Raw genomic sequence first — 144,179 nt, 5'->3', positions numbered from 1 at the left:
GGATTCTGGACAGGATGTGTGGAATGGAGTTTGGATCGTGGGCAGGAAGTTTGGACTCGAGTTTGGATCGTGTACACGATGTGTGGACTGGAGTTTGGATTCTAGACAGGATGTGTGGAGTGGAGTTTGGATTCTGGACAGGATGTGTGGACTGGAGTTTGGATCATGGACAGGATGTGTGGAATGGAGTTTGGATTCTAGACAGGATGTGTGGACTGGAGTTTGGATTCTGGACAGGATGTGTGGAGTGGTGTTTGGATCGTGGACAGGATTTGTGGAGTGGAGTTTGTATTCTTGACAGGATGTGTGGACTGGAGTTTGGATCGTGGACAGGATGTGTGGAGTGGAGTTTGGATCGTGGACTGGATGTGTGGAGTGGAGTTTGGATTCTGGACAGGATGTGTGGAGTGGTGTTTGGATCGTGGACAGGATTTGTGGAGTGGAGTTTGTATTCTTGACAGGATGTGTGGACTGGAGTTTGGATCGTGGACAGGATGTGTGGATTGGAGTTTGGATCGTGGACAGGATGTGTGGAGTGGAGTTTGGATTCTGGACAGGATGTGTGGAGTGGAGTTTGGATCATGGACAGGATGTGTGGAGTGGAGTTTGGATCGTGGACAGGATTTGTGGAGTGGAGTTTGGATTCTGGACAGGATGTGTGGAGTGGAGTTTGGATCGTGGACAGGATGTGTGGACTGGAGTTTGGATTCTGGACAGGATGTGTGGAGTGGAGTTTGGATCGTGGACAGGATGTGTGGACTGGAGTTTGGATCGTGGACAGGATGTGTGGAGTGGAGTTTGGATCGTGGACAGGATGTGTGGACTGGAGTTTGGATCGTAGACAGGATGTGTGGACTGGAGCTTGGATTCCGGACAGGATGTCTGGACTGGAGTTTGGATTCTAGACAGGATGTGTGCAGTGGACTTTGAATCGTGGACAGGATAAGTGGAGTGGAGTTTGGATCGTGGACAGGATGTGTGGAGTGGCGTTTGGATCGTGGACAGGATGTGTGGACTGGAGTTTGGATCGTGGACAGGATTTGTGGAGTGGAGTTTGGATTCTGGACAGGATGTGTGGAATGGAGTTTGGATCGTGGGCAGGATGTTTGGACTCGAGTTTGGATCGTGTACACGATGTGTGGACTGGAGTTTGGATCGTGGACAGGATGTGTGGAGTGGAGTTTGGATCGTGGACAGGATGTGTGGAGTGGAGTTTGGATTCTGGACAGGATGTGTGGAGTGGAGTTTGGATTCTGGACAGGATGTGTGGACTGGAGTTTGGATAGTGGACAGGATGTGTGGAGTGGAGTTTGGATCGTGGACAGGATGTGTGGAGTGGAGTTTGGATCGTGGTCAGGATGTGTGGAGTGGAGTTTGGATCGTGGACAGGATGTGTGGAGTGGAGTTTGGATCGTGGACAGGATGTGTGGACTGGAGTTTGGATCGTGGACAGGATGTGTGGACTGGACTTTGGATTCTGGACAGGATGTGTGGAGTGGAGTTTGGATCGTGGACAGGATGTGTGGAGTGGACTTTGGATCGTGGACAGGATGTGTGGACTGGAGTTACGATCATGGACAGGATGTGTGGAGTGGAGTTTGGATCGTGGACAGCATGTGTGGAGTGGGGTTTGGATCCTGGACAGGATGTGTGGAATGGAGTTTGGATTCTAGACAGGATGTGTGGACTGGAGTTTGGATTCTGGACAGGATGTGTGGAGTGGTGTTTGAATCGTGGACAGGATGTGTGGAGTGGAGTTTGGATCGTGGAAAGGATGTGTGGAGTGGAGTTTGGATCGTGGACAGGATGTGTGGACTGGAGTTTGGATCGTGTACAGGATGTGTGGACGGGAGTTTGGATTCTAGACAGGATGTGTGGATTGGAGTTTGAATCGTGGACAGGATGTGTGGAGTGGAGTTTGGATTCTGGACAGGATGTGTGGAGTGGATTTTGGATCATGGACAGGATGTGTGGAGTGGAGTTTGGATCGTGGACAGGTTTTGTGGAGTGGAGTTTGGATTCTGGACAGGATGTGTGGAGTGGAGTTTGGATCGTGGACAGGATGTGTGGACTGGAGTTTGGATTCTGGACAGGACGTGTGGAGTGGAGTTTGGATCGTGGACAGGATGTGTGGACTGGAGTTTGGATCGTGGACAGGATGTGTGGAGTGGAGTTTGGATCGTGGACAGGATGTGTGGACTGGAGTTTGGATCGTAGACAGGATGTGTGGACTGGAGCTTGGATTCTAAACAGAATGTGTGGATTGGAGTTTGGAACGTGGACAGGATGTGTGGAGTGTAGTTTGGATTGTTGTCAGGATGTGTGGACTGGAGTTTGTATCTTGGACAGGATGTGTGGACTGGAGTTTGAATCGTGGACAGATTATGTGGAGTGGAGTTTGGATTGTGGACTGGATGTGTGGACTGGAGTTTGGATTCCGGACAGGATGTCTGGACTGGAGTTTGGATTCTAGACAGGATGTGTGCAGTGGACTTTGAATCGTGGACAGGATAAGTGGAGTGGAGTTTGGATCGTGGACAGGATGTGTGGAGTGGCGTTTGGATCGTGGACAGGATGTGTGGACTGGAGTTTGGATCGTGGACAGGATTTGTGGAGTGGAGTTTGGATTCTGGACAGGATGTGTGGAATGGAGTTTGGATCGTGGGCAGGATGTTTGGACTCGAGTTTGGATCGTGTACACGATGTGTGGACTGGAGTTTGGATTCTAGACAGGATGTGTGGAGTGGAGTTTGGATCGTGGACAGGATGTGTGGAGTGGAGTTTGGATCGTGGACAGGATGTGTGGAGTGGAGTTTGGATTCTGGACAGGATGTGTGGAGTGGAGTTTGGATCGTGGACAGGATGTGTGGAGTGGAGTTTGGATCGTGGACAGGATGTGTGGAGTGGAGTTTGGATTCTGGACAGGATGTGTGGAGTGGAGTTTGGATCATGGACAGGATGTGTGGACTGGAGTTTGGATCGTGGACAGGTTGTGTGGAGTGGAGTTTGGATCGTGGACAGGATGTGTGGAGTGGAGTTTGGATCGTGGTCAGGATGTGTGGAGTGGAGTTTGGATCGTGGACAGGATGTGTGGACTGGAGTTTGGATCGTGGACAGGATGTGTGGACTGGACTTTGGATTCTGGACAGGATGTGTGGAGTGGAGTTTGGATCGTGGACAGGATGTGTGGAGTGGAGTTTGGATCGTGGACAGGATGTGTGGAGTGGACTTTGGATCGTGGACAGGATGTGTGGAGTGGAGTTTGGATCGTGGACAGGATGAGTGGAGTGGAATTTGGATTCTGGACTGGATGTGTGGACTGGAGTTTCGATCGTGGACAGGATGTGTGGAGTGGAGTTTGGATCGTGGACAGGATGTGTGGAGTGGAGTTTGGATCCTGGACAGGATGTGTGGAATGGAGTTTGGATTCTAGACAGAATGTGTGGACTGGAGTTTGGATTCTGGACAGGATGTGTGGAGTGGTGTTTGGATCGTGGACAGGATGTGTGGACTGGAGTTTGGATCGTGTACAGGATGTGTGGACTGGAGTTTGGATTCTAGACAGGATGTGTGGATTGGAGTTTGGATCGTGGACAGGATGTGTGGAGTGGAGTTTGGATTCTGGACAGGATGTGTGGAGTGGAGTTTGGATCATGGACAGGATGTGTGGAGTGGAGTTTGGATCGTGGACAGGATTTGTGGAGTGGAGTTTGGATTCTGGACAGGATGTGTGGAGTGGAGTTTGGATCGTGGACAGGATGTGTGGACTGGAGTTTGGATTCTGGACAGGATGTGTGGAGTGGAGTTTGGATCGTGGACAGGATGTGTGGACTGGAGTTTGGATCGTTGACAGGATGTGAGGACTGGAGCTTGGATTCTAAACAGGATGTGTGGATTGGAGTTTGGATCGTGGACAGGATGTGTGGAGTGTAGTTTGGATCGTGGACAGGATGTGTGGACTGGAGTATGGATCTTGGACAGGATGTGTGGACTGGAGTTTGGATCGTGGACAGGATGTGTGGAGTGGAGTTTGGATTGTGGACTGGACGTGTGGACTGGAGTTTGCATTCCGGACAGGATGTCTGGACTGGAGTTTGGATTCTAGACAGGATGTGTGGAGTGTACTTTGAATCGTGGACAGGATGTGTGGAGTGGAGTTTGGATCGTGGACAGGATGTGTGCACTGGAGTTTGGATCGTGGACAGGATTTGTGGAGTGGAGTTTGGATTCTGGACAGGATGTGTGGAATGGAGTTTGGATCGTGGGCAGGAAGTTTGGACTCGAGTTTGGATCGTGTACACGATGTGTGGACTGGAGTTTGGATTCTAGACAGGATGTGTGGAGTGGAGTTTGGATTCTGGACAGGATGTGTGGACTGGAGTTTGGATCGTGGACAGGATGTGTGGAATGGAGTTTGGATTCTAGACAGGATGTGTGGACTGGAGTTTGGATTCTGGACAGGATGTGTGGAGTGGTGTTTGGATCGTGGACAGGATTTGTGGAGTGGAGTTTGTATTCTTGACAGGATGTGTGGACTGGAGTTTGGATCGTGGACAGGATGTGTGGAGTGGAGTTTGGATCGTGGACAGGATGTGTGGAGTGGAGTTTGGATTCTGGACAGGATGTGTGGACTGGAGTTTGGATTCCGGACAGGATCTCTGGACTGGAGCTTGGATTCTGGACTGGATGTGTGGACTGGAGTTTGGATTCTGGACAGGATGTGTGGAGTGGTGTTTGGATCGTGGACAGGATGTGTGGACTGGAGTTTGGATCGTGGACAGGATGTGTGGAGTGGAGTTTGGATCGTGGACAGGATGTGTGGAGTGGAGTTTGGATCGTGGACAGGATGTGTGGACTGGAGTTTGGATCGTAGACAGGATGTGTGGACTGGAGCTTGGATTCTAAACAGAATGTGTGGATTGGAGTTTGGAACGTGGACAGGATGTGTGGAGTGTAGTTTGGATTGTGGACAGGATGTGTGGACTGGAGTTTGGATCTTGGACAGGATGTGTGGACTGGAGTTTGGATCGTGGACAGGATGTGTGGAGTGGAGTTTGGATTGTGGACTGGATGTGTGGACTGGAGTTTGGATTCCGGACAGGATGTCTGGACTGGAGTTTGGATCGTGGGCAGGATGTTTGGACTCGAGTTTGGATCGTGTACACGATGTGTGGACTGGAGTTTGGATTCTAGACAGGATGTGTGGAGTGGAGTTTGGATCGTGGACAGGATGTGTGGAGTGGAGTTTGGATCGTGGACAGGATGTGTGGAGTGGAGTTTGGATTCTGGACAGGATGTGTGGAGTGGAGTTTGGATCATGGACAGGATGTGTGGACTGGAGTTTGGATCGTGGACAGGATGTGTGGAGTGGAGTTTGGATCGTGGACAGGATGTGTGGAGTGGAGTTTGGATCGTGGTCAGGATGTGTGGAGTGGAGTTTGGATCGTGGACAGGATGTGTGGACTGGAGTTTGGATCGTGGACAGGATGTGTGGACTGGACTTTGGATTCTGGACAGGATGTGTGGAGTGGAGTTTGGATCGTGGACAGGATGTGTGGAGTGGAGTTTGGATCGTGGACAGGATGTGTGGAGTGGACTTTGGATCGTGGACAGGATGTGTGGAGTGGAGTTTGGATCGTGGACAGGATGAGTGGAGTGGAATTTGGATTCTGGACTGGATGTGTGGACTGGAGTTTCGATCGTGGACAGGATGTGTGGAGTGGAGTTTGGATCGTGGACAGGATGTGTGGAGTGGAGTTTGGATCCTGGACAGGATGTGTGGAATGGAGTTTGGATTCTAGACAGGATGTGTGGACTGGAGTTTGGATTCTGGACAGGATGTTTGGAGTGGTGTTTGGATCGTGGACAGGATGTGTGGAGTGGAGTTTGGATCGTGGACAGGATGTGTGGAGTGGAGTTTGGATCGTGGACAGGATGTGTGGACTGGAGTTTGGATCGTGTACAGGATGTGTGGACTGGAGTTTGGATTCTAGACAGGATGTGTGGATTGGAGTTTGGATCGTGGACAGGATGTGTGGAGTGGAGTTTGGATTCTGGACAGGATGTGTGGAGTGGAGTTTGGATCATGGACAGGATGTGTGGAGTGGAGTTTGGATCGTGGACAGGATTTGTGGAGTGGAGTTTGGATTCTGGACAGGATGTGTGGAGTGGAGTTTGGATCGTGGACAGGATGTGTGGACTGGAGTTTGGATTCTGGACAGGATGTGTGGAGTGGAGTTTGGATCGTGGACAGGATGTGTGGACTGGAGTTTGGATCGTGGACAGGATGTGTGGACTGGAGCTTGGATTCTAAACAGGATGTGTGGATTGGAGTTTGGATCGTGGACAGGATGTGTGGAGTGTAGTTTGGATCGTGGACAGGATGTGTGGACTGGAGTTTGGATCTTGGACAGGATGTGTGGACTGGAGTTTGGATCGTGGACAGGATGTGTGGAGTGGAGTTTGGATTTGGACTGGATGTGTGGACTGGAGTTTGCATTCCGGACAGGATGTCTGGACTGGAGTTTGGATTCTAGACAGGATGTGTGGAGTGGACTTTGAATCGTGGACAGGATGTGTGGAGTGGAGTTTGGATCGTGGACAGGATGTGTGGACTGGAGTTTGGATCGTGGACAGGATTTGTGGAGTGGAGTTTGGATTCTGGACAGGATGTGTGGAATGGAGTTTGGATCGTGGGCAGGAAGTTTGGACTCGAGTTTGGATCGTGTACACGATGTGTGGACTGGAGTTTGGATTCTAGACAGGATGTGTGGAGTGGAGTTTGGATTCTGGACAGGATGTGTGGACTGGAGTTTGGATCATGGACAGGATGTGTGGAGTGGAGTTTGGATCGTGGACAGGATGTTTGGACTGGAGTTTGGATTCTGGACAGGATGTGTGGAGTGGTGTTTGGATCGTGGACAGGATTTGTGGACTGGAGTTTGGATTCTGGACAGGATGTGTGGAGTGGTGTTTGGATCGTGGACAGGATTTGTGGAGTGGAGTTTGTATTCTTGACAGGATGTGTGGACTGGAGTTTGGATCGTGGACAGGATGTGTGGAGTGGAGTTTGGATCGTGGACAGGATGTGTGGAGTGGAGTTTGGATTCTGGACAGGATGTGTGGACTGGAGTTTGGATTCCGGACAGGATCTCTGGACTGGAGCTTGGATTCTGGACTGGATGTGTGGACTGGAGTTTGGATCATGGACAGGATTTGTGGAGTGGTGTTTGGATTCTGGACAGGAAGTGTGGACTGGAGTTTGGATCCTGGACAGGATGTGTGGAATGGAGTTTGGATTCTAGACAGAATGTGTGGACTGGAGTTTGGATTCTGCACAGGATGTGTGGAGTGGTGTTTGGATCGTGGACAGGATGTGTGGAGTGGAGTTTGGATCGTGGACAGGATGTGTGGAGTGGAGTTTGGATCGTGGACAGGATGTGTGGACTGGAGTTTGGATCGTGTACAGGATGTGTGGACTGGAGTTTGGATTCTAGACAGGATGTGTGGAGTGGAGTTTGGATCGTGGACAGGATGTGTGGAGTGGAGTTTGGATTCTGGACAGGATCTGTGGAGTGGAGTTTGGATCATGGACAGGATTGGTGGAGTGGAGTTTGGATCGTGGACAGGATTTGTGGAGTGGAGTTTGGATTCTGGACAGGATGTGTGGAGTGGAGTTTGGATCGTGTACAGGATGTGTGGACTGGAGTTTGGATTCTGGACAGGATGTGTGGAGTGGAGTTTGGATCGTGGACAGGATGTGTGGACTGGAGCTTGGATTCTAAACAGGATGTGTGGATTGGAGTTTGGATCGTGGACAGGATGTGTGGAGTGTTGTTTGGATCGTGGACAGGATGTGTGGACTGGAGTTTGGATCTTGGACATGATGTGTGGACTGGAGTTTGGATCGTGGACAGGATGTGTGGAGTGGAGTTTGGATTGTGGACTGGATGTGTGGACTGGAGTTTGGATTCTAGACAGGATGTGTGGAGTGGAGTTTGGATTCTGGACAGGATGTGTGGACTTGAGTTTGGATCGTGGACAGGATGTGTGGAATGGAGTTTGGATTCTAGACAGGATGTGTGGACTGGAGTTTGGATTCTGGACAGGATGTGTGGAGTGGTGTTTGGATCGTGGACAGGATTTGTGGAGTGGAGTTTGTATTCTGGACAGGATGTGTGGACTGGAGTTTGGATCGTGGACAGGATGTGTGGAGTGGAGTTTGGATTCTGGACAGGATGTGTGGAGTGGAGTTTGGATCGTGGACAGGATGTGTGAAGTGGAGTTTGGATTCTGGACAGGATGTGTGGACTGGAGTTTGGATTCCGGACAGGATGTCTGGACTGGAGCTTGGATTCTAGACAGGATGTGTAGACTGGAGCTTCGATTTTGGACAGGATGTGTGGAGTGGAGTTTGGATCGTGGACAGGATGTGTGGAGTGGAGTTTGGATCGTGGACAGGATGTGTGGACTGGAGTTTGGATTCCGGACAGGATGTCTGGACTGGAGCTTGGATTCTGGACTGGATGTGTGGACTGGAGTTTGGATCATGGACAGGATTTGTGGAGTGGAGTTTGGATTCTGGACAGGAAGTGTGGACTGGAGTTTGGATCCTGGACAGGATGTGTGGAATGGAGTTTGGATTCTAGACAGGATGTGTGGACTGGAGTTTGGATTCTGTACAGGATGTGTGGAGTGGTGTTTGGATCGTGGACAGGATGTGTGGAGTGGAGATTGGATCGTGGACAGGATGTGTGGAGTGGAGTTTGGATCGTGGACAGGATGTGTGGAGTGGACATTGGATTGTGTACAGGATGTGTGGACTGGAGTTTGGATCGTGTACAGGATGTGTGGACTGGAGTTTGGATTCTGGACAGGATGTGTGGAGTGGAGTTTGGATCGTGGACAGGATGTGTGGACTGGAGCTTGGATTCTAAACAGGATGTGTGGATTGGAGTTTGGATCGTGGACAGGATGTGTGGAGTGTTGTTTGGATCGTGGACAGGATGTGTGGAGTGGAGTTTGGATCTTGGACAGGATGTGTGGACTGGAGTTTGGATCGTGGAGTGGAGTTTGGATTGTGGACTGGATGTGTGGACTGGAGTTTGGATTCCGGACAGGATGTCTGGACTGGAGTTTGGATTCTAGACAGGATATGTGGAGTGGACTTTGAATCGTGGACAGGATGAGTGGAGTGGAGTTTGGATCGCGGACAGGATGTGTGGAGTGGAGTTTGGATCGTGGACAGGATTTGTGGAGTGGAGTTTGGATTCTGGACAGGATGTGTGGAATGGAGTTTGGATCGTGGGCAGGATGTTTGGACTCGAGTTTGGATCGTGTACACGATGTGTGGACTGGAGTTTGGATTCTAGACAGGATGTGTGGAGTGGAGTTTGGATTCTGGACAGGATGTGTGGAGTGGAGTTTGGATCATGGACAGGATGTGTGGAGTGGAGTTTGGATCGTGGACAGGATGTGTGGAGTGGAGTTTGGATCCTGGACAGGATGTGTGGAATGGAGTTTGGATTCTAGACAGGATGTGTGGACTGGAGTTTGGATTCTGGACAGGATGTGTGGAGTGGTGTTTGGATCATGGACAGGATGTGTGGAGTGGAGTTTGGATCGTGGACAGGATGTGTGGAGTGGAGTTTCGATCGTGGACAGGATGTGTGGACTGGAGTTTGGATCGTGGACAGGATATGTGGAGAGAAGTTTGGATTCTGGACAGGATGTGTGGACTGGAGTTTGGATCGTGGACAGGATGTGTGGAGTGGAGTTTGGATTCTGGACAGGATGTGTGGAGTGGAGTTTGGATCATGGACAGGATGTGTGGAGTGGAGTTTGGATTCTGGACAGGATGTGTGGACTGGAGTTTGGATTCCGGACAGGATGTCTGGACTGGAGCTTGGATTCTAGACAGGATGTGTGGACTGGAGCTTGGATTCTGGACAGGATGTGTGGAGTGGAGTTTGGATCATGGACAGGATTTGTGGAGTGGAGTTTGGATTCTGGACAGGATGTGTGGAGTGGAGTTTGGATCGTGGACAGGATGTGTGGACTGGAGTTTGGATCGTGGTCAGGATTTGTGGAGTGGAGTTTGGATTCTGGACTGGATGTGTGGACTGGAGTTTGGATCATGGACAGGATGTCTGGACTGGAGTTTGGATTCTAGACAGGATGTGTGGAGTGGACTTTGAATCGTGGACAGGATGAGTGGAGTGGAGTTTGGATCGTGGACAGGATGTGTGGAGTGGAGTTTGGATCGTGGACAGGATTTGTGGAGTGGAGTTTGGATTCTGGACAGGATGTGTGGAATGGAGTTTGGATCGTGGGCAGGATGTTTGGACTCGAGTTTGGATCGTGTATACGATGTCTGGACTGGAGTTTGGATTCTAGACAGGATGTGTGGAGTGGAGTTTGGATTCTGGACAGGATGTGTGGAGTGGAGTTTGGATCATGGACAGGATGTGTGGAGTGGAGTTTGGATCGTGGACAGGATGTTTGGACTGCAGTTTGGATTCCGGACAGAATGTCTGGACTGGAGCTTGGATTCTAGACAGGATATGTGGACTGGAGTTTGGATCATGGACAGGATTTGTGGAGTGGAGTTTGTATTCTGGACAGGATATGTGGACTGGAGTTTGGATTCCGGACAGGATGTGTGGACTGGAGCTTGGATTCTGGACTGGATGTGTGGAGTGGAGTTTGGATCATGGACAGGATTTGTGGAGTGGAGTTTGGATTCTGGACAGGATGTGTGGAGTGGAGTTTGGATCGTGCACAGGATGTGTGGAGTGGAGTTTGGATTCTGGACAGGATGTGTGGAGTGGAGTTTGAATCGTGGACAGGATGTGTGGAGTGGAGTTTGGATCGTGGACAGGATGTGTGGACTGGAGTTTGGATCATGGACAGGATGTGTGGACTGGAGTTTGGATCGTGGACCGGATGTGTGGACTGGAGTTTGGATTCTAGACAGGATGTGTGGAGTGGAGTTTGGATTCTGGACAGGATGTGTGGAGTGGAGTTTGGATCGTGGACAGGATGTGTGGACTGGAGTTTGGATTCTGGACAGGATGTGTGGAGTGGAGTTTGGATCGTGGACAGGATGTGTGGACTGGAGTTTGGATCGTGGACAGGATGTGTGGACTGGAGCTTGGATTCTAAACAGGATGTGTGGATTGGAGTTTGGATCGTGGACAGGATGTGTGGAGTGTAGTTTGGATCGTGGACAGGATGTGTGGACTGGAGTTTGGATCTTGGACAGGATGTGTGGACTGGAGTTTGGATCGTGGACAGGATGTGTGGAGTGGAGTTTGGATTGTGGACTGGATGTGTGGACTGGAGTTTGCATTCCGGACAGGATGTCTGGACTGGAGTTTGGATTCTAGACAGGATGTGTGGAGTGGACTTTGAATCGTGGACAGGATGTGTGGAGTGGAGTTTGGATCGTGGACAGGATGTGTGGACTGGAGTTTGGATCGTGGACAGGATTTGTGGAGTGGAGTTTGGATTCTGGACAGGATGTGTGGAATGGAGTTTGGATCGTGGGCAGGAAGTTTGGACTCGAGTTTGGATCGTGTACACGATGTGTGGACTGGAGTTTGGATTCTAGACAGGATGTGTGGAGTGGAGTTTGGATTCTGGACAGGATGTGTGGACTGGAGTTTGGATCGTGGACAGGATGTGTGGAATGGAGTTTGGATTCTAGACAGGATGTGTGGACTGGAGTTTGGATTCTGGACAGGATGTGTGGAGTGGTGTTTGGATCATGGACAGGATTTGTGGAGTGGAGTTTGTATTCTTGACAGGATGTGTGGACTGGAGTTTGGATCGTGGACAGGATGTGTGGAGTGGAGTTTGGATCGTGGACAGGATGTGTGGAGTGGAGTTTGGATTCTGGACAGGATGTGTGGACTGGAGTTTGGATTCCGGACAGGATCTCTGGACTGGAGCTTGGATTCTGGACTGGATGTGTGGACTGGAGTTTGGATCATGGACAGGATTTGTGGAGTGGAGTTTGGATTCTGGACAGGAAGTGTGGACTGGAGTTTGGATCCTGGACAGGATGTGTGGAATGGAGTTTGGATTCTAGACAGGATGTGTGGACTGGAGTTTGGATTCTGCACAGGATGTGTGGAGTGGTGTTTGGATCGTGGACAGGATGTGTGGAGTGGAGTTTGGATCGTGGACAGGATGTGTGGAGTGGAGTTTGGATCGTGGACAGGATGTGTGGACTGGAGTTTGGATCGTGTACAGGATGTGTGGACTGGAGTTTGGATTCTAGACAGGATGTGTGGATTGGAGTTTGGATCGTGGACAGGATGTGTGGAGTGGAGTTTGGATTCTGGACAGGATGTGTGGAGTGGAGTTTGGATCATGGACAGGATTGGTGGAGTGGAGTTTGGATCGTGGACAGGATTTGTGGAGTGGAGTTTGGATTCTGGACAGGATGTGTGGAGTGGAGTTTGGATCGTGTACAGGATGTGTGGACTGGAGTTTGGATTCTGGACAGGATGTGTGGAGTGGAGTTTGGATCGTGGACAGGATGTGTGGACTGGAGCTTGGATTCTAAACAGGATGTGTGGATTGGAGTTTGGATCGTGGACAGGATGTGTGGAGTGTTGTTTGGATCGTGGACTGGATGTGTGGACTGGAGTTTGGATTCTAGACAGGATGTGTGGACTGGAGTTTGGATTCTGGACAGGATGTGTGGAGTGGTGTTTGGATCGTGGACAGGATTTGTGGAGTGGAGTTTGTATTCTGGACAGGATGTGTGGACTGGAGTTTGGATCGTGGACAGGATGTGTGGAGTGGAGTTTGGATTCTGGACAGGATGTGTGGAGTGGAGTTTGGATCGTGGACAGGATGTGTGAAGTGGAGTTTGGATTCTGGACAGGATGTGTGGACTGGAGTTTGGATTCCGGACAGGATGTCTGGACTGGAGCTTGGATTCTAGACAGGATGTGTGGACTGGAGCTTCGATTTTGGACAGGATGTGTGGAGTGGAGTTTGGATCGTGGACAGGATGTGTGGACTTGAGTTTGGATCGTGGACAGGATGTGTGGAATGGAGTTTGGATTCTAGACAGGATGTGTGGACTGGAGTTTGGATTCTGGACAGGATGTGTGGAGTGGTGTTTGGATCGTGGACAGGATTTGTGGAGTGGAGTTTGTATTCTGGACAGGATGTGTGGACTGGAGTTTGGATCGTGGACAGGATGTGTGGAGTGGAGTTTGGATTCTGGACAGGATGTGTGGAGTGGAGTTTGGATCGTGGACAGGATGTGTGAAGTGGAGTTTGGATTCTGGACAGGATGTGTGGACTGGAGTTTGGATTCCGGACAGGATGTCTGGACTGGAGCTTGGATTCTAGACAGGATGTGTAGACTGGAGCTTCGATTTTGGACAGGATGTGTGGAGTGGAGTTTGGATCGTGGACAGGATGTGTGGAGTGGAGTTTGGATCGTGGACAGGATGTGTGGACTGGAGTTTGGATTCCGGACAGGATGTCTGGACTGGAGCTTGGATTCTGGACTGGATGTGTGGACTGGAGTTTGGATCATGGACAGGATTTGTGGAGTGGAGTTTGGATTCTGGACAGGAAGTGTGGACTGGAGTTTGGATCCTGGACAGGATGTGTGGAATGGAGTTTGGATTCTAGACAGGATGTGTGGACTGGAGTTTGGATTCTGTACAGGATGTGTGGAGTGGTGTTTGGATCGTGGACAGGATGTGTGGAGTGGAGATTGGATCGTGGACAGGATGTGTGGAGTGGAGTTTGGATCGTGGACAGGATGTGTGGAGTGGACTTTGGATGGTGTACAGGATGTGTGGACTGGAGTTTGGATCGTGTACAGGATGTGTGGACTGGAGTTTGGATTCTGGACAGGATGTGTGGAGTGGAGTTTGGATCGTGGACAGGATGTGTGGACTGGAGCTTGGATTCTAAACAGGATGTGTGGATTGGAGTTTGGATCGTGGACAGGATGTGTGGAGTGTTGTTTGGATCGTGGACAGGATGTGTGGAGTGGAGTTTGGATCTTGGACAGGATGTGTGGACTGGAGTTTGGATCGTGGAGTGGAGTTTGGATTGTGGACTGGATGTGTGGACTGGAGTTTGGATTCCGGACAGGATGTCTGGACTGGAGTTTGGATTCAAGACAGGATATGTGGAGTGGACTTTGAATCGTGGACAGGATGAGTGGAGTGGAGTTTGGATCGTGGACAGGATGTGTGGAGTGGAGTTTGGATCGTGGACAGGATTTGTGGAGTGGAGTTTGGATTCTGGACAGGATGTGTGGAATGGAGTTTGGATCGTGGGCAGGATGTTTGGACTCGAGTTTGGATCGTGTACACGATGTGTGGACTGGAGTTTGGATTCTAGACAGGATGTGTGGAGTGGAGTTTGGATTCTGGACAGGATGTGTGGAGTGGAGTTTGGATCATGGACAGGATGTGTGGAGTGGAGTTTGGATCGTGGACAGGATGTGTGGAGTGGAGTTTGGATCCTGGACAGGATGTGTGGAATGGAGTTTGGATTCTAGACAGGATGTGTGGACTGGAGTTTGGATTCTGGACAGGATGTGTGGAGTGGTGTTTGGATCGTGGACAGGATGTGTGGAGTGGAGTTTGGATCGTGGACAGGATGTGTGGAGTGGAGTTTCGATCGTGGACAGGATGTGTGGACTGGAGTTTGGATCGTGGACAGGATATGTGGAGAGAAGTTTGGATTCTGGACAGGATGTGTGGACTGGAGTTTGGATCGTGGACAGGATGTGTGGAGTGGAGTTTGGATTCTGGACAGGATGTGTGGAGTGGAGTTTGGATCATGGACAGGATGTGTGGAGTGGAGTTTGGATTCTGGACAGGATGTGTGGACTGGAGTTTGGATTCCGGACAGGATGTCTGGACTGGAGCTTGGATTCTAGACAGGATGTGTGGACTGGAGCTTGGATTCTGGACAGGATGTGTGGAGTGGAGTTTGGATCATGGACAGGATTTGTGGAGTGGAGTTTGGATTCTGGACAGGATGTGTGGAGTGGAGTTTGGATCGTGGACAGGATGTGTGGACTGGAGTTTGGATCGTGGTCAGGATTTGTGGAGTGGAGTTTGGATTCTGGACTGGATGTGTGGACTGGAGTTTGGATCATGGACAGGATTTGTGGAGTGGAGTTTGGATTCTGGACAGGATGTGTGGACTGGAGTTTGGATCGTGGACAGGATGTGTGGAGTGGAGTTTGGATTCTGGACAGGATGTGTGGAGTGGAGTTTGGATCGTGGACAGGATGTGTGGACTGGAGTTTGGATCTTGGACAGGATGTGTGGACTGGAGTTTGGATCGTGGACAGGATGTGTGGAGTGGAGTTTGGATTGTGGACTGGATGTGTGGACTGGAGTTTGGATTCCGGACAGGATGTCTGGACTGGAGTTTGGATTCTAGACAGGATGTGTGGAGTGGACTTTGAATCGTGGACAGGATGAGTGGAGTGGAGTTTGGATCGTGGACAGGATGTGTGGAGTGGAGTTTGGATCGTGGACAGGATTTGTGGAGTGGAGTTTGGATTCTGGACAGGATGTGTGGAATGGAGTTTGGATCGTGGGCAGGATGTTTGGACTCGAGTTTGGATCGTGTATACGATGTCTGGACTGGAGTTTGGATTCTAGACAGGATGTGTGGAGTGGAGTTTGGATTCTGGACAGGATGTGTGGAGTGGAGTTTGGATCATGGACAGGATGTGTGGAGTGGAGTTTGGATCGTGGACAGGATGTTTGGACTGCAGTTTGGATTCCGGACAGGATGTCTGGACTGGAGCTTGGATTCTAGACAGGATATGTGGACTGGAGTTTGGATCATGGACAGGATTTGTGGAGTGGAGTTTGTATTCTGGACAGGATATGTGGACTGGAGTTTGGATTCCGGACAGGATGTGTGGACTGGAGCTTGGATTCTGGACTGGATGTGTGGAGTGGAGTTTGGATCATGGACAGGATTTGTGGAGTGGAGTTTGGATTCTGGACAGGATGTGTGGAGTGGAGTTTGGATCGTGCACAGGATGTGTGGAGTGGAGTTTGGATTCTGGACAGGATGTGTGGAGTGGAGTTTGAATCGTGGACAGGATGTGTGGAGTGGAGTTTGGATCGTGGACAGGATGTGTGGACTGGAGTTTGGATCATGGACAGGATGTGTGGACTGGAGTTTGGATCGTGGACCGGATGTGTGGACTGGAGTTTGGATTCTAGACAGGATGTGTGGAGTGGAGTTTGGATTCTGGACAGGATGTGTGGAGTGGAGTTTGGATCGTGGACAGGATGTGTGGACTGGAGTTTGGATTCTGGACAGGATGTGTGGAGTGGAGTTTGGATCGTGGACAGGATGTGTGGACTGGAGTTTGGATCGTGGACAGGATGTGTGGACTGGAGCTTGGATTCTAAACAGGATGTGTGGATTGGAGTTTGGATCGTGGACAGGATGTGTGGAGTGTAGTTTGGATCGTGGACAGGATGTGTGGACTGGAGTTTGGATCTTGGACAGGATGTGTGGACTGGAGTTTGGATCGTGGACAGGATGTGTGGAGTGGAGTTTGGATTGTGGACTGGATGTGTGGACTGGAGTTTGCATTCCGGACAGGATGTCTGGACTGGAGTTTGGATTCTAGACAGGATGTGTGGAGTGGACTTTGAATCGTGGACAGGATGTGTGGAGTGGAGTTTGGATCGTGGACAGGATGTGTGGACTGGAGTTTGGATCGTGGACAGGATTTGTGGAGTGGAGTTTGGATTCTGGACAGGATGTGTGGAATGGAGTTTGGATCGTGGGCAGGAAGTTTGGACTCGAGTTTGGATCGTGTACACGATGTGTGGACTGGAGTTTGGATTCTAGACAGGATGTGTGGAGTGGAGTTTGGATTCTGGACAGGATGTGTGGACTGGAGTTTGGATCGTGGACAGGATGTGTGGAATGGAGTTTGGATTCTAGACAGGATGTGTGGACTGGAGTTTGGATTCTGGACAGGATGTGTGGAGTGGTGTTTGGATCATGGACAGGATTTGTGGAGTGGAGTTTGTATTCTTGACAGGATGTGTGGACTGGAGTTTGGATCGTGGACAGGATGTGTGGAGTGGAGTTTGGATCGTGGACAGGATGTGTGGAGTGGAGTTTGGATTCTGGACAGGATGTGTGGACTGTAGTTTGGATTCCGGACAGGATCTCTGGACTGGAGCTTGGATTCTGGACTGGATGTGTGGACTGGAGTTTGGATCATGGACAGGATTTGTGGAGTGGAGTTTGGATTCTGGACAGGAAGTGTGGACTGGAGTTTGGATCCTGGACAGGATGTGTGGAATGGAGTTTGGATTCTAGACAGGATGTGTGGACTGGAGTTTGGATTCTGCACAGGATGTGTGGAGTGGTGTTTGGATCGTGGACAGGATGTGTGGAGTGGAGTTTGGATCGTGGACAGGATGTGTGGAGTGGAGTTTGGATCGTGGACAGGATGTGTGGACTGGAGTTTGGATCGTGTACAGGATGTGTGGACTGGAGTTTGGATTCTAGACAGGATGTGTGGATTGGAGTTTGGATCGTGGACAGGATGTGTGGAGTGGAGTTTGGATTCTGGACAGGATGTGTGGAGTGGAGTTTGGATCATGGACAGGATTGGTGGAGTGGAGTTTGGATCGTGGACAGGATTTGTGGAGTGGAGTTTGGATTCTGGACAGGATGTGTGGAGTGAAGTTTGGATCGTGTACAGGATGTGTGGACTGGAGTTTGGATTCTGGACAGGATGTGTGGAGTGGAGTTTGGATCGTGGACAGGATGTGTGGACTGGAGCTTGGATTCTAAACAGGATGTGTGGATTGGAGTTTGGATCGTGGACAGGATGTGTGGAGTGTTGTTTGGATCGTGGACAGGATGTGTGGACTGGAGTTTGGATCTTGGACATGATGTGTGGACTGGAGTTTGGATCGTGGACAGGATGTGTGGAGTGGAGTTTGGATTGTGGACTGGATGTGTGGACTGGAGTTTGGATTCTAGACAGGATGTGTGGACTGGAGTTTGGATTCTGGACAGGATGTGTGGAGTGGTGTTTGGATCGTGGACAGGATTTGTGGAGTGGAGTTTGTATTCTGGACAGGATGTGTGGACTGGAGTTTGGATCGTGGACAGGATGTGTGGAGTGGAGTTTGGATTCTGGACAGGATGTGTGGAGTGGAGTTTGGATCGTGGACAGGATGTGTGAAGTGGAGTTTGGATTCTGGACAGGATGTGTGGACTGGAGTTTGGATTCCGGACAGGATGTCTGGACTGGAGCTTGGATTCTAGACAGGATGTGTGGACTGGAGCTTCGATTTTGGACAGGATGTGTGGAGTGGAGTTTGGATCGTGGACAGGATGTGTGGAGTGGAGTTTGGATCGTGGACAGGATGTGTGGACTGGAGTTTGGATTCCGGACAGGATGTCTGGACTGGAGCTTGGATTCTGGACTGGATGTGTGGACTGGAGTTTGGATCATGGACAGGATTTGTGGAGTGGAGTTTGGATTCTGGACAGGAAGTGTGGACTGGAGTTTGGATCCTGGACAGGATGTGTGGAATGGAGTTTGGATTCTAGACAGGATGTGTGGACTGGAGTTTGGATTCTGGACAGGATGTGTGGAGTGGTGTTTGGATCGTGGACAGGATGTGTGGAGTGGAGATTGGATCGTGGACAGGATGTGTGGAGTGGAGTTTGGATCGTGGACAGGATGTGTGGAGTGGACTTTGGATCGTGTACAGTATGTGTGGACTGGAGTTTGGATCGTGTACAGGATGTGTGGACTGGAGTTTGGATTCTGGACAGGATGTGTGGAGTGGAGTTTGGATCGTGGACAGGATGTGTGGACTGGAGCTTGGATTCTAAACAGGATGTGTGGATTGGAGTTTGGATCGTGGACAGGATGTGTGGAATGTTGTTTGGATCGTGGACAGGATGTGTGGAGTGGAGTTTGGATCTTGGACAGGATGTGTGGACTGGAGTTTGGATCGTGGAGTGGAGTTTGGATTGTGGACTGGATGTGTGGACTGGAGTTTGGATTCCGGACAGGATGTCTGGACTGGAGTTTGGATTCTAGACAGGATATGTGGAGTGGACTTTGAATCGTGGACAGGATGAGTGGAGTGGAGTTTGGATCGTGGACAGGATGTGTGGAGTGGAGTTTGGATCGTGGACAGGATTTGTGGAGTGGAGTTTGGATTCTGGACAGGATGTGTGGAATGGAGTTTGGATCGTGGGCAGGATGTTTGGACTCGAGTTTGTATCGTGTACACGATGTGTGGACTGGAGTTTGGATTCTAGACAGGATGTGTGGAGTGGAGTTTGGATTCTGGACAGGATGTGTGGAGTGGAGTTTGGATCATGGACAGGATGTGTGGAGTGGAGTTTGGATCGTGGACAGGATGTGTGGAGTGGAGTTTGGATCCTGGACAGGATGTGTGGAATGGAGTTTGGATTCTAGACAGGATGTGTGGACTGGAGTTTGGATTCTGGACAGGATGTGTGGAGTGGTGTTTGGATCGTGGACAGGATGTGTGGAGTGGAGTTTGGATCGTGGACAGGATGTGTGGAGTGGAGTTTCGATCGTGGACAGGATGTGTGGAGTGGAGTTTGGATCGTGGACAGGATGTGTGGAGTGGAGTTTGGATCGTGGACAGGATATGTGGAGAGAAGTTTGGATTCTGGACAGGATGTGTGGACTGGAGTTTGGATCGTGGACAGGATGTGTGGAGTGGAGTTTGGATTCTGGACAGGATGTGTGGAGTGGAGTTTGGATCATGGACAGGATGTGTGGAGTGGAGTTTGGATTCTGGACAGGATGTGTGGACTGGAGTTTGGATTCCGGACAGGATGTCTGGACTGGAGCTTGGATTCTAGACAGGATGTGTGGACTGGAGCTTGGATTCTGGACAGGATGTGTGGAGTGGAGTTTGGATCATGGACAGGATTTGTGGAGTGGAGTTTGGATCGTGGTCAGGATTTGTGGAGTGGAGTTTGGATTCTGGACTGGATGTGTGGACTGGAGTTTGGATCATGGACAGGATTTGTGGAGTGGAGTTTGGATTCTGGACAGGATGTGTGGACTGGAGTTTGGATCCTGGACAGGATGTGTGGAGTGGAGTTTGGATTCTGGACAGGATGTGTGGAGTGGAGTTTGGATCGTGGACAGGATGTGTGGACTGGAGTTTGGATCTTGGACAGGATGTGTGGACTGGAGTTTGGATCGTGGACAGGATGTGTGGAGTGGAGTTTGGATTGTGGACTGGATGTGTGGACTGGAGTTTGGATTCCGGACAGGATGTCTGGACTGGAGTTTGGATTCTAGACAGGATGTGTGGAGTGGACTTTGAATCGTGGACAGGATGAGTGGAGTTGAGTTTGGATCGTGGACAGGATGTGTGGAGTGGAGTTTGGATCGTGGACAGGATTTGTGGAGTGGAGTTTGGATTCTGGACAGGATGTGTGGAATGGAGTTTGGATCGTTGGCAGGATGTTTGGACTCGAGTTTGGATCGTGTATACGATGTCTGGACTGGAGTTTGGATTCTAGACAGGATGTGTGGAGTGGAGTTTGGATTCTGGACAGGATGTGTGGAGTGGAGTTTGGATCATGGACAGGATGTGTGGAGTGGAGTTTGGATCGTGGACAGGATGTTTGGACTGGAGTTTGGATTCCGGACAGGATGTCTGGACTGGAGCTTGGATTCTAGACAGGATGTGTGGACTGGAGTTTGGATCATGGACAGGATTTGTGGAGTGGAGTTTGTATTCTGGACAGGATATGTGGACTGGAGTTTGGATTCCGGACAGGATGTGTGGACTGGAGCTTGGATTCTGGACTGGATGTGTGGAGTGGAGTTTGGATCATGGACAGGATTTGTGGAGTGGAGTTTGGATTCTGGACAGGATGTGTGGAGTGGAGTTTGGATCGTGCACAGGATGTGTGGAGTGGAGTTTGGATTCTGGACAGGATGTGTGGAGTGGAGTTTGAATCGTGGACAGGATGTGTGGAGTGGAGTTTGGATCGTGGACAGGATGTGTGGACTGGAGTTTGGATCATGGACAGGATGTGTGGACTGGAGTTTGGATCGTGGACCGGATGTGTGGACTGGAGTTTGGATTCTAGACAGGATGTGTAGAGTGGAGTTTGGATTCTGGACAGGATGTGTGGAATGGAGTTTGGATCGTGGGCTGGATGTTTGGACTGGAGTTTGGATCGTGGACAGGATGTGTTGTGTGGAGTTTGGATCGTGGACAGGATGTGTGGAGTGGAGTTTGGATCGTGGACAGGATGTGTGGAGTGGAGTTTGGATCGTGGACAGGATGTGTGGAGTGGAGTTTGTATTCTGGACAGGATTTGTGGAGTGGAGTTTTGATTCTGGACTGGATGTGTGGACTGGAGTTTGGATCGTGGACAGGATGTGTGGAGTGGAGTTTGGATCGTGGACAGGATTTGTGGAGTGGAGTTTGGATTCTGGACAGGAAGTGTGGACTGGAGTTTGGATCATGGACAGGATGTGTGGAGTGGAGTTTGGATCGTGGACAGGATGTGTGGAGTGGAGTTTGGATCGTGGACAGGATGTGTGGACTGGAGTTTGGTTTCTGGACAGGGTGTGTGGAGTGGAGTTTGAATCGTGGACAGGATGTGTGGATTGGAGTTTGGATCGTGGACAGGATGTGTGGACTGGAGTTTGGATCGTGGACAGGATGTGTGGACTGGAGTTTGGATCGTGGACAGGATGTGTGGACTGGAGTTTGGATTCTAGACAGGATGTGTGGAGTGGAGTTTGGATTCTGGACAGGATGTGTGGAATGGAGTTTGGATCTTGGGCAGGATGTTTGGACTGGAGTTTGGATCGTGGACAGGATGTGTTGAGTGGAGTTTGGATCGTGGACAGGATGTGTGGAGTGGAGTTTAGATCGTGGACAGGATGTGTGGAGTGGAGTTTGGATCGTGGACAGGATGTGTGGAGTGGAGTTTGTATTCTGGACAGGATTTGTGGAGTGGAGTTTGGATCGTGGACAGGATGTGTGGACTGGAGTTTGGATCGTGGTCAGGATTTGTGGAGTGGAGTTTGGATTCTGGACTGGATGTGTGGACTGGAGTTTGGATCATGGACAGGATTTGTGGAGTGGAGTTTGGATTCTGGACAGGATGTGTGGAGAGAAGTTTGGATTCTGGACAGGATGTGTGGACTGGAGTTTGGATCGTGGACAGGATGTGTGGAGTGGAGTTTGGATTCTGGACAGGATGTGTGGAGTGGAGTTTGGATCATGGACAGGATGTGTGGAGTGGAGTTTGGATTCTGGACAGGATGTGTGGACTGGAGTTTGGATTCCGGACAGGATGTCTGGACTGGAGCTTGGATTCTAGACAGGATGTGTGGACTGGAGCTTGGATTCTGGACAGGATGTGTGGAGTGGAGTTTGGATCATGGACAGGATTTGTGGAGTGGAGTTTGGATTCTGGACAGGATGTGTGGAGTGGAGTTTGGATCGTGGACAGGATGTGTGGACTGGAGTTTGGATCGTGGTCAGGATTTGTGGAGTGGAGTTTGGATTCTGGACAGGATGTGTGGAGTGGAGTTTGGATCGTGGACAGGATGTGTGGACTGGAGTTTGGATCATGGACAGGATGTGTGGACTGGAGTTTGGATCGTGGACCGGATGTGTGGACTGGAGTTTGGATTCTAGACAGGATGTGTGGAGTGGAGTTTGGATTCTGGACAGGATGTGTGGAATGGAGTTTGGATCGTGGGCAGGATGTTTGGACTGGAGTTTGGATCGTGGACAGGATGTGTTGAGTGGAGTTTGGATCGTGGACAGGATGTGTGGAGTGGAGTTTGGATCGTGGACAGGATGTGTGGAGTGGAGTTTGGATCGTGGACAGGATGTGTGGAGTGGAGTTTGTATTCTGGACAGGATTTGTGGAGTGGAGTTTTGATTCTGGACTGGATGTGTGGACTGGAGTTTGGATCGTGGACAGGATGTGTGGAGTGGAGTTTGGATCGTGGACAGGATTTGTGGAGTGGAGTTTGGATTCTGGACAGGAAGTGTGGACTGGAGTTTGGATCATGGACAGGATGTGTGGAGTGGAGTTTGGATCGTGGACAGGATGTGTGGAGTGGAGTTTGGATCGTGGACAGGATGTGTGGACTGGAGTTTGGTTTCTGGACAGGTTGTGTGGAGTGGAGTTTGAATCGTGGACAGGATGTGTGGATTGGAGTTTGGATCGTGGACAGGATGTGTGGACTGGAGTTTGGATCGTGGACAGGATGTGTGGACTGGAGTTTGGATCGTGGACAGGATGTGTGGACTGGAGTTTGGATTCTAGACAGGATGTGTGGAGTGGAGTTTGGATTCTGGACAGGATGTGTGGAATGGAGTTTGGATCTTGGGCAGGATGTTTGGACTGGAGTTTGGATCGTGGACAGGATGTGTTGAGTGGAGTTTGGATCGTGGACAGGATGTGTGGAGTGGAGTTTAGATCGTGGACAGGATGTGTGGAGTGGAGTTTGGATCGTGGACAGGATGTGTGGAGTGGAGTTTGTATTCTGGACAGGATTTGTGGAGTGGAGTTTGGATCGTGGACAGGATGTGTGGACTGGAGTTTGGATCGTGGTCAGGATTTGTGGAGTGGAGTTTGGATTCTGGACTGGATGTGTGGACTGGAGTTTGGATCATGGACAGGATTTGTGGAGTGGAGTTTGGATTCTGGACAGGATGTGTGGACTGGAGTTTGGATCGTGGACAGGATGTGTGGAGTGGAGTTTGGATTCTGGACAGGATGTGTGGAGTGGAGTTTGGATCTTGGACAGGATGTGTGGACTGGAGTTTGGATCGTGGACAGGATGTGTGGAGTGGAGTTTGGATTGTGGACTGGATGTGTGGACTGGAGTTTGGATTCCGGACAGGATGTCTGGACTGGAGTTTGGATTCTAGACAGGATGTGTGGAGTGGACTTTGAATCGTGGACAGGATGAGTGGAGTTGAGTTTGGATCGTGGACAGGATGTGTGGAGTGGAGTTTGGATCGTGGACAGGATTTGTGGAGTGGAGTTTGGATTCTGGACAGGATGTGTGGAATGGAGTTTGGATCGTTGGCAGGATGTTTGGACTCGAGTTTGGATCGTGTATACGATGTCTGGACTGGAGTTTGGATTCTAGACAGGATGTGTGGAGTGGAGTTTGGATTCTGGACAGGATGTGTGGAGTGGAGTTTGGATCATGGACAGGATGTGTGGAGTGGAGTTTGGATCGTGGACAGGATGTTTGGACTGGAGTTTGGATTCCGGACAGGATGTCTGGACTGGAGCTTGGATTCTAGACAGGATGTGTGGACTGGAGTTTGGATCATGGACAGGATTTGTGGAGTGGAGTTTGTATTCTGGACAGGATATGTGGACTGGAGTTTGGATTCCGGACAGGATGTGTGGACTGGAGCTTGGATTCTGGACTGGATGTGTGGAGTGGAGTTTGGATCATGGACAGGATTTGTGGAGTGGAGTTTGGATTCTGGACAGGATGTGTGGAGTGGAGTTTGGATCGTGCACAGGATGTGTGGAGTGGAGTTTGGATTCTGGACAGGATGTGTGGAGTGGAGTTTGAATCGTGGACAGGATGTGTGGAGTGGAGTTTGGATCGTGGACAGGATGTGTGGACTGGAGTTTGGATCATGGACAGGATGTGTGGACTGGAGTTTGGATCGTGGACCGGATGTGTGGACTGGAGTTTGGATTCTAGACAGGATGTGTGGAGTGGAGTTTGGATTCTGGACAGGATGTGTGGAATGGAGTTTGGATCGTGGGCTGGATGTTTGGACTGGAGTTTGGATCGTGGACAGGATGTGTTGTGTGGAGTTTGGATCGTGGACAGGATGTGTGGAGTGGAGTTTGGATCGTGGACAGGATGTGTGGAGTGGAGTTTGGATCGTGGACAGGATGTGTGGAGTGGAGTTTGTATTCTGGACAGGATTTGTGGAGTGGAGTTTTGATTCTGGACTGGATGTGTGGACTGGAGTTTGGATCGTGGACAGGATGTGTGGAGTGGAGTTTGGATCGTGGACAGGATTTGTGGAGTGGAGTTTGGATTCTGGACAGGAAGTGTGGACTGGAGTTTGGATCATGGACAGGATGTGTGGAGTGGAGTTTGGATCGTGGACAGGATGTGTGGAGTGGAGTTTGGATCGTGGACAGGATGTGTGGACTGGAGTTTGGTTTCTGGACAGGGTGTGTGGAGTGGAGTTTGAATCGTGGACAGGATGTGTGGATTGGAGTTTGGATCGTGGACAGGATGTGTGGACTGGAGTTTGGATCGTGGACAGGATGTGTGGACTGGAGTTTGGATCGTGGACAGGATGTGTGGACTGGAGTTTGGATTCTAGACAGGATGTGTGGAGTGGAGTTTGGATTCTGGACAGGATGTGTGGAATGGAGTTTGGATCTTGGGCAGGATGTTTGGACTGGAGTTTGGATCGTGGACAGGATGTGTTGAGTGGAGTTTGGATCGTGGACAGGATGTGTGGAGTGGAGTTTAGATCGTGGACAGGATGTGTGGAGTGGAGTTTGGATCGTGGACAGGATGTGTGGAGTGGAGTTTGTATTCTGGACAGGATTTGTGGAGTGGAGTTTGGATCGTGGACAGGATGTGTGGACTGGAGTTTGGATCGTGGTCAGGATTTGTGGAGTGGAGTTTGGATTCTGGACTGGATGTGTGGACTGGAGTTTGGATCATGGACAGGATTTGTGGAGTGGAGTTTGGATTCTGGACAGGATGTGTGGAGAGAAGTTTGGATTCTGGACAGGATGTGTGGACTGGAGTTTGGATCGTGGACAGGATGTGTGGAGTGGAGTTTGGATTCTGGACAGGATGTGTGGAGTGGAGTTTGGATCATGGACAGGATGTGTGGAGTGGAGTTTGGATTCTGGACAGGATGTGTGGACTGGAGTTTGGATTCCGGACAGGATGTCTGGACTGGAGCTTGGATTCTAGACAGGATGTGTGGACTGGAGCTTGGATTCTGGACAGGATGTGTGGAGTGGAGTTTGGATCATGGACAGGATTTGTGGAGTGGAGTTTGGATTCTGGACAGGATGTGTGGAGTGGAGTTTGGATCGTGGACAGGATGTGTGGACTGGAGTTTGGATCGTGGTCAGGATTTGTGGAGTGGAGTTTGGATTCTGGACAGGATGTGTGGAGTGGAGTTTGGATCGTGGACAGGATGTGTGGACTGGAGTTTGGATCATGGACAGGATGTGTGGACTGGAGTTTGGATCGTGGACCGGATGTGTGGACTGGAGTTTGGATTCTAGACAGGATGTGTGTAGTGGAGTTTGGATTCTGGACAGGATGTGTGGAATGGAGTTTGGATCGTGGGCAGGATGTTTGGACTGGAGTTTGGATCGTGGACAGGATGTGTTGAGTGGAGTTTGGATCGTGGACAGGATGTGTGGAGTGGAGTTTGGATCGTGGACAGGATGTGTGGAGTGGAGTTTGGATCGTGGACAGGATGTGTGGAGTGGAGTTTGTATTCTGGACAGGATTTGTGGAGTGGAGTTTTGATTCTGGACTGGATGTGTGGACTGGAGTTTGGATCGTGGACAGGATGTGTGGAGTGGAGTTTGGATCGTGGACAGGATTTGTGGAGTGGAGTTTGGATTCTGGACAGGAAGTGTGGACTGGAGTTTGGATCATGGACAGGATGTGTGGAGTGGAGTTTGGATCGTGGACAGGATGTGTGGAGTGGAGTTTGGATCGTGGACAGGATGTGTGGACTGGAGTTTGGTTTCTGGACAGGGTGTGTGGAGTGGAGTTTGAATCGTGGACAGGATGTGTGGATTGGAGTTTGGATCGTGGACAGGATGTGTGGACTGGAGTTTGGATCGTGGACAGGATGTGTGGACTGGAGTTTGGATCGTGGACAGGATGTGTGGACTGGAGTTTGGATTCTAGACAGGATGTGTGGAGTGGAGTTTGGATTCTGGACAGGATGTGTGGAATGGAGTTTGGATCTTGGGCAGGATGTTTGGACTGGAGTTTGGATCGTGGACAGGATGTGTTGAGTGGAGTTTGGATCGTGGACAGGATGTGTGGAGTGGAGTTTAGATCGTGGACAGGATGTGTGGAGTGGAGTTTGGATCGTGGACAGGATGTGTGGAGTGGAGTTTGTATTCTGGACAGGATTTGTGGAGTGGAGTTTGGATCGTGGACAGGATGTGTGGACTGGAGTTTGGATCGTGGTCAGGATTTGTGGAGTGGAGTTTGGATTCTGGACTGGATGTGTGGACTGGAGTTTGGATCATGGACAGGATTTGTGGAGTGGAGTTTGGATTCTGGACAGGATGTGTGGACTGGAGTTTGGATCGTGGACAGGATGTGTGGAGTGGAGTTTGGATTCTGGACAGGATGTGTGGAGTGGAGTTTGGATCGTGGACAGGATGTGTGGACTGGAGTTTGGATCTTGGACAGGATGTGTGGACTGGAGTTTGGATCGTGGACAGGATGTGTGGAGTGGAGTTTGGATTGTGGACTGGATGTGTGGACTGGAGTTTGGATTCCGGACAGGATGTCTGGACTGGAGTTTGGATTCTAGACAGGATGTGTGGAGTGGACTTTGAATCGTGGACAGGATGAGTGGAGTGGAGTTTGGATCGTGGACAGGATGTGTGGAGTGGAGTTTGGATCGTGGACAGGATTTGTGGAGTGGAGTTTGGATTCTGGACAGGATGTGTGGAATGGAGTTTGGATCGTGGGCAGGATGTTTGGACTCGAGTTTGGATCGTGTATACGATGTCTGGACTGGAGTTTGGATTCTAGACAGGATGTGTGGAGTGGAGTTTGGATTCTGGACAGGATGTGTGGAGTGGAGTTTGGATCATGGACAGGATGTGTGGAGTGGAGTTTGGATCGTGGACAGGATGTTTGGACTGGAGTTTTGATTCCGGACAGGATGTCTGGACTGGAGCTTGGATTCTAGACAGGATGTGTGGACTGGAGTTTGGATCATGGACAGGATTTGTGGAGTGGAGTTTGTATTCTGGACAGGATATGTGGACTGGAGTTTGGATTCCGGACAGGATGTGTGGACTGGAGCTTGGATTCTGGACTGGATGTGTGGAGTGGAGTTTGGATCATGGACAGGATTTGTGGAGTGGAGTTTGGATTCTGTACAGGATGTGTGGAGTGGAGTTTGGATCGTGCACAGGATGTGTGGAGTGGAGTTTGGATTCTGGACAGGATGTGTGGAGTGGAGTTTGAATCGTGGACAGGATGTGTGGAGTGGAGTTTGGATCGTGGACAGGATGTGTGGACTGGAGTTTGGATCATGGACAGGATGTGTGGACTGGAGTTTGGATCGTGGACCGGATGTGTGGACTGGAGTTTGGATTCTAGACAGGATGTGTGGAGTGTAGTTTGGATTCTGGACAGGATGTGTGGAATGGAGTTTGGATCGTGGGCAGGATGTTTGGACTGGAGTTTGGATCGTGGACAGGATGTGTTGAGTGGAGTTTGGATCGTGGACAGGATGTGTGGAGTGGAGTTTGGATCGTGGACAGGATGTGTGGAGTGGAGTTTGGATCGTGGACAGGATGTGTGGAGTGGAGTTTGTATTCTGGACAGGATTTGTGGAGTGGAGTTTTGATTCTGGACTGGATGTGTGGACTGGAGTTTGGATCGTGGACAGGATGTGTGGAGTGGAGTTTGGATCGTGGACAGGATTTGTGGAGTGGAGTTTGGATTCTGGACAGGAAGTGTGGACTGGAGTTTGGATCGTGGACAGGATGTGTGGAGTGGAGTTTGGATCGTGGACAGGATGTGTGGAGTGGAGTTTGGATCGTGGACAGGATGTGTGGACTGGAGTTTGGTTTCTGGACAGGGTGTGTGGAGTGGAGTTTGAATCGTGGACAGGATGTGTGGATTGGAGTTTGGATCGTGGACAGGATGTGTGGACTGGAGTTTGGATCGTGGACAGGATGTGTGGACTGGAGTTTGGATCGTGGACAGGATGTGTGGACTGGAGTTTGGATTCTAGACAGGATGTGTGGAGTGGAGTTTGGATTCTGGACAGGATGTGTGGAATGGAGTTTGGATCTTGGGCAGGATGTTTGGACTGGAGTTTGGATCGTGGACAGGATGTGTTGAGTGGAGTTTGGATCGTGGACAGGATGTGTGGAGTGGAGTTTAGATCGTGGACAGGATGTGTGGAGTGGAGTTTGGATCGTGGACAGGATGTGTGGAGTGGAGTTTGTATTCTGGACAGGATTTGTGGAGTGGAGTTTGGATCGTGGACTGGATGTACGTGATAGAGGTGCAGGGTTGCTGTAGCCCAGCATGTTCCGAGATGTTGAACCACACAATTCACACCAACGTAGTAGTTCTAAGCAGTGATTAATTCCTCGATAGAAATGCTATCGTAGTGTTACTGTACTAGCATCTGTGCCATTATAAACAGCTGTTTTCTGATTTCTGTGTTCCATTGTACCAGCCATTCCGCAGGATGGCGACCCTGTCTGTGTCTATCAATTGTTGTAATGCAGTGTGGTATAAGCGCAGCCAATCGATAGCTGAGCTTAAATGCAGCAATTTTTTTCTTACATCTTAATTCACCAAGAATGAATTCAATCAATTTTCACAGGCGAAATTTATGATAGTTGATCATGCTTTACTGATGTACTTTACAGGCAAGGAGGATGAATATTGACATTAGAACACATATGATCGAACTGTGTTAAACACTCATAATGTCTGACAAACCCAGGGATTACATGAATTTTGTTTTCCTGTAGGATTAAAATGAGGGTTCTACCTGATTCACATCTTTCATGAAGATGAAGGATTTGATAGCCTTTGCTAATTCTCTGTATCTTATCGCGTACAAATACGGAGCCAGGGCTTTTGGCACCATCATTATTACATTAGAGAGGGCCCAAGCGATGAAAGTTCCCTTTTCGAACTTAATCATGCAACAATAATATAAAATCCTCTCAATTATAATCAGTAGCATTGAACCAAAGTAAAAAACGAAGACAAGAGAGTGCATTAGAAAGGTGAGTCTCGCCCTGGAGTTAAACCCTCTCCATATCCCAGAATTCCTCGTCTTCCAGTACAACATGAAGTAACAGCCCAGCAGCAAGCACACACACAACAGCAACAGGGTAATGAACATCCCATAAAAAAGTTGAGCCAGCAAAGCACCGTGCGGAACAACTAGGAAAATATAGTCCACCTGACACACTCCCAGTTCACAAAACGGGGACTGCTGCGTGGCTATCATTAGCACGGTGATGGTGAACTGCGGCAAAGTAACCAAGATCCATATGAAGATCACCAGTTTGATCGTCCTGGAGGGAGGGAGCAGGGTGATATAATGCAGAGGCCAGTTAATGGCTAAGTAGGTGTCTATCACCATGGCTGTGATTGTCATAATCCCACCGCAACATGTGGACGTTAGAGTGAAAAGCAACAACTCACAAACCACCTTGGGTAAACTCAGATGGAAAGTGTTACAAAGCTGGATGCAGAAGTTTATCACCATGTAAATTAAATCACTGAGCAAAGTGTTGCTAAGCAGCAGGTATCTGGATTGTTGGCGGAGGCTGCTTTTGGTGAAAATGGCCAGTAAGGTTAGTGGGCTGGCTAGCAAAGATGCAAAGAAGCAGATTCCTCCTGGGATGACGATAAGCCTGCTTTGACCCCGTACCAAAGCCTGGGCCCAGCGTTGGTTAACTTCTGCAATAGTACTGGAGGTGAATGTAGAGTTTGGGATCTCGACTGATGACTCATTGGAGTAGAAAATATAAGCACATTCGGCACCAGGTGAAGCCATCCCGCTGCATTTAGTGAAGATTCACAAACCATCTATCTTTATAATCCTCTGGTAAAAGGGAAAGTGATCTCAAACAGTTAGAATCTCTTCTTTTCCTTCCTGAATTTCATTCAGTTCCAGTATTCCTAGACGGTTTTAACCCACTGGAAGGAATTTATTGAGAACCAAATCCTTTAGCAGTCACTGGTGAAGCACAGAGAACATTGCAACCCCTATCCTCTCACTTCCTGAGCACTCGCGCTTTGATCTCTCAGCAAACCAGCATGGTCCCCCACCTCTGCATCAGGGTTAATTAGCTCTGGAGCAGCGTTCACCTCTGCCTTCCTCTGAGACTTCAGAGCAAGTGTTAACTCTCAAAATCAGCACAACTGATCCCTTTCCCTTTAGGTGTGTGGTGTGAACAGATGGAGCAGTCAGAGTCAAATCACTGGATTGCTGCTAATGCAAACATTCCACTTTCCCTAATGGGCTACTTAGGGCATGCAGGAGAAGACTGATAACAATCATTTATTACCTATTAGCTTATCTGACCCTTTTTCCAAGAATGACTAAAATATCCTTTGAAACCCTTCTTTCACACCTTCTGGATCTGAGGCAATTGTCCAAACTAAGAGAGGGGTTTCATTTACAAATTTAACCTTGACTGCAAAAGACAACCAAGGTTGAGAAACTACTAATATAATGAGTTAGTTAGCATCTGTGCAAAGAGAAACAGATTTACATCAGTGGCCAAATACTCTATGAGACTTTGTTTTTCTTTCCATCGACGTTACCGGACCCACAGAGTGCTTGCGGCATTTTCTTTTGTTTGTGTGCGTGTCAGATTTCTAGCATCTGCAGTTTTGTTTTGTTATCATTTCATCAGTTTAGCGTTCAAATATCCAATATCTTCACATGACATTCTCTATTTACTGTTTTAGTTGGTGTATTTGCCAGATCGCTGTCGGATCTGTAGGGTCACACTCCGGCAAGGAAACAGATCTTGAATTTCCATTCAAAACAACCCAGGTATTTATCTACCACAATCAATCAGCTCAATTTTCAATTGACTAACATCATAGTTCCTGGTGATATGGGCCCAAAATTTCCTTTTGCATATGTTTGTCAGTCAATATAACTTTTCTGCGTGTCAGCCTGAAACACCAGTGCCTTTTTTTGGAAATACTAACCTTTTTCATATCAAAATGAAAACTATTCATAATTTAAAAATTACAAGAATAAACTGTGCAACGCCTTTTCATTCTTAGATTTGGTAGTCAATGCTTTAAGTGGTGTTTAATACTGATAGGAATGTTGCTCTCTGGGGTGGCTCGCCACAGTAACTGGGGTGCTTCCGCTAACCAACCTGTCCACTACTGTGGTCCTTCGCCACTGAGTCCTTGCAGTGACTGCACCAACTTCAGTGCGTCCCTCAGCACGTACCCCTGCAGCTCGGAGTGCGCCAGCCGGCAGCGTTCCTCTATGGATATTTCAATGTGTTGGCAATCCAACAGGTTTCGGGCCGACCGAAGGGCACCTTTCACTGAGTTCATGATCTGCCAGCATCACTTGATGCCCATCTGTGTGTCCGTCCCTGGGTACAGCCTGTAGATCAGAGTCCTCTGTCACGTAACCCAAAACACAGGCCCTCGCATCTTTCTTCAGCAGGTGTGTTGGAGCAGGAGTGGCCGCAAGGAATTCTTGGGTTAAGCAGGAGCTCTGCTGGACACCTTACATGTGTGGTGTTATTGGGCTTGAGACAACTTTACTCTTATACTTTGAGAAGTAGCATTTCATCAAATAAACCAATCTTTCACCCCAGAGGTAAAACTGAGTCCATGTAGCATAGTCTTTATAGATAAGATTGGGTTTAAGTTTCAAAAATATCCCACACAGATTTACAATTCAGTGAGGAGCCATTGTATTTTGGCTTCTAAAAATAAAAGAAACAGAGAGATTGGACATCAGTGACATTCTGCATTGCTTTGAATCTTCCCTACGTTCATGTTGGGGCCTTGATTGCAACCATAAGCACTTCCCCACCAATCAGGCAGAATTAGAGAGAGAACTAGTTTGAGAAAAAGAAAGGAGTTTGCAGCAGATTCCGGAATGCGGTGGTCAACATTTTTTTGGGGGGAGAATGCATTTTGGACTGCTGATGTTGGGATCAAAGTAATTGCTGGCAGGTATTAGCTATATCAGTAAATACTCTGGTGCCTCATGGGTTAAAGGGGCGGCATGCTAGCATCGTGGTTAGCACAACGCCTTACAGTACAAGTAACCCAGGTTCAATTCCCACCACTGCCTGTAAGGGGTTTGTATGTTCTCCCTGTGACCGCGTGGGTTTCCTCCCACGGTCCAAAGACGTACCAGTTAGTAGGTTCATTGGTCATTGTAGATTGTCCTGTGATCAGGCTGGGATTATATTGGGGGTTACTGGACAGCATGGCTCAAAGGGCCAGAAGGGCCTATTCCACACTGTATCTCAATCAATAAATAAAATGATATTGTGTTAATTCAGGTTTCATCGTTCATTTTCGGGGAGCTTGTCAATGCTAGGGCAGAGAAGAGAAGCAGATGTCTTCCTTGAAGGGTATTAGTGAACCAGATGGATTTTTTTAATGACAATCGAATAGTCTGTGGTTATTATTACTAACTTTAGTTGTTATTCCAAATCAACATTGGATCTACATTCCACTATTACCATGGCAGGATTTGAACTCAGATCTGATGACAGAGTTCCTGGTCCGGTAACTTAACCTAATTGCTGTCGTCACTATTCAGAGATTGTGTTGCTACAGTAATTACTTCTGCTTCTGAAGGGGGCACTTTATAAACAAAGTTACCCCTGCTTACTAAACTGAGCTTATGGTCACCTACCTCATCTAGAAACAGTAGTCAATAAATAATTTGTGGGAAGATTATTCTCTGTCACTAAACTATATCAACTTACCTGCAATTAAAGTTTTCCTCTCAGAGGTAATGTAGGCATAACCTCTGTGCAAGCTACTCTTGTACACACGTTATGCCTACATTAGTCACCTGCAGTTTACGTAACAGAGATAAGCCATCCACCCTACCATCTGTGCAGCTGATTCCTCCGTTGATGAGTACCAAAAAAGCCAGACGTTACTTTTCCAAGCTGCATAAATCATTATCTTCCTCATAATTTAGCCCTTTTCAATGTTTCAATGGTAACATCCCACCTCTCAGGTACCAAGCTTGGGCCCGAACCATGACGGGTTGTGCCCTTCCAAAGACGCTGCCCCTCTTGCTCAGTTCTCCTGCATCTTGAAGGTGTTGCTCCAGATTTCCAGTATCTGTGGGATCTCCAGTGTCATTAATGGAGGACTCCAGCTGTGTTCCAACCTGCATTAGTGTAAATCTTACTACCTTCTCAAGTCAGCTCTCTGAAGGTAAAAGTGCATTGGCCTATGAACTTTCTATTTGCACCTATCAACTAGCTTTCAGTGATGTGTGTGTGCACGGACCACATGATCTCTTTGCCCTTCAGCTGCCTTTCTTACCATTTAGGCCTGGTCTTTTTCTCTTGGGTAAAGTAGGATTACCTCATCCCTCCTCAGATTTTCCACAAACTTTCCCAGTCAGTTAATGTATCTGTCTAACTTCTTTCCAACTAGGCTACTTTCAACAAATTTGGAAACACAACCAATGTTATTCATTAAAAGATGGTGCGGGGGCAGGGGTAGGGTATAGGATAGATTGTCAGAGATATTCCTATAGTGTGGTAGTTTAAAACCAGAGGTCATTGATTTAACATGAGAGGAGAAGCATTTCAAGGACCTCTGAGAGCAAGCTTTTCACATAGGCAGTGGTGGTCGTATGCAATAAGCCACCAAAGGAATTGGTAGAGGCTAATACAATGACAGGACTTCACAAGATTGTGAGCAACATGGGCGAATGCAGGATGATGGAATTAGTGTAGATGGGCATCATGGTTGGCACAGATGAATTGGGTCAAAGGGCCTATTCCTCTGCAATGAACTTTATGATTCTATGAACATCTCAGATGTACAGAGCCTTCCCACCTATCTGCAGGAACTCCAATAATCAGCATATCCTTCAGATAACTAAACCACATCAGTTATCTGGTTATCAACGTAATTATCAATTCACTGCTGATTAATTCTGACCAGCACTCATTTTTCTGAGTGCTCTTCACTCAGTCCATGGCAAGTTTCTGGTAACTTCCCTGCAATGGGTACTAGAAGGTAAACAAACAAAACTACCGGTGCTGCAGATGAAACAAAAAGAAAACTCAATACTGGGAGGACTCATCCCATTGTTGTTTGTCATCTGTATCAATGGTTTGATCAAGAATGTACAAGGCATGGTCAGTAAGTTTGCAGATGACACTAAAATAGGTGGTACAGTGAACAGAGAAGATGATCAAAAATTATTTACTTATTGAGATACAGCACAGAATAGGCCCTTCCAGCCCTTCGAGCCACGCCGCCCACACCCGAGCCCAATCACAGGACAATTTACAATGACCAATTAACCTACTAACTAGTTGGTCTTTGGAATGTGGGAGGAAACTGAAGCACCCGAAGGAAACACGCGCGATCGCGGGGAGAACGTACAACCTCCTTACAGGCAGTGGCGGGAATTGAACCCCGGGTCACGGGTACTGTAAAGCCTTATGCTAACCACTACACTACCTTATTACAGGGTGATCTGGATCAGATGAATAAGTGGGTCAAGGAATGGCAAATGGAGTTCAGCTTGGAGAAGGACGAGGTGTTGCATTTTGGAAAATCAAGTCCAGGAACGACTTTCACAGTGAACAACAGGACCTAGGGAGTGTTGTAGAAAAGAGGGATCTTAGATCACAGAGCACAAGTACATGGTTCACTGAAAGTGGAGTCATGGGGAGATAGGATAAAGAAAGCTTTTGGCGTATTAGCTTTCAGAAGTCAGGAAAATGAGTATAAAAGTTGGCGTGGAGTTCATGGTGTGGAGGTACAAGATTCTAGTGAGCCTGCATTTGGAGCATTGTGTTCAGTTTTAGTCTCTATGCTAAAGAAAAGATGTTATTAAACTGGAAAGAGTGCAGGAAAGATCTACAAGGATGCTGCCAAAATTTGAGGAACTAAGTCATAGGGAGAGGTCGGATAGGCTCAGACTCAATTCCTTAGAGCGTAGGAGACTTGAGAGGTGATTTTATAGAGATGTATATAAAATCATAGGCAGGGTACGTATGCTCATTTTTTCCCCAGGGTTGGAGTATCAAGAACTAGAAGACACAGGTTCAAAGTGATAGGGGAAGGATTTAAGAGGAACTTGAGGGGAAACTTTTTTTACACAAAGAGTGGTATCTACGTGGAATCAGCTGTCAGAGGAAGGTACAGTAACAACTTTTAAAAGGCAGTTGGACAGCTACATGGATAGGAAAGGTTTAGAAGCTAATGGGCCAAGTGCTAGTAGTTGGGAATAGACTGAATGGAGCATCTTGGTCAGCATGACCAATGGGCTGAATAGCCTGTTTCCATGCTGCGTGACCCTATGACTTATTACTCAAGCAGCACCTGTTTAAAGAGGAAACAGATCAAAGACGCTTCATCAGAACGGATACTTGATTTACCGGTTTGCACTGACTTCATTTCTTATTTCCTTCCTTCTAACTAAAGCTGCAGCATTTGCAATATTCAAATCCAATGCTGCAACTCCCAAGTTAGGGCTTGGAAAAAAATGACCAATGCATCTGCATTATCTTCTAAGTTGATCAAACAACTTCTGGAAAATGAGCATAAGAAATTCTGGAGAGGGTGATAACTGAGAGAGCAAAGAGGGAGGCTGAGTAAGTAGTCAAGGTATCAATTACTTTAAAAACTGGCAGATGGAGACAGAAATGAAGAAAAAAGAAGAAACATTAAGATATACTTACATCAATGGAGAGAACAGAATAAAGGAGAAGTTACACAAAATTGTTAAAGTCACACTTACGTCTTGAGAGCTTCAATGTACTCAGACAAATGTTCCATGACCTTCTGTTGGACGTTGTTGGAGTAATGTGGAAGGTCGAAGTTAGAGTGGCCAGGGTGGGAATAGGGCAGAGGATTAAAGCAGCAGGCTACGGGTAGTTTAGGGTTACCAGTGCGGGCTGAATGACATTCTGCAACATGGTCATCCATCCATGTTGGTTGTTCTCTTATTAGAGTTTTTAGTCCAAACCATTAGATTGGAAGAAGTGCAAATGTACTTGGAAGGTCTGTTTGGGTTACATTAAATTGGAAGAAGTGCAGTAGTCTCCCTGGGGGTGAGGTACATTTCTCTGTAAGGTTTGTGATGAATGTAATCCTTTGATGTTAACAAGAGGACGATGATGAGTGGTATCATTGTGAAGTACTCCCTTTTTACCATTCAGGAAAGGGGATGTACTTATCATGGCTCCCTGACTTGCTGTTCCCTTTCCACCAGCAATTGTCTATTTGACATCAACTTAACTTCCCATGCAATTGCGGGGAATGCAACCCCACTTCCTGTCCTGCCATCCAGAATATTGCACAAATTGACAATGGACGTGCTCTTTATCATCAGATTTGGTTTTGGGGAGGGAATTAGGACTTGGACCCAATAACTCAACAGGGGCAACAGTAGTGCCGTCCAAATTAATGGACAGGAAACAGAGGGCTTCCCCATCATCTGGAGTCAGGCGTACTGCCCACTCTCCCATGCCTTGTTCCTGGGTTGCATTAAGCCTTTTACCAAATCCAGCAGAAAGGACATAGATGTAAGAGTGGTAACGATGCCAGGCATTCGGGACATTCAGGACAAGGCCTCGGTGAACTTGAATGACGTCAGAGTCTTCTGCTTGGGCCCACAACATGTCAATGCCTTGCAGATGCATTGTTAAAAGAGGAAGCAAGAAATACCCTGACACATTGTAAGATAATATATTAAACTGATGCCACAATGAATGCAGAAAGTATTGTTCCAAATGTATTTGCTGTATATATTATGAATGAAGTATATTTTTGATATAAAAAGGTGTAATGTTAAATGCGTCTCATCATCCATCAATTAAATATTTTCCTCCAGTGTCCTCTGGTTGTGAAGTGCTTTGAGTCCCTGTACCCAGTTTTTTACACCAGGAAATTGCTGCAGCTCATGGCATTAAATGGTCATCTTTCGAGATGGCTTACAGAAGGTGTTTCTGAAATTACAAAACTGTAATTGAAAATTGATTGTTCAAGTTCATATCCTGGCCATTATGAATATGTCCTGAACCAAATAATGTATATACAGAGGCTGGTCTGAGAAAACAGAACATATTGTTCACTTGAATTGGTCACGCACAGTGTGTGTGAACTGAAGCGTCAAATCAAATAGTTAGTCAAAGGTAATAACGGACAGGGATACAAAAGCAGTAAGTTGAACGGAGATTCTGCTGAAATCTCATCTCATTTGAAAGTGAATCCTAGTGCAGTACTCACAACATTTCTGTGAGGATTGTGGTCAATATTATCCATATGAGGAAGGTGGGGTTTTGTACCCTGATGGAATGAGATGAAGTGGCACTGTGAAAAATCTCAATCTCTGCTTTCTTCAGCTTCTACGAACTGACTTTTAAGCACGTTGCTTGGGAAACTAACTGAGAAATGCTTCAAAATTAGGTTGGTGCCTCACGCAGAATGTGAATGGTTTCTGCAATTTTCTTTGGAAGTATTTACTTTTTCTGGTGTTCAAGGAATTTACAGGTGTAACTTATATCTGGCTGTTGGCATATCTGCAGAAAATATTCAGATAGAGACTTGGCTATAGCCAGAACTTTAAAATAAGTGAAAGACGCTGAAAGCCATTGGAATTCGGGATACAAGCAAGCAGGTCTTTGGAACTGTGAATTTACGTTAATCTGTACAAAATGAATATAACTAAATGTGAAAATTGTGATTCTTCCAATGTGATGTCTCTTCTGCGGGAAGAAGCGGCTACAGAGCAGTACTCCATAAACGTCTCCCACACTGCAGAACTCCGTGCCTTACGTAACCTGGCCCAGAGATCATTTCTTGCTATGTCTCAGCAGGGAATGAATGGTTTGGTCATTCCTCTTGCCGTCTGTCTTTTTGCCTCCCTACTGGCCACTCCTCTGGTGCTGATGGCCATCTTTTCAAATAGCAGTCTTCGCCAGGAGACCAGGTACCTTCTGCTTGCCAACACTATGACGAATGATTTAATCTATTCAATACTGAACACCTTTGTTGCCATCCTCAATACGGTGAGAGCTGGAATGCCCAAAGTAGTTTGTGAATTGATCTTGTTCCTGCTAACTGTGGCATATTCGAATGGAATTCTAACAATCACTGCTATGGTGGTGGACACCTACGTGGCCATTGGCTGGCCTCTTCACTATCCACTACTTTTATCCCGTTCTAGAGCAATTAAGATCATTGCTTGCATATGGATTATCTCCGTCAGCCTTTCTTCTGTTCTGCTCATAATAATGCTGTGGACACAGAAGAATCCATTTTCCTCATTCACAATGTGTGTGGCACCCTTGGTGCTTTTGTCTTCTCCATTTGGAGCATTTTTGTTAAAATGTTCTTTTGGCATTGTATTCCTCTATTTTCTAACTTGCTTAGTACTGATATCAAGTTTCTATATAATGTTATACTGCAAAACAAAGACATTGGGCATATGGGTGAACAACTCAAGGGCAAAACAGACCTATCTCATCCATTCAGTGCTGTTGCTTCTTTATTTCTCCCCTCTGGCTGTGCTGGTAGTCGGGGTAGTGATTTATGGAATGCACCCGACTGAGACCCAGGCAGCAATCTGGATCATTGTGTCAGTAAATGATATTCTGATGTTACCAAAAGCCGTGAGCCCCTATGTTTATGGGCTGAGATATCGAGAGATTACAAACACAATCCGATCATTCTTCACTCTGAAGTCGAAAACTCAAGTAAGGCCACTGTGAAGCAATTTGAGCAGAAAGGTTGGTAGCTGCGGCGCACTTGATTTCTCCTTGTCCTCTCTATATTGCCCTGATCAGGATTTTGCACAAGTAACGTCCACTCGGCATTGTGTAATGCATAGAACCCGGACCACGGCAGAGGCTGTCTGACAGATGCCCTAGAATCTGGAGTAGAGACAGGCTAGTCAGCTCACCAGGTTTATCATAGTAGCATCTAAACCTCAAAAGTGTCTAAGTTATTATTGTGCAATTAAATCTTCAGACATTTAAAATTTAAAACACAATTGTTACATTGCCCAATCAGTATTTCTGATTTCTGACAGCTTCTCTTTTAGTCCCTTTAAGTTAAAGGTCTATGGGAGGCAGTTTTGGAAATCAGTTTGCGAAGGACTGCTACTGCCCACACTGGAGCCCATTCATCACAACAGGAACAGCCGGTTGTGAAGTATCAGTATCTGAGCAGGGAGGCGCAACTTTCAACATTCACCAGCATGTTGTGGTGGTCAAATCCCTGTAACTAGATGCTGAAGAGACTCGTTGTGCTGGGGAGTTGCTTGGTGTTTCTGAAGCATTTGCAAAGTTTTGGGTGAGGAGCAGACAATAGAACCACGGAACATTACAGCACAGTACAGGCCCTTCAGCCCTCCATGTTGTGCCGACCCATATAATCCTTAAAAAAAGTACTAGGCCCACACTACCCCATAACCCTCCATTTTTCTTTCATCCATGTGCCTGTCCAAGAGGCTCTTAAATACCCCTAATGTTTTAGCCACCACCACCATCCCTGGCAAGTCATTCCAGGCACTCAGCACCCTCTGTGTAAAAAACTTACCCCTGATGTCCCCCCTAAACTTCCCTCCCTTAATTTTGTACCTATGCCCTCTGGTGTTTGCTATTGTTGCCCTGAGAAACAGGTACTGACTATCCACCCTATCTATGCCTCTCATAATCTTGTAGACCTCTATCAAGTCCCCTCTCATTCTTCTACGCTCCAAAGAGAAAAGTCCCAGCTCTGCTAACCTTGCTTCATATGACTTGTTCTCCAAACCAGGCAACATGCTGGTAAATCTCCTCTGCACCCTCACCATAGCTTCCACATCTCACCAGAGATTTGTAGAGTGCAACATGACCTCTCTACTCTTGAACTCAATCCCCCTGTTAATGAAGCCTAGCATCCCATAGGCCTTCTTAACTACCCTATCAACCTTTGCAGCGACCTTGAGGGATGTATGGATTTGAACCCCAAGGTCCCTTTGTTCATCCACACTCTTAAGTAACTGACCATTAGTCCTGTACTCAGTCTTCTGGTTTGTCCTTCCAAAATGCATTGTTTATTTTTATATGGAATGACATCCACATTGGGGAAGGTGAGCTTAGACCTTGAATATGCAGTGGATGAAAGAGCATTTCCGTTAGGGGCGATAAGTTAAGTCTGTGTCTCCCCGGTAGAAATAAAGTCTGCAGAGCTAAAACTGGTCGAGTTTTATTTGTTATTTGTTATCGCATTTCCAAATTGCAGCCACTCATGCTGGGGTCTTACACTGACAGCTAAATTGTCTGTTTGAATCGGGAGACATTATTGTTGAATGCAAATCAATACTCCTACTATGTATGCACTAAATGGACTGTGATCCATTGAAACAGACTCAGTGAAAACCTCTTAGAATCACAGAAGATACTCACTATGGTAAACGGAGCATATCTCTGCAGGAGTAAAGTGTGCAGCATTAACTCAGGTTCTGTGTCCCCAAGATTATCTTCACCTAACGTACTTAAACTGTGGGGAACCTGTTTGCAATAGAATATTCATAAAGCCCAGCCTGCAAAATAGACTTAAAACCAAATGCTGAGAATGAAATCTTGAGCAGCTTAGATAGCATCGGTGGGAAAAGAAACTGCAGATATTTCAAGTCCAGGAGATTTCATTAAAACTGTTGAATTCATTGCCACTTTCCTCCTGTGATGGCAGTCTTGAAGGAGTTATACTCCGTTCTCCAGCAGTAGTTCCGATTTCCTGCTCTTGTTTTTATTTCAGATTTTCAGCATTTGGAGCTAGAGTGAATTTCATTTATTGCAAATGTGACCCCTGATGGGAAGACAAAAGGGCAGGGGACGGGGTGCAGACGCTGGAACAGATTCCTAGCAGGACTGTGCACGACTATAACAGCTAACCTCCATGTTATCTCTTTGTCTCTCTCATTGATTCTGTTTGAGAACTTTGTTTTTCAGTCTTGAGATTTTTAGTCCAATTCCACATATTTAAATATGGCCTTCTTTTATTTGTGGCTTTGCTTCTTGTTGTTGGGACTAAACTCTCATCAAGCTACAGGTCAAAATGACCAACTATATGCTCAGGGAAAGCCTGTCTCACTCCATTCCTTCAGCAAGCAATGCTGAAATTATGTCGGCCCAAAATCAACTAAAATGATCAGAAACTATTCCAGTACATTGTGTGGAACCGATGTCGAGTTATGGACCTTTTCAAATAGGAGGTAATCTGAGGGCAAGTCCTGAAGACCAAACACAAGCTCTTCTTCGAGCCCTGCCATTTCATCATTGTTAGAATCAGAATCAGGCTTAGTATCACTGGCATAAGTCATGGAATTTTTTGCTTTGCGGCAGTAGTATATTGCAATAAATAATAAAATCTATAAATTACAGTAGTGTATATATATGTATATATATATATATATATAAATTAAATAAGTAGTGTAAAAAGAGAGCAAAAAATATTGAGCAAGTGTATATGGGTTCATTGTCCATTCAGAATCTCTTGAAGATGTCCTCGATGCTGGAGAGGCTAATGCCCATCATGCAACTGAATGAGTTTGCAACTTCCTGCAGCTTTTCCTGATCCTGTGCTGTCTGCCATAAATTACAGACTGTACCCGCTCCTCTTCCCAACAGACTTGTGAAAATAGAAAAAATATCACAATGAAAATGATTTGTAATTTTTCATAATATTAATAAACTCTATTTTTCCCTATCAAGGTTTATTTGTTGTGCGATGGTTAGTCATCTAACATCCCATTCTTAAGCAGTATGTGTCCACATGGTAGGCAAACAGTTGCAGTAATCAAGCTGTCATGAGTGTGATTTTTGTAATATTAAGCAAGAAGTGCCCAGGACAATCTTTAACAACTTGTGCGAAGTTTAAAACAGAACTCTAATTCATTCCAAGTTATTTCCCAGGTAATTTATCAGCAACGTCATTGAAAGCTACAGAGTAGCATTTAAAGATAAATACTTGAGGGTGAACTGTGGGCATGGATGATCACTTATACAACGTCAAGCAAAAGTATTTATGAATAGATATAATCAATTATGTGAAATATATGTAAGGTAGAGAGTACAGAGGTCATTATATTGTGCAACAGTTTATAGTTTTTTACATATCTTTAATTTCAGAGAATATCTTATTGTTTATTATTTGTAGTGTTTGTATATATTATTTTATATGTTGTATTTCATTGTTTTTAATAAACATTTCAAAAGAACTCTGGGCTGTGGTGATCTGTCAGTCTTGACTAGGATTGGGTAGATTCAGGTTGAACCCAGTGGACAGATATGAAACCACCTACAGTACAAAACATGATCTAAAGCTCAGTAAATCTGAATTAGAATCAGAATTGGAATCAAGTTTATTATCACTGGCATGTGTCATGAAATTTGTTAACTTATCAGCAGCAGTTCAATGTAATACATAATATAGAAGAAGAAAATAATAATAATAAATAAGTAAATCAATTACAGTATACATATATTGAGTAGATTAAAATTGTTCAAAAATACAAATAATATATATTTAAAAAGTGAGGTAGCGTTCATGAGTTCAATGTCCATTTGGGAATCGGATGGTATAGGGGAAGAAGCTGTTCCTGAATCACTGAATCACTGAGTGTGTGCCTTCAGGCTTCTGTACCTCCTTCCTGATGGTAACATTGAGAAAAGGGCATGCCCTGGGTGCTGGAGGTCCTTAATAATGGACACTGCCTTTCTGAGACAAAGCTCCTTGAAGATGGCCTGGATACTTTGTAGGCTAGTACCCAAGATGGAACTGACCAAATTTACAACCCTCTGCAGCTTCTTTTGGTCCTGTGCAGTAGCACCCCCCCCCCCCCACAATACCAGACAGGGATGCAGCAACTATAGATGTACCGTGGAGAAGTTTTTGAGTGTTTTTGTTACCATCCCAAATCTCTTCAAACTCCTAATGAAGTACAGCAGCTGTCTTGCCTTCTTTAAAACTGCATCGATACGTCGGGACCAGGTTAGGTCCTTAGAGATTTTGACACCCAGAAACTTGAAGTTACTCACTCTTTCCACTTCTGATCTCTGTATGAAGATTGGTATGTGCTCTTACCCTTCCTGAAGTCCACAATCATCTCTTTTGTCTTACTGATGTTAAGTTCCAGGTTGTTGCTGCGACACTACTCCACTAGTTGGTATAGCTTACTCCTGTATGCCCTCTCGTCTCCATCTGAAATTCTACCATCGATGATTGTATCATCAGCAAATTTATAGATGATATTTGAGCTATGCCTAGCCACACGGTCATGGCTATATAGAGTGTAGAGTAGTGGGCTAAGCACACACCCCTGAAGTACACCAGTGTTGATTGTCAGCGAGGAGGAGATGTTATCACCAAACCGTGCATACTGTGGTCTTCCGGTTAGGAAGTCGAGGATCCATTTGCAGAGGGAGGTACAGAGGCCCAGGTTCTATAACTTCTCTATCAGGATTGTGGGAATGATGGTGATAAATGCTGAGCTATAGTTGATGAACAGCAACTTGACATAGGCGTTTATATCATTCAGGTGGTCTAAGGCCGTGTGAAGGCCACATTAAACTCATTCTAAGCCATAGACTTTTGACAAGGGGAGCCCCCTGCCTGGATTCCCCACTGGGAACCCCTATTCCCCTGGATTTACCTGAATCAGATCTGAAAGTCTGAACGTGCAGGCTGAAGGCATCCCGAACATGGGCCATGGTACCCAAAGTTCATGTTGACTTCAATTACAGATTGCACAGACAGCTTTTCAGGCTCTGACCTGTCATCAGCTTTGCGATTTCATCTTTGTATCCACAGTATATGGAGATCAAAGTGCATTGGAGCATTGTGCTTAATTATTTCAATTGCTTTAAGAACATAAGACATATGCAGGAGTGCAGTGCTAATTTTTTTGGTGCCGGGGCTGACAAAATGCTTGCCATTTCCTAAATCCTCTCTATATATGTCACACCCAATTTGTGTACCTGCTCATTTCATGTACTGGGCAACTTCCTTGTCCAGTGCCTTGTGCCAAGTTGCCTTGTGTGGCAACTTTCCACACAAATTGGGTGTGATGTATATAAATAGGGCTTCTTATAATGTCAAGCGCTAAACCAAGATGAAAGAAATATATGAGTTCCAGAGCTCCACAGAAATATAGTGATATTTAAGACATTTACAAGATTATAGCCTATCATTACATTTCAGTGTATAACTGGTACAATAAAACATATAATACTTAATTTAATAATATGACAAAGTATTGCACAGTTGCACTCACTAATGATCATAAAATATAATTATCAAGCAAATGAAGAAAAAGACGGTAATCATGTATTTTACCAGTTTAAAAGTAATTACCTACTTACCAAATGCCACCAATGAGAAGTTTCACAATAATTTCCACAAAGGGTCAGGGTTTACATATACTTTGAGATTTAGAAGTTTGAGAACCTTTCAAGGATGTTGTCGTGAACGTACGGTGCTGCAGTTGTTTATAAGACTAGTAAGAAACTGTAGATAATTAATGGAGACAGTTTTGTTGTTGCTTGTTAAGGTAATTTCTCCAAACTTGCCCTTTTCAACTGCCTCTTGAACTTCCAGAGTTTTTGTACCAGCTTGCTCTTTCAGTCCATACAGTGACCTTATGCTCCGTTGGATCAGTTTGCATAAACAATTGTAGTAGTGCGTTTCTGTAAACACTCTGACAGTAAACCAAGTTCATGCAATGTGTCGTACATTAGAGTTAACTCCAGTAGAAACTGTTCTGAAGAGTCTTTTCAACAGACCTTCATAGGTTTTTCTGTCAGCCCCAGAGCTTGTTTCATCCTACATTGCTTTTTCAAAATGAAAACACAGTGCTTCATAATTTTGCCACACTGCTGAAACTGTTCGAAACAAACTAGCTACCAACCTTTTGCCTAGAACACGGCTTATTTTGCAAATTTGTTGTTCTAGTTGAGAGGCACATTCAGACAGTTCCTTTTGGTTTCGAGGTGATCTACTGTAAACAGAGTACAATAAGTCCATAAAAGATTGAAAATGATTTATTCCATGAACATCTCTCACCGAATCACCTACTGCAAGTTCTAATCTGTGATTAAGACCGTGCCAAATTATCACACCAGGGTAATGTTCCTTGAGAATTGTAGCAACACCAGATTTGACACCAAACATTACGCTTGCCCATTGCTAGCAAATGCTACAAGGTCTGTTTCAAGTAAGAGTCATCAAACCCATGGTTATTGAGACAGTTCAATAGATACTTAGCAATAGTTGCAGCTTTCTGATCAGGCAGTTCAATTAGATCTAAAAACATAAAATGGGGATCACCTTCCTTATCACTTTCACATTTCAAATAAACTATTAGGGCAGTCTTAATGCTCAGGCTTGTTAATTCATCAATGAGAACAGAAAATTTGCCATTTATCTGCTTGATATGCTGGCAAATTTTCTTTTTCATATTAATGGCTATGTGATTAATTATCTCTGTAGCACTAGTGCAGGAATGCAGTCCAGTTCCAATGTCAATACCATTTCTTTTGAAGTTCCAATAAGCCAAGGTAATCAGAGTATGCTCTGTTATTCTGAGCTAAATAACATGCAGAACGAAAAATTGAACAAGTTGCCATTAGATGTGAAGCATTCATGGTGTCACATAATTTTCCAAGAGCATCTTCATTAGCTATATTTTCAACACTTAGAGCAGCAATGTGAGCTTTTGATAGTTTGTGATCAACAATTTTTTCTGAGGGACTTCAAGCGTGTACTTCGATCGGTTCCATAATGGGATACTTGGTACATCTGCCATGCCGATTCTCCCGTGATCTTTAAGTTCTTGAGGCTGTAGTGCTTTACATAGCTAGACAACCACCGCTTGCTAGCCTTAAACTCCTTCCTCACTCTCCTCAATCCCCTCACAGTGGTGCTTATAGAGGCTAAGTGCTTTTTCACACATAATTTTGCCATCAACAGGGATATGCTTCTGTGACATGTCCTCTAGCCACACACTTAATGCTTTCTCAGTCTTTGCAAACAATTGATCATGAACCAGAGAGACCATTTTTGCTGTTGTAGGGGTAGCACTAACACTTCCACAAATTTCAGCTTCTTTCTGCTTTATTGTGCGAATGCTCGATTCGTTCTTACCGACCTTATGGCCCACTTCAGAAAGCGACATGCCACTTTTCAAAAGATCTAAGATTTTTATTTTCTTGGTGAACAATGCTCAAACAACGAGTGCTGGAGAGAGACTGAGGATCTGTGAAATGGTGGGAGGCTACAGCAGGGTATGCTGGGACAACAGGTCGAGCGAGGAGGAATTTCACAAAACAGTCACAGCTCCAGGATTTCACCAAAAACGATCAAATATCCTAATGTTCTTAGTGGTATTTTCCTCACCAGCCACCACCCCCTCTCCCCAACCCCCGCTTCTGTAAAATTCCCCTATTTAATATGTTTAATATGTGGCCACTGTTAAATTCCCTGCTTGTTTATTTTGACATTTTTTTACAGCGGTGCTGGAGTGGCGCTCCGGTGAGCTCCGGCAGCACTGCACCCCTGGACATAGGACCAGTATTAGTCCATTTGGCCCATCGAATCTGCTCTGCCATCATGGCAGATTTATTGTCCCTCTCAACCCCATTCTCCTGCCTTCTCCCCGTAACCTTTGACACCCTGACAAATCAAGAACCGATCAATCTCTGATTTAAATATACCCAAATGACTTGGCCTCCACAGCCCTCTGTGGCAAGGAATTACTCAATTTCACCACCCTCTGCCTTAAGAAATTCCTCCTCAACTCCGTTACCAATGGACATCTCTATTCTGAGGCTGGTATTGGTCTCCCCCACTATAGAAAACATCCTCTCCACATCCACTTCATCTAGGCCTTTCAATATTCAATAGGTTTCAGTCAGATTCCCCTTCATCCTTGTAAACTTCAGCAAATTCAGGCCCAGAGCCAGCGGACACACCTCATACATTAACCCTTTCTTTCCTGGAATCATTCTTGTGAACAACTTCTAGACTCTCTCCAATGCCAGCACAATATTCCGTGTGGTCTGACCAATGCCTTATTAGGCTTCAGCATTATATCCTTGCTTGAATGTTCTAGTCTTAAACTATGGATACTCATAGATGGTGGATTACACACTTGTACTAAAAAGTAATTGGTGATGAATTCATTTTCAGTAATTAATAAATAAAAGGCACTAGACAACACAGGGCGCCATGGCTGTATAGTAGTTAGCTAAATTAATGACTGAAGTCCATTTAACAACTTAAACTAAGGATTTCAGTTTTTAATGTTTCTTTACAAAGCTATCAAATTGCTTTGTAATTCTTTCTTGCCAAATAATTAATGAAGAATCCAGCTCCTAGTCGTGTATGAAATGATTTATTGGTTACAAATAGGTCATTTGTATTTTGGTGCAAAAACAAATAAATAATTGAATATAATGAAAATTATTGAGCATTTCAATTGCAAAATGTTGACAGACACTGTCACACAACAAAATGAGCAGTAAACATTAATCAGGCTATTTGAAGTATCAGCTTGAAAAATCAGCTGTGACAGATACTGGGCGTTACCACCCAGTAATAACCAAAAATGTGGTGATAGTTTGGGTAAACCGACTTAATATCAATCCCGTAAGTTACAGACTCAAAGCTTTTAAAAGCGAATTCATGAATGTGTGTGTGTCCATGTGTAAGATAGAGAGAGATGTGAATGTGTAAACAAAAGAGAGATCTGCATCTGTGAGCGAGAGACTGACTGTGCGTGAGAGAGCTACGTGCAAGTGTCAGTGAGGCTCTGTCTCTTATAATTCGGTAATGGTAATACAACATCCAAGAGGACCACCACTTGTCATGGTTTGGGAGCTTTTGTGCCTCAATGAACCGGAGAGCTATGTGTTGGCTGGAGTCAGGGCTTTACATTTTGGCTCTTGGTAGGGTTGCCCATGCCAATAAGGTCAAAGGGTAGAGGGCAGACTAAAAGTGGTCCACCCATCCTCTGGGTTTGGGGGTTCAGCTCAGGCTAACAACACTGACTGGTGAAACAAAATTGTTATGGAAGCTGTATAAAGAATCCTTCTGCAGAAGAGTGCAATGGTGTTCATGAGTCTCCACCAGGGACTTGCATGACTGACAGCAGTGAAAACCGAACGTAAGCTACTGACATGATGAACGCCGCCAGACATGGAGGACTGTCGTTGCTGCCCTAAACGCCAGCGGCATTACAGGCAGTAAGTAATGGGAAAGAAAAGGCAATCATCTAAATGAGTGACGTGCGGAAGGATCTTAGCATTCTAGTGCATGAATCGGAGAAGCTTAGCCAGCAGGTCCAACAAATAGCTAAGAAGGCATTTTGGCCTTTATTGCTAATGGATTGGAGATTACAAACAGGGAGGTTTTGTTACAGTTGAATGTGGTGTTGGTAAGGCTGCTCCTGGAATACTGTGCACATCTCTGGCCCTCTTAAATAAAAAGGACCTAGTAACATTGGAGGCAGTCCAATGGAGATTCACCAGGCTAATTCCCAGGATGAAAAGGTGTTCATATCAAGAGACAGTTTAAGCTTTATTCCTGGGAGTTTAAGAGATGAAGAGATGATGGTGATCTTATTGAAGCACGCAGAATTCTAAGAGGGCTGGACAGGTAGATGTTGGATGTTTCTTCTAGTAGGACAGATACAAACAAGGCATCATAGTGACAAAATAAGGGAATGGTCATATAAAATTGAGGCGCATAGAAAGTTCATCTTTTAGAGAAAAGTGAATCTTGGGAATCATCTGCCACAAGCAATGCCATGTCATAAAATATTTGAAATATCAAGCAACTGAGGGCCAATGGATAGTACAGGAGTTGAAGCCAGCACAAATCGGCCATGATAATATTGAATGACGGGGCAGGGTTTGAAGAGTTGAATGGCCTACTACTGCACCTATTTTCTTGTGTTTTTTTGTGAATGAGAGAGCAAGATGTTCATGTATTATGTGTGTGCATGCGTATGTGTGTGTGAGAGAGGGAGAGAGAGAGAGAGAGAGAGAGGTGCAAGTATAAGTGGGAGAGAAATCCAAGTGTGAGGGGTATACATGTGTGAAAGAGGTGTGCATGTATAAAACTGATGTGAGTATGTGAAAGAGACATGCGACAGTAAGAGAAATGTGCATGAGTGAGTGAGAAGGGAAGGTGTGCAAGTGAATGAGATGAACACAAGTGTGTGTGAGTTGTGCTATTCTTTGTAACTCCCAAACATTAAATTATTAGAAAGCAAGACACAGAACCTGGATAATTTGTGTGGTTAGGGGACTGTGTGTGGCCTATCCTGGGGTTAGGGGACTGTGTGTGTGGGGAAGAATGGGTTTGTTTTGTATGTGGTCTATCCTGTGGTTAGGGAGGGGGCAGGGGCCCTATAAAGAAGATGGGGGGAGGGCAGGAAGGAGAAGGCTGGTAGGTGCCAGGTGAAAAACCAGTAAGAAACTGGGATAGGGGAAGGGAGCAGCAGGGAATTACCGGAAGTTGGAGAATTCAATGCTCATGCCAAGGGGCTGAAGACTACCCAGACGGTATATGAGGTGTTGCTCCTCCAACCTGAGTTTGGCCTCATCATGGCAGTAGAGGAGGCCATGTATGGACATATCCGAATGGGAATGTGAAGCAGAGTTGAAGTGGGTGGCAACCGGGAGATCCTGTCTGTTGTGGCGGACGGAGTGTAGGTGCTCGATGAAGCGGTCCCCCAATCTGCGTCGGGTCTTGCCGATGTAGAGGAGGCCACACCGGGAGCACCGGATGCAGTAGACGACCCCAACAGACTCACAAGTGAAGTGTTGCCTCACCTGTAAGGACTGTTTGGGGCCCTGAGTGGTGGTAAGAGAGGAGGTGTAGAGACAGGTGTAGCACTTACGCTTGCAGGGATAAGTGCCAGGTGGGAGATCTGTGGGGAGGGACGTGTGGACCAGGCAGTCGTGGAGGGAACGATCCCTGTGAAAAGCGGAGAGGGGTTAAGAGGGAAAGATATGCTTAGTGGTGGGGTCCTGTTGAAGGTGGCAGAAGTTGTGGAGGATAATATGCTGGATCTGGAGGCTGGTGGGGTGGTAGGTGAGGACAAGGGGAACATGGTCCCTGTTGTGGTGACGGGAGGATGGGGTGAGGGCCGAAGTGTGGGAAATGGAGGAAATGGAGGAGATGCAGGTGAGGGCATCACTGATGACAGCAGAAGGGAAACCATGATTCTTAAAGAAAGAGGACATTTAAGATATCCTGGAATGGAAAGCCTTAAAGAAAGAGGTCAGATCTCCCACCTGGCACTTATCCCTGCAAGCGTAAGTGCTACACCTGTCCCTACACCTCCATGGATTCTGCCCGACCTGCTGAATTCCTCCAGTGTGTTGTATGTACTGTATTATACAACTCTATAAAGACATCCACAGCATAGCAAATTTTAAATTCCCATTCAGGCCTAAAGATTTCAGCTCTGTGGAAGATTTCTTACTTTTGTGGCATAATGTCTTTCCTGACAAGGGAGGTCACTTTGCTGGGCAGATGAGATGTGGCTGTGAAACAATCCTAGGTTCTGGGGCCTCCTCCATGGTGTTTGTAGGAGATGATTATAGGAAAGCAAGAAGTGGTTTTGACAGTTCTGAATACCTTTCTTCTGGACGTGTTGCCATCCCACAGGGTACATGACAAGCTTCACTGGATGACATGGATCATAATGTGTGAGTACGGTGTCTGACATCACCATTTCTTTTACCCTTTAGAAAAAACCTCACACTGCTTTGTCCATTGCCATTTCTTCCTGATCTGCAGTAACAAGTTCAAAAGGTGGAGCACAGTAGCCAGGTTTGGCAGGAACCTGTTATAGTGATTGACAAATCCTGAAAAGGACCGCAGCTATGACACACCCTTTGGCCTTGTGGGCGGCAATCACAGCTTGAGTTTTCTTAACGCACTTGTGTAATCCTTGTGCATCACAATAGGTGATGAGGTGATGCTTGGTTTAAAGAATTCACACTTGTTGCATGATGATTTGAGCGCATCATCTTTTTAACATTGTCCTGAAATTTTGGAGATGTTCCTTGTCACCATTACTGGTAATAACAATGTAATCCAGTTAACACTATGTGGCTGGACAGCCTTGCAGCACCTGCCAGAATACAGGTGCAGATGGCACTCCAAAAATAAGCCGATTATAGTGATAAAGTCCTTTGTCAGTGTTTATGGTGAGAAAAACTTTGGGCTCTCCATCTCCAAGTGTAGATAAGCCTCAGCTAAGTCCACTTTGAACATAGAACATAGAACAAATCAGCACAATACAGGCCCTTCGGCCCACAATGTTGTGCTGACCCTTAAACCCTGCCTCCCATATAACCTCCCCCATCTTAAATTCCTCCATAAACCTGTCTAGTAGTCTCTTAAATTTCACTAGTGTATCTGCCTCCACCATTGACTCAGGCAGTGCATTCTACACACCAACCACTCTCTGAGTAAAAAAACCTTCCTCTAATATCCCCCTTGAACTTTCCGCCCCTTACCTTAAAGCCATGTCCTCTTGTATTGAGCAGTGGTGCCCTGGGGAAGAGGCGCTGGCTGTCCACTCTATCTATTACTCTTAATATTTTATATAGCTTTATCATGTCTCCTCTCATCCTCCTTCTCTCCAGAGAGTAAAGACCTAGCTCCCTTAATCTCTGATCATAATGCATACTCTCTAAACCAGGCAGCATCCTGGTAAATCTCCTCTGTACCCTTTCCAATGTTTCCACATCCTTTCTATAGTGAGGCGACCAAAACTGGACACAGTATTCCAAGTGTGGCCTAACCAGAGTTTTAAAGAGCTGCATCATTACCCCACGACTCTTAAACTCTATCCCTCAACTTATGAAAGCTAACACTCCATAAGCTTTCTTAACAACCCTATCTACCTTTGAGGCAACTTTCAGCGATCTGTGGACATGTACCCCCAGATCCCTCTGCTCCTCCACACTATCAAGTATCCTGCCACTTACTTTGTACTTTGCCTTGGAGTTTGTCCTTCCAAAGTGTACCACCTCACACTTCTCTGGGTTGAGCTCCATCTGCCACTTCTCAGCCCACTTCTGCATCCTATCAATGTCTCTCTGCAATCTTCGACAATCCTCAACACTATCCACAACACCATCAACCTTTCTGTCATTTGCAGACTTGCCAACTCACCCTTCTACCCCTACATCCAGGTCATCAATAAAAATCACAAAAAGTAGAGGTCCCAGAACCAATTCTTGTGGGACACCACTAGTCACAACCCTCCAATCTGAATGTACTCCCTCCACCACGACCCTCTGCTTTCTGCAGGCAAGCCAATTTTGAATCCACCTGGCCAAACTTCCCTGGATCCCATGCCTTCTGACTTTTTGAATAAGCCTACTGTGTGGAACCTTTCACTTTGTTGAAGTGTTTCCCTGCAGAAAGGTCTGCAAAGATATCTTCTATCCCAGGCAGAAGGTATTGATCTACTTTCAGTACTGAGTTAATGGTGACCTTAAAATCACCACATATCCTGTCAGACTGAATCTTCTTGCCTACTGCCCATGGGCTCCACTCAGAAAAGAATTCCTTCAGCCTCCATGTGATCCGGCTCACTGGCTACTTTATAAAGGATTGTATAAGGAACCTGCTGGGCTTCACAAAACTTGGGTGTGACATTTTCATTTAGCACTATTTTACCCTTAATATGTTTGAGTTTTCCAGTACCATTCTTGAACACCACTGTGGCATCATCCAGTACCTTTCTTAATTCGCTTCTAGTTGACTCTATTACAGGGAATGAGACATGTAAGTAGTACGTGGATCTTCAATCAAGCTACAGTTGTCTCAGCCAATTTATCCCCCACAATACTGGCCCTCCTATTTTTACCACATACAACAACCAAATTGGCTTGTTGGTTGTTGCATCTCACTGTTGCAAATGTCATTCCATAGGAGGTAACTTTTCTCCAGCTCTTAGCTGGATATCTGCAGGCTTCAGAAAGAGGATAATCAGTGGGGTTTTTTTAGGTTTTGGAAGGGCTAACAATACCATTTGAATTCTCAGGCTAAAGTGAAAGGAGTTTCTATTTTTATAGATTCTTCAATCTCATTTGTTCATTATGAAACTCTTTCAGATCTGAATGGTAGATTTTTGTTAATTACTTGTTTACTCTGTAAAAAGGTTGTTATGGTTAATGTTTATGCTACAAATGTCGATTATCCTGATTTTTTAAAGTGTTTATTTACATCCCTTCCTAATTTAAATGATAATTGGTGGGGATTTTAACTGCTGTCTAAATCCCTCGATGGATAGATCTGCATCTAATCAGACACATGTCAGCTACTATTATTAATTTCTTTATGGTTGATTGGGGAATTTTAGAGATTTGGAGATTTTTATATCCTGAGGATAAAGAATTTTCATTCTTTTTTCATGTATATCATAACTATTCTAGAATTGATTATTTTTTATTGATTCTCATTTAATTCCACTTGTTGTTGATTGTAACTATGATTCCATTGCCATTTTCGATCATGCACGCTTGAAACTTTCTATTAAGTTATTGGCTACATCTTCTAATACTAGACAATGGCAGTTCAATTCCGTCCTACTTCAGGATTTGGCCTTTGTTAATTTTATTAAGGAACAGATTGATTTTTTCTTTTCAAAAAATTCTACGAAAGAAATTTCCAGCGGGGTACTTTGGAACACTTTTAAAACACATATCCATGGACAAACTATTTCATATTCTGCCGGATTGAAAACAATGAACTAATAATGATATACTTAAGCTAGTTGACAAGATTAAAGAAATTGATAAGAAATATTCTACTGCTCCTAGTAAGAAGCTTTATAAAAAGAGGGTTGAACTTCAAATGGAGCATAGTTTATTATTACCATCCTCAATTGAAAATCAATTAATTAAAACTAGGTGTCAATTTTATATCATGGTGATAAATCTGGTAAATTATTGGCTCATCAATTGAAAACTGCTTTGCTTAAACGTCAGATTATTAAGATTCGTAAACGAGATGGTACTCTGATGATTAATCATAATGAGATAAATGAAGTTTTTTAAGAATTTTACACTTCTTTATATTAATCAGAATTTCCCAATGACCCTACTACTATGCATGAGTTTTTAATGAAATTGAATATTCCAAAACTACCACCCAATGATTGTTTAACATTAGATGCACCAATCATGGAAAAAGAAATAAAGGATGCTATTTTTTCGATGAATTCAGGTAAAGCACCTGGTCTGAACAGCTATATAGCAGAATTTTTTAAAATCCCTTTTCCACTATACTTTCCTCTTGGTTATGCAGAACCTTTAAGGATGCATTATTTGTAGGTAAATTACCACAATCTTTTTACAGAGCCTCTATTTCCCTAATTCACAAAAAAGTAAGGACCCTACTGAATGTACATCATAAAGGCTCATACCCTTGCTGAATGTAGATTCCAAGATTCTTTATAAAATACTAGAAACCAGGTTGGAGAATTTATTGCCTCAAATTATTTCTATTGATCAGACTTGATTTATTAAAAATCATTATTAGTCCTTTAATATTAGGAGAGTAATGAATATTGTTTATACTCCTTCATCTAGAACTCCAGCAAGCGTCATTTCACTGGATGTTGAGAAAGCGTTTGACAGAGTTGAATGGGCATATTTATTTAGTACACTTGATAAATTTAACTTTAGCCGGAAATTTATATCTTGGATTAAATTGATATACTATACCCCTTTGGCTTTGGTATTTACTAATAATCAAAGATCTCAATTGTTTCAGTTGTTTTGAGGCACCAGGCAGGGCTGTCCTCTTAGCCCATTACTATTTGATATTGCCTTAGAACCCTTAGCTATTGCTATTCGAGACTCACCTACTATACTTGGTATTATCCATGGGAATGAGATACAAAAGTTAACACTATATGCAGATAATTTGTTACTATATATCTCTAATCCTGAGAAATCCATTCCTGCAGTAATATCCCTGCTCACTTAGTTTAGTAATTTTTCTGGCTACAAACTGAATCTTAATAAGAGTGAACTCTTCCTATTAAATATGCAGGTTGCAATTTATAGACGTTCACCATTCAGATTGGTTACTGACTATTTTACTTACCTGGGTGTTAAAATTACTGAGAAACATAAGCATTTATTTAAGGTCCATTTTTTTTTTACCTTTAATTGATCAGGTTAAATAAATGCTTACTAAATGGCCCCTATTGTCTTTATCACTGATTGGTCGAATCAATGCTATTAAGATGATTATTCTACCTATATTTTATATCTATTTCAAACAGTACCAATCTTTATTTCTAAATCCTTTTTTGATACTGTTGCCTCTAAGATTTCTTCATCTATATGGCAAAATTAAAATCCTAGGTTAAGTAAAAAATACCTACAGAAGTCTAAAAAGGATGGTGGTTTGGCATTACCAAATTTAAGATTTTATTATTGGGCAATTAATATCTGATATGTAATATTTTGGACACAGGATTTGGATATAACTCCAAGTCTACAATGGGTAAACCTTGAATGTAAATTGGTTCAAGGGTTTTCATTGGTTTCTATTTTAGGGACTTCACTTCCCATTGCTCTTTCTAAACCGAATAAACAAATGGCTAATCCAGTAATTAAATATGCACTACAAATATGCTTTCAGTTTCATAAATTTTTTGGCTTGAATAAATTTATCCTATCAAGCCCGATTGTATCTAATTTTTTTCCAACCCTCTGTTATGGATCAAGCCTTTTTGATATGGAAAATGAAGGGCATAATATGCTTTTGTAACTTATTTTTGGATAACTGTTTCATGTCTTTTGAACAGTTGTCTAATAAATATAATTTGTCAGATCCCATTTTTTTTAGATACTTACAAATTAGAAACTTTCTGAATACTACATTATCTACTTCTCCGACTTCATATCCAACTGATATCACAGAAAAAGTTTTAGGTATAAAACCCTTATCAGAAGGATTTAATAACTACTATCTATGATATGATTATGAAAATACAGCCAGGAATATCTGATAAAATTAAAAATAAATAGGAAAGGGAACTTCAACTTGTATTACTGATAGAGAATTGGGAGAAAATTCTTCAATTAGTTAACTCTTTCTCTATATGTGCTAAACATGTGTTAATACAATTTAAGGTGGTGTATAGGGCCCACATGTCTAAAGATAAACTAGCTCATTTTTACTCTCATATAAATCCTGTCTGTGATAGATGTCATTCTGAGGTAGCTTCTTTGACTCACATGTTCTGGTCTTGTCCGCTTTTGAAAAAATATTGGAAAGATATTTATGATACTATTTCAACAGTTTTGCTTATTGATTTGCAACTCCATCCTATTACCACATTTTTTGGTTTACCAATGTTGGAACATAGTTATTTATCCTCCTCAGCTCGTTGGATGATTGTTTTTGCTACATTAATGGCTAGAGATCTGTTCTGTTAAATTGGAAAGAGATTAACCCTCCTACTATTCTTCAAAGGTTTTCCCAAACTATATCATATTTAAGTTTAGGAGAAATTTGAAGTGCCACTTCTGACCCTTCGGTTAAATTTGAAGAAACTTGGAGACCATTTATTCAACATTTTCATATGATGTAACTTGACCTTTTCTAATTCCTATTATCAACCTTAAATGTATGGATAGAGGAGCGGAACTAACAACATTAATGATTCTATCTGATGTAATATAACAGCCCAGCTTTGTTTAGTTCAGTTTTGTTTAGTTTAGTATACTATTTTTTCTTCCTTTTTCAATCTGGGTTTTTTTCTTTTGATATTCTTTCACTTCTTTTTTTATCATGTTTAGTTACATTAAGAGTTTGGGAGGCTTAGTATGCTTATGTTATTTCTAGTTTATATTTGTATATGCATTTATCAATGATGTAATTCCATTCTCTTTGCACTATTACTGTTGTTATGTATATCAATTTGAAAATTAATAAAAAGATTGAAAAAGAACAATTCCATTTTAATGAATTTGCTGTTCACTTCTGGTGTAAGCCATATTGCTTGTCTATTGTTAGTTTTCACATTGTAAATCCCATGGCTAATCAATCCTGTGCCATTCACTTCATCAGATTTTAAAACATCTGATGCAGATTAGTACTTTTTAAAAAACTGCAATTTGACTTTTTATCCTTTTCTCTTCCCTGTGCATTTCATTTATTTTTGTCTGCCCAACACACTCTTTATATGTTTCCTATTCTGCTGCATTTTCTGCAAGTTTCACCTCGAAACCTGCATTGGTCTGCTGTATGTGAATCCCTGCCACAACAGTAAAATAATTTGTTTGGCCAGGCAGGTTTCTGCTTAGATATAGCAATTTTGTTCACGCTCACTTTTTGTTCATTGCTGTTTCCTTTCATACAGCTATTTCCACTGCTCTTTTAAATGTAAGTTACACTTCAGTTAGGAGGCAGTTTTGAATGCTTTGTTGTAAAACTCCACAAACTAAGTGATATGTCAGTGCACCATTAAGCCCACTACTAAACTGACAATGCTCACTCAACAACTTCTTCAATTCAGCCAAGTCAACTGAAATGGACTCCCCTTCCTTTTGATTCGGCTTATGAAACCTAAAGCAATTAACAATGGGTTTAGTTCTAAATATCCCTGCATTACTTTCACAGTGAAGCTGATTTTGGCCGATTTACTTCCAGTAAGATGGTGGTGCATGCAAATGCAGTGGCCTCTGAAGAACCAACCAATGGTGCATTTTTCTTTGTAAAACTTGTTTTTTACAATCCAAAGACTATTCTACTCCAAGAGCTTCAGGCACTGCAGGGCTAATCCATCAGTGAACTGCTCGTTGATGCTCTTTAAAAAAAAATTTCATTATTATCACCCAATACTCACTGTTTATGAACTGCCTTTTTTTTGAACTCTAATTTCTCACTGCACTTCAACAGGTAGGTAGTCGTCTCGGGTTTGTTTCAAATTTCCTTATAACCACTGTTATGTTTTGTAACTCCAAAATGTTAAACTAATTGAAAACAAAACAGGGAGCCAGAATAACTTGTGTATGCTAGTTTCACTTTTACTTTAAGCCAGGAATGCATGTATCACGCGATGACGTATGCCATCCACATATTTTTAGAAATAACCTATAATTATTTAAATGAACAAGAATGCTTAATCAAACAATATATTTACAATATTACTCAAATATTTAATACACAAGTTATGCATGTGTGGATTTGTGAGAAAGTGAGATATGAATGTATGTGTATGTGTGTGATATGTACTAGTGATAGATGAATAATGTTTCATGTTAATTACTTTCCTGTCATGTATGTAAGTTGCATCAGTGTTGAGTTGTGAACATCCTTCCAGCAAAGTTAATTGTTTTGTCGACTGGTTCCAAATAAATTTACCTTACACTAATGTGGTATCTGAGCACGTTTCCCTCTAAGATTACTTGCAGTAAATTACACTTAGACTGTACCACTGAATGGTTAGTTCATAAATTAGCCTCTAACCTCTGTCCTTAAAAGAGCTAGAAATTGTACCTCATTACATTTGCAAACCAACTTATTAACAGAAGAATAAATTAAATAAAGAAATCTTCTACAAAACAGGAGGTAGAACCATTTTTGAGCACCCCACATCCCGGATAGATTCACCCATTTTGTTTTATTTATCCACAATAAGACAGCAATGGTTTTTCCAGTTTGGATGATTACTAGTGCTTTTAAGGATAGAGGCCAGAAGCTGACTCATGGTTTAAATTGTTATTTGGATATTCTACGAGTGTCATTTAATTGCAAACAATCCAAGAGGAAAACTATCTCTAATACCAGCACTGTGTAAAGTGCATTCATTTAGAATCAGAGTGCAAATAAAACAGGTAACATTGCTAGAAAGAAGTTCATAACCATCCCTGGAGCTAAATTTTCTGCCAGGAAATGAAAGACATTAGTGTGTGGCACACAAAACCTATATGGAATCATTATTCATTCATGAATTACTAAGAGGTTCATCACTTTAGTTCAGCCAACAATAATGAAGTCAGAATCCTAAATGCAAGCTATTGACAGTTTTCCTATGGTTGAAAATTGCATTTGAATGAATCAAGTATCAGTAGATTTGTTTGAATGAATCAAGTATCCCGATGGTGCTAATCAGTGGGGTTTACACGCCTAATGTGCCTCAGCAGTGATAAAGTTTGGATTGATTTTGTCACCTCTCGGTACCGCAGTGCATAAACGTATGGGGAAACTGCTTTGGGTAACATCATAAGCAAATTTGCCATTGACATATTGATCCAGAGTCCCGTCACATAGGAAATCAGGTCCATTTCTTGGAGTGTACCCCCTGCCACCAGCACAAGCAAGGGGATGAAGTAAAAGAATAGCAGCATTGAATGAATAAGGTAAGTCTGCCTTGCCCTGGAGTTGCCAGTCCATATTCCTGATGTCTTAGTTTTGCAGTATAACATGACATAGCTACTGGAAATCAGTACTAAACATATTAGAAAGTAAATTACTGTAAAACTGTAATACATTTTTAATATAGGTAATCGAAGGAAGGAAAACATGAATATTAAAGGTAAAATACAAACTGATATTGTGGACAATGGATTCTGTTGAGTTCCGAGTGTCATTATATAAATGACAGATGGAGCTGTGGCAGAAGCAATACAAATACAGATGATGATTTTCAGGGCCCTGGATCGAGGTAAAAGTGAGGGATAATGAAGGGGCCAGCTAACAGCCACGTAAGTGTCCACCACCATTGCGGTAACTGTCAGAAGGCCATTACAATAAGACACTGTTAACACATACAATAGTGTTTCGCAAACAACTTTAGGCATCCCGACACCTGCAGCATTAAGGATGTCGATGAAGGTGTTCAGTACTGAATAAATTAGATCATTAACCAAAGTGTTGGCAAGCAGCAGATACCTGGTTTCCTGATGAAGGTTGTTGTTTGAAAAGATGGCAATCAAGACAAGAGGTGCAGCCAACAATGAGGCAAAAAGGCAAATTATCAGAGGAATCATCAAAATATTTGTTTTGGAGTGTCCCAAAGCATTCACCCATGCTTGCATGTCTTTGTGCTGAAGAAAATCCATGGAATGGGAAGCATTTGCAGGGAACTGTACAGTAACGAGTTCTTCAGCTAGAAGAGACATCTCATTGTGGTCGGCACGATGATTGCAATTATACAAATTCATTGCATACCACTTGAAATCAACTCATGACCACAAATTAGTGTTTGCTTTCATCCAGTCCAGCAACGGTCTTCAACTTGATTTGCTCATTTTGATCAAAATCCCTTCAGTCTTACTGCAGATAATACTTGTACTCATGTGATCCTGTATATTCTTGAAACGTAAAGAAGAAAAATCCTCCTCTTCAAGTGTAAAAGGAACAATTCTTCACACAGTTCTTATATGCATCTCGAAGCTGGTGCAGTATGTGCTTTCTTATTTTCATAAACATATTCATAAAAATAAATGTAGCAGAAGCTGAAACCAAGATCCAGACTTAAATAGAATTTTATCTTTATCTGATTAAAAAAACCAAAATTCTCTACCAAAAATGTTCCTTCAAATGGAATTGGTTTAGTGCCCTAAAAATCAGCACAGCACCAAATCTGTCGCTTGCAGCAGAGCAGAGACACACTGCCACTTCATTTGTCAGGAGACAGGTTGTTGATTTGACACTCATTGGACACATTGTTTGATTTGACACTTCATTGGACGCATTTTATCCGATCAATGCCAGTGAACAGAAGGATTTCATTAATTAAAACAGATTCTAAATGAATAACAGCTCCATCTCTCAAGCTAACACTAAACCACATTTGTCACTTCTCATGCTCCAAAGATTGAATTTGTTTTTAATAGCAATATCATTATTGGTTTTGTACAGAAAATCCTTTAAGTAACCTGTTAGGATAATGCCACATTGGTACTGGAGTCAGCTGAATAAACTTATCCAAGTAGATCACCTTGCAGTTTTTGACCTATTACATTGCCCAACTATTGATCAACACATCTCATTCCTGTAAGTGTTAGGCTTGCTTTGCAGGCTTAGGAAGGGAATGTTGGGAGAACACACACAAGTCCTTTTTGAGGGGTAGGTGGTTGAGATGAGCAACTTCTAGATCCCGAGCACCATCAACTCAGATGATCTCAAACATGAGAAAATCTTCAGATACTGGAAATCCGAAGCAATACACACAAAATGCTGGAGGAACTCAGCAGGCCAGGCAGTATCTGTGGAAAAGAGTAAACAGTTGACGTTTCAGGCCGAGGCCCTTCCTCAGTACTGCCTGTTGGATTCCTCCAGCACTTTGTGTGTGTTGCTTTGTCTCAGATGGTCTGTTCTGGGCCCAACACATTGATGAAGGTGGCATGCCAGCAGCTCTTCTTTGTCATAAGTTTGAGGAGATTTGGTATGTCACTGAAAGACCCTTGAACATTTCTAGATACATTCAGTGGCCACTTTTTTAGGTACCTCCTAATATTGATCTTTTGCTCCTGTAGCCCATCCATTTCAAGGTTCAACATGTTGTGCATTCAGTGTTGCAACTGAACTCAACAGTCAGTGCTGCCCTTCTGCACATCAGAGTTGTAATTATTTGAGTTAGTCACTTTGGACACAGTATTTAGTTACAACAGAACACATAACTACAGTAAAATTCAATAGACACAGAATAGTATTAGCACCAGTTCTTGAGTTGGATGGCATGAAGATCGATGGTGCACAGTATTTATGACAATTAATAACTTAATTCTTATGAGGTCCCTAGAGTTCACTGATAACTTATTTTCAATCTGATGGTGTGGGTTCTGAGGTGGCTAATGAAGCCACTAATGACAACTCCTGACATTTCTGCAGACAGGGCACCGGGTGTTAGAAAGTGTGGGTGGCTTGCGAGGAGGCGCATTTCATTTACTGCTTTTGCAAGTCTGATGGTTCTCAAAACCATCTGGGATACTTCTTCCCCACTTGGAATTTGCTTGTTATCGTCACACGTATAGTGAAAAAAATTGTTTTGCTTGTCATCCATACAAATATCATTCATATCAGTCATATATCAAATGTCATCATATCAGTACACTGAAGTCGTACATGGCAAAGCAATAAGAGCTTGCAGAATAAAGTGTTACAGATACAGAGAACATGCAGTGCAGGTGGACAATAAGGTAGATAGTGGGGTCAAGTCTCAATCTCATCATGCTAGGGTCCACTTTAACAATGCGATAAAAGCTGGCCTGTGCCTGGTGGTTCATGCTTTAAGGACATTCCTGAGTATTTTCCCCTGTCTCGCTGGTAATCTTTTCCCATTCTGAGCTCAGAATTGAGGGTCAGCTATGCAAATGTGAATTGTTCAGTATTCAGTGCAACTAAGACCTGTTGGGTTAGGGTCTAATCTGTCACTTCTCTTGTCATTTAACCTTCTTTATGCTTGCTCATGTTTATATAATCCCCTATTTGTAATGTTCAGTGGATTTTTAGTCATTTGCACCATCTTCCTTATTTGCAGCCTGCATCGTGCCATAAATAGAACCGTTTCATAGGGTGATCTTATAAAGGAATTTCTTTCCATGTCTAGTTTGAACTAGTTTTCAGTATCATGAAAGACCACAAGGAAGATGGTTTATTAGAGGGAGCTGGTTACAGTTAGTTAGTTACCTGCTGCTGTGCTACTCACAGTATTTTACTGTTATTGCTTTGTTTTGAACACCTAATAAACAGCTGCGACTGCATGCTCATTCTTTCCTTCTGGACAATATTATCTCCAGATCCAACAAGAGAAAATCCGCAGATGCTGGAAATCCGAGCAACACACACGCAATACTGGAGGAACTCAGCAGGCCAGACAGTATTTATGGAAAAAAGTACAGTTGACGTTTCGGGACAAAACCCTTCAGCAGGGCCGGAGAAAAACTGCTGAGATTTAAAAGGTGGTGGGGGGGGGGGGGGGAAAGGGAGAGATAAACACCAGGTGATAGGTGAAACCTGGGGGGGAGGGATGAAGTAAAGAGCTGGGAAGTTGATTGGTGACAGTGACAGGCCATGGAAGAAAGAAACCGGGGGGAGGGGGGAGGAGCACTGGAGTGAGGCAGTGGGCAGGCAAGAAGATGTGAGGGAAGGATAAAGGGAAATAATGAGGGGGGGTGTTGGGGGGGTATTACTAGAAGTTTGAGAAATCGATGTTCATATCATAAGGTTGGAGGCTACTCAAACAAAATATAAGGTGTTGTTCCTCCAACTTAAGCGTGGCCTCATCACGACAGTGGTGGAGGCCATGGATGGACATATCAGAATGGGAATGGCAAGTGGAATTAAAATGGGTGGCCACTGGGAGATCCCACTTGTTCTGGCAGATGGAGCGTAGATGCTCAGCGAAGTGGTCTCCCAATTTACATCAGATCTCACTGATACACAAGCTGCCACACTGGGAGCACCAGACACAGTAAGTGACCCTAACAGACTGACAGGTGAAGTGTTGCCTCACCTGGAAGACAATTTAGGGCTCTGAATGGTAGTGAGGGAGGAGGTGCAGCACTTGCTCTGCTCACAAGGATAAGTGCCAGGAGGGAGATTGGTGGGGAGGGTCGAATGACAAGGGAGTCGTGTAGGGAGCGACCCCTGCGGAAAGCACACATTGTCAAGAACACGTTGATGCTAACATTCCAGTGTTTAAGGATGCCTGCTGCATGTGGTCTCAGTCTCAGAATCTTAAACAACAACAGGGATCAATTGCTGACAGCACATCATCTTCACACTTGTTAAGCTATTCTGACTCCAAATTGTACACAAGTCCTCTTAAATGCTTGTGCTGTTTCCAATGAGCTGTATGGATAGCATGTATAACAAAGTAGATGCTACAATAATACATGAATTAACCAAACACAAAAAACTGCAGTGACACAAAATACAAAATTTGAAATACAATAATAATGCAAAATAGTCACATAAAATCCATTTCTATCAACAAACAATAATAGAATACCTATAATTTTGAAGGCTTCAAAGGAAAACAAATTAATTTTAATTTTGAATGACCTGCAGAATAGGAACCTTCCTTTCATCCTCATTCAACCCAAACCCCCAACCCCCTCTTCACTCCACGCCCCAAACCCATCCAACCCTCTTACCCTATGCTCTCAAGCATCCCTCTTCCCCATGACCCTCTAACCCCCTCTCTTCCCCGACTACCCTCAACCTCCCTCTTCCCTTACGCTCCCCAACCTCACTCGCCCTATTTCCCCCAACCTCACAGCCCGCGCATGCGCGCGCACACGCGCCTCCGCCTTTATGAACATGGTCGCTCAGCCCGGTCCTCACCGGAAATCACATGACGTGCCGGAAGTGAGCACCAACAAGCATGGCGTCTGTGTGCTGTGCGGGAGCTGTTTCCCGGCTCCTGAGGGCGGGGAGTGCTCGGGGCAGCAGGTATGAGGGCGACCTGGGAAGGTCAGGATTTCACTGGAGTGCGGGTGGCAGAGATCCAGTGTAACCGAAGCAGAATCGGGTGGCGTTGTCCAAATTCCTGCGACCGATTTGCTGTCCCGATATCCTCACCGCACTCCTTCCCCACTCACTCTCCAATTTCCGGAGCCCACACCTTCTCTCCCCACGCCCCCCCCCCAAACGCATACGTAGCCCATACCCCCATCTCACACTTCCTCCAACCCGCTAAAGCCCGCACTCCTTGCAACCCATATCCACCTCCATCTGTCTGCTATACTTCCAGACCCTAGATCCCCAACCAGCCATTCAGTACCAACCTCCATCTTCTACCTTCTAGGCTGCTTTTCTCCCCCTTCCTCCTTTGCCCAGTGCCACCTGCTCCGCTTTACTTCAACCCCTTTCAATTCTGCATCTTTTTTTTGTCCCCATCGCAACATTTTGAAATGAAGAATCCAAGAGGTCACAGTTTCAAAAGGGACGCAAGAACAGGGAGGACTTTGGTGTTTCAGTTTAATTTGTTGTAATTGGTAGGTTAAAACAGCAGGGGAACCCTTTAATTGTTCATCTTTGTGATGCCATTCATCTAAATCGGGGTTGCCAACCTGGAGTCCATGGATCTCTTATTTATTGGTAGGGGTCCATGGCATTAAAAAAAAGGTTGGGAACCCCGATCTAGATTGTGGCTGACCCATCTCACCCTCATTGCCCTCTCCCTTAGATTCCCCTAAAATCCAGAAATCTGTTGACCTCTTTTATTGATTGAACTTGATGCCTGAGACCCATAGACATCCAGAGTAGAGAATTTAAAATATACACTTCCTCAATCGGAAGATCCTCCTTTCAAGTCCATGCTAAATGGCCCGCTCTTGATTCGAAGAATGTAATCCATGAGTCTACTTATCTGTTATGTGCAACAAAATTAGTGAATGACTTCATGCTTTTCCATATTATGCTACCTCTGACATTTCTTCCATACTTAATGTGATTATACCACAATTAGTGTTTTTTCATCCTACCTTCCCAACTAAACCAGTATTATCAGTCAACTTATTTGGTACCCCTGGTCAAGTCATTGACATAGATTGTGAACAGTTGAGCTTGAGCAGTGATCTGTGTTGTACTCCATGAATCCCAGCCCGTGAAACCAAGAACAATGTTTATTCACACTCTGATTTTGTCTGATAACTAATTCATAATCCATGTAATACTATAAAATGCTTACGATGACTCAGTTTGTAGAACTGCACTACCAACTTGGGTTCAAACCTGGACTCTGATGCTCTGTGCAGTTTTCTGTTTTCCACCCACATCCTAATGACATGCAGTTTGGTAGGTAAATTGTTCCTAGTGCATGTGGGAATGACAGGATTTGAGAGAAAAATATGATAATATAGGGAGAATAAAACTGGTTTAGTGTAGAATTGGGATTACCATGCTTGTCAGTATTGGCTGAAGGGTCCATTTCTTTGTAGTTTGACTATTGACCCCCAGATCTGCATTCTTTAACTTTATTAACCAACATCACATGTGGGACTTTTGAACTCCAAATGGATCACATCGACTGGTTCTCCTTTTTATCTATTCTGAGTCACATTATTAAGGAACTAAATATTGTTAACTATTTTTTGTTTCATAGTCCATTCTGACTCTAATGGTGTTCTAATATGGCATCCTTCTCTATAGATGGCAGTGTCTTCCCTTCCACTGAAGTTAGGCTACTGCATAATTAGTTCCATGCATTTTCCCTCATCTCTTTTTAAATATTAGGGCTACATTTGCTCTCCTTGAGGTTATAAAAACAGTTCCAGAATCTGGTATTTTGGTAGATCATAGCCAAAATGCTCACAGCAGCCACATCCTTTAAACTGTTGAGATATGGATCATTAAGTTATTGGGCTTATCTGTTTTTAGACTCACCAACTTTTGCATTCTTTTCTAATGCACATTCGTTTGATTTTCTGGCATTTTGGACAAGTATTTTTATTTAATTTTTATTCCTCTCTGCTTTCCTTATTCTCCTTTATAAAATCACTGTCTAGAAGAGATCCATGTTAGTTATTTCCCTTTTTTATATCTAACAGAGCTCTTGTAGTATTTAATACCATGTGTATTTTCCCTGTGAATTGCATATGTTCTACATTTCCTCTTGGCTTTTTGTACCTATTTTTTCCAGCAAATCATGTACATCATAACTTCCAATGCATTTTTCAAATCAACAAGATTCAATTCACTTAAAACCTTAGATTGAATTGCTCAAGCTCTGTGTAAAAATTTAATTGCTATGAACATGCTTCCTAATGGCTCTTTTGGGGTGATTGTCAATTTCTCATTGCACAAAATGAGATTCAAAATAGCTTTTTCCCTTCAATATTGACTCAGAAATATACTTTTGTGACATGTTTCATGAATTTGTTCCCCACCTTATTACCTCAATTTGACTTGTCCAATCTATGTAGTTTGATGTTTTCTGATTGTTTTACTACATCTGGTGTTCCTTTAACCTGATTTATATCATATTCTATATAACAAACATTATTGGCAACATATCCATAACTCTTTAGTATTCTCTGCCTTTCTCTTTGTAATTAATACCCTTTAACTTCTATTTGTGCCATTAAGAAAATAGGGGGAAAAAAAACAAGATCTTGCCCTGTAGAGTACAGCAGCAGGGAAGTCACTACAAGCTTTATGAAACAGTGGTTTGATAACAACTAGAATATTGTGTCTGGGAACTGTTCATTAGGAAAGATAAGCTCATACACAACAGAAAGAGGTCCTTTTAATGCAGCATGTCTATGCTACTTGCTGTACCTACCAACAGTAAATTTTATTTACCTACTTTAGGCTGTAGTCTTCTATGCTTTGTTGAGTCAGGTTCTTGTCTAGATGCTTTTTAAATGTCGTGAAAGTTTCTGCAATATACCTCTTCAAGCTATGCAATCCAGAATCCAACCAGCCTCTGTTTCTCCTCAACCCTCTAAGCTATCACTTTAAACCTCTTGCCTCACCCTCCCACCATGGAATCCATCTACCCTATCTCTCCCATTCATACTTTAAATAACTCTTTCAAGTCACCAGACTCCTCTCCTCAAGGGAAAACAGACCCATTCATCTCAATCTCTCCTTCTAGCTATAATGCTCCAATTCATGCAATATCCTGTTGAATTTGCTCCACCACAATCATATCTTTCCTGTTGTGTGGTGACTAGGACTGTACATAATATTTCATATGTGGCCTAACCACATTTTATGGGTCTGAAACATGACATTCAAGCTCTTATATTCCATGTCAGGAGCACCGATATGCCTTCTTCACTACCTTATTCACCTGCATTGTAAATTCCAGTGATCTTTCGGTGCATCCCAAAGTCTCTCTGCTCGTCAACAATTCATAGGGTTTATCACCTGTCTCAGCTTACCATAGAGGACCTTGTTAAAGACCCATTTAAAGTTATGTATACAACATCTACTACACTTCCTCATTAATATGCTTAGTTGCCTTCTCAAAGAACTCTATCAAATTTGAGTGACCGTATTTCCCATGAACAAAGCCATCCCGACTATCCTTAATCAACCCCAGTCTTTCCTGGTAAAGATCAGTACCTTAAATTTTTTTTCCAATAGTTTCTGTCCTACTGAAAAGTCTAACATGTAGTTTCCAGACATCCTTGCTGCCCTTTTTGATTAATAGAACAATATTTGCTAATCTCCAGTCATACAGTACTTTGCAGCTAATGAAAATACAAAAGTATCTGTTAAGGTCCCAGCAGTCTCCTCTTTTACCTCCCTTAGCAGCCTGGGATCCATTTCACCAGGCTTTGGAGACTTGCCCACCTTCATGTGTCCCAATACATCTAGCACTTCATCCTTCCTAATGCTAACGTGCTGCTGAACTTCACTGTTGTTTTCTCTAAGCTCTCATTGTACCATGACTTTCTCACCAAGTGCAGAGAGAAGTATTTATTTGGGACATCCCCTTATCCTTTGGCTTCACGCTCAGATTTCCCCTACAATCCCAAAGGGGCCTGGTCATTTTTGGATTACTCTTAAGAATACCTTGGGATTCACTAAATCCTGTCTGCAAATGTTATTTAATGACCTCTTTTTGCCCTGTTAATTTACTTTCTAACACCCTCAAGCTTCATAGTTAACACCATTTGCAGTTGCTTATACCACAATTTCAGGCCAAGACCCTTCTTTAGTGCTGGAAAGGCCCCAAAACATCTACTGTTTAGTCCCCCTGCCCAACTTGCAGAGTTCGTTCAGCATTTTGTGTATGTTGCCTATCTACTGGATGTTGTTTTACTCAGAATCAGCTGTTCTTAATTTATCAGGTTCTGCTTAAGTTATGAAAACCACTTTCCCCCCAGTGGAAGTCTCTAATTTGCAGACCATACTTATCACTCACCATAACAGCCTGAAACTTACAGAATTACAAATTCTATTCTATAAAATGCTCATCACTGACTCTGTAACAGCACTTGCAAGGCTGTTGGTCTATTTTCCTCCCTCTGTTGGGGGGGGGGGGTATGGCAGGGGGATTATAATATAACCCCACTAAAGAGATAGCCACTTCATTATTTATGTCTCTTTGGTAGAGCCGTCCAAGTCCTTCACTGATGTTTTCTGTAAGCAATCGTTCGATGCCTCAGAGGCTCCTTGTATTAAAATAAATGCACTTCTGTTTTATCTCGCACCCATCTACTCTTGGGAAAATAATTCCAATGTATTTGGGCTGGAGATCCTGGTGATGTTCTCTGCCAGTGGAAAAAATTGCAGGGAGATCTAACAGGTATTTTCAGGTCATGTAGCTAGAGCAAAACTTTGCATTGCAGAGGATCAAGAACTAGAGGATGTAGAATGAAGGTGACCAAACCCAACATAAGGAAAAATGTTTTGTTTACAGCAAGTGTTCAAGATCTGCAATTCACTGCCAGGGATTGTTGTGTAGGCAGATTCAGTTAAGTATTCAGAAGGGAGGTGGGTAAGTATCTGAACGGGAATTATTTACAGTGGAGTTAGTTCTATTGAACTGTTACTAGAACCCTTAAGACCTTCTAATGCTGTAAATTTTCTCAGAGCTGAATAAAGCTGTTTCTAAATCTCAGAGATAAATCTGATCAGGAATGAATCATAGAATCACTGAAAATGAAACTAAAGGCAATATTGGGCCAATAGTGTCCTTACTGTTTTAAACAAATCAAATCGGTTTCATTCAAATCCTTTTTTAGATATATGGTGAGTTTCTGTTTCTACTACCCTTTCAAGTGGTGTATCAGATCTCCACCTTCCTTAAGTGATTTCTTTACCCCACCCACCATGTCTTCTCTAATCCCTTTAACCAATTTAACTCTCCTCCAGATTACAAGTCCATAATTTAATACACTTCAGTCAAATCTATGGTCATTGTCTATCTCTGCGTTTGGGCCACTGATGAACTACTTACTCGGGCTCTGATTTCAGGTCCATTAACAAAGTGCTTCTTTGCATCCAGTTCCTCGTCCACAACTGCTGTTGACTTGAGTCAACGACTTTTCCATGGCCATAGCTGTTTAACTTTTCACTGTCTGGCATCGCTGAGCAGAGATGAGATTTATTTTTCCATCCATATCCACAGTCATCCAGTTCATATAATAATTCGTTTTCATTAGTGTGTCAGAGATTTGTAATTTGTTTGTGGGGTATAATAGTTGTGTGTATTTACATAATCTGGAGGCTCGCTGGTTTTAAATGGTTTCCATTAGTAAATATTGTCATGTTCGGTTACTCGTGTCAGTAAGTAACTGAGATTAGCCTGGCCATTCGTACCCTGTATGTCAATTTAATCTGGCAGCATTTCCCTCATTGCAGCACTTGGTGCCTCCAGTAATGCAGCCCTGACACAATGTGTGGTGAGCTTTATCAAATGCTGCGTTTCTCAATAGTTCTGATCTTTATCTTTCAGGTTAATTTTTTATACTGTGTCTAGACGTGGGTTTAGAAAAGCACCAAAGAAAAATGAACCTCGGAAAGTGGAAGCAGAGAAGACGGTTCAGAAAGATTTACCCTCGAACGTGAACCAGACGAGCAAAAGCAGCCTGACCCCAGTGCTGGAGGAGCCGTTCCTTTCGAAATCAGCATTGTCATTCAGGCGACTCATCAAACCCTTTGTGTTTACTGTAGGGGTAAGTTAACATCGCTTGAAGATAAATTCGTACTACTTCCGAAATAGTTGAGTTATACTGAGATATTCTTTCACGGGTACTGGCTGCCTCTCAGTTTTGTACGAGTTCCTCTGTATCAACAGGCCTTAAATTGACTGGAGATTCTGTCTTTCCAACTGTACTTATGTAGATTGTCACTTTACAAAAGTCACGATGAGGAACGCTGATTGGTTTAGGTTTTAGACATGGAGGTTGACTATTCCACACAATCAGGAAAGCTCACCAACGTCTCCTCTTTCTGAAGAGGCTGAAGAGAGCTGGACTATGTACACCTATACTCTCAACCTTCTGCAGATGTGCATTAGAGAGCATTCTCACAAGCTGCGTCACTGCATGGTACGGAAACTGCTCTGCAGCAGACAGGAAGTTTCTACGATGGGTAGTCAAAACTGCCCAATGCACCAGCAGCACCAGCCTACTCGCCATCAAGGACATACTGTGTACATAGAAAGATAGCGGAAAAGGGCCAGTACGCCATGGAGGATCCCATCCTTCATGGACTGTTTCTCCCACTCCCATCAGGGAGGAGGCTACCTAGCATCTGCACCAGGTCCACCAGACTAAGACACAGTTACTTCCCTCAAGCAGTAAGGCTGATCAACACCTCCACCCACATCCCCACACATCTCTACAGGTTTCCTCTGCCATCCGAAGGTAGAGCGTTCCTATGAAATGGTTCGTAAGCCGAAATGTGGTAAAGTGAAAAAGCAATTACCATTTATTAATATGGGAAAAATCTGTGAGTGTTCCTAAACCCAAAAAAATAACCTACCAAATCATGCCAAATAACACAAAACCTAAATTAACAGTAACATATAGTAAAAGCAGGAATGATATGATAAATACATAGCCTATATAAAGTAGAAATACTTTTCTGCAATCATTGCAGCACTGTCCACAGTAGCAAAAATCTCACACGAGTGCTCTCGGCAGGAACACTCGGCGCAAGCACTCTCAGCAGAAGCACTCTTTGCAGTAACCCTTAAGCTATGAAGCTGCCAAATCGTACCAAATAACACATAAAAATACACAGCCTATATAAAGTAGAAATATGTCTGTACAGTGTAGTATTATTTACCAGAATCAGGAAGACAGCGAGCACACTGATGATGGTGTGTTAGGCTGAGTTGTCGGAGGTTGGGGTGGTGGGACACTGGGGTGTCATCTCATTGTCAGCTGTTTCCATCAGGGCAGGCAGGTCACCTTCTTCTATGTCTGCCTGCCTTGATGTCAAAGGTCGAGGTTCATCGTCTGCTGTGGCTGATGTGGAAGGCTTGAAAAACGACAGTATGCTTGACTGCTTAGCCTCGCGCATTTTTCTATCATACAGTTCTTTGTAAGCATTCAAACCATCCTGCAAATATGCCCTAAACCTACATACCCTTTCAAAATTAAAGTCGTACTTCTCTGCAATCATTACAGCATTGTCAATCGTAGTGAAAATCTAACGCAGTTGCTTCACGTTCAGTTCCTGGATGACTTCATTTTCAGTCCGTTCCGGACTCTGTTCAGTTTTAATTGTTATCCTTTCCTCTTCCAATTGCATCAGCTCTTCATCTATCAGTTCTTGGTCATGGGATGCCAAAACCTCTTCAACATCATCTTCATCAACTCCTACAAGCCAAACTCACTTTGTCCTTACTTTGTTCACCACAATCGAAAAAATTAATTATGTCTAGTTTTACGCTAACTGTAACACCCTTATGAGTTCTTTTAGGCTTTTCCAATACCTTAGAACTCATCATGCTAACGGATGCACAAAATAAATCGACATAAAGCACAGATGTTCACAGGCACGTATTTAAGCAATGCCGGCTAGAATGCAGTTCCGGGAGAAGAGCTTGGCTGCTCGGGGAGCGCTGCCTTTTTCTGTAACAGTGTAAACACCTTCTGTTAGCGAAAACAGGTAACTAATGTAGGTCTTTTGTAACAGTGAGGTGTCGTAAAGCGAATGTTCAAAAATGGGGCACACCTGTACTTTTATCATTTCTTATCAGCCGCCTTATGTACGGGCACTTCTGTGCCTAGTATAACTTTATGGACGTACAATCAATTTATGTATAAAACCTATCTTGTGCAATTATATATATTTTTTGTTACTGTGTTCTTTATCTTACTGTGGTTTTTTGTGTGTGCTGCATTGTATCCAGAGTAACAATTAGTTTTTTTTTCTCCTTTACACTTGTGTACTGGAAATGACATTAAACAATCGTGAATCATCAGGATTGTTAATCAGGCAATGAACCCAGTGAATTGGCTATCAAATTTTGTTTGCCACATCAACACTATGTCCTTGATTTCAATTTCTCATTGTCTTTTATTTTCTGTTCCACAATTCTGTTGCCTCTTTTATCATTTGTAATCTGGTATGGTGCATTCCATGTTCTCATTATTTTTAGCTGCAATTTTATTCTCATACATTTGTTATTTATGTATTTCATTACAGAATGAGATAATTTATCTTTTCAGATCCGTGCTAACTCCCAGCAGAACAGAGTCCCAGTCTCTTCCACTGATCACCCCATTATACCCTCATAGCCCTATCATATAGCCATCAATTCTTCTTTGGTTCTTTTACATGTTACCTACATTAAGGAATAAATCACAATAGTTAATTAACCTATCACAATGTTTGGGAAGTATGAGGATACTAGAGCACTCAGAGGGAACCCAGTGCAAACTCCACATAGATTTCACTTAAATTCTTTTTCATCTAAATTACTGTTTCCTTAAATAATAGAGTAATATTTGCTACCCTACAATCTGCGAGAACCATTTCGCATCTGTGGAGTTTTGAAAGATGGTAATCAAATCATGTGCTATCATCAGCCATTTCTTCCAAAATTCTGCAATGTAGATCCAGTCCTCAGGATTTATCATTTTGTGGACAGTATTTCTATTATTTCCCTGGAAGTACCTTCTCCATTTTGCATAGCTACTAGCCAGAAGAGTCCCAGGAATCAGTGGGGAGTCAGTCTTTGTATATTCATGGACCTTTCCTTCTGTCTTCATGGTAATCTCTTCTCATTTAAAAGTTGAGAATACAGTGCTTATTTTGGAAGTCATTGTGAATGAGATGATTTGCCTAATATATCCAATTGTGTAACTGCAAAGTTGTGAGAATAAGACTAGAAAAAAAGTATTCGGGCAATTACACATCTTAATTTGATATTGGTTTGTACTGAGGCAGACTGTTATTGATGCCTTAGTTAGCATAGTGGTTTGCATGCCCTTATGGAGATGTGTTTCTATCGGCAGCCAAACATGAAGACTTTTGGTTGGGTTGAGTTGTTCTCTGATCTTGCCAATCCATTTGCAAATGTTTCATCACCGTATGAGGAGACATCATTGGTGCCTTGTTCAATTGTGGTGTGTCCTCTGAATGCTTGGCTTTATATACTTATTAATCAGTTGATTGGTTATTATGGGGACAATTGTCACTTAGGGAGGGGTCTCATCGCTGATTGGTTGCATGGTGAACTCTGTGCAATGTCTGGAATTTTGTCTGCATTGGCTTATAATTGGGAATGAGGCCTTCATGACTGTTAATAGAATTGTTTGTGGAAAGCCATGCTTCTAGGAATTCTCTGGCATGATGCATGCTTGCTTGTTCCATGACTTTCACTGATGCCCAGTCGAATTAACAGCCAGTTGATGTTCATGGATCCTTCTGGATAGCTTTTTCCCCAGTTTGGCTAATGTGATATTTGCTGCAGTCCTTGCATTGGATTTTGTAGACCACATTGGTCTTGTCCAATAGCTTGGTGTGCTCTTTTGTGTGCAGAGTACTCTCCTCAATGTTTATGCACGACCGAAATTCTATGCTCTTGGAGCAGTTGGACTGTCATTTTCAAGATGTGTATGGAAGGACAATTCTTGGTTGGTGCATTGTCATCCTTGTAGTAATGATTGTATAAAGTTAGGAGACATGAAGTTATCAGTGACAAGACCCCCTCCCTATGTCACAATTGAGTTTTTGTAATGATGACTGACTGATAAGTATATAAAAGCCAAACATTCAGAGGACATACCAGAATTGAACAACACACTGAAGATGTCTCCTCATACAGCAATGAAAAATTTGCAAATGGATTGCCAAGATCAGAGATCAATTCAACCCAGCCATCAACCACCGAAGCTATACATTTTCTGAGTTGTTTCCATGAAGACTTTTTTTATCTTGAATCTCTATGGTCTGCCAGTTGAGCAATTTAGTCATCTCATTTGCTAGCTATTTCTCAAATGTCTGTTGACCTCCCATTTGGAAACATTGGTCAGTTCTGTCCAAATAGCCAAACAGTTAATGAATTCTGAATTGTAGCTACTCTGTTTTAAATAAATTTTCTCCCCCCTCTTTTATACCCCTTGCGTTTTTGTTCAAAATTTTGAATTTGTTTTTGCTGGCCATTGAATTGCTGTCAGTGCAGACCTTGCTGATCTTTTACATTTACAAAGGTCGGCAGCACTGTTGATTGATAGAAGGTTGGTTAGAAGGCAGAAAACAAAGTTCAAAGTAAATTTTAATATCAAAGTACATGTACGTCTCCATATACAACTCTGAGCTTCATTTACTTGTGGGCATACTCAACAAATCTACAGTGTAGTAACTATAACAGAATCAACGAAAGACTGCCCAACGAGGGTGTTCAACCAGAGTGCAGACGACAGCGAACTGTGCAACTGCAAATATAAATAATTAATAAATAATGAGAACACGAGACAAAGAGTCCTTGAATGTGAGTCCTTTGGATTTCAGTGATGGAGCAAGTGAAGTCGAGTGAAGTTATCCCCTTTTGTTCAGGAGCCTGATGATTGAGGCTGGTGGTGCGAGTCCTGAAGCCCTTGTACATTCTTCCTGATGGCAACAGTGAGAAGAGAACGTGTCCTGGGTGGTGGGGATCCTTGATGAATGCTGCGTTACTACGACAATGTTTCATGTAGATGTGCTCAGTGGTTAGGAGGGCTTTACCCATGATGGTCTGGACCAGATCCACTACTTTTTATAGGATTTTCCGTTCAAGGGCATTGGTGTTTCCATACCAGGTTGTGATGCAACCAGTCAATGTACTCTCCAATACATGTCTAAGGTTCTGAGAATTCCTATATTGGTGTTCCCTAAGGGCCAGTGGAGGGAACACTGCTTTTTTGAAATTTATTATTACCCTGGATTTGGGTATGCAGGTTTAAGGTTACTGATTTGTAGATGTATTGAGCACCGTTGTTTGGCTTTGCTAGGCTACTGCTGTGTACATGACTGCAAGAAACTGCGGAGAGTTGTGGGCTTATCTTAGCACATCATGGAAACCATCCTTTCCTCTAAAGACTCTTTCTTGCTACCTTGGTAAAGTAGCCAACATAATCAAAGACCACACCACCCCAGATATTCTCTCTTCTCTCCTATTCCATTGCACAGAAGATATTAAAACCTGAAAGCACCTACCACCAGGCTTGGGGACAATTTCTGCCCCAGAGTTATGAGTACTGAATTGTTCCTTAATGCAAAGTGGGACTCTTGACTCCACAGTCTACCTTATGATCTTGCACTTTATTGGTCAACCTGCACTGGACTTTCTCTGCAGTTGTTGCACTTTATTCTGCAGTTTGTTATTCATTTACCACAATGCACTGTAATGATATGATCTGTATGAACAGTTTGCAATACAAGCTTTTCAGTGTATCCTGGTGCATGTGACTATGATAAACCAATTGAAATTACAGTTCAAAGTACCGTCATTTTCAAAGATTATGCAGACATGCACGGACCGACCCTCCTTCCCCCCGGTCTGTAGATTCTGTAGAGATTTGCAAGTCTGTTATTTCTTCCTCTTGACTAGTTTCATGTACATGAATCTTTGTCTTCCACATGGTGGGTTGCCCAGTGGTAATATAATTTCATGGAGGTTGTAAACATTACACCAAATAGTAGTCAAGACTTAATTGTGAGTAATGCGATATACAAGACTCTATTTTCAGGCAGAAACTGAGCACTAGTTTATGTAGTTCACAGGGACCACATTCGGCGTGGCAGCCATTTGGCAGTATGAAGCACTGAAATCCAGAGTTCAAAGTTACTTCAATGACCTGCGATTGGATTGGTTAGAAAAACATCAACCACCTAAAGCCGGAGACATCAGGAAGCAGGTAAATGATTCTTGAAATGTTTACTGCATGCAGTCTTATTTTGTTTTCAGTTTCTTTCAAATTATAAGATACTAATTAGTGTTATTTCCTGAATACAGTTCCTATAAAATGTAGCCTCCCCTGCCCCCACCCTTTGGAAGTTTTCATGTTTTATTGTTTTACAACACTGAATCACAAAAAAGATTCTTTTGTATCAAAGTGAAAACAGGTCTCGACAAAATGATCTAAATTAATTACAAATATAAAACACAATAATTAATTGCACAAGTATTCACCTTCTTCAAATCAAAATTTAGTAGATGTACCTTTGGCAGCAATTACAGCCTTGAGTCTGTGTGGATAGGTCTCTATCAGCTTTGCACATCTGGGCACTGCAATTTTTTCCCCATTCTTCTTTATAAAACTGCTCAAACTCTGGCAGATTGAATGGGGATTGTGAATGAATAGCCCTTCTTAATTCCAGCCACAAATTCTCAATTGGATTGAGGTCTGGGCTCTGACTTGGTCACTCCAGGACACTAACTTTGTTTTTGAGCCATTCTTGTTTAACTTTAGGTTTATGCTTGAGGTCATTGTCTTGCTGGAAAACAAATCTCCCAAGTTACAGTTCTCTTGAAGACTGCATCAGGTTTTCTTTGAGGATTTCCCTGTATTTTGCTGCATTTATTTTACCCTCTACCTTCACAAGCCTCTAGGGCCTGCTGCAGTGAAGCATCCCCACAGCATGATGCAGCCACCACCATGCTTCACGGTAGTGATGGAGTGATTTTGATGATGTACGGTGTTTGGCTTATGCCAAAAATAGCATTTAGTCCAAAGACCAAAAAGCTCAATTTTAGTTTCATCAGACCATCGAACCTCTTTCTTCCAGCTGACTTCAGACTCTCACATGCCTTCTGGCAATCTCTAGCGGAGATTTCATGTGAGCTTTTTTTTAAAAAACGCAGTCCCTCTCATCTCAGCCACTGAAGCTTGTAATTGCTCCAGAGCTGTTATGGGTCTTTGGTGGCCTCCCTCACTAGTTCCCTTCTTGCACAGTCACTTAATTTTTGAGGATAGCCTGCTGTAGGCAGGTTTACAGATTTGTCGAACTGCCAGGAAAGCCACTTGGTTTATGAATTGTTAGAGGTGAAGTTCTATTAGCAATGTTCATGTCCCATGAATTTAAGCAAAAATGGTAACAACTACTTTTTTGTTACACCTAATGTTCTAAGGTACTTCTTAGCAAAATTATCAAGCAAATCTGGTGATAGGCCATATGAAGAGATTTTGGGGAAAATTGAAGTCCAATCTTAGAAGCATCTTAAACAAAGAAAAGGTTATGGATAGATTTACAGAAGAAATGCTAGAAGTTGGGTCCTTAGTACTGATGGAACAGTCATCCATCATGAACATTACAGCAGGAGAAAGCCTTCTGTCTCCCCAAGTTTGTTCTTCCGTTTAACCACCTCAGTTCCATTTTCCTGCCCCAATATCATTGACCCATGATTACCTAGATGCTAAAACATTGTCAATCTCATCTTTGACTGAACTCAATGACCAAGTATCTACAGTTTTGTGAGTTAGACAGAGGTGCACAACTCACTAAGTAACCTCAGTCATAAATATCCAACCTGTTTTCCTGAGATTGACTTAAGAGTCTAGAACTACAGGGCCCAAAGGGTCTAATATATTAGTGTCATGTCTGCCATCCTTCAGACACCTCTGTTTTAAACTCCAGAGTTTTTCTGCTTCATGGCATGTGCTTTTCCAAATTAACTGCCTATACTAATTCAATGAACCTGCATATAGACGTTGACTTTTATATGCAAAGTTTTCTGAACAATTATTCAAAAAATTATTTAGTTGGGAAAAAAATCTTCATTTAACTATACTTCATACCAAAGTGAGTAACTTGCCATTTTCTTACATTACTACTCCATTGGCACCTTCTTGTCCAGTGGTACCTAATTAGCCCCATATGGTCAACAAACTTTGATATAATATGTTTAAACTCATCACTTAAATCATTAGTAATGTTTCTAAATAACGGATATCAAAATACTGATCCTTCCAGTATGTCACTAATTACAGTCGACACAGTTGAAAATGTTCCCTTAATTATACATTGTTTCTGTCTGGCCATCAGTGTGTGATAAAATGCTGCTCCGAACCCCACAAGCTCTTGTCTCATTTACCAACTTCGGTCAAATGTTTTTATTGAAAATCCAAAATCACAGAGTAGTACAGCTTGGAAACAGGTCCTTTGGTTCAACTGCCAACCAAGGTTCCCGGCTACGCTGGTCCCATTTGCTTGCATTTTATCAGCATCCTTCTCTAAACCTTTCCTATTCATGTACTTATCCAAATGTCTTTTAAATTACACCTAACTAATTTCTCTGATAGCTTGTTCCATATTTGCACCAGTGTCTGTATGACAAAGTTGTCCCTTAGGTTCTTTTAAATCTTTCACCTCTCACCTTAAGTCCATGTCCCCTAGTTTTAGTTCCCTTTCCTCAGGTTAAAGACTGTGGGTGTTCACACTATCTGTCTCCCTAATGATTTTATACAAGTATATAGTCACCCCTCTTTCTGCTATGGTTTAAGGAATAAAGTTCTAGCTTGTTCATCCTCTCCCTATAACTCAGGCACTTGTGTCTTGGCAACCTTCTGATAAACTCTCGTAAATCTGAGCGAACTACATTGTATCATTCCAATCAGCCAATCCACTTCCTCTCAAGTCTCTTCGTTTGCAAGTGTAGATGCCGGTACAAGATGAGGGATCAAGATTTTTTTCTAATCTTAATAGTTCTCCAGCAAGTATTCTTTAGATTCATTATTCTTATTAACTTGTTAATTCCCAGCTGGAATGCTTTTCTGCTATTTGCAATAAGACATGTAAGATATGTGTAATATCTCAGCAATTTTATTATCCTCAACACATTATTTCCTGTTTCAGTACACACCTACCATTCATGTTATGTTTACTATTTGCTGGTTTAGTTTCCAACTTGTCAATTTTCATATTGGATGATTTATTTTTTATCACTGTTTTTATCATCCATTATTTTTAAATTACCCTGAATCCTTGGTTTTCCTGCTTGACACCACTCTACAAGCATCCTCGAATCTAATGTTACCCTTAACTTTTTAATAAGTCACCAATAACAAACTTTTCCTGTGGAAAGTTTGTCTCAATGGAAAGCAACTTTAAGAATTTTCAAGTACTACTTCAGATTTTTTAGAGGGATACAGCACAATAACAAGCCTGTGCCACCCCATTACACCCAGGTGACCAATTAACGTACCAACCTGTACGTCTTTGGAATGTGCAGGGAAACCGGAGCACCTGAAGAAAACATATGCAGTCACGGCGGGGGTACAAACTCTTTCTGTTCAGCGTCAAGAATTGAATCCGAGTTGCTGATAGCATTACAGTAACCACAGTGCTACCATGCTGCCCCTTTGTGTTGCATCTCTCATTTATTAAACACCTTTTCATCTTGGCCATTATTTACTTCCTATGTATGTAAATGACTATTTAAAATTGAGAGACTTGTCAAGAGTATACGAATATCATTATCAATCAAAAGATGACTACTTTCATATTGCAATCTTTCACTATGATAATGTTAATTAATCCTGAATTATTATACAAGAAGGGGTCTAAAATAGCCAACTCACAGGTTAGTGGCTCGAAATGTTGAATGTGTTCTATACATGTATTCTACTGGTCTGATTTGTCTAGATATGAAAATTAATTCAGATTCAGATTCAGTTTATTGTCATTTGGAAACCACAAATGCAATGCAGTTAAAAAATGAGACAACATTCCTCCAGAATGATATCACAAAAGCACATTACAAAACAGACTACACCAGAAAATCCACATAACGTTTGGCAATCCCCAATCCAGAGTCTAGAGAGGCTGCTGTGTATTAATATCACGCTACCATCTTAGCGCGTTCCCCGGAAAGGAGCTCCAAATCCACCAGACAAACAAGACCAAAAACTAAAGCTACAAGACCTGCACAAAACCATATAGTTACAACAGTGCAAACAATAGCATAATTGATTAAAAAAAAACAGACTATGGGCACAGTAAAAATAGTCCAAAGATGTTAAAGGACTATAAGTTCAAAAGAAATCACCACACAGTTCCCACAAGTCCCCAGGGTCCTGACAGACTCGCCATCCCACGCCAGCGGCAGAAGGGAATACCCCCGCTGTGGACTTCCATAGTGCCGCCCGACTCAACTTCGCAGAAGCAGCACACAATGAAAGCTCCGTCGAACCCAGTCTCGCAGACACAGCACAGACCGAAAGCGACCTGACCGTAGCGGACTCCGAATCCGTCGAACCTCTGAGCCGACGACCATCCCCTCCGGCACAGTTTCTCCGAGCACCATCCTCTGCCGAGCGTATTAAGACAGCCCCGCCAACGGCCAGGACAGGGCTGGCTCATTGGATTTAAACTAATCCCATCTGTCTGCATGTGCCCTATATTCCTCAGTTCTATGCCAGTTCATATGCCACTCTAAATACTACTACTGCTTTCACCACTTCCCTGACAACACATTCCAAAAACCTACCATGTGTTATCTCTTTCAAACTGCCCACCCATCTTAAAACTATGACTTCTAGTGTTTAACATTTCTACCATGCAAAAAAATACTGACAGTCTACTCTGTCTATGCTTCTGTCAGGTTTGTCCTCACCTTCCATTGCTTCAGAGAAAGCATTTGAAGCTTTTCCAACTTCTCCTGAAAGCTAATATCCTTTGACAAAGACAAGCATGTACTATATTTACCACATTACTATTATTATTTTTTTGGTTGATGCCTGCTCCTTTGTACGAAAGATGTAAACTGTGGCCACCACTGTTATGTCTTGTTTTTTTACCCCGCCTAACCTGATTCTTTCTGAACCTCACAACTGACTACTGTCATTTTATCATCCTTTAATTTCAGCTCTTCACCTCAGCCTATCGAGTTTCTCTGCCTTTTCAAAATGTCTTGAACCTTGGGCACAGTGTAAACCCACTCGCATCCATGAAACCCCTTTTTAATTTATTGAGATAGCAGCATGGAAGAGGCCCTTCCAACCCTTTGAGCCATGTCGCCCAGCAATCCCGATTTGATCCTAGCCTAACCACAGGACAATTTTACAATTACCAATTAACTTACCAACCGGTACGTCTTTGAACTGTAGGAGGAAACCAGAACACCTGGAGGCAACTTGCTCGGTCACGGGGAGGTATGCATATTCCTTCCAGGCAGTGGCAGGAATTGAATCTGGGTTTCCTGTATTATAAAATGATGTGCGAACCGCTACACAACTGTGCTGCCCCCATTTTATGTTATCTGTATTTTCTCCACTGAGGGAAGAAAACTTCTTAACCATTTATTGCCTTTTACCATTTTTACCTGTTTGGACTTTTTTTTTGGCTGAAGCATTATTTTTAAATTGTCTCTTCTGATGTAATGTGCTTATCACTGACCTGCACATAACAACTAATTGCATTTTGAACTACCAGGGATATATGATCAAAATTTGCAAATACCAAAATTGGAGATATGATTGATTCTCTTAATGTGAAAGGGAATTACAGAGGGACATGGGGCAAAGTCAGATGGAATGCAATGTAGCTAACATATTTTGGAAATGAAAATGGGAATAATTATATTCCAACATAACAATGCTGTCAAATGTGAGTCATTATTTTAGTGGCTTATTTCATTAGAGATTTCACATTTAGAAGTGAAGATATAAATAGATCACTGTGATGCTACAGCACAGCAGTATTAGATGTAATGAAATCAGAAAAACTCGAAGTCAGGCAGCATCTATGGAAAGAGAAACAGTTAACAAATATGCTTAATCAGAACTCACTGATCCCTTAACTATTGATCATTCCACAGATGCTGCTTGAACTGCTGAGTGTTTCCAGCTTTTCTGTTTTCATTCCAGATTTCTAGTATTTGCAGACTCTGATTTTTTTTTTTGGAGTGACGGATGTAAGCCAGTAGTGTGTTCTGTAGGCTTTTAGCTGGAGGAGGGTGATAAAGAGTAGAGTGATTTGTTTACAAAATATTTAACATGATTTTAAAAAACCTCAGGAATTAAAGAAAATATTGTTGAGGAAAATAAAATGTTTCTAGAATTAACTTGTATTTTCTTTGGATTTATGCTCGTAGTTATTTATGTATAAAGTAAATAAGGATGTTCCTGTATTAAAAGAATGTCAGAGTATGTACAATATGTTTTAATGAGACAGTTATAGGAAAAGGATGTGAGCTTTGATAGAAGCGGTAGTTAAAGGTGGAAAGAGCTTTGGAAGATTTGTGTCTAATGGGATAAAGTTTGATGAAAGAATTATGGTCAGTGAGCTCTGGGATACATATATTGTGGATTTTGATTTGAAGACTTAGTTTGTAAGTTGTATGGCCTTTGAGAAAAGTTGCAATAGTGGTGGTGAGCCTTGGAGAAGTTGAGTTGCTAGTAAAGTTGAGCAGGTTAGAGTATTGCAGAATGAGAACTTTGAGGAAGTTGGTGCACAGCAAGAGTAAACACTTGGAGGTTGTTTGCTACAAAAATCTCTGAGTGTGGGCAAAGGGATTTGAAGAATGAGTTTGGGTGTAAGATAAACAAGCTTTTCCAGGTGAATATGCTATTAGAGGGATGGGAATAATGAATTTTGTATGCTCATTTATTTCAGAAGCAATTCTTGCTGTGTTTCAGGTGAACCGGTGGTGGAACAGTCTTACCGAGGGACAACGGGCTGTCACAGGTTTGTGTTAAATGCAGTGGACACACATGGGAAGGCTGAGAGAGTATTGAATATTGAGAAGGTAGTTTTTCTATCACAGGACAGCTGTCCACTTTAGCCACTTGAATAAAGATGCCGAAACATGCTTCAAATGTTTTCCTTCCTCTGTATAAGTTGAAAAGCTTGAACATATAGGCATTAAGAAGAAGGATGTGGTGGAGCTTTTGGAGAGCATCAAGTTGGATAAGTCACTGGGACTGGACGAGATATGGCCCAGGCTCCTGTGGGAGGCGAGGGAACAGATTACTGAGCCTCTGGCGATGATCTCTGCATCGTCAGTGGCGATGGGAGAGGTTCCGGAGGACTGGAGGGTTCCAGATGCTGTTCCCTTATTCCAAAAAGGGAGTAGGGATAGCCCAGGAAATTATAGATCAGTGAGTCTTACTTCAGTGGTCAGTAAATTGATGGAGAAGATCCTGAGAGGCAGGATTTATGAACATTTAGAGAGGCATAATATGATTAGGAATAGTCAGCATGGCTTTGTCAAAAGCAGGTAGTGCCGTACGAGCCTGATAGAATTTTTTGAGGATGTGATTAAACACATTGAAGGTTGAGCAGTAGATGTAGTGTATATGGATTTCAGCAAGGCATTTAATAAGGTACTCCAAACAAGGCTTATTGAGAAAGTAAGTATTGGCATGGGATCCAAGGGGACATTGCTTTGTGGATCCAGAATTGGCTTGCCCACAGAAGGTAAAGGGTGGTTGTAGATGGGTCATATTCTGCATTGACCAGTGGTATGCCTCAAGGAACTGTTCTGGGACCTCTTCTCTTCGTGATTTTTATAAATGACCTGGATGAGGAAGTGAAGGGATGGGTTAGTAAATTTGCTGATGACACATAAGTTGGGGTTGTTGTGGATAGTGTGGAGGACTGTCAGAGGTTACAGTGGGACATCGATAAAATGCAAAACTGAACTAAGTGGCAGATGGACTTCAACCCAGATAGGTGTGAGATGGTTGATTTTGGTAGGTCAAATATGATGGCAGAATATAGCATTAATGGTAAGACTCTTGGCAGTGTAAAGGATCAGAGGGATCTTGGGGTCCGAGTCCATAGAACACTCAAAGCTGCTGAGCAGGTTGACTCTGTGGTTAAGAAGGCGTACGGTGCATTGGCCTTCATCAATTGTGGAATTGAATTTAGGAGCTGAGAAGTAATGTTACAGCTATATAGGACCCTGGTCAGACCCCACTTGGAATACTGTGCTCAGTTCTGGTCACCTCACTACAGGAAGATTGTGGAAACTAGAAAGGGTGCAGAGGAGATTTACAAGGATGTTGTCTGGATTGGGGAGCATGCCTTATGAGAATAAGTGGCGGAGGATGAGAGGTGACCTGATGGAGGTGTACAAAATGATGAGAAGCGTTGATTGTGTGGATAGTCATAGCCTTTTTCCCAGGGTGGAAATGGCTGACACGAGAGGGCACAGTTTTAAGGTGCTTAGAAGTAGGTTAAGAGGGAACGTCGAGTAAGTTTTTTACGCAGAGTGGTGAGGGCGTGGAATGGGCTGCCGGCAACTGTGGTGGAGGCGGATACAATAGGGTCTTCTAAGAGGCTCCTGGATAGGTACATGGAGCTCAGAAAAATAGAAGGGTATGGGTAACCCTAGGTAATTTCTAAAGTAAGTACATGTTCGGCACTGCTTTGTGGGCCGAGGGGTCTGCATCGTGCTGTAGGTTTTCTATGTTTCAATATATCATACAGCAGTACCATTTTGAGATTTTTTTTCTAATTTGTCTAGAATTCCATTCAAGGTAAGATTGCTCTAAAAAGATGTTCCTAACTGGCAATTTTTTTTAGTGATTCCTCCCCTTTTCAGGTTAGTCTGTAATCCTGCCAATTTACATAGAAACCTAGAATCAAAGAACCCTACAGCACATTACAGGCCCTTCGGCCCACAATATTGTGCCGACCATGTAACCTACTCTAAAAACTGCTTAGAATTTCCCTACTGCATAGCCCTCTATTTTCCTAAGCTCCATGTATCTAAGAGTCTCTTAAAAAACCCTATAGCATCCGCCTCTACCACTGTTGCTGGCAGTGTATTCCATGCACCCACCACTCTCTGTGTGGAAAATTTGCCTCTAACATCCCCTTTGTACCTACTTCCAAGCACCTTAAAACTATGACCCTGAGTCATTTCAACCCTGGGGAAAAAGCCTCTGACTATCCATGTGATCAATGCCTCTCATCATCTTATACACCTCTATCAGGTCACCTCTCATCCTCCATTGTTCCAGGGAAAAAAGGCCAAGTTCACTCACCTATTCTCTTAAGGCATGCTCTCCAATTCAGGCAACATCCTTGTAAATCTCCTCTGTACTGTCTTTTTGCAATATGATGAGATTTGGTTGTTGTAGTGAGGTGACTGAAAGCTTTGTGTCAATGCTACCACGAGATGGCGCTGTATGACTGTAAACGGCAGATGTATCTCAATAGGCCTGAATTCATCCTATGAAGCTCCAATTTTGGACTTCTGTGCATGAGCATGAGAAGTATTAGAATATCTGTTCCTTCATTCTTTGGAGCAGGGAGAGGGTCCAACAACATTGCAATTCTTGCTGTGATTCCCAGCCATTATTTTGGAGAGTTTGTACTGAGATCTTGTGACAGGTAGGATTGAAATCTTAATTGTTTTAAGTAGGAATTATAGAAATGAACATTGGAAGGCAAGGGGGATTTTAAGTAAAGATTATTAGGAATTGGGGCCAATGCCCCTTGAATTGTGCCATTTGAGACCTTGTTGCTCGACTTGAACATGCAGAGAAGCAATGAACTCAGTCATAATTCTGGGATCCTGGACCATGGGAAATATTTGGGGATAATTTTAATTTGGGTGATATTTTATCTTGTCGGGTGACATTTCGGACATCTTTCATCGTGCCATAAAGTTGCACAACCCCCTTGGCCTACCATGTCCATGCCAACCTTTTGGCTCAACTACACTTATCCCATTTCCCTATGCCTTGCTTATTTAAGTACCTGTGTAAATGCCTCTTAAACATAGTAATTATCTGATCCACCACTTCACTGGGCAGAATATTGCAAATATCAACCACTCTCTGTGTAGGAAAAATACCTCATGACTCCTTTAAAACTCCTACTACCTATCTCTAACCTTAAACCTATGCTTTCTTGTTTTTGATACCCCTACCATGGGGAAAAAGATTCTAGATATCAACCGTATCTATACTCCTCATAATTTCATTTAATTATCAGCCTCCCTATGCAAGAAAAGACATAAAGGGGATGTCAGAAGAGCTAAAAGAAGACGAGGTTGTTCTGACAGATGAGGTGACAGGTTTCTACAAATATATTAAAAGCAAAAGGATGGCAAGGATCAAAATTGGTGCACTTGCAGATCAGCATGATCATGTATGCATGGAGCCTAAAGAGATGCGGGAGATCTTAAACAGATTTTTTGCATCTGTATTTACTTGGAAGACTGATAAAGAATCTAGAACTGAGGCAAAGTAGTACTGAGGTCCAGATTACACAAGAGGAAGAGCTTTCTGTTAAGGCAGATTATGGATGAGTCCCCAGGGCCTGACAAGGTGCCCCCTTGGACCTTGTGAGAGGTAGTACAGAAACTGCAGGGGCCCTGATAGAGGTACTTAGAACATCTTTGACCATGGGTGAAGTGCCGGAGGAATGGAGAATAACTAATGTTCTGTTGTTCATGAAAGGGTCCAAGAATAAGCTGGGAAATTATCTTCAGGTGAGTCTGACATGTATAGTGGGTAAATTATTGGAAGGTATTCTAGAGGACAGGATATGTAAATATTTGGATAGATAGGGTTTCATTAGAGATAATCAGATGGCTTTGTGCATGATGGGGTGTGTCTTTCTATAAAGTTACCAGGAAAGTTGAGTGAAGGAAGGGCAATGGACATTGTTTACATGGACTTTAGCAAGGCCTTTAACAAAGTCTCGCATGGGTTGCTGGTCCAGAAGGTTCCGTCACTTCGCATTCAGGATGAAGTAGTAAATTGGATTTAGCATTGATTTTGCAGGAGAAGCTGGAGAGTGGTAGTGGGTGGTTGCCTCTCTGACTGGAGACCTGTGACCAGTGATGTTTGCACCGATCAGTGCTGGGTCAGTTGTTGTTTGTTATCTGTTATTAGTATGGTTAATAATGTGGTAAACTGCATCACCAAGTTTGGGGATTTAGAGGACAACAAGGAATGCTGTCAAAGGCTTAGAGCAGGATCTGGATTAACTGAATAAATGCCAGATGAAATTTAATGCAAGTAAATGTAAGGTTTGCAGTTTGGATTGACAAACAAGAGTATACAGTGAACTAAGGACACAGGACACTAAGGAATCTGGTAGAGCAGAGTGAATGCAGATTCATAAATCCTCGGAAGTGGTGTCATGAGTAGATAGTCATAAAGAGACCTTTTGCACATTGGCCTTCATAAATCAAGATATTGAGTACAGGAGATGAAATATATTGTTGAAGGTTTTTTTAAGACATTGGTGATGCCATATTTGGAGTCTTGTGTATAGTTTTGGTCACCTACCTACAGGAAAGATGTCAAAAAGATTAAAATAGTGCAGAGAAAGGATGTTTTGAACTTGAGCACCTGAATTGTATGGAAAGGTTGAATGGGTTTGGACTTTATTCCCTGGAGTGTAGGGGAATGGGTGGGGATTTGGTAAAGGTTTACAAAATTATGAGGGGTGTAGATAGGATAAATGCAAGTGGGGTTTTTCCACTGAGGTTGGGTGAGACTAGAATGAATTAGAGATCATGGGCTAAGGTGACAGGTAGAGTTAAGGGGAACCGGAGAAAAACTTCTTCACTTAGAGGGTGGTGTGAGTGTGGAATGAGCTGCCAGCAGAAGTAGTGGATGTAGGTTTGATTACAACATTTAAGAGAAGTTTGGATAAATACATTGATGGGAGGGGTATGGTGGGTTATGGTCCAGGTGTGGGTCGATGGGACTAGGCAGAAAAACAGTTTGGCATGGATTAAATGGGTGAAGGGCCTTTTTTTTCTTGTACTGCTCTAAGACTATGATTCTATATAGTCTATCTTTATAACTGAAGTCTTCCATTCTCGGAACCAGCCTTGTGAATCTTCTAGTATAATCACATCCTTCTTATTGTACGGTGACCAGAACTGTGTACAATATTCCAAATAGTTTCTTACCTATATCATGTACAGTAGTGGTGACCAGCCTTTTGAAGCCCAAGATCCCCTACCTCGGCCTTAGTAAAAGACGAGATCAACCCCAGATCGATCATGTGCAGAAAAGACCGGAAGTAAAACCCTGCAACCCGGAAGTAGAAATAATGTATAAACACCAGGGGTACCCACCCCTTTTTGCACCACGAACCGGTTTAATATTGAAATATTCTTGCGGGCCAGCCGACAGGGTGGAGGGGTGGTGTTAAACACGACGGGAATACAGCGATACTCGAAGCAAGTTCCTTATGTCTAGTCTATTCTACAGTTTAGTTTTTGCGGCTCTCGGCACTTAGCTTCTATCCTACTTGCTCACGTTTTTTCCGCTCACAAAGCTCAACTGGTTTGTCTTTAAGTGCAGGGTGCTTGGACTCAAGGTGCCGAAGCAGTTTTGAGGGCTTCATTGCCTCATTAGACAGCCTCTAGGCCCGAACTCCAGCCTCCTGCCCGCCGGCTTGGCCAGGTGCTGCTGCTCGTGGGTGGGGTGAGAGGACAAGGTGAGGGCCGGAGGTCCCCATGCTGGGGCTGCAGCGGTCACAGTCTGGAGAGAGCGACCAACCGAGCAAGGAGTGCAACAGGGTGCACCTGCACCCCCTGTAGGATCTATCGGCTGACAAAAGTTTGTTTCAGTAGATCGCAGTCAGGTAGCTGCTTGGCGACCTGAGCCCGCATTAGGTCGTCTGCGAATATTTTAGCACCGGGTTCCCCACGAACATTCGGTGTGCGAAACAGGTTTAGTGGCGGTGCCCATCTGTCCGTGCTCCGGGCCAGTACCAACGGCACTTCCCGCCGGCCGCGCGAGGCCAACCAGTGATCCCTGGTGCGACCTTACGTGCGTTCAAGTTCAACAGTGGGCATGACAGGGAATGAGGAAAGGTGCAGCTGACTCATATCGTTTCCTCGCGGCCCGGTGGTTGGGGACCACTGAATTACACTGTGTAGTGCGGGGGAGCTACACGCATGCACACTGGGCAGAAAGAACGGAACTAAAACCCTGCAACCGGAAACAATCTCTCAACAGTATTTATGTATTTATTTTTCTTTTTTTTTTTTCGGGATCTACTGGGAAGGTCTCAAAGATCAACCAGTCAATCGCGATCGATGGGTTGGCAACCACTATTGTACACGATGTTTGATCTTTTGTACTCCGTTCCCTGTCCATTCCCTGTCTGGACCAAGTGTGTCATTTGCCCTCTTCACTACCCTGTCTATCTGTATCACCACTTTTAGAGAGCTATGCATTTGTATTGGGCCTCTGTGTAACACTTCCCAGGGCCCAGTCATTCATTGTGTTCCGGTCCTATCATTGTGGTTCTATCAATCCTGCATGGCAGTTCAGTCACTGTGAATATGCTGTTCAGTCACCCTGACGTTTTATCCTTCTTGATGTCTTTTGTAAGTTTATTGCTCTGGAACTAATTGAGCTTGTGCTTTGGCTTCACAAGTTGATTGCTTTGTTCATGAATATCTTTTGAGCTGATTTATGGATTTAATCACTAACCATCCCTGGCATCATTTGCAATGTTTCCTGTTACACCTGCTCATTTTGGATGTGCATGTGATAATAGTGTTAAGAAATACCACATTACAAAATTCTTTCAACAGTGCTGCTGAACCTTGCTGTGGTGCTGCTCCCGTAATTAGACAGATACGCCTGTGTATGTGCCATATGTACCACAAATTTTCCAGTTGAGCCCTAGAGTGGAAAAAAGAACTCCCATCTACCAGATGCTTTATAGATCTGCTGTTACTTTAGTCCTATGTGCTTGTACTATTTGTCTGATATACTCTTATTGAATGTCAAGTGGAGGTTGCAAACTTTTCAAAACAGAGCCCTAAGTTCCTGAAAAGTACAAACTTCCTCATATTTTTTGGAAAATTTTAAAGCCAGAACCAAAACTCAGATTCTGTGTACAGTTTGTTAATACTCAACTAATTCATTTCAGAGTATTAAGATATTCTGTTGTTTTGCAGGGATTATAGCGGTCAATGCATTAGTGTTCTGCCTGTGGAGAATTCCCTCAATGCAGTGGACTATGGTCAGGTACTTCACCTCAAATCCTGCTTCCAGTAAGTTTGACAAATCACCTTTGGAGTATTTGGTACAATCCATGTGGATTAATCAGCACTTTCTCTGTACTTTACAAGCATCCTTCTCATATCCCTTGCATGTCTTAAAATTCTCCTTGTCCCTTTTAAAATAAGCATTTCAGTCATATATTACATTGTACCTAAATATTTATGTCAAATTTTGATGAAGAGATCCAGCTTTAACTGTGGAGCTATTATCTCTTAGACCTTGGCTGTATGTTCCAGATGAAACAAATTTGAAGCAATTTTAAGCAGCTTCTCACTCAGTGATGGTTAATTATGGCATTTGAAGAACCATGTATTGTGCCCTTGCTATACCTAATCTAGTGACATTTGATGGAACCAGATCTGTGTGAGCTTTACTTTGGATCTGAACTAGGAATGCTTAATAGGGCTGGGTAAAGAGCTTTATAGTGTATGTAACCTATGTTTAACTGTCCTGGGAGTATTTGAGGGGAGATTAAAGTGATCTTTGTTGTCTAGCCTATTTATTCTAAATTATTTATCCTGTTCCTTTATCTGAATTGGGAGTGTGTTGAGGGAAGTTAATTATGTTGTCTGATAGGAAGTTCTTGATAGGTAGCTGTGGAAACATTTTACTCTTTTCTACAGCTGGTTTGAGAGGCCTGAATGCAAATCCAAAGAATTAGGTGTTCTGTTAATATATATAAGCTTGCATTTAAAATGGTAGAATGCAATCACGGTGCTTTATGTCCTTTACAGCCTAGCATGTGGCATTTCCACACACCAAGTTTAGGTATCTGTTCCAGGTTCCATTGCTTTTCTTTCCATTTGGAGGAATTCATCTAATTTATTTGTGTACTTTAATGTCAATTTCCAGGAAGAGAAAGAATAACGATGACTGTCACAGAAAAGCAAATTTAAAAAGTTATATTTTCACAATTCTGAACAATAATTCATAGTTAATAAAGTAACTGTTTTAAAGAAGTTCCATGGTCATATTAAGACAACAGTTTAAACATTTGACACGTTTGAGTAGGCAAGCTCTCACTTTGTTTCATGGTTCTCTGAATTGTGCACAATAGTCCATTTAGATAACAATTTGGTGCTGGCTGTTTTGAAGAATAATCCATTTAATCTTGTTCTGTTCCTGTATTTCCTTATGATTTTGTTTTTTTCCTAAATGTTTATGCTACTACCTACAGAAGGTTGCTATACTTTCTAAGGCTAACACTTCACACTGATTGCACAAATTTGTTTCACCCAACTCCCCTTTAACTCTCGCTGATTATCTTAAATTTATGGATCTTGATTAATTATACCTTAGCTAATGGAAAGTTATTATATTTACAGTATATAGAGTTCATAATTTTACACAGATCTCTTCTAACCTTCTATCTCTAACTTCCTATGGGTTTTCTATTCTTTTAATAAAAAACATCACATCTTTATCTGTCCAGTATATAGTGTCTCATTCATGGAACCACTTTAATGAAAATTTTCTCCAAAACTTTTGTGTACTTGGTAAAATATAGCACAAAGAGTTGAATTCAGTAATTCAGCTGGATTTGAACTGCATTTTATATTAGTGCAGTGGAACTTTGTAAATTATCTTGGCCCTGCCTGAAGAACAAAATCTTAAATCACCTATTTACTATCTGGTTAACATGACTGGTCAGAACTTCAACTGCTGGTCTTCCATACAACCTTGCCCAGGCCTGCGCCCTGGAAACCATTCCAGATGCAGATCCATGGTCTCGCGAGACTAACGCATACCACCAACTTGAACTTCCACCACCTTCAGATATTTGTAGATAAACATCTCTAGATTCCTCTCCCTTTGCTTAGTCTTTAAAATTAAAACATCTAACATGATTTATCTCTCATTCTTTCCATGTAATTACATAATCTGAGTCTTTTTTATATTTAACTCCTACCATTATGCTACCCATTGCACTGGCATCTAGAAGCCATAGTATCTTAGATGATTTGTGGATGGATATACATTACATATGATTGCAACTTGTGGAGTTTTACTTTTTGCTTTCAGAGTCGCTGTGCCTACCTATGGTCCTGTCCGTGTTCAGTCACTACTCATTCTTCCACATGGCAGCAAATATGTATGTGCTGTGGAGTTTCTCCTCCAGCATCGTATCACTTCTTGGACAGGAGCAGTTCATGGCTGTTTACCTGTCAGCAGGTAAGGTACTTCTAATCAGTAGAAAAAGCTTTTTATTATACTACATCTTGATTATTTATATTTTTGAGTATCATCATTTGGCCCTGTTTTAAAAAAAGTAATCTTTTGGATGAGGTACACTGTCAGATTAGCTAGGAAGGTGAAAGAATGTGCACAACAATATGTACAGATAATATTGAAAGAGACCAAAGCTGCCTGTTTGGGAAGGTAACATACTAGAAAGGCTTCCCAGGGATGAGAGCTGGGTCCCTGTTTTGGATTAATGTATGTGTATATAGAACATAGAAAACATACAGCACAATACAGGCTCTTCGGCCCACAAAGCTGTACCAAGCATGTCCTTACCTTAGAACTACCTAGGCTTTACCCATCGCCCTCTATTTTTCTAAGCTCCGTGTAGCCATTCAGGAGTCTCTTAAAAGACCCTATCGTATCCGCCTCCACCACCACCGGCAGCCCGTTCCAAGCTCTCACCACTTTCTGCGTTTTAAAAAAAAATCTTACCCGTGACATCTCCTCTGTACCTACTTCCAAGCACCTTAATACTATGCCCTCTTGTGCTAGCCATTTCAGCCCTAGGGAAAAGCCTCGATGACTATCCACACGATCAATGCCTCTCATTATCTTGTACACCTCTATCAGGTGTACACCTCTCATCCTCCATCGCTCCAAACAGAAAAAGTCGAGTTCACTCAACCTATTTTCACAAGGCGTGCTCCCCAATCCAGACAACATTCTTATAAATCTCCTCTGCACCCTTTCAATGGTTTCCAAGTCCTTCCTGTAGAGAGGTGATGAGAATTGATCACAGTACTCCAAGTGGGGTGTGACCAGGGTGCTATATATAGCTGCAACATTTTTAAAAAATCTTAGTTATTTAGATCCTTGATAGGAAACTAATGACATTCAAGTCAATGACAGGTAAACAATTGGGATTAATAATATGGTTTGGCTTCAATATTGCTATCCTACCTGGGATTGAAGGTACTAGTACAATAGAGATTTTTGACCTATATCCCACCTCCTTATTATTTATTCCCTGAATTAAAGGTAGGGCTCAGTTAAAATCAGCTTCTGCCTGGAATGTTTCCTTTGTCCAGTCTGATCCAATTTTTTTCCTTTCTTATTTAACTGATCTCCTCTGCATAATTTTTTTTTGTCTTTTTTGCCTTTCTAGGGGTTATTTCTACATTTACTAGCTATTTATATAAAACAACTACTGGCCGTTTGGGAGCATCACTTGGAGCTGTGAGTGTCCTATTAATTTTTATTAATTAAGCTATTTGTTGTTCATCAAGACATTTGTGCAATTTGACCCTGAAAAATAGAACTTTTTGCCTCTGCTGTTTTCCTTGGCAAACTAGTCTGAGAAAAAGACAGAGCTTGCATAAAAGTAACTATTTCACTTGTCCCGCTAGTTACTTTAATCATTTATTTTTTCAGTCATTTCCATTGTTTATCTACCTTTCATATTAATTGACTGGTTCTTTACTTATTAATTCAATTACATTAACTACATTATCCTTTCCTTCTCCTCAGTTTAACATCTCTACTATTCCAGTTCCACGAAGCTGTCTCCCATTTTCACCAGTACACTTATTAAACTTGTGAATTTTGTTTGTATCTGTACCAGCTTCATGTGAGATTTCAAATGTGTGCTGTCCTCCAGATACAGTAATGCCCAGCGGTCTCCCTGGTGTCAGTAAACATCCAAAGACTCAGACTCTTTTCTTCTGTAGTCTAAATTTTGTTGTTCTTAGATAATGGTGTTAAATTTTCTAGTTGGTCAGTCAGCAGAGAGAATGATCAACCTATCTGCTTAATTCATTTATTATTAAGCAGATTTCTCAGCAAGTATTTTCAAGTCAAGATGTCCTTGTCCAAGATGGTCATTGTTATAAGGGTGCTGCATAAATCTTGTCATTGGCTGGTACCAGAATACATCCGGTCTACAGAAATACAAAGAATGTTTTTGACAGTGTCTTAGCCAAGCTTCCTTGCTTAGCTGTCAAATCTTAAAATAAAAGAGGAATGTTATAGGATGTTTTTGACATTCAAAGACTTTGAAAATAAATCATTTAATATGAAATTATGTTGAGAGAAATAAAATTTATTTTAAAAAAAAAAGTAAAATTTAAACATATCACCTAAGTTAATCAAAACAAATTAGCTCAAAATCATCTTCGTCTCTCTAAGCCATTCTTCTTTATACAAATGAATAGTTTCACATGCTGATCAGCAATGCAGTGTGGTTTGGGAAACAATGAACACTGTAGCCTTGACCTATTTTGATCAGTCTAGTAGTCAAACAATTCAGTTTGTGTGTGGTTGGCATTATCTTGCAGTAAAGTGTCTTAGACTTCCATTCTCTCAAATCATTCATCCATTTATCAGTTCCATACACTTTCAGGAGTTGGGAGGATTATCTCCCTCCAGTTCCACGAATTTAATCTCAAATAAATGGGCTGTTGGCAAACAGATCAAATAAAATGATTTTTTTTAAAAACCTGCTGGAACTTTAAACAAAAATGGGAAACGATGTAAATATTCATAGGTCAAACCAAAAATGTGGGAAGAGAAACAGAGTTAATGTTTCATGATGAAGGGCTTTCGTCTATCCCCATCATCATATAACTCAGCAGATTCAAACTCCAGTGGATGACCAATGTTAATTTAAATTGCAACAAAAAATTATCATCCTCAGATAATGTAAGCATTAAGGATAGTTGTTAGATCATGCATTGCTTTGGACATTACCCATGAATGATTATAAAAGCGGTTTTGAATGAATAATTTTACATCAGTCTATCTCTACTTCTTAGTTTTAAAACCACAACCTTACCAGAATGAACAAAAATTCTAAAATATAAAAAAATACATTGGAGGAGCATTTAGTAAATAGTGATCATACTAGCATGAAGTTTAGGATGGCGATAGAAAAGAATATAGACAACAGGACAAAAATTGAGAGTTGGAGAATGGGTAGTTGGAATAGAACAGTAACAAGTCAGATCCACAATCTGCTGAGGGCCATTCGGGTCTGGCGACTGAGCTAAATACAAAAGATTCAGATACGATCTCTGGAAAGCTATCTTACATGTGAAGTGGCAATTCTGGACCAAACTTGAAACATCAAAGAATGCTTAACAGCTGTGGCTAGCTGGAATGCTATCACCTCCTGCAAAATAAAACCAAGCAACAAAGGTGACAATAAGATTTTGCTCCCAGATGAGCTCAATGCCTTTTTATGCTCACTTTGGCCATCAAAACATGGAGGCAGCTTCGTGAACTCCATACCCCATAAGGGTGAACCCACAAAAGCATCTGGCCCAGATGGGGTAGCTGGCTGAGTACTAAAAACCTGTGCTGATCAACTAGTTAGTGTTCACCAATATCTTCAACCCCTCGCTCTGGCAGTCTAAGGTACTCACCTGCTTTAATAACTATTGTAGCACTTGCATACACTATGAAGAAGTGCTTTGAGGGGTTGGAGATTAAATATATCAACATCCACTTGAGAAGCGACTTGGATCCACTCCAGTTTGCCTCCCGTCACAGAACGTCAACAGCAGATGTTACTTCACTGGTTCTTCACTCAACCCTGGAATGTCTGGGCAGCAAAGATGCATACACCAGGATGCTCTTTATCAACTACAGCTCAACATTCAATACTGCACTCCAGTCAAAAATTAATCAATAAGCTCCAAGAGCTAGGCTTCAATACCTCCTTGTGCAAATGGTTCCTCGATTTCCTCACTTGCAGACACTAGTCAGTTCAGATTGGTAACAACAAGTCCACAATTTCCGTCAGACAGGTGCACCACAAGGCTGTGTGCTTTGCCCCCTGTTCTGTTCACTTTATACTTATGGCTGTGAGGCTAAGCATAGCTCCAGTGCCATATTTTATGTTTGGCTGATGGTGCGGATTGAAAATCTGGCTGAGTGGTGCCACAACAGCAACCTGTCACTCAATAAGATGTGATTATTGATTTCAGAAGAAGGAAATCAGAGGTCAATGAGCCAGTCCTCATCCGGGAATCAGGTGGAGAAAGTCAGCAACTTTAAATTCCACTGTGTTATCATTTCAGAGGATCTGTCTTGAATCCAACATGCAATTGCCTTTATGAAGAAAGTATGGCAGTGCCTGTACTCGATTTGGCGTGTCTTCTAAAACTTTGACAAATTTCTCTGGCTGTGTGGTGAGAAGTATATTGACTGTTTGCATCACAGCCTGGTATGGAAACCCCAACATCATTGTATGGAAAGGGCTACAAAAAGTCACGGAAAGGAAGTTATTGGTCCTTTCATTATTGATCCAGGATTTATCAAGATAATGGTTGATTTCCTATCTAAGTGACATTTTCAGAAATGTCAGTCCCATAAAGTCTTTCAAAAAAAACTGTTCATTTCCCTTTTGATAAAACACAATGACAGAGCCTACACAGCCTGTCCTGGAAAAGAATCCCCATGAGTAAAGCTTTTGTTGAAGGGCATGGGAAGGGTTTGGCCACACATCCAGTCTGCATTCTTCTGCTGCTAGATAATTTTCATTGCTAGTATTGCTTATTATACTGTCTCATCATTAACAGTGTGGATTAAATGTCTTTTTTGTCTTCTCTTTTCTCCAGTCTGGTGCAATAATGGCTGTACTTGCTGCAGTCTGCTCCAAAATGCCTGAAGCAAAACTTGCCATCATCCTCCTGCCAATGTTCACCTTCACAGCCAGCAGTGTAAGTGTTAGCTCTACTCTAGTTGCAGTGTAGTTTCTGTTTGGTATTTAATTCACATATTGTGTGCTACCAGTACACTTGTGCATAAGGGAATTATCTGATTGACGATAAATATGAATAAAACTGGAAGGAGCATTCATGGCCTCGTGGCCAAGGTTAGATCAGAGCTATACCAGATAGGAGTAAAGGCTTTCTTTCTCTGAAGGACGTAATTGAAGCATAGTTATAGTAATCTGGCAGATATTTCTATTTTAATTATTTACTATCTCGACATAGCAATTCAAAATCAAAGCTCGAGTTATTCATCACAAACCATTACAATTTGACAGGGACTATATCATAATGCAGCATATCTATGCAAAAAACATAATTTTATGTATTGTAGCAGTATAAGGCACAGTAGAGCCTCTACTTCCTTAGAAGTTTGCAAAGATTTGGCATGATAACTAATACTTAGAAGAACTTTTATAGATGTGTAGTGGAGAGTTTGACTGGTTGCATCACAGTGTTGTATGGAAATATCAATGCCCTTGAATAGAAATTCCTACGAAAAGCAGTGGATGTGGCCCATGGGTAAATCTCTCCTCTTCATTTAGCATGTCTATATGGAGTGCTGTTGCAAGAAAGCAGCATCCATCATCAGAGACCCCCACCACCCAGGCCATGCTTTTCTTGCTGCCGCCATCAGGAAGAACATACAGGAGTCTCAGGACCCACACCACTAGGTTCAGGAACAGTAATTGCCCCTCAACCATCAGGCCCTTGAACCAAAGGGGATAACTTCACTTGTGCCATCACTGAAATGGTCCCACAACCTATGGACTCACTTTCAAGGACTCTTCATCTCATGTTCTCAATATTTATTTCTTATGATTTATTATTGTTTTTCTCTTTTGTAATTGCACAGTTGTTGTCTTATGCGTATTGGTTGTTTGTCCTTTAATCAGCCCCTGGTAATGTGCTACTGACATTGCACTTTTTATTCGACTGTAAAAGAAGATGTACTAAAAGGGTTAACTTGTCTCACCACTGACTTTGCAAACATAATGACTGTTTAATAACAAAATCACATCTTGTGCGGTTACAGCTATGGACAGTTGTGGTAGCATTTTGCAGGCATGTTTTCAACTTTTCTTTCCCTGTTGCAGGCTCTGAAAGCTATCATTGCCATGGATACAGCAGGCTTAATTCTGGGATGGAGAATTTTTGACCATGCAGCTCACTTGGGTGGTGCACTGTTTGGAATGTAAGGCACACAAATGGTTTTATTTTAATTTGTTTTAAATCCACTTGGCAGATTCCTTCCTGCCATGATGATATCAGTAAGATACACTGTTTTATCGTGTGTCCAGAAAGTAATGGTTGTAAAAAGAAAACTTATTGGTTTGCCAATCTGCAACATAGCGGACTAACCTACTAAAGGTTAGTGAATCTTCAGTCAATTAGAAATTACTTCTGAAATGCGGCAACTATTCCACCAGTGGTCAGAGAAAAGATGCTAACCTAAGGAAGGATGAGGAATGAATGCAAGAACAAGAACTGGGAGGATTATAGAAACAAAACAAAAAAAAGACATTGATGGTTGTGCAATTGATTCAGGATATCGTTGATAATGTAGAATGAGAAATATTTTAAAACAAACATATTTAGCCTATAGAGAATTTGTGTATCAAAGAAATGTTTAATCTGCAGTGTTGATAGTTTAAGTGGCAGAATTTGGAAGTAGTTGATGGAAATGAGGAGGGAAGAAAGGGTAAGCAACCAGTTTGGCTTTTTAGCTAACTCTGCTAACGGCCATGTGATTCCATGGTGAGTAGGCCACCTTTCATAAGCAAGATGCATCTAGTGTTGATATGATTTGGGGGTTCAACCAAACAGGAAAGTTGGAATGTTCTGACTAAGGAACATTGATTGTAATGAATGCTGTGTAAATGCTACTTCATGCAAAGTTATAATCTGCTGGTAAATTAACAGATATAAAATTACAAAGGAAATGTATTTACTAAATTTTCAATGCTAATAGTTACAGAAAAAGAAAAGAAAAATAAAAGGGCCATTACAGTTAAACTAGTCCAATGTGCACATGAACATTGGAGCTCATTTCTGGAGTAGTCAGGTATATTGCTTCACTCCCAAGCTGAACTCATGGTCTGCATGAAGGACACCAGCCACAGATTGAACTTGGCCTCAAAGACCATCTTGACTGAGCTGGGTCTCTCAGGAATATTGACTCTTCCCCTTCGGAGCCATTTATCTGGACAAAACACTTCCTACAATGGGGTCTCTCCTTCGAACAGCATTCTTTGGCATCTTCCCTTGTACCCTGTTCAGTAGCACCCGCCCAAAAGACTCCAAACCAGACCACTGTCCTTCAGAAATCTGATCCTGCCCAGCTCTCCTGAATCTTACATTGGGCAGAAAGTTACAATTGGCTGACACAACATTCCTAAGTTGGACAACATGGTTCCTTATCTTTAGCCAAAGTGAAAACACTTTTAACAGCAGGACTTAAAGCTTTTACAGAAAACTGCTAAAATAAAAAACCTCTGAGCATAGTGGTAGAAATCTTAGCCAGGGCATTTTGTGTAAAACTGGGTTCTTGAAGGTTGATATGCACTCAGTGGGACTAAGTGCAGTACCTCTCTGAGTTGGTCGCAATTAGAATTTAGATTTGTCAAAATATTCATGGAATATAAAATGCAAAGGTGCCACCTCAAACAGGTCAATCTGTTATTGTGAAATACAGTAATTAGTTTTGTCTTTCACATTTGGAAGAATATACTGCTCTCGAAGAAATTGCAACTCGGTCACTCTGGATAACTGCACCCTTGAACGCATTTAGCAGAGATGCAGTTTAGGATGAATACAAAGCATACTTTCCTCTGTATGTCTTTGCCCAGTCACACACAAGCTCTCTGTACTGCTACTGTTGAATTTTACCACTTCCCACAACTGCAAGAGAGACATTGTCAGTTTAATGCTGAATTAGAAATGGGTTTTGTAAGGTGGCAAGGCAACTGGGATCTAAATGGAAGTCTTGGGTTCATCCATGTCAGGTTGGATTTTGAAGTGCAGTAACACAGTTCAGTTATCTTACCATCTGAGAAGAGCACCCGTATCCCCTACACCAGCGTTGATGCATTTTGGAGAACTTTATGGTGATGTGTTGCATTTGCAACTCAATGGGAAGATGTTTCATCATTAACTCCCATTATAGTCAGTTTGCTTTCAAATCATTATCAACAAAAAATTATGATTGAAATTACTATGATAAATGCATCAAGATATAATATTCCAAAGAAAAATAAAATATTTCGTAACAAAACTTAACATTTGTAAAATATATTTCTCTTGTTTAAAAATAAAACCAATGTGGTTTAATTGCATTTCTTTATACATCCTCTCAAGTGGATGCTGAAATCAATCAGTAAATTAAATTAGTCTGTTTAAAAAAAATGTAATTAAAATAATAAACAGATGTTGCAGCTGTTGGAAATATAGAGTAACACACACAAAATGAGGAATTCAGTAGGTCAGGGTGCATCTATGGAAAGCAATAAGCAGTCAACAATTTGGGCCGAGACCCTTCATGGGGACTGTTTATTCCTTTCCATTGATGATGCCGCGTTCCTCCAGCAATTTAAAATACTTGGCCTTAGAAGGTTTATTTAAAATTAAATCTACTTGACTTGCTTAAGTACTTCTGGGTAGTTGAACAGATCTTAATTCCTGAAAACAGAATAAAACTATGCAGGATAGATGTTTCTCAACTTAGTTAAAGTGTTCAAATTGAGTAATGTGTTTGAAATGGCATTCTCATTTGTGTAGTAGGTATTTGCTTCATTAAAATTGACTTTTTCTTCCAGTTGGTACATCTTTCATGGTCACGAGCTGATATGGAAGAACAGAGAGCCTCTGGTGAAGGTGTGGCATGACCTAAGAACTAAGGGTCCTGGGAATGGAGGAAATGGCCCCTCCTAGGGAAGAAGCTGCATTTTTAAAATATGATTCTTGAATGGATTGAGAGAGAGAGAGCAGTGGACAGAAACGAAAACTGGGAGGAAGAATTTACAGCGAGATCTGAACTCAGTTGCAAGCTGCTGCAAATTTTAACTGATATTGAACGAAATACAGAACTGCACAGTGAGAAATAAACACATGTACTTTGAAGCAGTGTTGGGCAGACATTTACCAACCTCAAAATTTTGAACCTAAATTTTAAGCTGTTTGAAACAGATTCATTATTATTCATAATGCAGATAGTCTCTGTTAAGATTTATGCCATAATGGTAAGTTGTGTAAACTCGTCCACCTTTCACCCCTCTTCTGTCTAGTGGATGAATTACTAAAAAAACTAATTCATGTCAGGCAAATGTATCTGTTGTCTTTAAAATCTGTTATCATGGGATAGTCTTAAAAATGTACGCAGTCCATTGATGGTTTGCCTGATACTGAGCTTGTATTTTCAGAGTTACTCAAATCTGGAGCTACTCCCATGGCTTGCAGCAAGCTCAAAGTGCGTGCAGTGGAGATTAATCAGCTAAACCCATGCAGTTTATTAGCAGGGTCAGGACCTCTCTGTACTGCTTTTCCAGCCAGGCGCTATCGCTTGCTGTTAGACCATTGGCTGGCACAGTTCATTGGAGCCAAAAGGGAATGTTAATAGTCACTGGTGTACTTTGTACTTTGAACTTTAATTCAAATCTCAAAATTTAACTGTGATGAAACCAAGATGTTCACTTCAATCAAGTCCTGAGAAGATAAAATGTGAAAATTATGGCTTATAGTTTGCCATCACATTACAGTGAGGTTTCAGCTTTCTGGTATACTGTTCAGTAAATGGGCTTCTCCCGTCCAAAGCCCAGCCATGCTGCCTAGATGACAATACAGCTCAAAAACACCTACCTAATTTTTTTAGTGAATTGTGTGTATTACTCAAATTGCATCAATGACAAGTGTGCATCATTAGGAATCTTCATTCATTGCTGTCTTATTTGGCATATCTTATGCCTGAAAAGGAAGCAAAGGAAAAGTGTTTTAGCATTAAAAGATTATAAGAACTTTTTATTACAAGAAAATATTATCTTCTATATAAGAAATGTTGTTGATGGTTGAAGTTGAGTCTTTCTAATCTTTCCTTATAACTATAATCTTCCATTCCAGGCAACATCTTGGTGAATCTCTTTTCATTCTCTTTAATGCTTTCTCCAGTGTGGCAATCTGCATAGTACTGCGTTCTAATCAATGTTTGTACAACCTCAACATGTTTTCCCAACTCTTGTTGCAGTGCCATAGCCTGTAGAGGCGAGCATAATTGCCTCCTTCTCTACACTTTGACGATCAAAACCTAGAGGCTGTGTTCTTGTCACTTCATTGAATTTACACAATATATTTCCATTAGTTGCATCTGAGGTTACTGTATGCACTGCATCTTTACACAGGTAGTTTGAAGGGCAAGGACACATCCAATCTAAAGTAGTTAAAACAAAAACTGCAAGTATTTGTTTTTAATGTTTTAAGTAAGAAGAATGGAATAGAATGAAAATTTAGATACAGCAACAGGATAATTAATTGCCTTATCTAAGCAGAGGACACACTGGAGGGCTCATCCACAGAGACAGTTTGGGTGGAGCGATGAAATAAGAAAGATACAGTAATGATGAAGGGATTATACTATAGACCCCTTCCCCAGTAGCCAATGAGGTGGAAGAACAAGTATGTAGGCAAATTATAGAAAAGTGCAGAAAAAAACAAGGTTGTCATAGTGAGGGACTCTAACTTCCACAGTTTTAACTGAAATGTTGTCAATTAAAGAGGCTTGGATAGGCCAGAATTCCTTCAATGCACCCAAGAGGGGTTCTTGAAACAGGATGGAGGAGATGACGTACTGGGTCCAGTTTTGAGAAATGAGCCAGACCAGGTGATAAACCTGATAGTAGACAAACATGTTGGAAATGGTGACCACAATGCTTTATGCCTTAAGACAGTTATGAGTAAGAATAAAATCAGATCTTGCAGGAAGGTACAAAATTGGGGGAGGGCAAATTTTGGCGGAATCATACAGGGGCTAAGGGGCAATGTTTAGGAGTAGCTGCTGTCAGACTAGTCCATGTCTGAAATATGGGTCCAGCTGGTTAGAGTTTAGGACCAACAAGATGCGGTTGAGTAAGGACAAGGATGCTAAGGTAAGGGAACCTTGGATGACCCATGAGGTTTTTAATTTAGTCAGGAAGAATAAGGAAGCGTACATAAGGTTAGAAAGCTAAAATCAGACTGGGCCCTTTTAGAATATAAAGGTACCAGGAAAGTGCTCAAGCAGGTGAATAGGAAAACCAATATGGACCATGAAATGACCTTGATGAGTAGGATCATGAAGATTATCAAGGTATTTTATACTTGTATTAAGAAAAAGAGTATAACTATGGTGAGGGTAGGTTCATTCAAGGATAAAAGGAATTTGTGCATGCAGTCAGCAAGTGGCTGAGGTACTGAATGAATACTTCTTGTCAGTGTTTACCAAGTAGAAGAATTTGGAGAATAGTGCTTTGTCTTCTGAAAAGTGTTAAGGTGGATATGTCCCCAGAACCTGATGGGATATATTCCAGAATATTTAAGGATGCAAGGTGAGGAGATTGCTGGAGCTTTGCAAAAGATCTTTGTGTCATTGCGAGTAACATGCAAGGTCTCAAAATTTGAGAATAGCAAATATTGTCTTTTTTTCCCGAGAGGGGTAATTGTAATCAAGTGGCCTTGCATAAGTGGTAGGGAAGCGGTTGGAGAGAATACTCAGCAATAGGATTTCTACACATTTACAAAGTTGTAGCTTTTTACAGAGTAGGTCATGCCTTACAATTGTAATCAAAGTTTTTCAGGAGATAACCAAGGATTTTGATAAGAGCAAGATGGTTAATGTTATCTACATGGACTTTACTAAGGCATGTGATAAGGTATCCCATTGTTAGCTGATTGAGAAGATAAAGATGTGTGGGATGTTTTGATTCTGAACTGGCTTGCCCATTGAAGACAGAGCGTAGAGCTGTTATTCTGGCTGGAAGTCTGTGACCTGTGGTGTTCTACAAGGATCACTGCTGGGAACTCTGCTTGTAAAGTGTGTGTGTGTGTGTGTGTATATATATATTTATATTTATTGTGTGTGTGTGTTGGCGCGTGGCCAAGTGTTTAAGGCATTCGTCTAGTGATCGGAAGGTCGCTAGTTCGAGCCTTGGCAGAAGCTGCGTGTGTGTCCTTGAGCAAGGCACTTATCCACACATCGCTCTGTGACAACATCGGTGCCAAGCTGTATAGGTCCTAATGCCCTTCCCTTGGACAACATCGGTGGCATGGAGAGGGGAGACTTGCAGCTTGGGCAACTGCCGGTCTTCCATTAAAAAAAACCTTGCCCAGGCTTGCGCCCTGGAAACCTTCCAAGGTGCAAATCCATGGTTTATTGAGACTAACGAAGACACACACACACACACACAGATGTAGATGAAAATGTAAATAGGGTAGATTAGCAAATTTGTGGATGACTCCAAGCTCGGTGGAGATCTAGACAGAGTAAAGGACTTTCAAAGAATATAAAATGATATAGATCAGTTACAAAAGTGGGCAGAGGGGTGGCAGATGGAATTTAATCCAGGCAAGTGTGAGATGTTTTTTGGGAGGTCAAATGAAAGGAGAAACAATGCAGTAAATGGTAGGCCCCAACTAGCTGAAATATTGAGGGATCATGGAGTCCAGGTCCATAGTTCATTGTTAGTGGCAACACAAGTGGATAAGGGGATAATGAAGGCTTGCCTTCATTGGTAAGGGTATTGAGTGTAATGGTAAGTAAGTCATGCTGCAGCTATAGCAAACTTTAGACCACACGTGAAATATTGTGTGATTCTGGTAGTCCCATTACAGGAAGGGTGTGAATACTGTAGAGATTATGCTGAAAAGGTTTACCAAGATGCTGCCTTGATTAGATGGTATCATCTATAATGAAAACTTGGACAAACTTCAGGTTGTCCTCTTTAGGATGTTGGAGGCTGAGGGGAGACTTGATAGATGCTCTTAATATTATGTGGCATAGATGGGGATTTTGAGATAGGGTCAACAGACAGAATCTTCTCTTTAGGGATGTTAAACATCAGAAGTCTTGCTTTTAAGGTTGGGGGTAAGTTTTTTTTAAATACTGAGTGGTAGGTGTCTGCAATTGGTCACTAGGGGTATTAGTGGAAGCATTTGGGGTTGAGGCATTTATAGACAGACAAATATGGATGATATCCTGGAGGAGAATGTTTAATATAAATTGGCCTCATGATAGGCATCCAAAATCCACAGGAACTGAGACTGATATGCAACAATGCACTTCTCTTAAATGTATTTTTGTTCTTACTCCAATTCTCTCCTTTTTCTGCTGTTTCTCACTGGGCTTAGCACTGCAATCACACATCAAGAAACAAGTAGGCCTTGTGACTCCATAAACATGCTCTACCAGTCAATAAATTCATGCACCTTCTGGTCTCTCTCCCACCTTTGCTTTCCTTTATCCCTCTCCAGCCTCACCTTCATGACCTGTCCATCAACATCTTCCTCTCTTTTGTTCCCCACCTCCTTCCCTTTACTCCATCGTGTACTGTCCTCTCAGATTCCATTTTGTTTAGCCCTTTGCGTCTTCCACCTATCACCTCCCAGTTTCTCTCATAATTCCTACTCCTTACCCAACACCTCCTCCCTACCTTCCCCCTCACCCAGCTTCACCCATTATCTATCAGCTCATGTTCTTGCCTTTCACCTTGCAGACGAGTCTCACCCAGCAACGTCAACTCCATAGATGCTGTCTGACCTGTGAGTTCCTCCAGCATTTGTGTGTGTTGCTCTAGAATTTGTAATTCCCATTGATATTTTGGTTCCCCCAATTTATGCTCCAGCTGGAGAAGTTTGGCACTTATAATGATACTGGTTGTTGTGCCTTCCTCACAAAGAAACAATTGGCAAGGGGCAAAAAACAGTTGATATTTAGATAGCACTTTATTATGTCCTGCAGCTCTCTGCTTACATATTGCATATGATAGACACAACAGATTCTACAGATGTGAAAATGCTCCTCCAACATTTTGTGTGTATGTGACCTATCACCTTCTAGCTTGTCCTCCTTCCCTTCCCCCCACCTTTTTATTCTGGTGTCTTCCCCCTTCCTTTCCAGTCCTGAAGAAACATCTTGGCCGAAAACATTGACTATTTATTCATTTCCATGACACTGCCAGGCCTGTTGAGTTCCTCCAGCATTTTGTGTGTAACTTTGCATACAACACAGTTCAATAAAGAGTAAACAACTGATTAAACAGCTTTTTGATCTGAGGGAGTGGGAGAACTTTTCAAAGGTTGTGCCATTAGATACTTTGCATCCACCTGAATAGGCTGCCATATTCTCAGTTTAATGTTCTGAATCACTATGCATCCAATTGTGCTGGATTCAAATCTCATTCAATATTATATGAAGAAGAATACAGTACTACTTCACCCAAAAGCATCTGATGAGTTGCTTGGGTGCTTGCTTGTCACTGGGACGTGGCAAGGACCAGGTGTAGTGAATACAATCTATTAATGAAGAAGGCTGAGATTAGTGGCATTTGAGTAGGTAAGGGTTTTCTCCATCACAGAGCTCCCATAGAGCTAAAACAACACACACAAAATGCCGGTGGAACACAGCAGGCCAGGCAGCATCTATAAGGAGAAACCCTGTCGACGTTTCGGGCCGAGACCCTTCATCAGGACCTTCCTGACCTGACGAAGGGTCTCGGCCTGAAACGTCGACAGTGCTTCTCCTTATAGATGCTGCCTGGCCTGCTGTGTTCCACCAGCATTTTGTGTGTGTTGTTTGAATTTCCAGCATCTGCCGATTTCCTCGTGTTTGCTCCCATAGAGCTAATTTGTTTGCACTCTGTGTTACCGTATGAAAGAAATTTCATAAGATTTTAGTAAAGCTGTATTGTCATGTGTAATTTATATTGATCTGACATTATAAAACAATGATTTCCTGTTTTTAAAAAAAGTAAGTGATCTTTTGACCACTTCTCAGTCCAAACCGTTACCTCATCGAGGTCAGTTGAAGTTCACAGTACAGATTAAATGCAATAACTTTAGACAGTTTTAAATGAAAATTCTTAGCTTGATTATCTGTAAATATGAAACAAAGTAGATAGTTAGTTGCTGCAGAAAGAAGCAGAAGACAAACATTCTATTGTTCTTGACTCAATTTCAATTAAAATGGGATTAAATTGTCATTCCCAATGTATGACTCAATTATTCTTTATTTAGTTTATGGTTAACGCAGTACAGCTTTGACCAGCAACCTCCACATGAAATGGATCACTGCTAATTTTTACTTGTTACATAGTGAAAGTTTGGTGCATTGATCTATGCTGATACATAAATCTCGTTTCCATACCACCCACTTATTCCTGTAACCTATCTTCCCACCTATTACCATCCTTTTGATTCTTCCCACCAACCGCATACACTAGGGGTGGTAGCAGACATCTTTAGGATCAAGTCATAGAGCAGTCATTATCAGCCCTCTCTATGCCAACTATCAGGTACCCATCTATACCAATCCAATTTATTGTCACGTGATTCGTACCTGCTTACGCCTTGGCAATTAAAATGATTGCTTAAACATTTAGAACATAGAAACACAGAAAACCTACAACACAATAGAAGCCCTTTGGCCCACAATGCTGTGCTGAACATGTCCTTACCTGAGAAATTACCTAGGGTTACTCATAGCCCTCTATTTTTCTACGCTCCATGTACCTATCCAGGAGCCCCTTAAAAGACCCTATCATATCCACCTCCACCACGGTTGCCGGCAGCCCATTCCACACACTCACCACTCTCTATGTAAAAAAAAAACTTACCCCTGACATCTCCGCTGTACTTACTCCCCAGCACCTTAAACCTGTGTCCTCTTGAGGCAACGATTTCAGCCCTGGGAAAAAGCCTCTGACTATCCACATGATTGATGCCTCTCATCATCTTATACATCTCAATCAGGTCACCTCTCATCCTCTGTCGCTCCAAGGAGAAAAGGCCGAGTTCTCAGCCTATTCTCATAAGGCATGCTCCCCAATCCAGGCAACATCCCTGTAAATCTCCTCCGCACCCTTTCTATGGTTTCCACATCCTTCCTATAGTGAGGCAACCAGAAATGAGCACAGTACTCCAGGTGGGGTCCGACCAGGGTCCTATATAGCTGCAACATTACCTCTCAGCTCCTAAATTCAATTCCATGATTGATGAAGGCCAATGCACCATACGACTTCTTAACCACAGAGTTAACCTGCGCAGCAGCTTTGAGTGTCCTATGGGCTTGGACCCCAAGATCCCTCTGATCCTCCACACTGCCAAGTGTCTTACCATTCTGCCATCATATTTGACCTACCAAAATGAACCACTTCACACTTATTTGGGTTGAATTCCATCTGCCACTTCTCAGCCCAGTTTTGCATCCTATCAATGTCCCACTGTAACCTCTGACAGCCCTCCACACTATCCATAACACCTCCAACCTTTGTGTCATCAGCAAACTTACTAACCCATCCCTCCACTTCGTCATCCAGGTTATTTATAAAAATCACGAAGAGTAAGGGTCCCAGAACAGATCCCTGAGGGACTCCTCTGGTGACCAACTTCTATGCAGAATATGACCCATCTACGACCACTCTTTGCCTTCTGTGGGCAAGCCAGTTCTGGATCCACAAAGCAATGTCCCCTTGGATCCCATGCCTCCTTACTTTCTCAATAAGCCTTGCATGGAGTACCTTATCAAATGCCTTGCTGAAATCCATATACACTACATCTACTGCTCTACCTTCATCTCACATCCTCAAAAAATTGAATCAGGCTCGAAAGGCACGACCTGCCCTTGACAAAGCCATTCTGACTATTCCTAATCATATTATGCTTCTCCAAATGTTCATAAATCCTGCTTCAGAGGATCTTCTCCATCAACTTACCAACCACTGAAGTCAGGCTCATTGGTCTCTAATTTCCTGGACTATCCCTACTCCCTTTCTTAAATAAGGGAACAACATCCACAGCCGTCCAATCCTCTGGAACCTCTCCCATTCCCATTGATGATGCAAAGGTCATCGCCAGAGGCTCAGCAATCTCCTCCCTCGCCTCCCACAGCAGCCTGGGGTACATCTTGTCCGTTCCCAGTGACTTATCCAACTTGATGTTTTCCAAAAGCTCCAGCACTTCCTCTTTCTTAATATTTGCATGCTCAAGCTTTTCAGTTTGCTGTAAGGCATCCCTACAATCATCAAGATCCTTTTCCGTATTGAATACTGAAGCAAAGTATTCATTAAGTACATCTGCTATCTCCTCGATACACACTTTTCCACTGTCACACTTGATTGATCCTATTCTCTCACATCTTATCCTCTTGCTCTTCACATACTTGTAGAATGCCTTGGGGTTTTCCTTAATCCTGTCTGCCAAGGCCTTCTCATGGCCCCTCTGGCTCTCCTAATTTCATTCTTAAATTCCTTCCTGCTAGCCTTATAGTCTTCTAGATCTCTATCATTATCTAGTTTTTTGAATCTTTCAAAGGGTCTTCTTTTCTTCTTGACTAGATTTATAATAGCCTTTGTACACCACGGTTCCTATTCTCTACCAATCTTTCCCTGTCTCATTGGAACGTACCTATGCAGAGCCCCACAGAAATATCCCCTGAACATTTGCCACATTTCTTCCGTACTTTTCCCTGAGAACATCTGTTTCCAATTTATGTTTCCTAGTTCCTGCTTGATAGCCTCATATTTCCCTTTACTCCAATTAAACGCTTTCCTAACTTGTCTGTTCTTATCTCTCTCCAATGCCATTGTAAAGGAGAAAGAATTGTGATCACTATCTCCAAAATGCTCTCCCACTGAGAGATCTGACACCTGACCAGGTTTATTTCCCAATACAGATCAAGTACAGCCTGTCCTCTTGTAGGCTTATCTACATATTGTGTCAAGAAACCTTCCTGAACTCACCTAACAAACTCCATCCCATCTAATCCTCTCGCTCTAGGGGCATGCCAATGTATATTTGGCAAATTAAAATCTCCCACCGCAACAACCCTGTTATTATTACACCTTCCCAGAATCTGTCTCCCTATCTGCTCCTCGATGTCCCTGTTACTATTGGGTGACCTATAAAACACACCTAGTAGACTTATTGACCCCTTCCTGTTCCTAAGGGGTCAACCTACAGAGACTCCATAGACAATCCTTCTGTGACTTCCTCCTTTTCTGCAGCCGTGACACTATCTCTGATCAACAGTGCCATGCTCCCACCTCTTTTGCCTCCCTCCCTGTCCTTTCGGAAACATCTAAAGCCTGACACTCGAAGTAACCATTCCCGCCCCTGAACTATCCAAGTCTCTGTAATGGCCACAACATCATAGCTCCATCATAACATTTCTAAATTATTATCAGTATCTGCTCAGACATAGCTCTCCAGATTACAGCCAGCCTCTGGGTGAAAATATTTTCCCTTAGATCTCCCCTGACCTTATTCCTCACCTTGAACCTTTGCCCTCTGGTTTTAGGTGTTTCCATGATGGAAAATGCATTTTCTCTACCCACCTTATCTTTGAACCTTATTATTTGTTATACCTGTATCAGGTCTTTCCACAGTCTCCTCCAGTCCAAGAAAACAAACTCGGCTTATATAGACTGTCATTGTGATTGAAATGCAACAATCCTGTAAATCTCTTCTACAACCTCTCGAGTGTAAGCAAGTCCTTCACATAGAATCAGAGAAAATTACAGCACAGAAAATGGCCCTTCGGTCCATCTAGTCCATACTGAACAATTTAAACTGCCTACTTCCATAGACCATAGCCCTCCATACCCCTACCATTCATGTACCTATCCCAACTTCTCTTAAACGTTGAATTCAAGCTTGCATGCACCACTTGTGCTGGCAGCTCATTCCACATGCTAATGGCTCTCTGAGTGAAGAAGTTTCCCCTCATGTTCCCCTTAAACTATTCATCCTTCCCCATTAACCTCCGGTTGTAGTCCCACCCAGCTTCAGTGGAAAATGCCTGTTTGCATTTACCCTATCTATAGCCCTCATAATTTTGTATACCTTTATCAAATCTCCTCTCAATATTCTACATTCTAAGCAATAAAATCCTGATCTATTCAATCTTTCCTTATAACTCAGGTCCTCCTCTGTACCTTATTATCATCTTCCTTGTAGGCAGGTGAACAAAACTGCACCCAGTACTCCCAATTAAGCCTCACCAATGTCTTATACAGCTTCAATTCCTGTACTCAGTATTTTGATTCATGAAGGCCAACGTGCCAAAAGCTTTATTTAGAATCCTGTCAACTTGATACACCACTTTCAATGAATTATGGACATGTGTGGTGCCCACAACTGCACATGACCATGATCTTGTGGTGTAACCATGGTTTCAAACAGTTATACCATAATCCCCATGCCCTGGCTAACGAAGGAACCAGCATGCTACACGCTTTCGTCACCTCATTTACTTTGCTGTGACCTTTAGGGATCAATGTCAGCGGAAGCTCACACAGACAGTCACAGAAAGAAATGTAACTTTTACAGGGGAGATCAGAATTAAACATGGGTGAGAGGAACTATGAGAACACAGCACTATATGCAGCCACTGTGCCTTACCCAACAGCACGAACCTGAAGCAGGCAATGGGCCCATCAGGACAATGTTTTTGCACTGTGTGGTTCTTCTCCTCCTCTTCCCATAGTATCTGTATCATCATGCCAAAGACTGTGGTCACAGGTACGACATCATGGACATAGAAAGCTCTCCTGAATTTAAAAAAAAGTAAGAAAATGGTGCAGGGTAGGTTAATTGAATTTATCATTTATTCCACTTTCTTGTGTCATTGCCATTAATAAGTAAAACCTGCAAATAAGTACAATCCACTTACTGGGCTTTCACGTAAACAGAATCGTCAAAACGTTAACCCTAAAAGCAACAGTTGCTAGGGTATTTGCTCATGGTTAGAATACACTGAGAACCAGGTGACATGAATATAGTCCGTCATGCGGGCAGCATGACATAGGGAAAAACTGTGTTTTCTCCCTCACTGAAATGGTCAAATATATTTCCTTGTTACACAAGCCCTGTGGTTGCACAGTGTTACTGTATGAAATAGGTTTTGTAAGATTTCAGTGAATTGCCAAATAGTCATAGTGTATTATTTATATTGGTACATTGTAACATAAATATGCCACTATGTTCCAATGCCAGTTTCCTGTAAATAACTCCTTTATTTGATCATTCTGATAGTTTGACTGCATCTCAATCCAAACATTTACCTGATCAAGGCTATTTGAAGTTTACAATACAAGATTAAATGCAAAACTTTTCAAGGTAATTTAAAAAAAAATCCTAGTTTGACCATTTGTAAATATAAAACAAGATTAGTAGCCAGGTTGTATGTCTCCAGATACCACTTTAAGCATCACTTTGATCTATTAATAGATAAAATTACTAACCAAGTTAAACAACTTCTAATCAGTTTTCAGACTCCTGTGATTGTGTTTTTGTTTCTTTGCTTTGACTCCCTACCTAATCCCTTACCTTAGAGTATTAAGATACCCAAACAAGAAAATGTTTTAATATTTTCCAGATGTTTACTGCAGTGGAGACAGATGAAGCAATTTCTCAATGAAAATAAAGGACATTAACCTCTGTTTTATCTATGTAGTTTTCTGTTGGATAGATTTGTACATACAATATAACCAGTCCTCTGGATAATGTACAGCCATTACCTTCAATCCAAAAGCTACTTAAATCTTCCTCATCCTCCTGTTAGACTGTTGAGGTAACTTAATTTTTATTCTTACTTACTTCTCTTCTAATACTGGTATATCTGTGCACTTTTAATGCTACTGTGACATTGTAATTTCCTTTGGGGTTAATGAAGTATCTATATATGTCAAGATATTTGTGTTTTTTGGTAGCAGTTCAGTGCAATACATAATACTGTGCAAAGTCTTAGGCATGCTAGCTATATGTATGTGCCTAAGAGTGTTGCACAGTACTGTACTGTTGATACTGCAATGAACAGTTGCTTGCATGGATATGGCTAAATTATCTTCTGATATGGAATTTAAATTGATTGAAATTTTAGCAGGATCTTTCTCTTAGGAGCACTGAATGGCCTTCTGCAAAGTGGTGAAAGTAACTACATTGGAACCAGAGAAATTGCTGAAAATCACCTGCCATTAGCCAGGGGTATGGGAGCAGAGTGGTTACGTTGCAATGGATAAGAGATATGAATCAGAATCCTAGCAAAGCAATTCAACTCATTCAAAGAATCTGAATTGAATTGACTTTATTTCTTATATCCTTCACAAACATGTGGAGTAAAAATCTTTACATTACGCTTCCTTCTAAATGTGCAATGCGCAATTTATAGTAATTTGTAATAAATAGAATGTACAACAGGACAGTCAATATAACATAGAATTACAATGGTATCAGCATCAATTAATCAGTCTGATGGTCTGGTGGAAGAAGCTGTCCTGGAGCCTGTTGGTCCTGGTTTTTATGCACCTATATCTGTAAATGTCCTGAATAGTGAGAATTTGACATCTACAGATTCACTGGGCTGTCTGCACTAGTCTCTGCTGAGTCCTGCGATTGAGTTCCCATACCAGACAGTGATATAGCCAGTCAGGATGCTCTCAATTGTGCCCCTGTAGAAAGTCTTTAGGATTAGGGGACTCATATCAAACTTCTTCAACTGTCTGAGGTGAAAGAGGCACTGTTGTGCCTTTTTCACCACACAGCTGGTATGTACAGACCTCGTGAGATCGTCAGTGATGTGGATGCCAAGGAACCTAAAACTGCTCACCCTCTCAACCCCAGATCCATTGATGTCAATAGGGATGAACCCATCTCCACTCCTCCTGTTGTCCACAACCAGCTCCTTTGTTTTTGCGACATTGAGGGAGAGGTTGTTTTCTTGACAACACTGTGTCAGGGTGATGACACAGTGGCGTCAAGACCCTGACACCACACAGTTGGAATCAAAACTTAGTCTCAGTAAACTGATGATGAGTAAAGCAAATAGATAGATAAAAAATATATATATATTCATTTATTGATTTTCAAGATACAGCACAGTAACAGGACCTTCCAGCCCATTGAGTCTGTGCTGCCAAATTACACCCATGTGACCAATTAACCTACTAACCTGTACATCTTTGGAATGTGGGAGGAAACTGGAGCACTTGGAGAAAACCCACATGGTCACAGGGAGAATGGACAGATAGCGGCAGGAATTGAAGCCAGGTTACCAGTGCTGTAACAGCGTCATGCTAATCACTACACTACTGTGCCGCCCCGGGGAATTCAGGAAATTGTTAACTGGTCTGGCTGAGAAGTAACTCAATTTGTTGACTCTTAACGACCTCTGAAAATAACTTGAAAGCTACGGTTCAAGTAATGTACCAAATGCTGATCTTGAGAGTAATACTTAGTATAAAACAAAGGAAGTCTACCTATTCTAAGGAAGACCAAACAATGAGGAAATAGAGTCAATTTCAGGAAGGCCACACAGCTGAATCTGTACTCCTAAGCTGTAACACAATATATCATCAAATATGCATTTCATTTTGGTGTAGTGGTAAAGAATGTCCCCTATATCTCCTAACTTCAAGTGAAGCAAAATCTGTTCAGTTTCCAGATTCCTGTAATTGTGTTTTTTTTTGTTGGTAAGATGGGATAATGGATAGAGACCACAATGTCTTAAGGAATTATGTTGATGGCTATTACAGAACACAGAGTATCTCTGGAAGGTTAGCTGGAATAATGGCTATTAGAGAGTGTGGTGTCTTCTCAGGATGTTAGGTGGAATGATGCATATTACAGTGGATGGTGTTCCTCAACAAACCCTCCCCAACCCATTCTAAGAGGTTAGATGTGCTGATTTCTGGATTGACAATGATCCTTTCATGAAGAGATAGGTATGAGAATATCTGGTGTTCCCACAGGTGGTAGGGTGAATTGAATGACATCTGCGTGACTGTTTGCTAGAGTTTTTCAGTAAATGCTCATTAGCTGGACAATTCCCACTGTGCAATGAGTGGCTATGAGATGGGTCTGGCAGGAAGGGTTGGGGAAAATTCTAAAAGGTTCTATAGCTATATTAGAAGTATGACTACTGAGAGAGTAGGACCCTTTAGAGATTAGCAGGGCCATCTATGTCTTGAGCCACCAGAGATGGTGGCATTTTAATTAATATTTTTCCTTTGTGTTTGTTGAGGAGAAAATCATCATTGCTCAATAAGGAAAACAATTGGAGATGCTTTGGAGAATATTCCTAGTACCAGAGAGGAGATATTTCCAGAGTTACAGTGTACTAAGTTGGATAAATACTCAGAGAAAGTTAGGCCCTTGTCAAGATATTTCCTTCATTGCTAACCATTGCTGAGGTTCTTGAACACTGAAAAGTTGCTAAATTTATTCCATTGTTTGAAAAGGGTAATAAAGACAATCCAGTGAACTATAGGCTGGTCAGCCTAAGAGCAGAAGTGGAGAATTTACTGGAGAGAATTTTGAGGAGGAGGATTTACCAGTATTTGGATAGATATTGTCTAATTAGGAGCAGTCAGCATGGCTTTGTGCGTTGGACGTCGTGCTTGATGAGGTAACTGATGAGAGTAGGATGGTGGATGTTTGGATTTCAACAAAACCTTTGACAAGGCCCCTCCTGCTAGGTTGGCCTGGAAGGTTAGATCCCATTGACTGGGAGGTAGAAAACAGAGGGTCACAGATGAAGGTTGATTGTCAGAGTGGTGACCAGTCGCGTTCTGCAGGGGCTGGTGCTGAGATCCTTGGCATTTGTATAAATTATACAGATGCAAGTGCACAAGGTTTTAACTTTATGTTTGCAGATGAGACAAATTAGGAGGGGTTGTTCATATTGAAGAAGGCTATTGTAGCTTATAGGGGTTCCTGATCACTTTGGGAAGTGGGCCAAGCAGTGGAAAATGGATTTCAATACAGGTAAGTGTCAGGTGATGCATTTCGTAAAGTTAGACCACTGTAGGACTGGTCTCTGAATTGGGAGTGTAATTGATCAGAGTTACCTAGGAATACAAGTTCATCGAAAGTGGCATCACAGATAGGGTGGTGAAAAAGTCATTTAGTATTATGTTGCAATTGTGTAAGTCATTGGTGAGGCCACACTTGGAGTACTGTGTACAGCTTTTGTCACCCGGTTATAGGTAAGACATTGTTAAACTGGAAAGAGTGCAACAAAGATCTACAAGGATATTGCCAGGGAGAGATTTGCCAGGCTAGGCCTCTATTCCATGGAACCTTGGAGGATGAGGAGCGACCTTATAGAAATGCTTAAATAATGAGAGAATTAGACAAGATAAGCCCTTTCTTCTTGAACGTCAAAACTCTGTGACTGAAGCTGTTCATTCAGGTGAATAATGAATAGCAAGTTGTGACTTTCCCATACTTGGATATGAGGTCAATTGAGCTATCCTTTACTTGGAACATATAACAAATGGAACCAAGCCAGCTGAGATTTTCCAGTAGAATGCTCAAGAATGACATGCCACTGAAAAGTGAACAATTGCTGAGCATCAGATCTGGTAAATGAATAATTTCAAAGACGTTCTTTGCAATGGACATTGGCTTCATGAGGTATTGACAAAGAACCAAACAGCAATCAGTCCCTTAAACCCACAATCATCCCGCCAGGAGCTTTGAAAAACCGACACCTTCCTGCAAAGCAAATAATTAAAGAATGGAAATCTTTAAAATGTTAAATGTGAAACTAATGATATGGGTTTTAAAATAGGTAAAATGAACAAATACAAAATGCTGGAGGACTTCAGCACATCAGGCAGCATCAGGCTGAGACCCTTCTTCAGGACTGGAAAGGAAGTGGGGGGGGGTGACGCCAGAATAAAAAGGTGGGGGAGAGGAATGAGGCTAGCTAGAAGGTGATATGTGAAGCCAAGTGGGTTGGAAAGACAAAGGGCTTGAGAAAAGGCATCTGATAGAAGAAGAGAGTGAATCATAGGAGAAAGGGAAGGAGAAGGGGACTTGAGGTGGGGTGATAGATAGGCAGGTGAGGAAAGGTAAGACACTAGAGCAGGAAATAGAAAAAGAGGGCAGGGTGAGTGAGATTATTTTTACCAGAAGGAGAAATTAATATTCATGCCATCAGATTGGAAGCTACCCAGATGGAATATAAGATGTTGTTCTGGCATTTTCCCCTTCCTTTTCAGTCCTGAAGAAGGGTTGCAGCCTGAAATGTTGACTGCTTATTCATTTCCATAGATGCTGCCTGATCTGCCGAGTTCCTGCGGCAGTTTGATTTCCAGTATCTGCAGACTTCCTTGTGTTTATAATGAACAATCAGTCATCTTTATGAGACTTAAATAAAAGAAAAACTTAAGGAGCTAAATGTTGAAGGGGCCAAAATCAGAAATGCAAAGGAATGTACCAATTGTTGCAAAGGAATGCAATAAGTGCCTAAGAAGATTAATGTGAGCTGCCTTAATTACTATTGCCTGGTAGCACTCACATCGAGAGTGATTAAATACTTTTGGAGGTTGATCATGACTAGACTGAACTTCTGCCTCATCAAGGACCTGGACCCATTGGAATTTGCCTATCACCACAGTAGGTCAAATGTAGACACAATCTCAATGGCTCTCCACATGGCTTTAGACCACCTGGACAACACAAACACCTATGTCACAAAGCTGTTCATCGACTACAGCTCAGCATTTAATACCATCATTCCCACAATCCTGATTGATGAGTTGCAGAACCTGGGCCTCTGTACCTCCTAACTGAAAGATCACAGTCTGTGCGGATTGGTGATAACGTATCTTCCTCGCTGACGATCAACACTAGCACACCTCAGGGGTGTGTGCTTAGCCTACTGCTCTACTCCGTATATACCCATGACTGTGTGGCTAGGCATAACTCAATACCATCTATAAATTTGCTGACGATACAACCATTGTTGGTAGAATCTCAGGTGGTGACAAAAAGGTGTACAGGAATGAGATATGCTAACTAGTGGAATGGTGCCGCAGCAACAACCTGGCACTCAATGTCAGTAAGACAAGAGAGCTGATTGTGGACTTCAGGAAGGGTAAGATGAAGGAGCACATACCAATCCTCATAGAGGGATCAGAAGTGAGCAGGTTCAAATTCCTAGTTGTCAAGATCTCTGGGGATCTAACCTGGTCCCAACATATTGATGCAGTTATAAAGAAGGCAAGACAGCGGCTATACTTTATTAGGAGTTTGAAGAGATTTGGCATGTCAACAAATACACTCAAAAACCTTTATATTCTTCCTTCTGGGTTGCTTCTACTTGCCCTTCTCACATCATTTCTTCATCATCCAATCTCTCTGCCTGTTCCCCAACAGCCTCTACAGAATGTCCTTTATTGTCCATGTTTTACTTTTGTGTGTCCTGCTCTGGTCGCGTAATTTTACGATCGATGTGGAAGCTTTAGAGAGGGTGTAAAGGAGATCTACAGGATGCTGCCTGGATTAGAGAGCATATCTTATAAGGAAAGGCTGAACGAGGTAGAACTTCTCTCTTTGGAGTGAAGGAAGATGAGAGGTGACTTGATAGAGGTGCATACAATGATAAGAGGAATAAATAGAATGGATAGCCAGTGCTTTTTTCCTAGGGTGGAAATGACTAACATGAGAGAGCATGATTTTAAGGTTACTGGATATAGGGGTGATGTCAGAGATAGGTTTTATACACAGAGAATGGAGGGATGTGGGGTGGATAAATTAGGGATATTTAAGAAACTTGTAGATAAGTATGTGGATGATAGAAAAATAGAAGGCTACGCAGAAAGGAAGTGTTAGATTGATCTTGGAGCAGGTTAAAAGGATGGCATACCATCGTGGGCCAAAGTGCTATACTGTTTCATGTACCATGTTCTTGTCCTCTCATTCCCTTTCAGTGGTTTTATTCCCCTTGCCTTGACTTATGGTCCATGCAGTGAATTTAACTTCAAAACGTGGCTGAGAAACATAAAGCCTTACATTTTGGTACAAATAACGAGGGGAAGCTAATATAAATTGTAAGGAATAATTCTAAAAAAGATACAAGTACAAATAAATCTGTGTAGTTCGTTGAAAGTGGATGGTGGGTTGGGAGACTGATCTGATGATATGTTGTGAGATGGGTGCAAAGAGGCTTCAAGACAATTCAGAGAAGTTGAGGGAGCAGTCAAATATATGTAGATGCAATATAGCATCAATAAATGAGAGGTTATCCACTTCAGTAAGAAAAATAGAAAGTAAAGTGAATTTAAATCTTTAGAGTGTATAAGGTTGAGGGGGGACTTGATAGAGGTATTTAAAATTATGAGGGGGATAGATAGAGTTGATGTGGATAGGCTTTTTCCATTGAGAATAGGGGAGATTCAAACAAGAGGACATGAGTTGAGAGTTAAGGGGCAAAATTTTGGGGGTAACATGAGGGGGTATTTCTTTACTCAGAGAGTGGTAGCTGTGTGGAATGAGCTTCCAGTAGAAGTGGTAGAGGCAGGTTCAGTTTTGTCATTTAAAAAAAAAAATTGGATAGGTATATGGACAGGAAGGGAATGGAGGGTTATGGGCTGAGTGAAGGTCGGTGGGACTAGGTGAGAGTAAGTGTTCAGCACGGACTAGAAGGGCCGAGATGGCCTGTTTCCATGCTGTAATTGTTATATGATTATATGGTTAAATGACAACAAATTGGAAAAAATTTATATACAAAGGGAGTATATCGCGTACACCAAAAACCAAAAGCAGGCCAGTTTGCAAGAGGTTTTGGGAGTATAGGAGCTAAGATGTCTTTCTGGAGGAACGTCATGAAACCATTACTGGTATACTTTGTTCAGTTTTCATCTTTTTACGTACAACTGGGGCAATGGGATCACTGAGGGGAAATAAAGTTAACTAGACCTGTATTCATTTTAATTTTGAAAAATGCAAGGAGATCTCAAAGGCTAGTTTTTCCGCCGCTGCTATGTTGCTCGTTGTGTTCTGTGTTGCTCTGCCAAGCATTTTGCGCTTGCAATATTGGAACCAGTCTGTGTGGCAACGCCTGTGGGCTGCCCTCAGTCCATCCCTTGGTGTGTCGGTTGTTAATACAAATGACACATTTCACTATATGTTTCAATGTCCATGTGACAAATAAATCTTAATCTGAATCTACTAGGAAATTATTATTCCCTTTTTTACTATTCAAGATGTATTGTCAGGGAAGGATTGTTTGGCCTTGAACAGACTGCAAACAAGTATTTGATGGCTTGTGGTAAACATCGGAATTGCTCCTTTTCAGTATTCAATGATGTCACGTAAATGTTTTTATTGCTCGGATTAGCCAGAAAATGAATTAATTAACAAATTAAAACAACTTTCTGACTTGTCACTGGAGAAATGACAGCCTAAAGTTCGTTGTCCACGCCATCTCAGAACTACTTCTGGAAGCTCTTTTTTTGTCTTTGCTACTTAAAGTGAAAATTTAAGCACAGTCAACTTGGGTTTATTGTTAAAGTATGGGAAATAAAATTGGCTTTGGCTAATTGTTCTTTAAGGATATTGAAAGTAGTGAATGAATGGCTTTAGCTTTGTTTTGGTTAGCATAACGACAGGTTAGCCTTTCCTCCTTGTGTATACATTATTATTATTACTAATTTGCACTTTGTTTATAGTCAGCCTATTTTGATTTAAAGTTTCCACTGAAAAAATAGTTATAAGTGTTAAAAGTAAGGAAAAATGATCTCACAACACACCACGGTAGTGTAGCAGTTAGCACGCTATTACAGCTCGGGGCGTTGGAATTCGGAGTTTAATTCCAGTGTCCACTGTAAGGAGTTTGTACATACTCCCTGTGGAATGCGTGGGTTCCATTCCGATACTCTGATTCCCTCCCACAGTCCGAAGTCACACCGGTTAGTAGGTTAATTGGCCATTGTAAATTGTCCCATGATTGGGCTAGGTTTAAATCAGTGAGATGCTGGCAGTGCAGCTCAAAGGGTCGGAAAGGTCTGTATCTCTAAATAAAAGATAAATAAAACCATTTCATTTATGTAACTATAGTCTAACCTAAGAATTTATGGCTAATTTGCTCTCCACTAGATTCTTCAAAGATCTTTTAACCTAACATTGATGATTGTAATTGAACAAGCATCAGTCAAGACATCTTAGAAAACATCTACCATCTATTCAATGGTGTGAAGGAGTCTTTGAAGTCTGAAATTGCAAATGGTGTCTGGCTTTGATTATCAGAGGACTATAATCATATAACTGCTTTTGACTAAAAACTTTGCATTGGTTTCAAATGTCTTTGGTTTAGTATTAGTGCTCTTATTTGATTAGCTACTCAAGATTCTACCTCTGTTGTAATATTGTGGGATGATTTCTGGGGCAGTGCTACAATTTGGAACCATTGATGGCATTTGGCTTTTAGATCAGACAAGTTGACACAAAAAATGCTGTAGGACTTTTGAAGAAGATAACAAGATTTGTCCTTCAAACACAAAATAAATCATCACTATCTGATGAGGATTATACAGGCCCTTCCAAGACCAAATCTATTGTGATTTATATCATTACTTATAGTGATACTTTTGTATGTGAATTCATTGTTATATCTTTAGATTACAATATAAGAAAAAGGGATAGTCGCTCTTGCCTTTTAGGCCTGTTCTGCCACTTAAGATCATAATCTCCTATCTCAGTGTCATTTTAAAGCACCATCACCATATCCCTTGATTTCCTTAACATCCACAAATCAATCAATTTCTGTTTTGAACAGCACAATTTCTCAACAGCACTATGGGAAAGAGAATTCTAAAGGTGCAACCAATGGGTGAAGAAATTTCTCCTTATTTCAAAATAACCTGTCCATTTTAAAACTCTGCCCTCACGTCCTAGTGTCCTGAGCCAGCTACTTAAGTTTTTTAAAAAAATTCTGATGGGATTTGCTCTCATTTTTCTAAATTCCACTCAATCTCTTTTCATACAGCAGCATACCATCTATGGAACCAGTCTAGTAAATCTTCAGTGCACCTCTTTGGCAGTACATTTTCTTTCTCAAATAAAAAGACCAAAACTGTATATGATACTCCAAGCATCATGTCACCAAGACCCTATATAAATGGTTAAAATCCTGTTGTAATGTTTTAAAGAATCACTGGCTGAGCATCCATGTTGGCCTCCAGTGACTTGTACACAGGCACATCTAGGTCTCTTGAATATCAGCATAATCTGTCTTTCACTATTTAACAAATACTCTACTTTTCTGTTTCGTGCACCAAAGTGAATAATCTCACATTTTTGCACATTTTATTCCATTGGTTGTGTTCTCATCAGCTTGGCCGTATCTCAGTGAAGTTTCTATACATTGTACTCTGTACTCAGTTTAGTATCAATGGCAAATGGAAATATGAGACTAGGGTCCCTCAGTTAGATTGTTAATATAGGTTGTGACGTGATACCCGAGTAGTCACAGTTGCCAACCTGAGAATGGGCCTTTTATTCCCACAAATTATTTTCTGTCCAGCAACCAATTCTCAATCCATGCCATTACCAGCACATCCACATGCTCTAACCTTGTTGAAAAATTTCCTATACAATTTCCTGTGCAACAAAAGCCTCCCGACAGTCAGAAACACCATGTTCACTGGTCTCCCACCCACCACACCCTATTCTACTGATAACAAGATCGAAGAACTCCAACAGATTAGTCAACCTCATGTTTCACTTCATAAATCATGTTGACTCTTCTCAACGCTTTTATTTCTTTTGAATGCATTGTCTCAAATGTACTTCATTACTGTGAGTGCTTTGAAACATCAAAAGGGTGGAAAAGGCCCAGGTTACATACAAGTTCTTCTACAAGCCTTAAAATGTCAAGTCATGTTAATTTCTAACATGGAGCCTTGAAATTTAATGAACAATGGGCTGATCTCCAGATAGAATCAGAATCAGGTTTAATATCACCTACCAATGTTGTGCAATTTGTTGTCTTGGTGGCAGCAGCATAATAATAGACAAAGAATCTGTGAATTAGGGTAGGCATATATACTGTCTATATTAAATAGTTAAATAAGTAGTGCAAAAATAAAAGTTTTAAAAAAAGTATTGAGATAGTGTTCGTGGGTTCAATGTCCATTCAGAAATCTGATGGCAGCGGGGAAGAAGCTGCTCCTGAATTGTTGAGTGTGTGCTTTCAGGTTCCTGTGCCTCCTCCATGATGGTAGCAATGAGAACAGGGCACGTCCTGGGTGATGGGGGTCCTGAATGATGGATACCGCCTTTTTGAGACATCACTCTTTGAAGATGTCCTGGATACTATGGAGGCTAGTGCCCATGATGGAGCTGACTAAGCTTACAATTCTCTGAAGCTTATTTTGATCCTGTGCAGTAGCCCCCCCCCCCCCCCCCGCCTCCCATACCAGACAGTGATATAGTCAGTTATTCCTCTCCATGGTACATCTGTAGAAGTTTGCAAGTGTCTTTGATGACATACCAAATCTCCTTAAACCCCTAATGAAATTTAGCTGTTATAACTTCTTTGTAACTGCATCGATATGTTGGGCCCAGGATAGATCCTCAGAGATGTTGACACCTGGGAACTTGAAATTGCTCACTCATTTCACTTCTGATCCGTTTTATGAGGACTAGTGTGTGTTCCCTCCTCTTACAATTTCTGAAGTCCACCATCAGTTCTTTGGTCTTACTGACATTAAGTACAAGGTTTTTGCAGGTAAAATGTCAGATATGTTGTACGTTTAAGGGAAACTATAAGAACTCCTTTATTGTCTTCCAAATACAGAATATAAAATGCAGTAAAAAACTTTACATAATTATATCATCATGTCAGACCAGCCTCTTAAGGTGAACCCCAACTCAACATTGGTGGTTGTGAATTATGTATATGTTTCTATCCCTACAATAACCCACAGAGGCCCCATGGAATTCACTAAAACTAGCATTGTGAGCCTGTCCAAGGCTCAGATCCAATGTTCAATGGATGGAGTAACAGCAAGTGCCTCTGGCTCATCCATGTTGTGACACCAGGGGCATGGTAACGGAATTCTCCTAATCTTTATGGGCTGGTTTAAGGCGCTCTACTGAAATACATTCAGGCTTTCCCCTCTTATCTATGATAACAGCTTTTTCTCTCCATTCCAAAACACAGAATGAGCCATCATAAGGAGGTCTAATGGGATGTTGGTGTGTATCATGGTGGACGAAAACAAATGAGGTGGAAGGGAGGTCAATAGGAACGCAAGAGTGTTGTACGCCATGTTGGCAGGTAGGAAAAGGTGCAAAGGAATTGGGTTTACTGAGGAGGGCAGAATGCTGTCCGCAGGCCGACCAGGTGGTCGTGGTGTCAGGAATAAAATCACCTGGCATTTGTAATGGATGCCCGTATGCCAACTCAGCCTCGGACGACTGAAGATCCTCTTTTGGAGCTGTTCTGAGCCCCTGCAGGACCCATGGGAGACGATCGTGTCAACACTCATCCTTCAGGGAAGCCTCCAGAGCAGTCTTTAAGGAGCAGTGAAACCGCTCACATAGGCCATTGGACTGTTGGTGATAAACTGTGGTGTGATATAGCTTAACACTGAGGTTCTGGGCTATCACAGCCCTTAAGTCTGATGTGAATTGGGGACCACAGTCAGAAGAAATATAAGATGGGGTGCCAAACCGAGCAACATCAGCAGCCATCTCCGATGCAAGAGGGACGACTTCTGGCCACGTTGTGGTTGTGGTCCACCATTGTAAGGGGTGCATGAAACCGCAGGGGGTGGGGTGGGGGGAGAAGAGGATCGAACAGGTTCACATTGACATGGTCAAACTGTCACTCGGGATCTCAAAAATGCCAATGGCACTTGAACATGATGGTTAATTTTCGCTCGTTGGTACTCAACACAGCTGCACTCCAACCACGCATGTTCCAACTAAGGCCATGCCACACAAACTTCAGTGCAGCCTGTTTCTGTAAGGCCTTCCAGCCTGCATGCAAGAGGCCGAGAACAGCTTGCGGGCACTATGGAGTAAGGGAGACCGCCTGAGACATCGAACAGGAGAGAAACTGCAGCTTTACTGAACATAATGTCAGCCAACCGCATGCCTGTGACTGCTGTTCGGTAAGCCTTGACCTCTGGGTCAGTAACTTGGTCGGCTACCATACCGGGATAGTCAACCCCCAATGTGTATGGCCTCAATGGCTGACCATAAGAGACAATCAGCCACGGCATTCTTTCTCCCCTTAATATGCTGTTTGTCTTTGGATACGTAGGCCAGGTGGGGTTGCTGCCATGCAGACCAAGGGGCTGATATTTTGACCTTTGCCTGCACACGTGTTTAGTGGTCAATGAACACTGTGAAATGGCAGCCTCCCCTAGAAGAAAATGAAAACAGTGGACAGCCAGATTGAGATTAAGAAGCTCATGGTCAAACGTGCTGTGTTCCTTTCGGAGGAAAGGGGCTGCCAGCTGAAGAGGGCGAACAGCTGCTACATGCCTCCGACCAACTGGTTGTGCACAGCGCCCACAGCATAGTCTGAAGCATCAGTAGTGATGGCTGTAGGTGCGTAGGTGTGCCAGACACATTGGAAAAAACTCTTCTGGTGTCCCCAAATGCCCTGTTCATGTCCACTGACAGGCAAGCACTTCAATAGGGGTATTGTCTTTAATGGCACTGTTCAGCAGCTCGCAGAATGAAGCAATGTAGGTTTTCATAAATAAAATGGCAGAGGCATTATAAGTTTAAAGGAAACTGTAACAACTTTATTGTCAAACACAGAACATAAAACACAGTAAAAACCACGTAATTGTGCCTTCACGTCAGACTAGCCTCTTAAAATGAACCCCAGCTCAGTGTTGGTGGTTGTGAATCACGCATATGTTTTCACCCAATACATTATCCTACACTGCGACACCACTCAACCAGCTGATACATGTTGCTCCTGCATACCCTCTCATCACCATCTGAAATTCTGGCCAACGATAGTGGTGTTGTTAGATGACATTTGAGCTGTGTCTAGCCGCACAGTCAAGGGAGTAGAGAGAGTAGAGCAGTTGGCTAAGCACACATTCCTGAGGTGTGCCAGCATTGATCGTCAGCGAGATGGAGATGTTTCTGACCTGCACAGGTTGTGGTCTTCCAGTTAAGAGGTCGAAGATCCAGCTGCAGAGGGAGGTACAGAGGCCCAGGTTTTGGACCTTTTTGATCAGAGCTGTAGGAATGATGGTGTTAAACACTGAGCTGTTGTCAATAAACAGCATCCTGACAGAGGTATTAATATTGTCCAGGTGATCCAAGGCTGCGTTAAGAGCCAATGCGATTGCATCCACCATAGATCTGTTGTGGCAATAGGCAAATTGCAGTGGGTCAGGTCCTAGCTGAGAGAAGAGTTGACTCTAGCCATAACCAACCTCTCAATGCACTTCATCAATGTAGATGTAAGTGCTGCTAGACAATAGTCATTAAGGCAGCTCATCCTGCTCTTCTTGGGCTCTAGTATAATTGTTGCCCATTTGAAGCTGGTGGGTACTTCCAACTGTAGTAATGAGAGATTGAAGATGTCTTTGAAAACACCCGTCAGTTGGCTGGCACAGCTTTTCACAGCCCTACAGGTACTCCATTGGGACCTGTCGCCCTGCGAGAGTTCACCCTCTTGAAAGACAGTCCGACGTCAACCTCCGAGACCAAAGGTTACAGGGTCACCAGATGCTGCAGGGATCCTCTTAGCTGTAGGTTTATTCTCCCTTTCAAAATGCGCATAAAAGGCATTGAGCTCATATGGAAATGAAGCATTACTGCTATTCATGATGTTAGGTTTCACTTTGCAGGAAGTAATGCCCTGCAAATGATTAACTTGTAGTTTATTATCTTGCTTTACAACTCAGCAGTAATAACAGTTGTTGCTAGCCCATTCATAGTAAACAAACACACAATAAACTATAGTAAGGTAATGGCATGCTAATGGTGATGAATGTAGAGAAATGCCAAGAAGATGGAACAAGATAAAGAAATATTCAAGGGGAAAATATTCAAGGCCAGATCGTGTCTAACAAGCCTGATAGAGTTCTTTGAGGAGGTGACCAGGCATATAGATGAGGGTAGTGCAGTGGATGTGATCTACATCAATTTTAGTAAGGCGTTTGATAAGGTTCCACATGGTAGGCTTATTCAGAAAGTCAGAAGTCATGGGATCCAGGGAAGTTTGGCCAGGTGGGTTCAGAATCGGCTTGCCTGCAGAAAGCAGAGGGTCGTGGTGCAGGGAGTACATTCAGATTGGAGGGTTGTGAGTAGTGGTGTCCCACAAGGATCGGTTCTGGGACCTCTACTTTTCATGATTTTTATTAATGACCTGGATGTGGGGGTGGAAGGGTGGGTTGGCAAGTTTGCAGACGACAAAGAGGTTGGTGGTGTTGTGGATAGTGTAGAGGATTGTCTAAGATTGCAGAGAGACATTGATAGGATGCAGAAGTGGGCTGAGAAGTGGCAGATGGAGTCCAACCCAGAGAAGTGTGAGGTGATATACTTTGGAAGGCCAAACTCCAAGGCAGAGTACAAAGTAAATGGCAGGATACTTGGAAGTGTGGAGGAGCAGAGGGATCTGGGGGTATATGCCCACAGATCCCTGAAAGTTGCCTTACAGGTAGACAGGGTAGTTAAGAAATCTTCTGGAGTGTTAGCTTTCATAAGTCGAGGGATAGAGTTTAAGAGACGTGATGTAATGATGCAGCTCTATAAAACTCTAGTTAGGCCACACTTGGAGTACTGTGTCCAGTTTTGGTCGCCTCACTATAGGAAGGATGTGGAAGCATTGGAAAGGGTACAGAGGAGATTTACCAGGATGCTGACTGGTTTAGAGAGTATACATTATGATCAGAGATTAAGGGAGCTAGGACTTTATTCTCTGGAGAGGAGGATGAGAGGAGACATGATAGAGGTATACAAGATATTAAGAGGAATAGATAGAGTGGACAGCCAGCACCTCTTCCCCAGGGCACCACTGCTCAATACAAGAGGACATGGCTTAACGGTAAAGGGTGGAAAGTTCAAGGGGGATATTAGAGGAAGGTTTTTTACTCAGAGAGTGATTGGTGTGTGGAGTGCACTGCCTGAGTTAGTGGTGGAGGCAGATACACTAGCAAAATTTAAGAGACAGGATTATGGAGGAATTTAAGGTGGAGGGTTATATGGGAGACAGGGTTTAAGGGTTGGCACAGCATTGTGGGCCGAAGGGCCTGTACTGTGCTGTATTGTTCTATGTTCTCTGAAAACATAATATGAAAACAATCGGGATAGTTGAAGTTTGTAGAAAATATCAGGAATCCAGACTTGTAGCAGTGCATGAAGTAGTTGTTCCTCACAGCAGCAGCAGGCACTATTGCTTCTAGCCTGTTCTTTCATTTAAGTGAGACTGCTCTCTGGCCATATCCATTTAAAGATTAGATTTATTTGTCACATGTATGTCAGAACATGCAGTGACAGCGTAGTTTGAGCAAATTCAGATCAGTGAGGATTGTACTGGGCAGCTCACAAGTGTCGCTGAGCCCCTGCTGCCAACTCAGTAACCCTGACCGTACATCTTTGGAATGTGGGAGGAAACCCACATGGTCACAGGGAGAACATACAAACTCCTTACAGGCAGCGGTTGAAATCGAACTCCGATAGATCGCTGGCACTATAATAGCATTACGCTAACAGCTACTGTGCCACCCTTCATTTCTACCTGTGATTAACAAAAATGTATCAGTCTAAGATTTAAAAAGGAATTGTCATTTGCAGAAGAACTAAAGCTTCTAATTGATTTTGATGTATGAAAAGCTTGAGACTTACTTTGATACTACATTCTTAGTCCAGGACTTCCCACTTAATGGAAGTAGTTTATTTAATAGATCCTTTTTGCTTAATCCTGAAAACTTCAATAAAATGTTTCTTAATATATTCCAGAGAGTACAATCCTAGTTTGTGTCATTTATCTTAATAATCCATCTGATGCTGTTCTGTTTTTTATTCATGTTAATCTATAGTACATTGCTTGTACGCATTGTATACTGGGCCTTTTTGTAGTACATAGTATATCTGTGAGTCTAGTTCAAGGACTGGAGGTTGGACGCCTGCATGTGTGCAAATGGGTGAGAGGGAGAAAGGGGCTAGTTTTGCTGTAGTTGCTTTGTATTGTTGCTGTAATTGTATTGCTCTGCTGAATAGCGTGGGCAGGCTATGTTGGTGCCAGAATGTGTGGTGCCATTTTTGGGCTGCTCCCAGCACGTCGTTAGGTAAGGCTGGTTGTTAATACAAACAACACATTTCACTGTATGTTTCAAGGTACATGTGATACAAAAATGAATGTGAAAGCTGATTTATCGTTCCAAGTACCCAGAATTACTCTCAATACTCTGTGTGTGCTCTAAGCAAGGCATGATACTACTGTAACATGACCTCTGCATGTATTTATGGGATATTGTCATCATTTTAACAAAAGAAATATTAGTAGGCTATTCAGCGCTTTGAGGCAATTACCAAATCCATAGCTATTCCTTCTTGATTCAATTTACTTGAATTACTCTCCTATCCTTCAATTCCCTATCTAACCAGAAATCTACTGATCTCTGTTTACGATGAACTCAGTGACACAACTCATTGGGATTGAGAATTCCTCATCTCAGCCCTAAGTAACCAACCACTTATTCTGAAACTATGACACCTAACTGTAGGGCCTTCATTTAGGGAAGACATCATCCTTGTATCCAGTCTGTTGAACCAGGTGAATGGGTCAATTTTCCTGGGGGTATACTGCACAGAATAGAGCAATCGTAAATTATTTTGTTCAGATCATCAGGGCAGAAAGCTAAATATGTTTCAGGATGCCACTACCACATTCTCATTAGAACATGAATGGAGGTATTTATCACAAATTTTGCCAAGTTTTATAGTGGCATCTGGTCTTTTGAAGAAATATTAATAACCAGGGACTTCAAATCCTTGGCTATTAATATGGCGAAAGAGCTGATTGTGGACCAGGAAGGGTAAGATGAAGGAACACATACCAGTCTTCATAGAGGGATCAGAAGTGGAGAGAGTGAGCAGTTTCTGGATGTCAAGATTTCTGCGGATCTAACCTGGTCCCAAAATATTGATGTAGATATAAAGAAGGCAAGACAGTGGCTATACTTCATTAGGAGTTTGAAGAGATTTGGCATGACAACAAATACACTCAAAAACTTCTATAGTTATACCGTGGAGAGCATTCTGACAGGCTGCATCACTGTCTGGAATTTGGAGGGGGTGAGGACTACTGCACTGGACCGAAAGAAGCAGCAGAGGGTTGTGAACCTAGTCAGCTCTATCTTGGATACTAACCTACAAGTACCCAGGACATCTTCAGAGTGGTGTCTCAGAAAGGCAGCATCCATTATTGCCTCCCAGGGCATGCCTTTTTCTCACTGTTACCATCAGGAACACCCAGCAATTCAGGAACAACTTCTTCCCCTCTGCCATCCAATTCCTAAATGGACATTGAACCCTTAGACACTACCTCACTTTTTTTTAGTATAGTATACAGTATTTTTTTTGTACTTTTTTGATCTATTCAATCTATGTATACTGTAATTGATTTACTTGCTTATTTATTATTTTTTTTACTCTTCTTTATTATGTATTGCATTGAACTGCTGCTGCTAAGTTAACAGATTTCACGTCACATGCCGGTTGATAATAAACCTGATTCTGATTGTGAAATACCTACTTGTGAATACTGACTACTGAAAATTAGTCTTTAAGGATGCACAGCAGTATAATTCCATCCCAGTGAACCCTGATCACAGGAAGATGTGCTCTGGCCATTCATACTCTTTGATTAGAAAGTAAGAATTAAGTCACATTTTCCATACATCTGAATTATTATAATAATGCTACCAATGAAATATGAAAAATGATATAACATCAAAATTGTCCCAGTAGTATATTTTTACTGAAAGGCTCAGATTATACGACAAATCTTGACAGCTCCAATAGATGGTACATTTATCATCTGCTAAGTGAAGCAAAACTGGAGAGATTTCGCTGTGCCTATGTTGCAGAATTTAGAACTCCGGCCAATGACAGAAAGATGAAAACACTAAAAGAATTGATCATATTTGTTCTAAATAAACTTTCTTCTTTCAAATCCATAACAATCATTACAAATATTCATTTAAGTGTCTTTGACAGCTGCAACTATGTGCTGCAAAAATCACTGTACATTCTTATGAAAATTCTTGAATGTGATATACTTGTTATGATCAACAGAATGGAAGTCTTTCTATTTATTATTTTCAGTACAGCATATTTTTGGACTTTTCAAACGGGCATATCATGTGGGACTGCCAAAGCAATGGCTTGCCACTAGAGATTACAGCTGGCTATATCTCTTCAAGTCTGATTTAGCTGGACAAATCCTCAGAAGACTTGACATTTCTAAGACAGGAACAGTCAAATACAAATGGAATAAATAAATTTAAAGTCAAGGGGGTGAGTTGAGACATACATCTTCTTACTTAGAGCATGATTCTCTGGAAAATCCTGCAAATAAGGAGCACTCTATTTAAGTTCCCACTGTCACCCTTAACCCCAGTATTGAAGCAGTCAGTTGCCTGGCAACCACTGACACCAGCTACCAGTATGTCCACATTGGGATATACAGAGAAGTACAAGTTGTTGTCATTTGTGGTATTGTTACCAAACTGACAAGATTTGCCAACATTTTCTCATAAATAAAAATCAAACTAATTCCTTCTGAGCATGTCAGTTTTTCTCCTTTGAAAGAAAAAAACATGAATTCACCATGTTTTATTTGAATATCAGCCTTTATTAATAAACATGTTTAGACTGAAACCACGAGGGATTGAGGGATTTTAAATTGTAGTTTATCAAGAAATAATATTTCAGTCACACAGCTGTTTTAAACTCAGTTATGAAAATAATCTCTTCTGAACCACTTTTTGTGATCAATGATGCAAAAAAATCTAATAACATAAATATTATCAAATACCAGAAAAGTTCAAAAGTGAATGACCCAATATATCCTGCTGAAGTCCAGTATCCTTCCAGATTTACTTGTTACACTTCTCAGTGTTGTAAACATTCTGTACGTACATATTTCGAGTAGGTTGATTTTTCTCAGAACTGCCAACAGCTCTTTACTCCATAGTTCCCATGTTAATATTCTTCAGTATTCCCAAATCAAAACAGCCTCCTACCAGTGCAAAGTAGCCACATAAAAATCTGCCAACCTCTTTATAGGAGCTCAATACTATTTTCATGTACAGAATTCCACAAAAAAAATAAGGGGTATTTATGGCTAACAGGTTATTTGATTATTCTAAGTCATCTGAATTTTCTGTGCTCATATTGAAGTACAAGACATGCAGGTGGCCCTCACATTTATCTCAGAATTTATTGAAATTCTACCTATTTGCTTCTTACAAAGTCCTTTACTAATTCAATGCCAGTTTCATGCAAGTAGTTTCACTGACTGCATACTTATAGGTCTTTCAGAGGGTATAGCGATATCTGACAACTCTGGTCAGCAATGAGTATTGTTTCAGAACCCTTTATATCCACAGCTGAAATCCAATTCACTTTTTCCCCATGATCAATACTGAGCTTTGGCAAAATATCATTACTTTTATTTTTTTGGTTGCCTTTTGCACCACTGGCTACTCCTTTAGATCTACGTACTTTCTTAGTAGTGAAGCCAACTTTTGATTTTTGCCTCGATGATTTTAAAGGTCGTTTGTCATCTGTCAAGATTTGTTCTCCAAGATCCCACAACAGGACTTTAGCATCATTCCCTCCAGAAATCAACCAATAAGGATGGGACACAGAGTTCAGAAAATGGACCTGAGAAACACCCAAACTATGACCGTGGAATCCATTTTCCAACTCAAATCTTGCTCCTGTTACTCTGAACAAACGTATTTTGCCATCTTCAGCCCCACAGGCAAATACATTACCACAACTGGCAACTGATGTGAAATGAGCCAATGGTGGATTAAAAAGCTGGCACCCAGCTATCTGCTCATTTTTTTCTTCCTCTTGTGCCAGATCCTGAAGGTTCACAGTCCAGAGGGGTTGAGATTTCTGCAAGTTCCACAGGATAACCTTCCCAGAGAAAACAAAATCAACTCAAAATGGTTGAAATGCAGATTTTCAATAGGTTTCAATAAGTACATTTAATGTCAGAGAAATGTATACAATATACAACCTGAAATTCTTTTTCTTCGCTTCATAACTTATCAAGCAGAAAGGACTTTCAACACGTTAGTTAACACTTACCCATTATTCTCATAAACTGAATATTCATCTTTTCCCCCTCTACTCCAAGTGTATGAGGAATGCAGGACATTTTTATGTCTGGATTATCTTCTCAGATGTTATCAAGTAGCACAGTTAATAGATTACTGGATGAGTGCCTTTTCCGTTGCAATTTTGGAATTTCCCATCGTAGGTAGCAGTTCAGATTTTGCAATTGTCTAAGACCCCAAACAGACAAGGGAAAAGCCAGCTATGATTCCTAAACCTTGTCTTATCTAGAAATCTCTTGTTAAATACAGGTTATAAAATCTGCTTAGGTTCAAAACCTCTTTTTCAGTATTTGGCTCACACCCGGCCATTTAAGGCAGTTCCAAGGGAGCATTTATATCTGGAATTCAATGAAGAAGATGGAATTTAAACAGATTCCAATGCCCAATGCACAGAGTCCAAAATTAGTTTAGTAACAAAGTGGAGGAATCTTATTGTACCAAGTCTCCCAGGTTTAAGGTTCATTAAAGAAATATTATACAGATATACTAGACTGTAAGATATACAGCCTGTCTGATTAATTTAAACTGTTTACATCATGTGCAACGCTGAAATCAAGATTGTGACGGAATACTCTCCCTTTGCCTTGATGAGTGCAGCTGCAAACATATCGCAGTTCACTTGATAGGAACCCCATGCAAACTTTACCACATCAAAGGATAAGGGGAGCAAAGGTACAGGATTACCACCAATGAGAAGTTGTTTCCTATGCCACACGCCATCCTGACTTGGAAATAAATCCCCATTCTTTTAACGTAGCCGGGTCAAAATCCCGAAACTCCCTACTCTACAGCATTGTGGGTAGAACTAAGTGTCAAGGCATGTAGTTATTCAAGAAAGCAGTTCACCACCACATTCTCAAGTCTAAAAGCATGGAATAAGTTTTGAAAGTTTTGTTCTTAAGTATACTTACTACATACGATTACCTTAAAATATTCAGAAAGAAATTCTAATAAAGCATTTAATATTTATGATCAGTGATCATGCTTTTCACTCAATATTTTTGTAAATCAGAAGCAGTTTATGATGTAAAAAATAGCAACTAGAACATACAGATTTAAGGTAATTGACAAAAGATCAAAAATGACATAATTTTTAAACCACTGCTTATGAAGATTGTGGAATCAGACTCAACAAGAACTTTCAAAAATGATATTGACATACACATTCAGTGGCCACTTTATTAGGTACACTTGCTCATTAATATTTAATTCACCAATCATTTGGCAGTAACTCAACGCATAAAAGCATACAGATATGGTCAAGAGGTTCAGTTGCTGCTCAGACTAAACATCAGAATGGAAAAGAAAATGATCTAAGTGACTTTGACTGTGGAATGATTGTTGGTGCCAGACAGGGAGGTTTGAGTATCTCATAAACTACAATTTTCATACTCGTGAGTCTCTAGTTTATAGAGACAGGTGTGAAAACCAAAAAAAAAATCCAGTAAACGGCAGTTCTGTGGGTCAGTACACTTTAATAATGAGAGGGGTTAGAGGAGAATGACCAGACTAGTTCAAGCTGACAAAAACGCAACAGCAACTCAAATAACCAACAACAGTGGTTATTTGTAATGTAACAACGTTACAACAGTGGTGTGCAGCAGAGCATCTTTGAACGTTGAAGTAGATGGGGTACAGCATCTGAAAACCACAGCGGGTTCCACTCCTGTACCTATTAAAGTGGGCACTGAGTGTACGCATCAGTAGGGCGAATAGGAAAAGGCAACGGTGTGGGGCTAATTAGATAGATCTTTCAAATTTTTGGAGAACAATGGGCTGGATAGCCTCCATTTGTGTTCCATTGTAATACAAGTTCACTACACAGTAGAAATATAACACACTTTTCTCTTTTCTGTAATAGCCTTCCTATTTTGAATGATAATCATAGCTTATATCTAAAATGTCATTTTGCTTTACCAAAACCTTCAGGTATTCTTTTATCTTTAACTCCATTAACAACTTAATACAGAAATTATCTCTCCCATCTCTTTGCCAATACTGAAAACACTGAACAATAATACATTGAACATTCACAGGTGACATAAAACATCACTGGCAGTGATTAAATATCTATTAAAAAATGGTCTTGGAAATGAAAAAATTAGCACCAGGACTGGCAACTAATAGAAGTCTTTTTGGAAAAGGTCTATTTACTGGATTATTCTACGTGCTGTTTTAAATGCCCTTACAAGATCTGCATTTATTAACCACATTGATTTGCTCCTGTGATCATGGTGACGAGTCACTTCATCGAACCATTTGTCCTTTGTTTAAAGAACCATATAGTGATTAGTAATTAAGAGTTCCAGTACTTAGACACAATGCTGATGAAGGAACAGCATGTTCCCCTGCAAGTCAGGATTACTTGAAAGGGGGGTGTTACTGTGTACCTTCTGATAGCAGATTTTACAGGTTTAAGAGATGCTGAAGAAATCATGGAGACATTTTGCAGTGCATTTTGGATATTGAGGCCTGCTGTAACTAAGGAGTGCTGATGAATGGAAATCTGCTCATGGTTGTCAATTATGTGCCAAGCAAAAGGTGGTTTTGGCAATGAATGGATGTTATTAGAACTGCAATCATTTATATGTAAATAGAGCTTTTTATATCTGGCTTGTGGCTTGCAGATGTTGGAAAGGCTGCGCAGAGAGTTAAGAATCAACTCATTCCCTGCAAAACACATAGGCTGTAATCTATTCCTTCTGGGGTTGGTCTAGTTAGTTCTAATTAATAGTGACCCTTTGGATATTAGAATATGGGTTACTTAGAGAAATCAATGGTATTGCATGGCATGGAGATGATTAGAGATATTCTTACTGCAAAAGCCATTGCTATGTGAGGAGCTAGATATAGAATGGAACACTTCCCATTCATCAGAGAACATCTCCACTTTTAATGAAAAGGCCTGGAAGCAGAAGCAACAAAAAAAAAGCTGGTTGGTGCCATGACATAGCTTCAAGGACTTATAGCAGTATCACTGAAGCGAGATGATTAACTTCTAACAAACATATTCTATGTTTATTCTCCTTGTAAACTGAAGTCTAAAAGAGGTAGAGGCATAAAGGGATCTATAACATGTATAAGAACTGAGGTTTACAGTATTTCTAGAAGAATTCAATTCGTAAGAGGTATTATGTTAAATGTGGTTGGAATCTTGTGAAGGGTTTACAGTAGACTTTAGTTCTGAAAACCTGCTTGGCAAAACAGAAACAGTAACCTCTCATTTGATTCCTTGAATCTTGATCAAACAAGGACTAAGATCTGATCTTTTGCTGATGTGTTGTGCCTCTGAACTCAAGGCCAATGAACAGTGAGACTGATACCCATAAGAAGTTTCTTTACTGTATACATCAAACAATAAATGTCACAGCATGAAACTACTCCAGCTGAAAAAAAATCTCTCCTTAAATAAACCTATTTTCTCCTTTCAGAGCAAACTGCAGCTCTGTATATTCTTAAACCACGGTGCTTCCAAACTGATAAAAGTTGGCTGATTTTCAGCTGGAATCATGTAGTTACCTTTGGATGCGGGTCGTATTCTTCTCAACTTTGGCCCTAAATAACCTGAAGTAAATTATTTCATCTTAGTACAGCACCATTGCTTATAGGGCTATTTTAAACACACACAATATGCTGGTGGAACACAGCAGGCCAGGCAGCATCTATATGACAAAGTACAGTCGACGTTTTGGGCCGAGACCCTTCGTCAGGACTAACTGAAAGAAAAGATAGTAAGAGATTTGAAAGCGGGAGGGGGAGGGGGAAATCCGAAATGATAGGAGAAGACCGGAGGGGGTGGGGTGAAGCTAAGAGCTAGAAAGGTGATTGGCAAAAGGGATACAGAGCTGCAGAAGGGAAAGGATCATGGGATGGGAGGCCTAGGGAGAAAAAAAGGGGGAGGGGAGCACCATAGGGAGATGGAGAGCAGGCAAGGAGTAATTATGAGAGGGGCAGAGAGAGAAAAGAGAAAAAAGGGGGGGAATAAATAAACAAATCAGGGATGGGGTAAGAAAGGGAGGAGGGGCATTAATGGAAGTTAGAGAAATCAATGTTCATGCCATCAGGTTGGAGGCTACCCAGATGGAATATAAGGTGTTGTTCCTCCAACCTGAGTGTGGCTTCATCTTGACAGTAGAGGAGGCCATGGATAGACATATCAGAACGGGAATGGGACGTGGAATTAAAATGTCTGGCCACTGGGAGACCCTGCTGTCTCTGGCAGACAGAGCGTAGGTGTTCAGTGAAACAGTCTCTTAAACAGCTCCTGATTCCCTTTGATACTCAATTATGTTACAATGCACAAAACAATACCATACATACCTGCATATCTAAACCACAGGAAAGCAGACTCTGTGGCCGCTGAGGTCGAAAAGTTACACAGGAACAAATATTTGAGTGTTTTTGTAGACTGCGGGTGACTTGCTTGCTAGCTAAGTCTATGATCTTAATTGATCCAGAATCATCTGCAGCTGCAAGATAACTGTCTGTTTCATTTAGAGAAATGCAATTTATTTCATCCTCATTCACACGGAAGCACTCAATGGGCTCCTTAAGAGATCGAATATCCAATGCACTTATTGCTTCACCATGAGATGCATAGACTATGTTTTCACATGTGTGTGAGAATGATATGCAAGTGACATCATCGCCCTCTAGATTCAGATGGCCAACGGCAGAACCTTCAATATTCCAGACTGTAAAGGATCCCTCCTCAGCTCCTGATGCCACAAGACCTTCATGGTTGACATCCAGGCATAGCACTGGAGAATCCCCTGCTGTCCACTTAGAGGCCATAATATCTATTTAACAAAAAAGGCCAAAATAACATAGTAGCACAGTTTCCCCTACACTAACTGTTCAATAACATTAAGGATAAATGCTGACAGCAAGAAAGGGCTAACCTGCCATGGTTAATTCACAGTAAGACACACAATGTTCTTGCTCATTATTACCAGCACCTTTCTTCTCTGCTCACACCACAACCCAATTCCTTCATTCCATCACTTGAAAACCTCTATAATCCCAGCCTCTCTTCATTCTTTCTGTCTTAGACCCCATTCCCACCTCCAAGTTCTCATTCGTTTTTACTTTTCTCACTCATCTTTCCATTCTTCTATCTCTACCAAACCCCATCCTGCTTAAGCCCACTGTTAAAAGCTTACCTCCACAACCCTCTGCTACCTGCTTCCCTTCACTTCATCCACTTGCCAACGTCCTCCCATCCACACCAATCAACCTTTTCAGTGTTCCCTATCTCAAGCCACTGTTCACCCTCCACCCAGCCTCACCCACCCATTTGAGCCATTGAATCTGGATCAAACAAAGACTAAGAGATCTGATCTATTGCTTATGTGTTGTGCCTCTGAGCTGAGGGCCAATGAACAATGAGACTGATACCCATAAGAGGTTTTTTCCCCTGTATACATCGAACAATAAATGGTGCAGCATTAAAGTATTTCAGCTGAAAAACATCTATCCTTAAATAAATCTATTTCCCTTTCAGAACAAACTGCAACTCTATTAAAAAAAAACATGGTGTTTCCAAACTGGTAAAAGTTGGCTGATGTTCACCTGGAATCATGTACAGCTACCTCTGGATGTGGAATATATTCTAATCAACTTTGTTTGGCTCAGAATAACCTGAAGCAAAACACACAAAATGCTGGGGGAACTCAGGAGGCCAAGCAGTTTCTATGATACAGCACAGATGCTGCCTAGCCTGCTGAGCTCCTCCTGCATTTTGTGTGCTTTGCTTGGATTTCCAGCATCTGCAGATTTTCTTTTGTTTATAATCTAAAGCAAATGGTTTCCTTTTATTACAACACCACTGCTTTTATAGCTATTTTAAATGCCCTCTCGATTCCTTTGGATAATCAATTATGTTACCAAAGCCATCATTAACAATTGCCTCACCTTACAACACAGCCATATATCTCATACTAACATCATCCTCAATTTGCTGCCTGTAAACCTTCACTTCAGGCGATGCACCCACTCTCCCTCCACTACATTTTCTCTCTCTCACTCCCTCCCCACCCTCCGCGGCCTACTCCGTCCAACGCCTCTTCCCTCACCTCCGTTTAGTCCGCCCTCCCGGAACACGTCAGGTTTTGCGTCACGCGTTCCCAGCGCGCGCGATCCTGACGTCTTCACGCCGACGCGCAGCTGCACGCTCACGCCTGCGCCTGGCCTCCCACCTCGAGCGGAGCTGCTGTGTCACACTGCGGTGCATTACAGAAGCAACAAAGAGTGCTTAATCAAGAAATATGTTTACAATATTCGAACATTACTCAATTATTAATTACACAACAGCGGGCTGAGGGGACAGGGTGAAGAGTCTCCACTGAAAAGGTGACTGTTGATTATAGTGATCACCGAGAGTGTGTTGTCCCACATTTCAGTATTGTAGTGTTGTATTAGTCTCTCACTGCTGAGGAAGACTGATAATTCAGCTAAGTATTTTATTCACTAACATCTTCCATATCAGTACTGTGAAGTTACCAATTTCTTCTGAAAATGCTCTGTGAATATACTCAGGCATAATGTGATTCAAAATTGGTACTAAGTGGGAAACATAAGAATTTGGAACAGGAATAGACTATCTGTCACTTTGAATCTGCTCTGCCATTCGTCAAAAGACTGGCTGGCTTTCTAAATCGGCTCCCAATATCCACTAATCCTGTAAACTATCCCTTAATATCCACAAATCTACTGATCTGTGTTTGAGTGAACTGAGCCTTCACAGTTCCCTGGTTAGAAAATTACAAAATTTCTCCATGTCCTGAAGAGTTTTTTCTGCATCCCAGGTCTCAGATAACCTTTTATTCAGGGACAGTGAACCTGGGTTCTACAGGGAAGCTAGCCCCTCAGCAGCCAAGTATCAAGCATTCTATGGGTTTCAGAGATCCTACTCATTCATGTAGACTCTGGAGGATACTGAAGTAACAAAAAAATTTGGGAAGCAGGTCTGGCTTCGTCTCTGGGAAGGGCCTTTGACGAGAAACATTAGCCCTGTTTCTTTTCCCACAGGTGTGGTCTGACCTGCTGAGTATGAAATGCTATTTTAATGTTTTTAGTTCCAGCATCTGCAGATTTTAAAAAAGTTTTCACTTACCTAGAGAATAAAGGCCTAATTGACTCAATTTCTCTGTATGCAGCAAATCTATCTTACAAGGAACCAGTCAGATGAAGCTTTATCTCCACCTCTTCTATGGCAAATATATCCATATTTAGATAAGGACACTTTAATTGGACATAACATTCCAGGTATGGTGTTAATAAGGCACTATGTAATCACAGTAAGATCTATTTGCCCTATACTCATATCCTCACATAAGGCCAGCACACTTTTTGCCTTCTTAACTGTTAATATGTGTACCTAGGTCCCTTTGGTTAATTGATAAATTGTCCCGTGATCAGGCTAGGGTTAAAATTGGTGGGTTGCTGGCAGCGCAGCTTGAAGGGATCGATTCCGTGTTGTATCTCCAAATACATAATCATAGATATCTCTCAGTTTGTCATTATTTAAAATAATACTGCTTATGCCTATCATATTTTTCCACATTATACTCCATCTAGTTCTGTCCTTTTTACATAGCTTGCCTATACCCTTCTGAAGCCTTGCTACATTTTCCTCTTTACTCACAATCTCAACAATCAGAAAACTCAGGAAATCAAGTCCCTTCAGTACCTTACTGATCACAGTCTGATAATGGTGTTGAGGAATTGGGGATATAAAAAAATCATTTTGAACCTATGTAACCTCTGGCTAAAAGAATAATTGGGACTGAATGGGAATTTTTGAACTGAAGTAAACTCTGTCTTCAGCAGTTAGCTAAAACTGGCTTATACTAGTTCTCCCTTGGTTTGCAGAGAGACATTGAGAGTTTGATTACATTGTACATTGTACCCTCGTTTGAGTAGGAGGAGGACTCGCCGCTAACGACAGGAATGAACATCCATCTGTAATTAAGTGAGGGCCTAGCAAAGGGAATAACTGATGAGGACTGGACAGTACATCCATCTGTAATTAAGCCTTGATCTAGCAGACTCTTATCTGTAACTAAGTTTCTCACCAACTAGCTTGGTGGGTGTACCAGTTCAAATGACATCTTGCAACAGTAATGTATGGGGCTTACTACGTATAAATATACGGCTGTAACCAGAGAGAGTGGATTCACTTGTCGGATGGTGGCAGTAGCCGGTGCTGTAGCTAACTGAACAGCTTGGCCAGTGGTGTGGCATGTTTTAGAGCACAAGTCTTCAGGATTATTGCTGAGATTTTTTCTGAGCTTATAGCCTTTGCAGTATCCAGTGCTTTCAGCCATTTCTTGATATCATGTGGAGTGAATCGGATTGGCTGCATACTGACATCTGGGATGCTGGGGACTTCTGGAGGAGACTGAGCTGGATCATCTACTCAGCACTTCTGACTGATGATTGTTGCAAATCTAGAGACAAGTCTGGAAATGAGACAACACTTCTTCGAACCAGGTGTAGTACACAATACACACATAGCGCATGATAACTCATGAAGGTAAGGATAAAATCTACAGATAAATCACACATAAATAAGAACATAAGGACATAAGAAATCGGAGCAGGAGTCGGCCATCTGGCCTGTCGAGGCTGCTCCACCATTCAATAAGATCATGGCTGATCTGACCATGGACTCATCTCCATCTACCTGCCTTATCCCCATAATGCTTAATTCCCCGACTATGCAAAAAATCTATCCGACCTTGCCTTAAATATTTTTATTGATGTAGCCTCCACTGCTTCATTGGACAGAGAATTCCACGCTCTTTGGGAAAAGCAGTTCCTCCTCATTTCTGTCCTAAATTTACTCACATCTTGAGACTATGTCCCCTAGTTCTAGTCTCACCTAGCAGTGGAAACAACTCTCCTGCCTCTATCTTATCTATCC

General features: G+C 42.4%; 4 protein-coding genes across 6 annotated transcripts; 2 read left to right on the top strand and 2 right to left on the bottom strand.

Moving 5' to 3' along the window:
• Positions 1–38,715: 38,715 nt before the first annotated feature.
• Positions 38,716–39,771, top strand: LOC140724575 (probable G-protein coupled receptor 148). Its single transcript, XM_073039005.1, has one exon. The coding sequence runs from the start codon at positions 38,716–38,718 to the stop codon at positions 39,769–39,771; it is 1,056 nt and encodes a 351-aa protein (XP_072895106.1).
• Positions 39,772–60,201: 20,430 nt separating this feature from the next.
• Positions 60,202–61,708, bottom strand: LOC140723676 (probable G-protein coupled receptor 148). Its single transcript, XM_073038242.1, has one exon. The coding sequence runs from the start codon at positions 61,258–61,260 to the stop codon at positions 60,202–60,204; it is 1,059 nt and encodes a 352-aa protein (XP_072894343.1). The 5' UTR covers positions 61,261–61,708.
• A 3,678-nt stretch (positions 61,709–65,386) lies between these two features.
• parlb (presenilin associated, rhomboid-like b) lies at positions 65,387–103,903 on the top strand. Its single transcript, XM_073040748.1, has 10 exons — positions 65,387–65,497; positions 71,460–71,679; positions 77,719–77,859; positions 84,580–84,628; positions 91,836–91,931; positions 93,964–94,113; positions 95,291–95,361; positions 98,742–98,843; positions 99,992–100,089; positions 102,710–103,903. Exons 1-10 carry the CDS (start codon positions 65,430–65,432, stop codon positions 102,822–102,824), a joined length of 1,110 nt encoding a protein of 369 aa, XP_072896849.1. The 5' UTR covers positions 65,387–65,429; the 3' UTR covers positions 102,825–103,903.
• Positions 103,904–134,360: 30,457 nt separating this feature from the next.
• Positions 134,361–141,374, bottom strand: wdr53 (WD repeat domain 53). 3 transcript variants are annotated; one of them, XM_073040746.1, is made up of 3 exons: positions 141,328–141,374; positions 139,574–140,052; positions 134,361–135,050 (listed from the first exon to the last, which is right to left on the bottom strand). In XM_073040746.1, the coding sequence occupies exons 2-3, from the start codon at positions 140,045–140,047 to the stop codon at positions 134,430–134,432; spliced, it is 1,095 nt and encodes a 364-aa protein (XP_072896847.1). In that variant the 5' UTR covers positions 140,048–140,052; positions 141,328–141,374; the 3' UTR covers positions 134,361–134,429. The 3 variants fall into 3 exon arrangements, with proteins under 3 accessions (XP_072896847.1, XP_072896848.1, XP_072896846.1); XM_073040747.1 differs by lacking the exon at positions 141,328–141,374 and adding an exon at positions 141,167–141,289; XM_073040745.1 differs by lacking the exon at positions 141,328–141,374 and adding an exon at positions 140,155–141,157.
• Positions 141,375–144,179: the final 2,805 nt, after the last annotated feature.

Source organism: Hemitrygon akajei, chromosome 3 (genome assembly GCF_048418815.1).
Source record: "Hemitrygon akajei chromosome 3, sHemAka1.3, whole genome shotgun sequence".
NCBI classification, from domain to species: Eukaryota; Metazoa; Chordata; class Chondrichthyes; order Myliobatiformes; family Dasyatidae; genus Hemitrygon; species Hemitrygon akajei.
The sequence above is the reverse complement of the archived record's forward strand: the minus strand, read 5'-3'. Positions and strand labels throughout refer to the sequence as shown.

What these genes read in the sequence shown, in the direction of transcription:
- LOC140724575 (XM_073039005.1), top strand. Translation starts at nt 38,716, where the DNA reads ATGAATATAACTAAATGTGAAAATTGTGATTCTTCCAATGTGATGTCT.
- LOC140723676 (XM_073038242.1), bottom strand. Translation starts at nt 61,260, where the DNA reads ATGAATTTGTATAATTGCAATCATCGTGCCGACCACAATGAGATGTCT.
- parlb (XM_073040748.1), top strand. Translation starts at nt 65,430, where the DNA reads ATGGCGTCTGTGTGCTGTGCGGGAGCTGTTTCCCGGCTCCTGAGGGCG. An exon ending in TGGGAGCATCACTTGGAGCT is followed by an intron (nt 95,362 to 98,741) that starts GTGAGTGTCCTA and finishes TCTTTTCTCCAG; the next exon opens with TCTGGTGCAATAATGGCTGT. An exon ending in TCACCTTCACAGCCAGCAGT is followed by an intron (nt 98,844 to 99,991) that starts GTAAGTGTTAGC and finishes TCCCTGTTGCAG; the next exon opens with GCTCTGAAAGCTATCATTGC.
- wdr53 (XM_073040745.1), bottom strand. An exon ending in CCTGTGGTTTAGATATGCAG is followed by an intron (nt 135,051 to 139,573) that starts GTATGTATGGTA and finishes TTCTCTGGGAAG; the next exon opens with GTTATCCTGTGGAACTTGCA.